Raw genomic sequence first — 144,179 nt, forward strand, 5'->3', positions numbered from 1 at the left:
ACTACTCCATTTCCTCCTCTACAAATGAATAGTTTAATTATTTGAATGGTTTGAACCATACCTTGAGAATTTGGGTCAACAATGTGCAAGACTTGGCGGTCATAAGAAAGCAGACCCTCGAGATTTAGGACCGGCATTGGGAAATACTTGGAAGTCATTGGACACTTAAAGGGAAGCATGTGTATTGTCCAATGAAGGATCCTCGTTGTTGTTCCACAATTTTCCATTTCGAGTAGAAACTGTGCTCAAGAGAGTAATGCCAGTTACCTATATACCAACCTAGCCATGTATGGATTGTTCAATAAAGGATCCTCACTCTTCGACATCTTCCACTAAGTAGAAACTATCCTCAAGAGAGTAAAGCTCCCAAACTGGCATTGCTGGCCTGAATGTCATACCTAACCAATGTGGATTGAAATGCATTCCTTTGTTTATACTGCAAAACCCTTGAATCTATACCAAAACCCACACCAAAATCCTCGTTATGTACAATCATACACTTACCACCAAGAGTGTTGTAATTCAGCAATTAAGGTATGCACACTATGATTAAAATATCAATGAATGATATTTTAATGTCCACGACACTAAAAATAGTCTATGGGACCACCAGCCTCTCTGTTTTTCGCCTTTTGTAATTCGATCATTTTCTTATTCAAATTGATGATGAGCTGGCCCAACTGTCTAACAGTACCTTCGCTGAAAAGACAATGCCAAAAGACCGATGATAACATATTGCCATAACTATCCCTCTGAAAGAAAATGGGAAGGAACAATAATCTAATTGCAATGTCCATTGCCTCGCACCACTTTTAAAAGCAGCATCCTGAACTTTAATAGAAGTGAAAAGAAAAAAGGTCAGACAAATTGCAACCACCAGCGACTCTAACTAAACATTGTAGAAAAGGATACACCGTTAACACACAAAACTTCCACAAAAAATTTGAAGCCTAGAATGAAATAAAAGAAAAGACAAATGAAACACATCAACAAATTGAATAATAAAGGCCACATATGATCCACATTTGAAGGCATCATTCTATTTTGAGTTGGCATCAATTAGGTCTTACAGAAATTCTTAAGATAACATCCCAATAAACTTAGCTGGGATTACATGCTGAATCACAAACAGCTTAACACAAATATCCGACTTACTCATTAACTAAATGCCATGGAGAAAATAAAACCATATCAGCATTAACCTCAGCTATGAACATGTAAAATAATTGTTTTGACGTAAGAAATCTCAATTTCTGCACAACCTTCCTGGTCATGTGTGTTAACTCATCTTTCACTGGACCCTAGAAAACCCCAAAAGAAGTTTCGTTCAGCCAAAATTCCAGCAAAATACAAAATAAATGCTTACTGGACTGCCAACACTTGTAATGCCTCAGGTGCCTGGTCAACAGCAGCATTTGCCTTCTGGATATTTCTTATAATATTTGCAATATTTTCCTGTGGGATCAAGTAGTTACAGTAAGGAATCAAAACAAAGCACACTACCCATGTTCAGAACAGTACGTAAGAGACTTCCAAAGAATAATGAATGCTCTTGATCAAAATGTTTATCTGAATAAATAAATATTAAAGACTCTTCTTCTATCCGAGCTATATTTCTTCCCATACTCTTTCACAAAGAAAAAACGTTATAAACTATGAATTAGACAAGATAGATGACATTGTCTGCTATGAAGACAATATCCTCAAAGTTCATTATCACCTTCCAAACAGACAGTCTTGAGTGTAGCTCTTTCCATTGAGGTGGTCCAAATACTCGTTCAGTAGACCGGCTGTGAATTATAAAAAACAAGAATCTGATAAATTAATGGAAGTGCCATGCAAAATCACAGCTGGACTATCTCACACCTGATAAATGCAACATAATTATGCAACAGACATACTTTACAACTGCTACTTGACGCATCTGATCCATCTTACAATCTACAAGTTTTGCACTGATTGCCCGAACTATCCAAAATTCCACATCATCATCTGTAACCTGTGCACATCAGAAAAATTGAAAACAGATGTGGTTGAAGCATAGTTAACAAGAGTTTACAGAGTATGGCACCATAATGCAATTATGAATTAAAAATTAATTGCACATTACCCGCAATGTATCCCTCACAGACACATAAGAAATTTCTCCAGATCCTTTTGAAGCAAGGTCAGCAAGAGACATTAACCGCATTTTCATTATGCAATCTTCATGGACTAGACCTACAATGAAAGAGTACAATGTGTGAGTTTTAAAGCAACCAGTAACTACATGGAACAATACAGTATCTATTAACTCCAAGGTAGAGTGAGAGATACCATAGCTTTTCAGTAATGCAGAATTTGCAGCTTGAAATTCCAAATAAGAATCTAGTCGCTGAGTGAGGAAAATCTGTAACAAGCGGTATACCAATGCATACTTTCCATCTTTCTCCAGTTGTGCCACAGCAGGCATATCCAGTAAGTCGCACTAAGAAGTGAGTAAAATTGATTTATTAGTTAAATATCTGCATAACTAGAACCTTGGGAGTCATGACACAAGCAAACGGTAATCAAAATTATTGAAAAGTTGAACCCAAAAATGAATAGATACAAAAAACAAGTGTAAGAAAATTTAAGAATAAGAGACCCAACCATATAAGCACGTCAATATTCAAGAAACACTGATCTGAAGCTGCAGATGTAACACTTGAGAACGGAAATGTATTCTAAGGAATAAAGAATGACAGAACTAGGACATACAGATACATTCATAGGTACCAGACTTGTTCTCACTGAAGCAGATGTCTAGAAATACTCCACAAAAGCAAAATAAAGCAAACAAAAAATGCCATTTTTAATGCTTGACAATGAGCCTTGAATAATGTGCTTCAAATGTTGATTGAAAAATGAAATCTTCCACTGAAATTCCAATACATTACACTGCAGACTCTCATCTTGTGCAAAAACACCTTTTTAATGCATGAAAAGTACTTTAGTACGAAGGTTGACCACCCAATACTAAGTCAATGCGAGTATGGTATGGAGCCACGAACTCAACCAAATGCCATATATAGCATACCTGTGTGTATGGTAACTACGTATATATGTCCTTCACAAAACTCAGCATTGACATTTTTCTGTTTACAAACCTTTTAGCTTTTTGTAGATAACTCCTAGATTATGATTCAGCCAAACTAATTAAAATATAGCTTTATATTTATCTTAAAGATATAACTCCTAAATTATGATTTGGCAAAACTATTTAAAATATAACTTTATATTTATCATAAAGATTAACTGACCATGTTCTATTACAATGACATGCAGGTACCAGTGGCACCATTCAAAACACAGTTTTTAGAGTATAAGAACCATAAATCTTACAAGCTATGCTCTCACCAAGTTTTGGAGATGGGGGGACAAGATTCAGTGATGGGGGAAAGGGGTTCCGTGATCACTGGAGTGACCACCCAAAACTTGGAACAGCAACAGAAGAATTATAAAAAGATCTAAAATGTTATATATATATATATATATAGAAGAATTATAAAAGACCTAAAATGTTATATATAGAGAGAGAGAGAGATCTAAAATGCAATGTTGCGAACATCGGCATTGGGATAAAATCGGCAAGGGTCCGGAAAACCAAAAAATTGTAAAAATCGGGAAAATATCGGTAAAAAATCGGCAAACATCGGCAAAATTAAGATACAATAAAAATATCTTTAAAAATCGCAAACATCGGCTAGGCCAAAAAATCGTGATTTTGAGATAAAATCGGGATGTTATAGAGATGTTTGCAACACTGCTAAAATGTTTATATATATATAATACTAAATAAATTGGGGCATATATGAAGGAGAAACAGCAGGCTTTAGATGGAGCCAACTCATATGACTGGCCAATGTAAAGGAAAATTTTAAAAATGCTAGAGAAAAGGAATATCCTGTACAAAATAGGTCAAACAAACTATGCTGGAAGCAAAAAGGCAAGGGTAAGAATTCAGTAAGAGAAGACCACAGGAAAGGTTTAATGGAGGAGCACAACCTCCCCAAAGATGCATCACACAACAGAATCTGGACACTTTCATGTTGGCAAGAGGTGGAAGCTTTTGTTTAGTTAGCAGCAGGAAAGAAAATTTGATCCCAAATAGCCTTGCAGAAAAGAGGGCAGCAATGGACTGTCGACATGCAGAGGGTGCCTAGAGCAAGCGGAAGGCTCCAATAACATCCTCCTGCACTGCAATCCAGTAAGAAGTGTTGATTTTCTTGGACAAATCTGATCTTCTAATCAGATAATTACTTTCCAATGATTTCTTAATCAAGTCATCTTATGTCACATATATCATTAAGCAATTATACATAAAAATTCTCAACAGTAATGCAATAATGACGGTAGGATCATAGAGAGACAGCCAAGCACGAAAGAGACAAAAAAAAATTCCCTGGGAAACCCAAACTCGAGAGAAAACCCAGCAATCTTTTCTAGGAGAAATTGTTTAATTCAGCAAAAGGTACAATCTGATATTCTTAAGTAAAATTTGGTCAACCCAGACCAAGATTACAGCTAATCAACTTTTGGTCAAACCTGGTCAAACAGGCAGAAACTCGGCCTTCTGCAACAGCTGGTCAACTTGGTAAAACTGCCCTCAAATAGCTCAGTCAACTATCCAGAAAATCAGTTAACTCTGCCCAGGAAAAATTCGGTCAACTGCTGGTTAACACAGACCGTATGCTGTTCAAAATGCGGATCTCCTCTCTCCTTCACATGTGTGGATCAAAACAGAAGAAATGATTGTGTTTAATGAATGAGAAGTGGAGTCACACTTGTATTTATATTAGATCAAGTGGGGTGACTTTTGACCAAAAGTCGCACCCCTTCACTTGTGGGGCCGACCTGACATTTTGGGGCCTACATGTGCTCCAAAATTTATAATTCAAATTTAATTTTCATTTTTCTTTGAAGGGCCGACTTGTAGTTTGGGAATACCAACCGCAACTACCCAAAAATCAACACTCCCTCTTAGTTAGGGAGGTATTCACCTTGACTTCTTAGATGTCTTCTTTGCTAAAATATTTCTCCATCCCAAGAAAAGATTGAATGAGCCTGCTATATTAATCAGTGTGGAAAAAGTCGCGATAAAATTCGTAAAGTCCAATTTTTTGAGCTAGCCAATTTTATCGGCCGATTTTTTGGCAACTTTGGAAAACAAAAAAAAAACAGTTATCAGAAAAGATGGAATAAAATCGGGAGTTTTTCCAAAAAATCGTGAGTGAGGTAGTTTCTTTAACGACTTTTTAATTTATTTTTTTTTAAAATAGGGATTTTTTCCAAAATACTATTATTTTTTTTTTTTAATTTTGCAGACTTTTTGCTGACTTTTTCAAAAACCTCTGGACTTTAACAACTTTTTCAGTTTCTAGACCCTTGCCAACTTAATCCCGACTTGGACATTTTCCATATTGATGTTAATGCATCCATCCACTTCATGTTCTATCCTAGAACCATGTGGAAAACATCTTGCATCGGCATCATGTAAAGGATTTCGTTACCCACTAGCCAAATAACTTTTGAGGATATGGTCAGGTACCCCCTAACGGAAGTAAACACAAGACTAGTCCTGGGTCACCAACTATCAAAGTCATCACTTGGACCTAGGTCAGTATCACTGATCAATGGTCAACTCATGGCCAATTTACCATTCCCTCATGTCGTCGCATGATACTTGAATGGTAAAACACTTGCCCAATGCTATGGGGCACTCAATCTACCCACTAGCTAAGTAACTCTTGGAAATATGGTCAAAACCTTCTAACCGAGGGTGCACTTTGGGCCTTGATGCTCTCTGGCCAATCTCCCTAGCCACATTACACGGCTCCTAGTCAATACCCTTGACCTAGAGAGAATATCTACTCTTGATGCTACAAGATCAACACTCCCTCTAACTAAGGGAAGCATTCTCAACCACTCCAAGCTTGTCCCTAAAGTAAACAAACTTCATCCCAGGACAGAGGATTTGTGAGAATGCCAGCAACCTGCTCGTCCATATAAATATATTGTAGCCTCATTGCTCCCTTCTAAACCATGTAGTGGTACTTGATCTCAATGTGCTTTGACCTGTCGTCACGGTCATCTCCAGAAGCTAATCAAACAATCCTATGAGTAGCTTTTGAAGCCACACTACTTCACAACTTGCCCAACTAGCTGCAATATACTCAACCTCTATAGTGTTGAGTGCGACTGTGCTTGTTAATTGAAGTTAGAGATGGAAGGGTTCTGCTAAATTTAGTAGTGCACCATATTTGGCAGAAGAACATGCATGTGAAGCTAAGGCGCAATCTTACTTTCTCTTAGTGTTGACTTGGGAAAAATCTCTAATTTTCCTATACTCAAAAATAGTAAATCGAACTAAGCATGCATGAAGATTTTATCTCAGTTTGACTCAATTCAATGAGGCAGTTTCACTGAAGTTCAAAAGGCCAATTCACTTGAGTTCTATATGTCAGTTAGACTTGAGTTCAGCGAGGTAGTTCGACTTGGGCTCAAGGAGCCAGTTCACTTGAGTTGAAGAGCAGGTCGTCCTATAAAGAGAAGAGCGCAGACTTGGTGAAACATATCATTATGCACTTGCGAGAATTTGTGTTTTGCGTTCAAGATAATCCAGATCAGTACGAGAGGTCAGGAAGAGTGCATCACTTAAGGAGGCCAAAGATACTTTGCGCAAGGAGGCAATTCAACCTGTACAGTTGGTACAAGTGCGCAAGAGAGAGGTCAAATTGGTCTAGGGTGTGCGGGATATTGTGTTGAGGAACAAAGAGTAAGAAGAGCATTTTTCCCAAGTGATTTGTAATTAATTACTAAAAATTTTATGAGAAGATCAATAAAAACACAAAATAGCAAGTTTTCCCCAGTTGGGGTTTCTTGGATATTTCTGGTGTTTTGTTAATTGTGTGCTTGTGTCTTCATAAATTTATTTTCCACTGCAATTTCATTAGAATACTCAATATATTTGATTAGTGAATTTCGCAGTTCAAGCTTTAGTTCTTGCATCTCATTTCAAATTAGTTGTTGGGTATTAGAAAACTAACATGTTATCAAAGCTATGAACTGATTGAAGACCAGAAAGCAGTATATTTTTTCCTCGGAAGCGAGTGACAATTATAGTGCAGGGTGTGCAGTTTCCACAAGAGCGCAATCTTTTCCCATGAAATCAAGTGCGCAGGTGTTTTCTCTAGCAAGCTTGCGCAAGGGTGTTTTCTGAGCAGTTCAAGTTAGAGCATGACATATTTGGGGCTGAGATTTGAGAACCGCATTGATGGGGCCTCGATTTATGTTCTTGGAAGGAGAGGATTGGTATAGTTTTGGAGGAGCAGGGACTTTGGGAATTTGTGGAGAGTCCACTAGCTGCTCCAGCAAATCCTCAACAACTAGCCTAGCATAACAAGAAGGACGCAAAAGCCAGAAGAATAATCCTTGAAGGATCAAGGATCACATCATACCTCACCTTTATGGAAAGAAGACAGCTTAGGACACGTAGACAGCTATCTTAGAGTTGTACCAGAGTACAAGTGAGGCCAGGAAGCTAGTACTCGAGATAAGCTCAAAAATATCAAGATTAGTTTGAATCCATGATTTCTTACTTGACCAAATTCACCCAAGTGACAGATAAGTTAGTCAAGGTTGGAAAGAGTGTTGGACAGAGACCTTGTCAGTTTTGCATTATTAGGCTTTCCCAAGTCATGGAAAAAATTCATTGATGCAGTGAGTGGTAGAGAAAATCTTCAAAATTGGGAGCGACTATGCAGTGATTGCATGCAAGTGGAGATCCGAAAGCAAGCAAAATCTGGGACTCATACAAAGACTAAGTAAGAAGAAAACTTTGCCCTAGCTAGCAAAGGGGGCAAAGCCAAGGGCAAGAAAAGGCTAGGAGGGGCAGAGTCTAGTTCAGGAGGCAAGAAGAAGAAAGATCTCAGTAAAGTGAAGTGCTTCTCTTGTCATCAATTTGGGCACTACCCCACCAAGTGTCCAAATAGGAAGGAGGAGTCCAAGAAGGATCATGCACCAACATCAGCAGAGGTGGAAGAGTTCACTTCTCAATTTGAGGAGTTCTCTCATAGCTTGCATGGCAAGCTCAGTGGCCAGCAGCATGTGGTATATTGATAGTGGAGCATGTTTATTTGTGTAGCTTGGGAGGTACTCCAAGCCCTAGGGTTCAGGGTTTGGAGGGCAAAGCACCACAAGGACAACTTGTGGGCTTGGAACCCAAGTGTGAGGTTTTGCAACCTCGTGATTTGGGCCAAAACCGTGATGGAGGTACGACATGTGATGGATAAGGATGATAGTGTTCGGCGATACAAGTCCAACGCATCGAGAATCGTCTGAATCCGAGTTGTCGTTAGAGAGAAATGAATTTTTGAAGTTGACAAGGTAATTATTGGTTACTAGGTCATGTAGGTTTGGTGTAAAATAACTCTAATAGATGTGTCTCTTCAAGATTCGTTGAAGCCCTTGTATGTGTCTAGATACAAGGTGTATTGGAGTCATTTTCATCATCCAAGTGTGGGCAATATACCTCTGAAATAGAAGGAGCCTTAGCCGCAGCAAGGGAGCCAAGAAGGGACAGCGTGGAGGAGCCAAGGACAGCGTAAGGGTTTTTGTTTGTTGTAGGTGACAACGTGGAGGTCTAAGGGTTGTCTAGGAGGCAGTAAAGGGTTGTTCCTCAACTTCCAAGTACGTGTTAAGGGTTGTTTGCTGGGCAGATAAGTCTGCATGTTTGGAGGAGAAAACAGTTGTTTTGAGGGCTGTTGGTGAAGGTTTGGAGGGAGGCCGAAGGCTACAGCAATTGTTGTGCTAGGCCGCAGGCCATAGCCAACAGTTGGGCCATCCTTTGGTGCTGCATTTGGGTGAAACAAAGCACAAAGAGTCAACGTAGGAGTGGAGGGTCTCTCCCTTGGAGGACCGCAGTCTTTAGAGGTCTATCTTGCTGAGTTGCGTGGAGGAGTAAGGTTGTAGGTGATTCCCTAACCAGTGGTGCAGCAGTGCAGCAATGCAGCGTGGTGAAACAATAGCGTTTTGTGAGGTGTATTGGGTCGAGGTGTGACCGGATTGGATCAGTTTGTTGAGCAGCCTATTAATGCCATGTGTATGACCTTCCAAGGTGGTGAATTGTCATACTAGGAGAAGATTCAGTAGTGATTGGATTTGGTGCCATAGCTCTGTTGGAGGGCAATGTGTTGGCTACCCAAAGTAGCCCTAGAGCAACAGCCAAGAAGGACGTTGTTGGTGCGTGATTGGGTGAAGGATTGCAGCCTTATGAGTAGCTCTTTGATGGACAAAAGAGGCTACTAGAAGGCAGATTGGAACTCAAGAATTGGCCAGCCTAGAGAGCAATTTGATCAGCCCATGTAAACTCTATAGATGGATATGCAGCAGTGTTAGGTGGCAGCCCTCCTGGAGTCTCGAAGTGTAGTGGCCTTGATGGACTAAGGCACTACTAGTGAGCAGTACGGGTGCAAAGGATCGGCAGGACAAGATACGACAGAGAAGAGATGCAGCCAAGTTTGTCATTGTATTTTGTATACCATAGACAGTTGTATTATTCAGATTTGGTTTAATATAACGAAGATTGATGATTGTACATTATTATACAATTTTGTTAAAAATTGTGTCTATTGTTCATATGTGATTTACTGCTTTATATTTCCGTTGTGCAAAGCAGTTTATGGTTGAGATTTTTGGTTTGGTAACGTCAGTGATTTTAAGACTCTAACCTAGACCGAAGGTCGTGGAAATTCAACAGAGCATCCTTTCATATAACTGAGAAAAACGATTACTTCAGCTAGTTAATAGAGAAGGATATGTGGTTTCATATAGAGATGGGAGATGATAGTAAGTACCTAGCGCAAGGTGTGGGTACTGTCAAGTTTGAGAGGGGGTCGAGAAAACCTCTCTACCTTAGAGATGTCATTTATGTCCCAAGGTTGAAGAAAAACCTTGTTTCAGTCTCAACCTTGGAGAGCAAAGGGTATGAGGTTATCTTCAGCAGAGGGAAGGCCATCATCAAGCATCTCAACTCCGGAGCAATTACGCAAATTGGAGTTAGGGTGAAGAACCTTTACAAGCTACAGATTGAGACAAAAGCAGCCTTGAGCAGCAAAGAGATCAATGCGCATAGATGTGACTTTGGGGAACTTCGGCATAGGCGTATGGGTCACTTACACCATGTCGCGCTAAAGATTTTGAGGCAGATTGCCATAGGGTTACCACAATACAGTGTAGATCATCATGACATGTCCAAGGGTTGCGCATTTGGCAAGTATGCCAAGACATCCTTTTCCAGCGAGATAGTAGGGCCAAGAGCCTCTTGGAACTAGTACATTCGGATGTATGAGTGTTGAAATGTGTAACTAGGTTCAGCCTTCATTATGTTTATTGTAATCATGATTTTATATAATGGATATTAAAGAGAAAAGAAATTTATTATTATCATTCTTGATGCATGGGTTTCATGCTCAAGATAAATTTATTTATAGGTCAAGCACCCATTGAGTGCTTCTAGGTTTGTCATAGAATTATGAAGTCAAAAGAGTCATTGGCATACATATAAGACACCTTTGGGCATGTTGTATCTTGTAAAGAAAAAATTTCATTAAGTCAAAAGTGTCATAAAGACCCTCCAAGACCTTGTCAAACAAGTCAGCCTACTAGAAGGATCAAGTCAACATCAAGGACAACCATTCGACCTCCTAAGAAGGCTATATATAAGGGAACCTCGACTTCAATTGGAAGAACAGTTCGATAAAGCAAGAAGCAGTTCAATCTCCTCAACAAAGTTGGCAAAGGACAAAAATCAAGGAAAATAAGAAGAAAAGAAAGATCGAAGTTTTTGGACCTCTTTCTCTCTCTTGTTAGGGTTTCTAAAGTAGTTGTTAGACCGAGATTGCAGAAGTTTCTGGGAAATCGAAGTTGCAAAAGAAACTGTTGGGGAAGTCAAAGTTGTAGAAGAAATTGTTGGGGAAGTTGAAGTTGTTAGAAAATCAACTATTTGAAGCAAGTCTCGCACACAGTTGTAGAAAGAAGTCCACGGGAAGGAGGCTAAGGCCTCATCAACGATACCTACCCTGGAATTCTAACGACCCAAATGCCTTCGTTCCTACAAGGAATTGCCCGTGTTGGCACTCTATAATTTTTGTGCCAATTCATGAGCGTATTGAGCTCATTTCGTGGCATTCCCAAATTTAAGGATTTCATAGCTCATACTATTTTATTAGTAGCAGGTTTTGGGTAAGGTTGCAATTGAACCAAAAGGCTTGTCATGACAATCAAGAGCATTGTCTTCGTGGTGAACAACTAGAGAATTACTTGAAAATAGAGGAGGCAAAGGTTGAAAACATATCTAAACTATTGTTGATTTTAGTACCAAAGTTATTGGAAATAGTGAAGGTGGTGAAAGACTTCCCCAAGTAGTATGTAACGAATAAAATATATATAAATAATGTAAACAATAATAATCATAAATAATGATTAGTTAAACTAGTAATTAGGCTGAAGAAGCATGTCTAAATGAGACATGACTCTTCATGAAGAGACACTTGCGTGGTATATAAGCAAGCCTCTCGTTCTCATTGTAAATCATTATCATTCTTATTCTTATTCATATATTTAATATAATATTTATATCCTCAATGGATAACTTCATATTCCAAGTCTTTTGGAGTAATTAATTTGTAGAAGGAACTTTGTTCGCTTCATTTGGTATCAGAGCAGTTCGGTCCTCTAGGTTGCTTAACCGGTGCACAGAGCTCGTTCTCCGATCCAGGTCCTTGGCTATCGAAATTCGTCAACCGTGTTGCCGTACAATTGAAGCATTTTGCTCAGAATTTGGGAGTTTCTCCTTTTCTCCGTTTTTCTAGGCCTTTGGCCATTAAAATTAAAATTAAAAGAAAATTTGCTAGTTGGAGGGTCTCCAATTCGCTAGTTGACCTTTGGCCATAAAAAAAAAATTAACCAAAAAAAATATAAGTAAATAAATTAAAAAAAGAAGAAGAAGAAAAAGAAAAAAAATAATAAAATAAAAGAACATAAAAAAATCAAATTATATTAAAAAAAAAGATTTAAAATCACCTGGTAGAAGCCCGTGGTTTTAGAAACAACCCATGGTAATTGCCCATGGTATTTTAAAAGTAAAAGAAAAACAAAAGGGATACAAAATCTCATACCAAGTGATATTTAAAACATTTTACATGGAGAAGCCCGTGGTTTTAGAAACAACCCATGGTAATTGCCCATGGTATTTTAAAAGTAAAAGAAAAAAAACAAAAGGGATACAAAACCTCTTTACGTGAAAGGTAAGTTTTACTTTTTACTTACAAAGTTTGGTGAACATCGTGACCTTGTCATATGAAAAGACATGACCTTTATATTTATTGAGTGTGGTGACATCATAAAAGTTTATATTAAGTGTGACTTTTATATTAAGTGTAGTGACATAATAAAAATTTAAAAACCATAGCGAAAAATTATTGTCGCAAATTAAGAAACTTAAGAAGGATAAGAAGTCATTAGAAAACAAGGTACAACAACTTATCGAGAAAGAAGCATCAAATGTAGGAATTCAAGTTGATGACAAAACAACAAATACCGATCGAGTGAATATGACAACTCAAGAAGACAAGTCAGTTAAAGAAACGACACACTTAGATGTTGCAGTTCAGACAATGGACATCCCAAGTGAATGTTCCATAACCAATTCAACAACATCTTCGCCAGAGAAACAAAGAACAAAAAAAAAAAATCTAAAAACTCCATATCGACATCCGAATCATGAGTAGACCAATCAACCATGCTACGTATTGGTACCATTCAGACCAGAAACAACAAATTGATGTTCCATATAATAGTGATGTAACCTCAATCCAGTCTTATGATGACAAGTCGTTACAAAATTCCAGTGATCAGAATACTATACAGAAGATTAATCTCGGATGTTCTGATCCCTTCTTAGTGCGACAATTCTGTTTGTCACTAAGAAGATCATATCAACTTGTATCGACGAGGATGACTATCCCAAGAGAGAAAGACATTCGAAGCCGAAAAAGAGATCAAGCCTTTTTCATCGACAAGCTTTGAGGACAAAGCTTTTTAAGAAAGAAGGCAATGTAATGAATAAAATATATATAAATAATGTAAAATAATGTAAACAATAATAATCATAAATAATGATTAGTTAAACTAGTAATTAGGCTGAAGAGGCATGTCTAAATGAGACATGACTCTTCATAAAGAGACACTTGCGTGGTATATAAGCAAGCCTCTCGTTCTCATTGTAATTCATCATTCTTATTCTTATTCATATATTTAATATAATATTTATATCCTCAATGGATAATTTCATATTCCAACTCTTTTGGAGTAATTAAATTGTAGAAGGAACTTTGTTCGCTTCATATTAGAAGGACTTACTTTCCTATACCTAACAAAGAAATTCCAATTCAGGAATTAATCCTCATAAAACATATCACAACTCCTGATATTGGGACAGTGCAAACACCAGGTGAATCTAAGCCTTACTTTGAGATTGTTGATGGTGAATCTGAGAAACTAGGGTATGCTTATGTTAATAAGGAGGAGGTGCATACATTCCAAAAAATTATAAGTTTCAATCGGTTGGAGTATGGAGCATGTGCTTATGGGACCAAATGGGCCAGCTAAAGCAAATGAACGTTGTGGAGTTGGGTCCAGATGTGAAACACTTATCGCTGACCTTCCTTGGGATACTGCAAAGTTCAAGGAGTTTTCATAAAGTATTTGTGTGCATTTGCTTGAGTGCATTCCTGCATTGAGAAAGCTTTAGCATAATGCATTATGATGTACTGAACATGCTGCACAAAATGATAAGGTAAGGATGGAGATGCATCCAATGCATTCTTTGGAGCTCCAATTTATTGGCATGTTGATTTGGAACAAGTTCCTCGGGGAGTGCCAACCATCATTATTGCCCATGAATTTTATGATGCTCTTCTAGTGCACCAATTCCAGAAAACTCCTCGTGGGTGGTATGAAAAGCTCATTGATATTGCAGAAGATTCCTTCGATGGACTTCGTTTTATGTTGTCTCAAGAACCAACAATTGCCAACAAGTTGTACTTAACTAAACACCTCAAGGGGCTTTCTCCATATGAAGTAGCTCACTGGAGCACAATGAAGTCTACTCAGGCTGTTGAATTGGCAAGGAATATCGCTAAGAGGATTTCATCAGATGGTGGTTGGAGGCAACACTCATGGAACATCCTTTGAATTTGCTCTTCATTCATATTTGTACATTCTTTTGCATGCATTGGCAGTTGCTCCAGCTTCCTAGGTGTTTGGGGTAGAACAAAAGATTTTGGGTGCTCATCTATTCTATGCTCAAGGTATTGCATGGGGTTTTCTAAACCTTCTTGAACCATGAGATGGATGTCACAACTGAAAACAGGGGATTTACTAGACATTTTCACCATTCTACCCAGTTAACTTCCGAGACAATTTCTGAGTAAACAGGGATGAGTTCTAAATATCTGAGAGAGGTTATGGTCAAGCACAGATTAAGGAACATTAACCTCTTTCAGTTTTCCTATAGTTGTCACAGATTGGGATAATCGAATGCATCTTTGAGCCCTAGTTTTCGGGATTCAGAATTTTCCTGTTTAACACATATTTTTCAAATGCAAATCCCGGGTAAATAGAGACGAATCTCAAAAAACTGAGAGAGGTTTTTGCTCAGAACAAGCTGATCTACAAAAACCTCCTCCAAATTTTACACAGCTGTCATGATTTAGGAGATACGAGCTCCTGAAGTGACCCCTAGTTTTCAGCAGTTTGGTCCATTTTTCATGGCAGACAGTTCCAAACTTCAATGTAACTGCTGCTATCTTTGGAAATTTGGTTAGATTCGACCTCCTGAGCCTGGGGGAGAATTCTTTCCTATATATTATTGTAATTTTAATGTGTAAAGGGTTGGATTTGGGTGAATTGTAGCACTGTTCTGAGCTCCTGGAGCTGCTGTAATCCTTTTCCTGAAATTCAATAAAATTGGGTTTTGCAAGCTTGGATTCAATCTGCAGAGATTCTTGTGATGTATTGGCTGGTGTTTGTCTTCTCTGTGTATGTATTTCTTTATTTTCCAGGTCTTTCATATCTATTTAGATGTTTAGATTGAGAAATGTGTCAGAATTCATTCTCACAATGCTCTGATTTCTGCCTTCTAACATCTGTCTGTAAAGTCTTCTGCATGGTTTCAAGGTATTCTACAGCTGAGACCTTGATGCCCCACTGAATGTTTCTCTTTCCATCCCACTACAATGAAAACCCTCTGATTTTGGCACAGTCCATATGTCTATCTTGCCTCTGTTGACGAATTCCAGAGTGGATTTCCCAGATTTGTTTTCTTTTCAGACCTCTTGACTCCATGCCCAATGGATCTCTTGGCTTGTGTTGCAAGGAACCAGATTCAATCATTTTACTTTTTAATCCCTAATCTAGCCCCTTGAGTCAAATAGAGGTCAGATCTAGTATTTGATCCAGAGAGAGCCCTCTCTTAGGTTGGAAGTAGCTAGTTACCAAACTAGAAGCTGTTTGAAATGGTTACCTCTGTCGTTCCTCTCCTCAGCCTGGAGGCAATTACAGAGAGTTAACAGCCTGCAAGAGATCTGCAAGGTCACCTGTTTTAACTGTTGTGCAAGCATCAAGCATCGCAAGTTAGATGAAGAAGGCATTCCTAACTTTCTATCAACCAAGCTTATGCTTGGAGGTAAATTTTAAATGTGCACTTCTAATCTAAAATGAAAATGCAAATGATGATGGAATTAGCTTGCTTCAATGAGATACAATTATGCTTCAATGCTTCAAAATGAACAATACAAGATTTCAAGAATGTCATTGGAAACTTTATGAAGCACTTAGAGATTAGCTCAATGAAACAATATTAGCAATGGTGTTAAAGTGGTTAGATGTGCTTATTAGAATTCCTCATACTTACAATGTAACAATTAGGAACATGAAAAGCTTCAATATATTATGAGAACAATAAGATGAGCTTGATGAGATGGGAATGATAGCAATATCCTCTTACCACTTATGTATACTTATTAGAAATTTTCCTTCACTTATTAGATTTGCAAATTTGACCCAAGGAACCATTACAATATAGCAAGAGCACAACTATAAGCAACAAGATGAGATTGCTAACAGCAACAAAGAATTCCAAATATGCAATGCAAGAATCACTTATGCAAATGATATGATTATACAAGCTCGGATGATCACAAAGATAGTGACCCAACTAGAGAAAAATATGCAAAAGGACAAGTCTATCCTCACAACAAAAGATAAATCAATGAAACCATCTATCCAATGCTTTAAGTACACAATGATTACTTAGGAAATGCACCAGACTTTAAGAGATATCACTGCCACTTCAAATCAGCCCACTGTCACAAGAGAATCAGTCCCAAAATCACAAGCAAGATATCAAACACAAATATGTTTAAGCCTCTTAAATTTGTGTGATATTTTTATGGTTCCTAGGCTTATTATGGTTAGTTTAGATGTGATTATGCCACTGTTATACTTGTCTTCAGATCTGCTTGTGCTATGACAGTCAACAAAAGGATGATGATATGAGCAAACAAACCCACCAATCCTTTGTGGTCTCACTTCAACAATTGTAATGTGAAGTTGAGTGACTCAAGAGCAATGTATAGGCTTCAAAGATGCAATGATACTTCTCCAAACACCTGCAATCACAAAGCTGGCCTCTGAAACGATGCAATCAGGCAGTGAAACCCTCACGGCTATGGCAAATAAGACCTCCTAGGCCTGTGGCTAGGCCTAGGAGGCTGATGTGTCAAGTGTAAGCCCTCCAAAATTGTGCTTCACACTCAAACAAGTGATGAAACCCTTCAAACACACCTGCAATCACAAGATGTTAGCCCTAGATAATGAGTTAAGCTTCCAAATGCAAGCAGACATGCTTAGAGAGCCTTTAGGGCTTAGCAGCTAAGTGGAAAAAGGTCTTTAGGTCTTGCAGCCAAGGCTAAAGACTAGATTGAGCCCACGAAACCCCCTCCAAGTGAATGCTAGGCCTGCAAAAAAAAATGATCAATCGAATAATTTCAAACCCTTATGGATCATAAGACAAATATTTAATGAGAAGCCACTTCAAACCCTTGCCAAATTTGTGATTAGGCCTGCAACACAAAAAGTTACTGCCAAAAAATCAAAGAAATGAAATTATTAAGTCTCCAAGGGATGCAGCTAGGGTTCCTAGGCCTCTTTAGGCCTGCATCTAGGGCTCTCTAGCCCTCTCAAGCCTGCAACTAGGCCTAATAACCTCAAAATCCCTACAACCACCTTCAACAAGCAATCATGTGAGATTTTAACCACAAAAATGTAATTTTATCCACAAATACTATCTTGCAAAACCCTTAAGTGATTAATCTTTGCCCAAATGTTGATTATGCAATGGAATTAGGCCTCTAAGGCTAATGGCCTCCACAAAAGAGTTGGAAGTTGAAGATTGGAGACCTAGGTAGTGAAGATTAAGGCCTCTAGAGGCCAGATCCACCCTTACAAACTTACAAAGTGAACGACTTCCTTCAACAAGTTGGACGGCTCCCTTGAAGTGTGATTTAGCCCTCAACCCCTAGCTGCTAGGCTAGGTGAGGGCTTACTCCTTCCATAAATTTGAATTAGCCCTTTGATCTTGTGATAATACACCTGCAAAGTCACAAAAGGCTAGCCATCCTCCACTATTAATAAATAAGATTCAAATTCGAAAATAAAAACCCCTTTAGTTATTTACACTAGAAAAATAAAACACAAGGGTTAGTGAAATAATTTACAAGATTATTCACAATATTCACAAATTTAAATTACAAGCTCTAATAAGCAGATTAGCTTTATTTGCACAATTGAATTAGAAGAAATTTGAGTGGAGAGATAATTCTTTAATTTTATGCCATGGTCAAGTTGCCGCACACAATCATTAGATAAGCCGAGGAGCCAAACAAGATGAAGTCACTTCAAAGTCTATGTACTTGGGGCTTCCAAGGGCGAATAATCTGATGATTTCTCTGCACACTTACAAGATAGATGGTTAACTCATAAGGGTTCGATTCACACAAGAAACCCAAGAGATCTAGAGATACCTGCTAGATCAACTAGACTTAGAGTGCTTGCTCTATCCCAGTAACTAATGCAAGATACCTATGCAAATAGTCAATCCAACCACTGGCTACTGAAATAACAATCTTCAAAATGAACTGATTAGAGCTTTAAAACATATTCAGCACATACCATAGATCACTGAATGAGAAATACCATGAATTGAACCCCAAAGACTTTTTATTATTGAAAAATAAAATACATCCAGCAATTTGACTCACAGCTTGCTTGAGATTTTTCGTTCAGTACATCATTTGATCATAAGATGGCTAATGAGGAGCCTTAGGCATCCTTATCTAGAAAAAAAATGAGAGTTCTAGACCCCTCCAAGTGGAAAAATGGCTAATTTGACTTGATCCTTGTCAAATAATTTTCGTCCCTTGATAACTACTGCACAGATCTTCAAAACCTTCGACCCCCTGAGAAAATCGAACTTCTAGGTACCTCTAGTCCCTTGGAGAATCTTCAGAAATAGAATCGTCATAACTTGTGCAAAACAATTAACTACTTGGCCCAAAAAATTCAATTTGCTGGGAAAATGATCTTCCTAGTCCAACGAATTTCTTGATTGGGACATTCCACCTTGGAAATGAGGCTTTGGATTTTTTACTTGAATTTTTTCCTTTTAAAAATAGCCTTAATAATTTATGGTGATTTTTCCACTTGGAGAGTAATTAATCTTTTCTCTCATTTTATTTTTTTACAATTTCTGGCTAATTTTATTTTTTATTTTTGCTAGAAAATTAAATAATAGACTCAAGAGGGGATTACAAATATTTCTCCACCCTCTAAGTGGATCTAAAAAAAAAATTGGTAATGGTGTTCTAATTATGAGGAACCATTCACCAAAAATATTCCTAGACACACTTTTTACATCAAGATTTTACAATCATCAACCCTTAGAAAGGGAATTTTACACATAGACACAGCCTTTTTGTTAAAATTGGCAACTAGAGCCAAATTCCACTTTGGACAGCTCATTTAATGGAGATGGTTATTGCATCGAATTCCTCTTTTCAAGAGGACCAAAATGGACCTAAAGATCATTAAATTTGGATAAGCAGAAATGTGTTTTTGAATGTATGTCCACACGTGCAAATTGTAAAGGTCGGCCACATCATCATGTAGGCTCATGAAGCCCAATGGAGTCACTTGAGCCTCAACGACTTGTATAAGTATGAGAAACCTCAAACCTCATTTGGCATCATCTCATCTCACACATTCTTCTCTCTCCTCATCTAATTGTTTCATACAACTTATTAGGTATCTCTTTTCCTCACACATGTGGCAGCAGAAGGACGAATTGTAGGACAAATTACAGGGCCGAAATTTTAGAGTTTGTTGCAAGTTTGACCAGCGTTGACCAGGTGTGTGTTGACCAAGTTTGACTGCGATTTTTGGGTCAAAATTTCAGTTTTGGAGTGCTAAGTCATTGTCATAGAAACTGAGGTATTCTGGGCACGATGACCAGAGCTGACTGCAGGGTTGACCGCAGACTTCAAGTGCATACTTTGATCAAGTTTGACTATTGTTTTCATCACAGTTTTGGGCTGACTTTGGCCACCTTAGAGGCTGAATTTGACTGGGTATGACCGAGTTGCATTGAGGATAGTTTGTTGTTGTTTTGTTCAACGTTGACTTTCTGGTTAGGGTTGTTGACCAATGTTATTTGCAAGCAGGAAACTTACAGATTTGACAGGGTTGCTTTGATCATCATTTAGCAAGTCAATTTTGATTTCATTGTACTCTCTCTCTCTATTGAACATTTCATATAATAATAAGAAGAATTGATCAAAGGTTTTCCCCTTGCATTTGTCAAATTTGGTGTCCTCTTGTCTGGGCTTATCTTCTGCGTTTTATTGTTCATATTCTATCTACAGCTATTGTCAATGTGATTTATGGTTAATGTGATTCTGCTTAAAAGTCATTGAAGTAATTGTGCTACGCATAGAACATACCATTGTCAACTAAAATTAACACTCTTAGACTCAACCAAATTTTGTGACACAAGACACATGATGTAGTATGATAAAAATACATAAAGTCAATAACACTAGGACTCACCCAAGACCTTATCAACGAGCCTCACTCTAGCTTTGGGGTAGGTGTGGGAGAAAAACTTTGCAAATTATTTGTGTCTAGAAACATAAATAATTAGGGATGTTAAAAAACTCCCTAGAGTGAAACCCTTTGACAAGAATCATAGGCTTACCTAGGTGTTGTTACATGGCTTCATAGTCATGACCCATACTAAAATCATTTTTACAATAAAATAGCAAAATTTGGGATTACAATGATGACAATGACACAAAAATTGTGTACTCCTTTATACTCTGCTTTTTGGCACTGTTGACATGTACATGCCCAACAGGGCCACAAGGTTCTAGTACTCCCCCTCCATTTGTCCACATGTTTGGGTCGGGCCTGGAAGATTACACCGGAGGTTGATGCAAATAAAAATTTGAAAAAAGCATATCATGGCCACATACAAAAGGAAATAATACCACAAAATGCAAAAAATAGTCAAGACAATAAAATTTAACACACAGGAAAAAGCCAAACATGAGATCTACCCCTTATCATTGTAGCCATCACTCTGGCACCTAGGGCCCCCTATGAGTGCCCCTTGCATCATTAAGGAACCCATGCATGTCCCAACCCCTGGTGGGCGATGAATTGCCCCACTTTAAGGGGGTAATCACTGTTATATCATACACAGCATGCTCTCATCCCCTGAAGCCCTGAGCAGTAACATAAAAAAAAAAAAAAAAAAAATCAATAAAGGACAAAAGGCAAATGAAGAAGGGTGGAAAAACAAAGGTCAGGGTAACTCATGTACCACAATTTCTCCCTCTTACATTCATACACCCAAAAATGTGGGCATCCCTCATCATTACCACCCTTGAGACCATGGCATTTGGCCTTGAGACCCTTGTGTCCCGAACCACCTCATCATTATCCACATGACACCTACCACTTGAAAGATGTACCTAGGGAGTCTTTCCCTCAATGGTTTGGAAACACGTAAAGGGTTGTTTATTAACCACCCCTACGTAGAGAGGTAACACCATTACATGCCCAAAGCCCCAAATTTGGAAGGGAAAACCCATTATGAAGTCTCATCTATGCCCTTGACTAACAAGCTTGATTCACTCTAATGAATTATTGTACATGAAGGTGAGGAGAAGCATTGGATCTTATGCATAATTGGCAGGTGGTTTCATCATGGGTTGGGCAGCTTAGTTGGGGCCCAAGCCCACCATAGGATCATATTGACACTTGTAGGAGATGCGTTAAGAGCCATAGACTTTGTCAAGTGATGTAGCATTGTCTCATCTTATGGGTGCCCTCAACACCTTCAGCAACTTGTTCATGCCCCACATTATATGCAAGATGATGCTCTTGGACCAATAGTGCCCCCAACTAGCTTAGCAGGATATAAAGAGTTAGGCAATTGATCCGAAACTAGAGAAGGTTCGTCTCATCCTTGAGACATGGGAGGGAAAGCACCATCTTCTGTGCCCTCATTTGGAGCAATCTACAAGCTTAATTTTCATCAGAAGATCCATGAAACCATTACTTGTGCCCCAAAGCCACTTTGGAGCACCACAAGATCATTTGTATAGAGACTAAGGGGCCAACCCCTTGTCCATCATTCATGGAGCCCTCTCCTTCATTATGGCACCTTGAGGACTCAACTCGACCTTCCAACAGCCCTTCTACACCACAATTTCATCATTTCGGCTCACTTATGGATGGCTTCTTCATCACTTTATGAGCTACTTGGTGGGCTTGTCACCAAGGATGTTATTTGCCCATTACATTATAATTGTAGGGGATATTAGGCTAATTAGAATTAGGAAAAGCATCATATAAATAGAGATGACCCTCACTGTGTGAGATCATCAACATCATCACTTGGATATCTTTGAAAAGAATTTCACACTTCTTCTTCTTGGAGGAATTAGATGTTCTTTAATGCATTTCGATATCTTCGGAAGCAAATTTCAATCTCTATTGGAGCTACTTCTTGCTGGTTGGATATATCTCGTCATTTTGTAAGTGTTATCTTGTTGACGTTTTGTTGAAATAATGTATAATGTGTGGCATTATTGCAACTAGCTAGATCTTTTGTGCCCTAATTTTATTGAATTTCAATGTAAAAGATAGTTTGATTGCAAATTGCACATGTTATTCATTAAATGGCAATAGACGAATGTTCCTAGCGGATGGAATTTTGGTATTCTTCCATGAAAAGCCATGGATATTGAGTAGGTAATTGTTGAAAAGTGGTTGCTAGGGCATGGCTATTTAGCCTCCTTGAAGATGAATTTAGAAAAGTTTGAATCATCATTGAATTCATAGCTAAGGGAAGTAGGCACTAGTCCAAGTAAAATTGATGGTCACCCTTCTTTTCCTTCTCTTTTCTCTCCTCCCACTTTTTCAACCTGTTTCCCTAGATGGCCTAGCTAGGGTGCCTTGCAAAATTCTTTAGAAGGGGTGTTTTTCAAATCCGTTTTGACAGGAATCTGCATTGATGTCTCCTCTAGGGAATCTCAAAGTTTGAAGGTGTTAGGATCCTATATTTCATAGGATGGGTTCTATATTTATACCTGGTGATTTTATGTTTTCAAATGTAAAGATGTATCATATTTCAAATTTATTTCCAAAGAAAACAAAAAACAAAAAAATGTAGGGGACGGTAAAAGAGGTAGAATAAAGAAAATGAAAGAAAACAAAAAACAAAGAAAAGACAAGACAAAAGAAAAAATATATGAAAAATGTCCCCCTAGGTGAGCAAGTCCAAATGCCACTAGAAAAAGAAGAAAATACATGAAGACCTTCATTTAGAAATGTTTGTATATAAGTGTGCAGCTTGTTTAAATGCCACTTAGAAATAAATTGTTCATTTAATCATATTGGCTAATCATGATTAAACTTGATCCAATAGGTTAGGTTAGGGAAATAAATCAACCATCTAGCTTAATCTTGGTTGAAATGGTTAGTTAGATTAGAGAAAAGTTAGCCAAACTGTCTAAACTTGGCTAAAGTTGGATTAAGTATTTCAATAAAATTTCATATTATTTTAAATAGGAAAAATAAAATAAGGGGCTTGCTAGACAAAATGTGCCCTTAGGGTTAATTAGATGTGTTTTAGATAATAATCCTGCTTATGATAATTAATTGTGTTATTTAAACACAATTAATAATTTGTAATAAAGCATTCGGCATTAAAGATTCGAGTTTATTATAAAGTCAAAAACGACAAAAATGATTTGTTTTTATGTGATATAGTGGGCGCATGATTCAACGGTCACAATCTACCCCGCCCAGATCAACGGCAGGGGATCATTTCCCCCCCCCAGTCCATCTTGTCGTTATTGGTGGGGGGAGGGTGGTCCAAAATGCAGTAATCAAATCCTCGAGACCCACGCTACGTGACGGCCGCTCATGGCTTCGCACCACCCCCCCCCCCCCCGCCTAAAACCACATACCACCACCACCCCCTCCAAAAACTGTGTTTCTCTCCTCCGCTCCTGCTAACGGTCCACCACATCAACTCTCGTATCCTACTCTCTGCTCTAGTGATTGCGCCACTTGTCTCTCCCTCATTCGCCTATCAACCTATCTGTTACACAATAAACTCGTTGCATTTTCCCGTTGCGATTAATCGTTTAATCATTTATTCCCTAATCCACTCATTTTGTAACAGATTTGCGCGCAACAGCCACTAATCCGTTCACTATAAATAAACCCTTGTAAACCTGCGCGGTCCTCCTTTGCACTGTTGGTTGTTTAATTTACAGGTATTGATCTCTGATATTGCATTTCGCGTCCACCACCAGCTCCTATCATTTCCTGCAATTCAGGGCTAAAATTACCCAACTAGGTAGCGTTCAGATCGAGTCTTTATCCTTTCCTTTGTCTTTCCACAATTTACAGACATGGCACCCAAGGGAAAGGGGAAATCTGCCAATCCCAAACCAAATGATGAAAACCCTATGTCCTCTGCCACCCTGGACCTCGACCATTTAACCCTAGCGGACCAGTATTACAAAATTGTTGATACTGAGTGTGAATTCGACTTGTTCGAATTGCACCACTGGTTGAAGCAAACTTATCTGGACCAGGGGGATGACATCAATCTCTGGGAATCCCTATTGCCCATGTTTATGTTTCCACAGGTCCACCATTTTCTTGATTTCATCATATGGTGTCAAGCTAAATATAATCCAGTTCAGAGAACCATCGTGGCATAGAATGGAGACATTCTGGTCACTATTTCGCCAAAAACCATAAATCAAATGTTATTAATTCCTGAAAATGATTCTCTCAGTCAGTTTTCTGCAGTTGCCCTAACGAATCTGTATCATAAACTCACTTTCTCTCAGAGAGCACAAATCTTTGAGATTTTCCTCCCAGAAGATGCTCAACTTCCCAAGAAAATCCCCCCCTGTTTGACTTCCATGTTCCCAGAAAAAACTAAATAGATTATCTCTTTAGAGTCTTGCCCTTTAGGGTACCAGTTAGGCCAATGGGTTGTTGAGCCTATTTTAAGCTTTCTTTCCATTTTTTCTAAGCAGCATAAGCCAGCATTCATGTTTAATTTCAATCATTTTTTGGCTTATAAAATGCATGAACAATCAATGAAGATCACTACCGAAGGCATGTTCAAGTATCCATCTATATTAGTTTACATGTTCCTTTCTCAGCAAGGTGACAAATTTCCAATAGCATTGCAAAAGAAAAATGATCAAGGAGTCAACTAGTCAGTAATAGAATGGACCTCATTGGTGAGAAGAAATTCAATAGAGTTCAGTTTTACAGATTTCATAAACAGGTTTATTCATACAGCTGCAGGACTTCTCAATAGTCAGATTGAGCCAAGGATCAGTTCAGAAATTTAGAGGAATTTGCACCTAAGTGAGCAGAACAAAATTGGAGACTGGTATCTATACCAGAACTATATAGAAACAAGAGTATATGGGTGTGAACTACCCCCATATAAGTTGTCCAAATATGTTCCAATGAGTATCTTTTCTCTGGAATATATTAGGCAAATGATTAACATGGATGAACTCCACTTTGTTTCAGGTAAAAGAAAATCACAATTTAAAATTAAGTCACAAGTGGGACCTTTTATATGTAATAGCAGAGCAACAGGGAATGAGGCAGATTCAGTCCTCAAACAAATGAATTTCCACCCAAGTTTTACCTGGTCATATGACCCCTTCAGTATAATTTCTAATTTAAGGGTGGAGCACAAAACCACACCTTATAATCATACCCCCAGACCAGAGATCGAGAAATTCATGAATCAAGACCAGTGGGAGGAAAACACACTACAAGAAGCAGAGGAGCAGACTCTGTCAACAGCCACCTCCCAAACTCCAGTGCCTCAAGAGAAGCAGAACAAAAGACAAAGGGAAGAAAGATCTTCACCAGTTACAGAAATCAGTGCCAAGGAATTCATTATTTATCAGAAAAGGCAGAAGACTGACCCCAAAACAGTCACCATTCAGCATGATGAAGGGCAGGAAACCATTGTCATGATTGGTTCACAGGTCTCAACAGGGTCAGAGGATCTTTTCTCTGCAACTCCATCCTCCTCGACCTCACAGGATCCTTCAGAATTAGTGCAGTCAACAGAATTGGGAGATAATCAAGATGAGCCAAACATCTTCAATAAATTTTTGAAAATCAAACAGAAGAATGAAACACTCAAGGCCAACACATATGCTCAGTTTTGGAAACAGACCTCTACTTCCCAGCATAGACTATTAACAGCATTTGACAGTGAGGAAGGAAGAATGCAGATGGCATTTTTACAAGCTCAAGTGCCATTCCCAAAGTCCCCTTCAGATTACAAGAAGACTATTTTTTCATTTGATGCAAAGCAGATACATCTTATAGATCAAATGCATATGCATAGGCAGTCTGGAGAAATTCTTTTCTCCACCATGACCAACACTGCTATGACAGCTTCAAAGTTAAGGACATCACTCAGCAATGTCCAATCATAGTTAAAGCTGGAGAAAATCTCCTCATTAGCAAAAGACAACAAAATCAAATCATTGGAGGACCTGGTGATCAAACTAGGTTATGATCCCAGTGATGTCAAAGCAGTGGAAGAAATTTTGAAGAAAAAGAATACAGATATAGCAACACTTAGAAAGTAGCTTAAATTACCATCTACAGAGGATCCACAAGAAAGAGAGATAAAAGAAAATGAGTAGGATAAAGAAGACATGCTCAAACTCATCATTGAGCAAAATGTACAGATTAAGGAGATGGAAGAGCAAATAGAAAAGTTACTGAAAGAAAAAGAAGATGTTGCACAATTAGCTATGACTACAGTCACAGCTATACCAATTTTTGTTGCAGGGACAGCCGAGGATTCTACATCAACATCAAGTGACCTGAACAAACTCATGCAGGACTTGTCTCTTCAGAGACAAGATAATGACAAGCTAAAGGGTAAATTGAAGAATCTGGAAGAATAAAAGTTGAAAATTGACAACTTCTATGTCGTTGAGTTGCAAAAACCTCACTAGCTTGCCCAGAAGATTGAAAGATTGGAAAATGAGTCACTGATGGCTCAGACTTTGGCACAGGCCAGGGAAAATGTTTGTTGGAAATTAGTCAAGCCATGATTGATATTTGGCCATACATTCAGATCATTTTTTAGCAAGAAGAGCTGATAGAAAGATCTAAGACAGCAATAGAATAGGTTAGAAATGCCATGGGACACAAACCAGGTGAGGCCACAGCCATGATTAAAGTGTTGAATTCAAAGACCAAATCATAATTCGAACAGATGCATATCGCAAAGACGATAGAGACTATCTTGGAGATCAAGAAAGTATTGCAGAAAAGAAACTTGATGACCCAATTGGAGACCAAAACTCAGACTCTAGAAAATGTTGTCCAGAGATTTCACACCAAGTTCAACTTATTGAACCAGAGAGGATTACCAAGATTAGTAACACCAAATGACAGATTGATCAACTTGGAGAATTACTGTCATAAACTCTATACTATTGCTACAAATAAATCCAAATTTGCAAGTATCAACGGACACATCACAGAGAAAAGCTTTCTTAGAAGCTATGGAGTTTGATTTAACTATCAAACATGAAATCAAACACATCTTCATCAACAAGCCAACCTTTGAGAAGTATACTGAAGTCGATGAAGTGTATAGAAAGGTACTCAATCTTTCTATCCCCAGTGATGAAAGATGGGATCAATTGTGTGACATCACTGAGTGAAAGATGTTCATCTCCAACAAACAAACAGCAAGGCAGCACATTTTGAGGCCAAGTCATCAATATTGTTCCTCGAAGTTAGTTCTAGCAGTTAGAAGATTCCTAAATTTTTGTACTACTTTTGTAATTAGTTGTTAGGTATTTTTAGGATTCCATATTGATCTTTTAAATCAAAATATTTACATCTTTTAAATCAAAATATTTTGTAAATATTTTTTATAAATACTTCAAAAATCTAAGTATTAATGTCGGGATTAGTTTTGAAGAAAGGACTTATGTTTTAAAGAAGCTCACAAAGCTATCATTGATCATATTTCAGTAATACAGCGCAAGCATTGTGTCAATTTCATTGGTGAAGTGCATCTTTCTTCGTTAAATTTTTTCATTGTTTTTCATATATGTTTTTGAAATCTAAATTATTCTAAGAGCATGAATAGAATTTGTTTAAAAGTACACTCTATATCTGAATTATGAATATTTTCTATGTTTTCTACTGAAAATTAAAAACATAATTCTTAATTGTTTTGCTTTTAATTGGATTGTTGAATCTTTTTCTTCTCCTCCACACCATAGATTTTAAAGCATTTAGTGAAATTGCCTACCATGCCCTGTAAGTTTACCCTGTAAATTATGTGTTTGATCAACCTAAACATGTGACTCCATTGCCCAATGGCCTAATTCCACTATCTCAACCCAACAATATAAAAAACCCAAACCTGAACATGATAACTAGCCTAATAGCATCAGTAAAACAAAGCTAAATCATATAGAGAGATCCCTCTCTGAAACTGGAAGGGTTGGATTCCCTGTTTCCAAAGTGGTTCTAAGGTTACCTCTGTGATTTACTCTGCAACCTCAAAAATTACGAAGTGATAGCAGAAGCATTTCCCGCAATTAGTTTGTGAAAAAATTTGTGCTCTAGTTGTGTCTTTGGAAACCTATCTTGAGCGACTTGGACAAGGTGGTCTTCTTGAGGGTCATTTACACATAGTACTCAAAGGAGTTGACCATTCTAGACCCTTCTCCCTATCCTATCTTGACCTAGTGTACACATTGGAGCAGCTCCTCACATGATTATTCATAAACCCTAAATCTTGCATTGGCTCTTTCTAGGTCTCTCTAGTGAGGTGAAAACCATTTTTAAGTGGCAAATCACCTTGCAAAGCTTATAGAGAGGGGTCCTATATCACATTGGAAGTATTGACCTTAGGCACACTTGTTGTATCTCTTAGGAGATAGTTCCTGGTAGTGGGGAGCCCGTGCTCGAGACATCTTCAGATTAATTAAAAAACAATTTGAAACCAATGGACGGAAGGGCGGGCCATGAGGGCTTGCAAGAAAAGCTTCTAGTTCTAAAACCCCAGCCTTCCAAAGCCATATGGCCAGAGAGGCTATGAGAGTTGTAGGGTGGAGGTGTAAGGCAGAAAATGGAAGAGACATAGTTTGAAATAGGCAATTAAGAATCTGTGCTTTAACTCTATAGAAAGAATAACGTAAGACTAAGGAAAAGTGAATGAGGTTCATGAATGTGGAGCGCAATTAAGTTTTCTTCAAGTGTTGTGCAATTGGAATTTCATTTTCATCGTTAAGTATTCTGGCTGAGAAACTTCTCTTAGAGCATCGATCTGCGAATGTAGAAATTCATGATCGGTGAAGACAAATACGAAAAAGGAGCTAGGCATTCCATATCAAAATAGCAAATTTCAACAGATTCTGGATCATCCCTTGCAAGATAGTAAACTTTCAAATCCTTTGGCATATTATTTCTCAAACTTTTACCCAATCTATGAGTTTGTTGTTCCTTTGGTTGCTCGTGATCTTCTTCATTCAAAACAATTAATCTAGTAACCTTTTTCTTTGTTTGACCTTGTTGACTGAGAGATAAAGCCTCCTTTCTTTTTCCAACAGTTAAACACCTGCAGTCTTTTTCTTCTCCAAACAAAGTAGAAAATCTGTGATGTTCTAATATCTGATTGCTAAGAAAAATCCCATGTTTTCTTTTCGTGATGAAGCACTTGTTCAGCTTTGTTGACAGTGCTGGACTCGCCAACATTCAGGGGATCACCCTGGTATGAAGTCCCAACTAGACCTCACACCGTTTGGTGTGGGAGTCCCATCCGGTATGATGGCCCAGTTGCCATTATCTTAAATGTTTGCCTCAGCTCTTGCTTGTCAGCACAGGAGAGTGGTCTGCTTGGTCTTCAAGTAGTGAGGTTCACATGCCTGGTGATTGATAGTGTTACTTAGGTCAAGGATCTTTCACCGAAGAGAGGAAGGGTGGGAGTGAGTCCCAAGTCGGATGGAAGGAAACCGAACTCTGTTAGGAACACACAACTCAACAGAACGTGCACAGCTTTCGGAGGAGGAATCCACACGAATGTGGCAGTCACAACACACAAGGGAAGATAGCATGTACAACACTCAGCGGGCAATCTGCATGAGTGCGATGGTCGTTATAGCAAGTTTACGTGAAAGGTTTTGTCCCATGTCCGAGAGGTGACCAACACGTTTAGGACAGCGTTAACAACATATACAACACATTTTCATTGATATATATGTATTAGAACAGTTGAATGAATCCAAGTGTTAAACACAGGTTAAAGCAACATGCATTACAAATGTTCAAGATGAATCTTACAAACAGTTACAACACATGTGAAAACGTGTTGGCCTGTTAGTAGGCTTCTGAATTAAGAGAAAGTTCCAAGACACATCGATACACCATACATCACTAACCACGTGGGCAGAGCATTGGAGCCACTACTTACTCCTTAAAGAAAAGATTACAAACTCTCAAGGCTATGTGGGAGGAGCCAAGGTGAAAAGTCCTTTCCATGTACAAATGAGGGGTATTTATAGCCAAGGGTGAAACTGACCCCTTGTGGTTGTTCAACTTCCCTCATGACCATTTGACTTCCATGACCTTTCGACTTTACATGACTCTTCATATGACAAGTGGGTCTCTTGGACTTCCACGTTACATTACATTGATTGACAGTATGGCCCACAATAGAGATGTGGACGACATGACTCATGACAAGACTCGACATGACAGTGTTGGTACATTCGTGTTGTTGTTGGTGTGCATGTCGAGCTATAGTAATGTTGGGTGATGGATGTCCTCATGGTGTGTCACAGCTTCACCTCCGCATGGCAAAGTGCGTGGAGTCTTCGATGGTCATTGGGTTCGCTTGATGTTGCATTCGCACGTTGCTCCTTGCTTGTATGTTGACATACTTGACAGGTTCGTCCGTTCGCAAAAAGTGCATATTCATCCGTCCGTTCGTGTACGAACGCATCCTCACATGTTCGTATGTCCGTCCGTCGGCGAACACATCTTTGCATGATCATCTATTCACGAGCACTTCTCTTTGCATGCATCGTTTGTTCGTCCGTTGGCGACCATGTCCTTCTGCATGTGTTCCCTTTGTTCATCCCATCTGTCGTCGCGCCATGTTTGTTTGTGTACATGTATTTGCAGTCGCTCATGACGAGACGACATCAAATCCATAAACCTCCTAGTCTACCACTGTTAAAATTGGCAACTAGGGCAAAACTTCATGTGGGTCATCTTATTCATGGCTGATAGTATTTTTATTAGATTCCTCTCGTCGAGAGGTGTAGGATTGATATAAAGATCATCCGATTCCGATAAGTATTTATGGAGATATCGACTGCCCTAGTTTGAAGCTGGACGCTGCCGAAACTGAAATTGCAACTGCAGAAGTAAAGTCTGATCTGCGTGGACTAGAAGATCTCCTCATCTGAACTGTGTTGTAGGTTCATCTGAACCTCCTCTAAAAGTCGCAACTTTTGGTGGTGGAATCAAGTCAATCCGACGGACGGTTTGCAAGATATGGACTGCCCTAGTTTGAAGGAAGCTGTTGAAACTGACGCTGCAACTGCAGAAGTAAAGTTTGACCTGCATCGACCAGAAGATCTCCTCATCTAAACTGCGTTGTAGGTTCATCTGAACCTCCTCTGGAAGCTGCAACTTTTGGTGGTGGAATCAAGCCGATCCGACGATCGGTTTGTGAGATATCGTCTACCCTAGTTTGATGATGAAGCCGCTAATGCTGATGCTGCTGATCTAGGGTTCGCTACTGCTGATATAAATCATATTTATTGTACTATTTCTCTATGCTGAATTATTGAAGATAAAAGAAGATTTGAAGGGTTTCCCCACACATTGTGGGGTTTGTCCCTGGCTAGCCGCCACATCTTGTGTCTCTTGTCTTGGCTTGTTTTCTATCGATCGTTTAATGTTCTATCTACACTTTACTTTATGTACATGTGATTGCTAATCTGCGGAATATAATAAGAAAAAGAAGTAAATTGTTATAAGCATATAATAAGAAAAAGAAGTAAATTGTTATAAGCATAGAACATACCATATCTTAACATGGTTTCAGAGCTGAGGTGAAGACAAAGCCCGACCAAGAGCAAGAACAATCACCGAAGAGAAGATTGGCAAGGGCTATCCTAAAAGAACGATGGGGTCCTCAACACTCTTTCCTGCCGACGACAAGCTCCATGAGAAAGCTGACTATCACGGATGGAAGATGTCTATCGATCTAACCCTTGAGGATCAAGGAGTGTTGGATCATGTGCGAGGCAATATTGTTGAGCCTTCATCAAATGCACCTCCTACTGCCAAGAACAAATGGAAGAACGGAGAAATTAAAGCGAAAAAGATCATCCGAGACTCTATCGACAAGCGCTTGGTGGCCTACATCTCTGAACTATACACCTCCAAAGAAATCTACGATAGACTGGTGAGTTTATTTAAAGTTAATGATGCAAATCAAGTTTTGTTTCTTAGAAATAAGCTGAGGGGAATCAAGAAGGGTAAGGATGAGAGTATGCAAGCATACTTCTTAAGAATCGCTGAGATCAAGAACGATCTCCTATCTATTGGGGAGACTATTACTGACAGAGAAATGGCACTCACAACTCTTGGAGGATTACCATCTGAATGGTACGTGTTCAGGACTACTCTTCTGAACAATAATGTAATTCTTGGTTTCGAGGAATTAATGGCTAGATGCATTCAAGAAGAAACAAGGGTAGAAGAGCAAGAAATGCCCTTGCCTAAAGGTCCTCCTGCTGCCTTTTCTTCTCATCCTAAGAAAAGAAATAATTCTGAGACTAAATCAAAAGGAAAGGTTGGACCTAAGGGTGGAAGAAAAGGACGATGTTACATTTTCAATAAAGCAAGTCACTATGCAAGGGAGTGCCCTGATAGAAAGGACTCACACTGGGACGATGATCAAAATCCCTCTGATGGCAATCAAAGGAATGACAAATTCAATAGAAAAGGTAAGAGGAGAGTTGGAAATCAACGAAGAGGACAAGCATTCAAGAAGGCTAGAAATTCCAGGATGTATTAAATGCACCTGACCTCCGAAAGAACCTGGTGTCCATCTTGGCAATGGAAGACAAAGGCTACAAGGTAACCTTCAACGATGGCAAGGTACATGTATCGAAAAATAATGTTAAAGATGCCTTTACTCTTGGGTTTCATGTTATCAGGTCGATGAAAGTCAGGTAGGTGTCATGTCTTATGACACATCTCTTCAGTCCGAACTTTGGCATTGGAGGTTTGCCCACCTTCATTACAAAGATCTACCTGATGTAAGACATATGGTAACAGGGATGCCCGAATTCCGAGTAGAAAAAGAAGGTGTATGTTCGGGATGTGCCGAAGGAAAGCTCAAAAGGGGACCATTCCCCTCAAGCCTAAGCAAGACCTCTGATATATTACAGTTGGTTCACTCAGGCATACCTGAGGTTGGCATTAAGAGGGAGACTACTACACCACATACTCCAGAGCAGAATGGTGTGGCACCGTACGATTGTGGAAGCTGTCTCTATGGGTAGATGTAACAATGCCTGATGTGGAAGCACTGATGGATCCTATTTATCCACCTGAGCCTTCCTCTTCCAGGAAGAGGCCTTCATGGCTTAGGGGGATACTTGATGATGTTGAAAGACATGCTACACCTCGAGGAACCTTTCGTGAAAATAAGAAACCTAATAGGTATCAAGGATACCTGACCATCATGAGCATGATCATACAAAATGAGCCTTCATCATTCTCAGATGCCGTCAAGCATCAAGTATGGAAGGATGCTATGACCGAAGAATATGAATCTATTATGAAGAATGATGTCTGGGAAGTAGTTCCCAGACCCCAGGACAAGACAGTTGTTACTTCCAAATGGCTTTAGAAGATAAAGCATGCAACAGATGGAAGTACGGAAAAGTATAAGGCTCGTTTTGTTGCTCGTGGTTTCTCCCAGAAGGAAGGTATAGACTATGATGAGATATTTGCACCTGTTGCCAGATATACGACCACCCACTTGATCATAGCCCTTGTGGCTTCACAAGGATGGAACCTACGTCAGATGGATGTCAAGACCTCGTTCTTGCACGATTCGATCAAAGGGTCTATGTGGAGCAACCCGAAGGATTTGAGATTTAGGATTGAAAATCTCATGTATGTAGGTTGAAGGCGGCTCTCTATGGGCTGAAGCAAGCACCCCGAGCATGGTATGAGAGGATTGATAGCTACTTGATGAAGCTGGGATTCACTAGCAGTGAAGCCGATCCTAACCTTTACCTTAAGGTTGAAGATGACAATCCTCTCATACTGGTGTTGTATGTGGATGACCTCTTTCTAACAGGTGTAGACCCTCTCATTCGCACCCTTTCATTCACAAATGTAAGAGGGAGTTGGCTTCTGAATTTGAAATGAACGACCTAGGACCGATGCACTATTTCCTAGGACTTGAAGTGTGGTAGATTCTGAAAATATTTGGTATGATGGACTGCAAGCCTATGATTACCTCAAGGATCTTAACTTTCAGAAGTTATATGGTAGTGATGTCGGACCAGATTTGGAAAATGCCTATGAGTTTCAAAAACTCATTTGCGTTGATGTTCTTGGTGAACCTCCGTCCGAACATATGTTTTGCAGTTAGCATTATGAGCTCATATTTGGTTGAGCCTCACTAGATTGGTGCTAAGAATCTTCTGAGATGTCTTCAGGACACAATCTCTCATGGATTGAGATACATTGCCGGAAATATGAAACTGCATGATTATTCGAACGCTGATTAGGCAAGTAGTGTGGAGGATCACTAGAGCACTTTTTAGTGATGTTTCTCTTTGGATTCTGCTTCGATATAATGGATGAGCAGGAAGCAGAAGTCGGTTGCCATAAGCACCACCGAGACCAGATACATATCTACGAGTATGATCTCGTATGAAGCTGCCTGGTTGGGGAAGCTCTTCAGTGAGCTGTTTGAACACATACCACTATGATTCTCTGTAACAACCAGAGGTGGGATTTGACTATTGAGGAATCTCGTATTCGTCGATTGCTCCAGCAGATAGACATCATCTGGGATATGGTAAGCCGATGAGCAAGTAGGCTCCATCGCATTAAGATGATGTACAGATCGATACACCTTGTCAAAGCCCGGATTAAAGATCTAATATGTGATTTTCCCAAACGACTAGGAGTCATCAAGAAACCCTTGTACAAGGGTCCTGCATGTTGCATACATTGAGCTCTGGGAACTCTGAGGGCTTGCGGTTCTTACTGGAGCAACATACGACCACAGGGTGACTCACCCTCCCCTGGTGGTGCGCACTAGAACAAGATGATTCGCTCTCTTGTGGGACAAGATGATTCACTCTCTTGTGGGACAAGATGATTCGCTCTCCTGTGTAGCAGGATGATTAGTTCTCCTGTGAGGCCTGGATTGATGTGTTCTCCATGGCAATTATAGCAGGATTGATGTGTTCTCCTGTGAGGCCTAGATTGATGTGTTCTCCATGGCGATTGTAGCAGGATTGATGTGTTCTCCTGTGAGGCCTGGATTGATGTGTTCTCCATGGCGGCCTGGATTGATGTGTTCTCCATGGCGATTGTAGCAAGATTGATGTGTTCTCCTGTGAGGACAGGATTGATTAGTTCTCCTATCGAGGCATCCTACCCATGCAGTTTGGGACTCATGGGAAGTACCTCTCATCTGATCAATGAGCAGGGAAATGAAGTTAGGGACCATAATAGTACCGATGGACGCATCGTTGCATATACCGTACTCCCTACGCTAGGATGACCTCCATTGATATGGGATCAATGATACTGGTCTGGGACCAGTGGTAGGAGTGGTACTTACTATGACGCTGACTTCGGGTCGGTTGAGACTAGTCTAGGACCAGTGGTACGCACTCTAAGACTGACTTTGAGTCAGCGGAGGATGATACTGGTCTGGGACCAGTGGAGTTGTACTCACTATGACACTGATTTCGGGTTGGTTGAGACTGGTCTGCGACCAGTGGTACATACTCTGAGACTGACTTTGAGTCAATATGATACATCCTCGATCATTTCTTCTTCTTCATAATTTGGACAAAAGCAAAGCAAAACAGAACAAAGCAGAGCAGCGCATAACAGAGCAGAGCCGTACAGATCAGTACAGGGCAGAACAAGACAAAGCAGAACAAGCAGAATAGAGCAAAGCAGGGCAAGGGTCAGGCTGTATAGGGCAGTGCATTTGATGGATGAATAGTAACGACCGATAGACAGATTATAGATGAAGTTCTCCCTAGTTGAGAGGGAGTGTTAAAATTGGCAACTAAGGCAAAACTTCATGTGGGTCATCTTATTCATGGCTGATAATATTTTTATTAGATTCCCCTCATCGGGAGGTGTAGGATTGATATAAAGATCATCCGATTCCGATAAGTATTTATGGAGATATCGACTGCCCTAGTTTGAAGCCGGAAGCTGCCGAAACTAAAACTGCAACTGCAGAAGTAAAGTTTGATCTGCGTGGACTAGAAGATCTCCTCATTTGAACTGCACTGTAGGTTCATCTGAACCTCCTATGAAAGCCGCAACTTTTGGTGGTGGAATCAAGTCAATCCGACGGACAGTTTGCAAGATATTGACTGCCCTAGTTTGAAGGACGCTGCTGAAACTGAAGCTGCAACTGCAAAAGTGAAGTTTGACCTGCGTGGACCAGAAGATCTCCTCATCTGAACTGCATTGTAGGTTCATGTGAACCTCCTCTGGAAGCTGCAACTTTTGGTGGTGGAATCAAGCCGATCTGATGGTCGGTTTGTGAGATATCGTCTGCCCTAGTTTGATGATGAAGCCGCAAACGCTGATGCTGCTGATCTAGTGTTTGCTACTGCTGATATATATCATATTTATTGTACTATTTCTCTCTGATGAATTATTGAAGATAAAAGAATATTTGATCATAGGGTTTCCCCACACATTGTGGGGTTTGTCCCTGGCTAGCCGCCACATTTTGTGTCTCTTGTCTTGGCTTGTTTTCTGTGGATCGTTTAATGTTCTATATGCACTTTACTTTATGTACATGTGATTGCTAATCTGTGGAATATAATAAGAAAAAGAAATAAACTGTTATAAGCATAGAACATACCATATCGTAACAACCATGATGCATGATCGTTTCAGATACAGGTGACTGGGAGAGAAGATAAGGTTGTGAGCTTCGAGCTGGGATGGAGGCTCCGAACACTGCTGGTGAAAACTACGCAGAAGTCACTGGGAGATGGAGACGGACAATCCGGATCGACAGTGACTATCCGCGGGGTCTGGCTCAGTTGGAGGACAAAACTACGCAATTTTTGGGAGGAGCAACCCGGGTTGCGGGAAGGCTTGGCAGACAAAATCTATGCAATTTTTGGAAGGAGCGGGCAGCGGGAGCCTGGCAGTCAGCTGTTGGAGCTTGGCAGCAAAAACTACGCAATTCCTGGAGGGAACTGGCAATCAGCTGTTGGCGGGAAAACTGTGTTGATGCTGGAAGGTTGGCTTACTGATCACCTCTGCACAGTTTCTGGGCTGAGCGGACTGTTGGGCAGCAGAGGGCTTGCTCATGAAATCTGTGCAGTTTTCCGAGTGAGCAGCCAGCCGGCTGACTGGTGGGCTGGCTAGAAAAACTGCGCAATTTTCTGAGGGAGACAGGGACGGACACTAGGTGTCTATCTGGCCTGTTTGCGCAGTTTTCTCAGTCAGCAGAGCAGGCAAGGTCTGCAACCTCTGTGCAATTTTTGAGGGGAGTCAGTCTCGGGGTGACTGTCGGGTCAAACTCTCTGGTTGGCCAACAAGAAGGTTGATTGATCAGCTTGCGGGTAGCGCAGCTTGAAATGACTTGCTTGATGCTTCTACGTTGTTCTGGGTGACAGTCGATCGAGTCGATGGCGAGGTAAAGGTCTGACTGTCAGAGGGTGATCTGGTCATCAAAACTTCAGCAAAATGACTAAGTGTGTGAGCGAGTGAAAAGGTGCATACGTGAACTTGCAAACACACACTTACATGACTTGACGACGAGACGACTCAAACCATCCAGACACACATGCTCAACATGACTGACCGACGGTGTGAGCGACAAGCGCGACGCTTGTGATTGATCGTTGGACGATCGTGACGATGCTTGCGCAACAATGTATATGACTATGTGTGTGAGCGCGACGGATGTTTACATAGCGAACACAACATGTACACACGAAGCAAAGACCTTGTCGATGACCAGAACATGGTCGCAAGCATAACATTGACATCAACATGCAAAAGTTGTCTGTCAAATGATCAAGCAAGGTGGGTGCGAAGACTCACACGAGCTCACGGGGTGAACCCGAGTGCGTGCAAACATCAAGTAAAACTCTCAAAGGAGGCTCTGAAATTGGATGCGGCCTAAAATTTTGGAGGGTGTTGCAGCTGCTACAACACTTGACAACACACTGGTAGAACTCCAGCTTCTTTGTTTTGGTTCATTGACAGCACAGGGCCTTGATCTTTCAGGGAGTATTGAATCATTGTGCGGGTTGCTTCGGCTTCCCCATTACCCCATGGACAGACATGGTTCACCCTTTGCCAACTCAGTCAAACACAACAAAAGTTCAGCTTGATCACAGTGTTTCAAAATTGGGAAGGGTAGTTTAGCTCGTGAGTTGAAGATTTTCAAAGTATAAGTTTTCATCTCTGATGTTGCTCCGTTGCCAGCAGCCTAGATAGTACCTTGGCAAAGTCACGCAGGAACACACGCATTGCTCCACTGCCAATGAGCTTGGTCAGTACCCAGTGGAGTTGCGTGCTTCACCTCTTTGCTCAGGAAGCCTTTCTCTTCTTTCACCTTTGTATTTTTAAGAGCACTATGCTTAGGCACTTATTTATTTTTGTGGTGGAAGAGGGATCCCGACTTATTGAGAGCAGAAAAGGTTGTTCCTTCAGAGAAGCATGTAAGACCTCTGACATAAGTTTGCTCGTTTAGATTTTCCCCTTATTCGTTTCTACTAGTTGGATGAGCTTGAACACACAGAGCAGAAGGCTGAGTACAGGCATGAGGCTTCCCAGTGTGGACACAGGTTCATGGTTGGACCAAAACTCCCCTTGCAGACGGCTCATATTTTCCGTCAAGACTTCATCGGTCGAAGGTTATAACCAAGCACAGAGAAGACGGACACAAGACTGGCCAAGTGTTGCAGTGTCACAAGTCTCTTCATATCTCAGCCACATACTCATTCAAAAGCCAAAGCTCAATAGATGGCAGCACTTATTTCTGGAAACAAAAAATAGCAAGGTATTAAGCAAACCAAACAAACGAAGACAAAAATAGCAAGCAAAGCGAACAAAACGAAAACAAAGATAGTAAGAAAGGCAAACATAATGAAAACAACAAGCAGCAAGCAAACTATGTACATGGCACGGGGCGCGGCCCAACCTATTGGAAGTAGTGCTTGAGATCTTGGTCGTTGACAGGAAGGTTGTCAATCCTCCCGTCAAGTGACTACAGATGGTATGTGTGTGGGCCAAGCTTCTCATGAATTGTGTATGGACCAATCCACAGGGTCTGGAACTTTGTATGCTTGCCTTTGTCTTCGTGGGACTTATCCCATTTCAGAACCAAATCACCAACATCGAAGTTAGCTTTCCCTGCAGACTTCTTATCGAACCATCTCTTGATACGGTTCTGGTGGAGTGTAAACTTTTCTTTTGCTTTCATCCTTTCTTCCTGAAGCTTGTGGAGTGTATCCATCCTACGTTGAACTAGCTAGCAAAGGCTTGCCTTCGGATTCTTGGGATAGCTGAAGTGCAAGCAAGTAGATATTGGGTGGAAGGATGGCTTCTTTACCATAGACCAGGAAGTACGGTGAGGTATTCAGAGAGGGTTTGGGTGTTACGCGGTCAGCCCATAATGCATTCGTCAGGGCGGTATGCCAATTGCGCTGCTAAAAGTAAACGGTCTTTTTTATTATGCGGATAAGGTTTTTGTTCGTGGATTCTGCGAGACCGTTTCCTTGCGGGTAGTAGTTAGATGAGTGTTTCAGCACAATACCATTTTGTAATGCAAAATCATAAAGTTTCAAAGACGAAAAGTACGTTGCATTATAAAAAATAAGTGATACCGGAACATCGAAGCATGAGATGATGTTCTGCTGGAGGAAGTTGATGACCTCCTGGTCGTTCACTTGTTTGAGCGGAACTACTTTTGTCCACCGCGTGAAATAATCAGTTGTTGTCAGAATGTAGCAGTGTTGTTTTGACGAATGTGGGAAAATCTCCCCAATGATGTCCAGGCCCCATTGTTGGAACGGTTCGGTCACTGCAACAGGGTGCAGTGGGGCTGCTGACCTTCATGCTCTATCGGCGCATCGTTGACAGACCGAGCACTTGCGGGCATAAGCGTGTGCATCCTTGAATAATGTGGGCTAGTAGAAACCGGCTCACATAACTTTGTGTGCAGTGGTATTTCCCGCAAAGTGACCCCCGACGGGTCCGTCATGCAGATCTTGTAACACCTTCTCTGATTCATGTGCCTCTAGGCACCTGAGCAAAACTCTGTTGTTGTGCTTCCTGTAAAGCACTCCATGCACCGACTGATATGTTAAAGCTTTGAGGCACAATGCCCTCTTCTATCTGATGGAAAAGTGAGAGGGTATGGTGTCGTGCTCAAGGTATTGGCGCACATCTACGTACCAAGAGGTTTTGTCTTCAGTGGGTGTTGCTTGCACTACATCATACATTTCAACTTCCTGCTCCCAGCCGGCGAGCTCTTCTTCACCCTCCGGCGCATGTACTACTTCAGCTGCAAGTCTGCAGAGCCCATGTCCTTTGACTATGTGAACTGGCTTGATTTCAAGATCATACTCTTGCAAGCCTGTCATCCAGTTCGCACATCATTCACCCAGTTCTTGTTGTACAAGCAGTGTGCATACTGCTGGGTGAGGGACATAGACTATGCAGTGGTTCTTCAGCAAGTAGGGCCTGAAGTGTTTCACCGCCTTGTAAACTGCATATGCTTGCTTGTCAACGACGGGGTAGTTAAGTTCTAGTCCCTGCATGCTTGTACTCATGAAGGAGATGGGACATTCATCATTCATCTCATCCTTCTGAGTGAGTATTGCAGCGAGCGAATTATCGGAGGCGAAGGTGTATAGCAGGAAATCCTTCTTGAAGTCTAGGTTGTAGAGTGCAGGCGCTTCTACAATAGCCTGCTTGATACGGGTGAATGCATACTTTTCCCTCTTACCCCAGCTGTAGACTGCATCTTTCTTGATCATGTCCTGCATGGGCTTGACTATATGCGCATAATCCAAGATGAACTTCCGAAAGAAGTTAATCTTGCCCAAGAAGGACTGCATGGCTTTCTTGTTGGTTGGGTGAGGGATCTGTGATAGTCCAGACCCGATCCAAATCAACCTTGATCCCGCTTTTGGCAACAATGTGTCCAAGAAGGTTCCCCTCAGACACTGCGAATACGCTCTTTTTGGGATTCAAGGAAATCCCATATTTCCGACATCGCTCAAAAAATTTCTTCAGATGGTGTATGTGGTCCTCACGTCTCCTTGAGAACACAGTCACATCATTGAGGTATACCACTACGCTCTATCCGATGAGTCCGCAAAAAGCGATGTCCATGGCGCGCTGAAAGGTTGCGCCTACATTCACAAGCCCAAACGGCATTTGTTTGTATGCAAACGTACCCCACTAGGTATAGATGGTAGTCTTAAGTCTGTGAGGTTCTACTACCAGAACCTGTTTGTATCCTAAAAAACCGTCGAGTAGGGAAAACATTTGTGCCCTGAATACTGTTTGCAGAATGTGGTCCATAAGCGGCACGGGGTAGTTTTCTTTGTCCGAGGCACGGTTCACATTCCGGCAATCAACACAAGTGGATTTCCCCAGGCTTCTTGCATACAGGAACAAGGTTTGAAACCCACACGAAATGATGAACTTTGTATATGATCCGTGCATCCAAGAGCTTAGTGAGCTCTTTCTGTATAAGGGGTTCAAGTGACAGATGTACTTTCCTCAGCTTCTGTTGGTATGGCTTGACCCCTTCTTTGATTGGAATGATGTGTTGGATTATCCGCGTGTCATAAGTTTTCAAATCATCGTACGTCCAAGCGAACACATCTCAGTACTACCTGAACAAGCAGACAAAGGCTTGTCGGTCTTGCTGTGTGCAACACGTACCGAGATTGACGAACTTCGGATCTTGTTCTGTTCCCAAGTTGATCAGCTCCTGCATCATGGTGGAACTATGGATTTTGTTGTTCCTCGACCCCTGAGAGCGTTCTTGCCAGTCATAAAGTTGTTCCAATGATGCCACCCCCTTAGGGATGTGGTGACCTTTCTTGATGCCAACTTCTACTTGCAGATATCGCCCGTGCTCGTCTTCATCTATCATTGCATCCTTAAAGGTGTCAGTGTTGGCCATGAAATGCAGTATTTGTTGATCATCATCAAATACGCACAAGTTAGTTATGTTATCCGGGATAGATGGTCTATACAAAATTTCAATTGTAAACCTATCCCTAATCGGTGACATCCTATAGGTTGTGTTTGCCAGAGCATTAGCAGCTGCACTACGCGTAGGTGGTACAGCAGTGATGTTAAATGCTTGGAAGTTAGAGATCAGTCGCCATACCTCTTACAAGTAACTTTTGAGATGCGATGACAAACAGTGAATGGTGTTACGTACCTGTCGTACCACTATCTCTGAATCACCTACCACTTTGAGCGCGACCACGTTGAGGCTGATGGCTTTCTGCAAGCCCAACACAAGTGCTTCATATTCAACAACGTTGTTTGTGCACTCGAACTCCAAGCGACTTGAAACCAAATGCTTCCTATTGTTTGGGTCGATCAAGACACGCCCGGCTCCTGAGTCGTCCTGTGTCTTTGATCCGTCATAGTACATGGTCCACAACTCGTCCGTACACGGACCGTTTGACGCACTTGTACTTCTGCTATTACTGTTGCTAATGCTTCTGCTATTGCTATTATCGGTACAATGTACTGTACATGCTTCATTACCATCAGTTGGGCAAGGAAGGAGACCCAACTGCGTGTCTGGTGGGGTTGGAGCTGGCCATGCAGGATAACACCCCAACGTTGTTTCCAGGAGGCAGTTGCCAAACATGAGTTCTGTGAAGGCCAACGGTTCATTCTCGCCATTGATGGGAGTGACATTGTGCCTCATATACCTCTCGGATAACACCCGGATTTGATTGTTTTTTCCCTTGTACGGAAGCCACATGTGCGACCAATCCGTAGCAAAATATCCATTCAACTTGCTAGACCAGTGTCTGCTGAGTAGTAAGCCATATCCTTCTGGTATGGCCACAACAACAATGTTGATGCATTGGTGGACTTGACCGTCATGAGATACTCGGATGATCACATCTCGAAGTTCACCAATCGCTGGTATAGATGTTCGATCAAGTTGGATGATTTGCGTGGATGTCTTTCTCCATTGTGCATTGATCCTTTTGGCAATGGAGAGCGGCATGATGTTGGTTGTTGCGCCAGAATCAACCAAGAAGTTGTGAACATTACAATTGTAAATTTCAAATGAGAGCAGGAACGGAGGGTAACCTGAGTTTGCTTCTTCCATCCGGAGTGTGTTTAGCATAGTTGAAAGTGATCGGGAGGTTTGCTTGCTCCCTTGCTGGTAGAAGTTGCGTTGTCCATTGCTGTCTGTCCCAATGCGTGCAGTAGGATGTCTCGCTGACTCTGGATCTTAGCTCTGGATCTTAGCTAACTCGAACAAACTGATGTTTGCGCGAGTTTTCTTCATGTCATCCACAATGTTGTAGTCCAGAGGTGGTAGACTCATCGAGGTGTCCGGGGTAAGACTGATGTTCGTGTTGTCCGGCGGAGTGTTCTGCAGTTTGTTGCTCATGGACGTACTCTTATCCGCCGTTGTCTTCCCTTGCTTTGTGTTTTCTGCTTTGGAGCGGCTGGTGGATCAGCCTTTCTCAACAGCAGTCTCATCTTTTCTTGTGCTTCCCCAAGTGTAAGGGGAGCCCCTTTACTCCTAAGATTGTAACGGTCATTTTGCTTCAGGGGTTGTTTCTCGGTGTTCGCCTTCAACACTGCTTGCGAGCACTGATACATGTTCACCACATGCCCAGAACTTGATGCTTCATCAGATGCAACATCTTCGTCATTATCCATACCTTCCAGTTGTTCCTAAATATGGTTTTCTGCATCAAATGTATGACTGCATACAAAGCTTGCGACTCGCTTCCAGTTTGAACAAGATTTCTCTAGGTGATATTCCTCATGGAATGAACAGAATTCAGAATTTGCGAACTAATCGAGGTGGAACACAGAGCTCTGTGCAGTGTTTGTAGGGTATCAGTTGCTCCTTGATGACATGCTTCCTTGTCTCTGTCTGGGCAGATGGCTACTTGCAGACATGTCCGTTTTCTGTTGTTTAAAGCTTGAACACTTCTATTGTCAAGTTCTTGACGAGGCGAGTGAGGGTTTCAAAATTATTGGTTTCCTTGTCCCCACCTTTGCTTGCCACCGCCTGGGACTTCCTGCTCGCATCTTTGGAGTCCTTTGCTAGTTCATCATCCTTGATGACTCCAATCGCGCGCAGGTCTTTCTCAACAGCAATAGCCTCTTCGCAGTTTTCTAATAGTGTTGGTTTCACAACTCGCTTGACGAACTGCGCAATGTTGGTCGGCAGTGCGGACGTGTAGTAATCAACAATGATGGAGTCATGAGGTTTGGTGTCCGCTGCAAACTTGTTCAATATGCGTGTAAACCTCTGATTGAAGTCTTTTACCTTTTCTTTCCCCTCCATCTTCAGGCTTCCCAATTCTTTGAGTAACATAGTTGGGGTCTTGTCATCAGCAAACTTTTCAAGAAACATGCATTTGAACAGACCCTAGTTCTGTATGGAGTTGGCTAGAAGGTTGTGATACCATGCAACTGTACGATCGTCCAAGGTACATGGAAACAATCTACATGCTATGTCGTCATACCGTACCTCAAGGGTCTGCAGTTGCAGGTAGAAGTTGTCCAAATGGTCTTCTGCCTTCACTGTGCTGTCAAGGTTGAACTTGATGTTCATTCTCTCCGCTCGCTTTGGCATCTTGTGCAAAGCACCCAGGAGAGCCAACGGTCCCTCAGTCATTCATTCCAGATTTTGGTCAGCCATATCTTCTTCTTCTTCGTCCTCCTCACCTTCTTCAAAGTCTGACGGTTCCGACTCTAACTCTGTTGGTTCATCTCTGCCTCCGCCTCCTATGTTGCCCTCCCCTTCGCCTCTTGTACCGGAGTCTGATCCCAAGATCACGAGGGTGTCTCGTCCCCCCTGTCGAAAGACCGGAGGTACCTCTACGTCTTCAATAGCTTATGCTAGACCTTCAAGTGTGGCAAGAACTCCTTCCACTGACGATACAACAACCCCTGTGGGAGTGGCCTTTGGCTTCCTTGATGCGTATGGAAGTTGTTGTATGCCTGGGATCAGTCCGACTGCTTTCGCGAACTGGCGAGTGACGGGACGGATGGAACGAAGGTGATGATATGGAATTTTGTGTTCAGTCCTAGGAGGTGAGAAGTAACCAATTGCAGAGTCACGCGTAGGTGAGAGGGAGTGCAAGTTACGACCTTGACCAGATGGTTGACGGGTGAGTGTGAGAGGACCTTCAGCCATAAACAACTGGCTGCCCTCCTTCTAGCGCCAGAAATGTTGACGGTATTGGACCCGCCAACATTTGGCGAATCACCCCAGTATGAATCCCAACTAGACCTCACACCATTTGGTGTGGGAGTCCCATCCGGTATGATGGCCCGATTGCCATTATCTTAAATGTTTGCCTCAGCTCTTGCTTATCAGCACAGGAGAGTGGTCTGCTTTGTCTTCAAGTAGTGAGGTTCGCGTGCCTGGTGATTGATAGTGTTACTTGTGTCAAGGTTCTTTCACTGGAGAGAGGAAGGGTGGGAGTGAGTCCCAAGTCGGATGGGAGGAAACCCAACTCTGTTAGGAACACACAACTCAACAGGACGTGCACAGCTTCCGGAGGAGGAATCCACACGGATGCGGTAGTCACAACACACAAGGGAAGATAAGCACGTACAACACTCAATGAGCAATCCGCGTGAGTGCGATGGTCGTTATAGCAAGTTTACGTGAAAGATTCTGTCTCATGTCCAGGAGGTGACCAACACGGGCAGGACAGCGTTAACAGCATATACAACACATTTTCATTGATATATATGTATTAGAATAGTTGAATGAATCCAAGTGTTAAACACAGGTTAAAGCAACATGCATTACAAATGTTCAAGATGAATCTTACAAACAGTTACAACACGTGTGAAAACGTGTTGGCATGTTAGCAGGCTTCTGAATTAAGCAAAAGTTCCAAGACACATCAATACACCATACATCACTAACCCTATGGGCGGGGCGTTGGAGCCACTACTTACTCCTCAAAGAAAAGATTACAGACTCTCAAGGCTATGTGGGAGGAGTCGAGGTGAAAATTCCTTTCCATGTACAAATGAGGGGGTATTTATAGCCAAGGGTGAAACTGACCCCTTGTGGTTGTTCGACTTCCCTCGTGACCGTTTGACTTCCATGACCTTTCGACTTTACATGACTCTTCATATGACGAGTGGGTCTCTTGGACTTCCACGTTACATTATATTGATTGACAGTATGGCCCACAATAGAGATGTGGACGACATGACTCATGACAAGACTCAACATGACAGTGTTGTTGTTGGTGTGCATGTCGAGCTACAGTGTTGTTGGGTGATGGATGTCCTCATGGTGTGTCACAGCTTCACCTCTGCATGGCAAAGTGCGTGGAGTCTTCAATGGTCGTTGGGTTCGCTTGATGTTGCATTCGCACGTTGCTCCTTGCTTGTATGTTGGCATGCTTGACAGGTTCGTTCGTTTGCAAAAAGTGCATTTTCGTTCGTCCGTCCGTGTGCAAACGCATCCTTGTATGTTCACCTGTCCATTCATCCGCGAACACATCTTTGCATGATCATCCGTTCGCGAGCACTTCTCTTTGCATGCATCGTTTGTTCGTCCATTGGCGAACATGTCCTTCTGCATGTGCTCCCTTTGTTCATCCCATCTGTCGTCGCACCATGTTTGTTTGTGTACCTGTATCTACAGTCACTCATGATGAGACGACATCAAATCCATAAACCTCCTAGTCTACCATGATGCATGATCATTTCAAATGCAGGTGACCGGGAGAGAAGACAAGGTTGCGAGCTTCGAGCTGGGATGGAGGCTCCAAGCACTGTTGGTGAAAACTGTACAGAAGTCACTGGGAGATGGAGACGGGCAATCCAGATCGACAATGACTATCCACGGGGTCTGGCTCAGCTGGAGGACAAAACTACACAATTTTTGGGAGGAGCAGTTCGGGCTGCAGGAAGGCTTGGCAAAGAAAATTTGCGCAATTTTTGGAAGGAGCGGGCAGCGGGAGCCTGGCAGTCAAAACTGCGCAATTCCTGGAGGGAAATGGCAGTGACTGGTGGAGCTTGGCAGCAAAAATTGCGCAAGTCCTGGAGGGAACTGGCAATCAACTGTTGGGAGCTGCTAGCGGGAAAAACTGCACTGATGCTAGAAGGTTGGCCTGCTAATCACCTTTGCGCAATTTCTAGGTTGAGCAAACTGCTGGGCAGCAAAGGGATTGCTCATGAAATCTGCGCAGTTTTCCAAGTGAGAAGACGGCTAGCTGACTGGTGGGCTGGCTGGAAAAACTGCACAATTTTCTGAGGGAGAAAGGGACAGACACCTAGGTGTCTGTCCGGCCTGTCTACACAATTTCCTCAGTCAGTGGAGCAGGCAAGGTTTGCAGCCTCTGCGCAATTTTTGAGGGGTGTCAGTGTCAAGGTCACTGTCGGGTCAAACTCTCCGGTTGGCCAGCAAGAAGGTTGATTGATCAGCTTGCAAGCAGCGCAACTTGAAATGACTTGCTTGATGCTTCTGCGCTATTCTAGGTGACAGTCGATCAAGTCGATGGCGGGGCAAAGGTCCAACTATCAGAGGGTGATATGGTTGTTGGAACTTCAGCAAAACGACTAAGTGTGTGAGCGAGTGAAAAGGTGCACACATGAACTTGCAAACACACACTTACATGACTTGACAACGGGACGACTCAAATCATCTTGACACACATGCTCAACATGACTGACCAACGGTGTGAGCGACAAGCGCGACGCATGTGATTGATCGTTGGACGACCGTGACGACGCTTGCGCAACAGTGTATATGACTCCGTGCGTGAGCACGATAGATGTTTACATAGCGAACACAACATGTACACACGAAGCAAAGACCTTGTCGATGACCAAAACATGGTCGCAAGCATAACATTGACATCAACATGCAAAAGTTGTTTGTCGAATGAACAAGCAAGGTGGGTGCGAAGACTCACACGAGCTCACGAGGTGAACCCCAGTGCGTGCAGGCATCAAGTAAAACTCTCAAAGGAGGTTCCGAAATTGAATGCGGGCCAAAATTTTGGAGGGTGTTGCCGCCACTACAATAGGCCTGTAAGAAGAATCATCATGCTGTGAAGAAAACTCATGATTTCTGGTTTTGTTACGAATAACCATAGAGTGGTTATCATTCCTTCTAAATTTATTGTGTCTTGCATGACTGAAACAACCAGGCTCATCTCCAGAAACATTCCATAGGAAACCTTGTGCCCAGGAGAAAAGACATGATTTCTAAAATGGTTTCCATTTACAAAGGAAGGCTGACCATTTCTTCCAGAAACATTGCACGTTGTATAACTGAAATGCCCTGACTTCCCATCATAAGAAGAGGCTAAACTGCCCTTGGTACATTTGTTAACTAACTTCAACTCTAGAGTTACGTAGAGCTACTAAACCACAACATAATGATGCAAAGTGTACAAACTTAGCTATCGGATGAACTGACAGAGATTTGTCCATACAATCAATCATCTCAGATCTTCGAGCAGTGGCAACTTTGTTAGTTTCAGCGGAGGCACCTTTTGCAAGCACTTTGAAAATCAACAAGATATTTGACCTGAATTCTCATATCTTTGTTCTGAAAATAGCTTTGTTCTAATATAATACTCAGGTTTTGGCTCCATTTCACAATCTTTCTCAATGTTTGAATCATTTTTTGTTTTCATATAATTCTCAGGTTGTGAGATGTTTTGACACACCTTATCATCAACTGATAATTCAACAACAACAAACACTTTTGGTAGCTCTGCAACAAAGGGCGATCGAATAACAATAAGCTTAATCCAATAATTGTAATCTGGTTGCTCAATTAGCTCAGAGACACAATGCCTTGCCTTGTCTTGCCCACTGACATTAAATAGCTCCCATAAAATTGTCCCCTTTTCCAAACATTTGAAATGAAACCATGAGGCATTTCATCATTCTAATCATTTTTATAAAAGCAAGAATGTCTTCCCTTTGTAGAGTTGTCAGCAAATGTTATCAGGTGCCATCAAATTTTGCAATTTTAATCCTGTGCTGGAATTTTTTTTGAAGATTTTTAATATTTTAGTTGTGCCAGATTGGGCTACAACAACACTTATCATCATTGAATATATCAAACCCTCGGTCTAGATCTTCCTCCTATGTCTTTCTTGGAGAGCCTTTGACTTCTTTTGAAGCGTTGGGCCCTAATTGAGCCTCTCCTTGAATGGGCCTTGGGAATCACTTCATACCTTATCATTTGTCCCTCATTACAAGTGATTTCCTCCATACTAAGACTCCTCCCTGTTGAGAAATCAATGTGCTTATGAGATTAGGGATGATTTCTCTTAACATGATAATTACTTGTGAATTTGTTGGCTTCTTTAGTATTATGTTTTTTCTTCTTTCATCAAGCAATTACCAAAATATAAAAACATGAAGATCACAGGAAACAAAAAACACAAGGATATAGGCTCTCCAAGCCACGGCCAAAACCCCACAAGGGGGAACCCAAAAAAAAAATCTTCTTATAAAATCAGATCAAAGTGAGATATCCAAGACCAAGACAAATACAACCACAATTGCCCCAAGTTAGCCCTGCATTTGCTATCATACTTTATTCTTAATATGATCAACTCAATCTATTACAAGCTTATCCTTCAGATGCCCTGTCCCATAGAAATACTTGTCCTTCCTATAGCTCACATTATAGTCCTCTTCTAGCATTCATATTACAGTCATCACAGTCCTTTAGTTTGTCAATCACCATAGAAATAGCCTTTGTAATTCGCATATATTTACAGATTTCTAGCCACAGGAGCTTGTATCCTTTCAACGTTGGGAACTCACATCTTTTTCCAGATTATATCCCACAGAAAAGTCCCATGTTCTGCTGTAGAGAAACTCGCATATTACTGCCTCAGTCGCTCGCATGTCTTGCCACAGAACATCAATGAATTGCTTTGCCAAAATGAAGGAGAACAGGTGTCAATGTATAGTTGTTCGTTTATCTGAAGGGTCAAGTCCCTTGGGAGGACTGACTTTTCCATCTGGATGGCTGACTTGGTCTTGTGGAGGACGAAAATTATTTTTCCCTTTTTCAAACAAGAAGGCCAAATGGGAGTTTGACTCTTCGACTCATAATAATTTTTTCTTTTGACTCAATAAATCCTAGAAGCATGAAGAACGTGCTTATCTAATGAAATAAAAAATTCTTTTTCTTCTTTTTACAATGATAATTATGAAGACTGGACCTAGTTACACTTTTCAACCCTCCCTCTTAACTAGGGAGGTATTCATAATTACACAATGGGATACAAGGATACTTGAATTGATATTCTAATAAGAAGAGTTCGGATTGATAAGCCATCATCAAACATCAACATTCTAACCAGTATTGTCAAAATGCAATATAATAATGCCTTGACTAACAAGCTCTAACTCTCCACTAGATTAGAGCACAATGTTGGGAGGCATACATTTGGAAACCATCACCATAGCCTCTCAAGGCACATACCCCATCCGGATGTTCACCAGGTATGTCCTTACAAGACTATTCTTATCTTGGATTCTCGATCCTCAAAGAATATCGGTCCACTTCGACTACTCTTATCTTAGAAACCCTGTCCTATCCTTAAAGAGTATCAGTCCATGGGATTACTACCTATCTTGGATTCCAAATCCTCAAGGAGTATCGGTCCCAGATGCTTATCCAATCCTCCATTCTCCCTACTAGTGCCTTCACTAGACTTATGGTTGTTAGTCCTAGCCTAGTGCATGACACATGGAGAATACAGTGTCCACCATCACTCCCTCTCAACCAGGGAGGAGATCCTTACTCCCTCTCAACCAGGGAGACATAACCACAAGCCTTAGCTTGTCTCATACTTCATCAATACATCGACTGCTTTTCATCCATGGAGATATAGTTGTAGCTACAAGGCTCCTTTTCCGCATTACATCATACCTGAGCTTTGACCTTCCTGGATGTCAAACATTTTATGGAGCCAAAATTCTTTAACACTCTATCTTCATGATAGGGTTGCTCAACTCCTAATAGCATCACATCATATCGAACTTCGACCTTCCTAGATCTTGACAATCATCGTATAACTTTGTTATCTAATGATTCATCTATCATCTTCAAGGAGCCAAACTTCCTCACCACTGCTAGCACATGCCTTCTATCCTTACATATCATAATTTTGTCCTCATGTACTTCCAAGCTATCATCAGTGTTGTGCACTCAAACCATGTGCAAGGAGCCAAACTTCCTCACTATCTATCATCTTCAAGGAGCCAAACTTCCTCACAACTACTAGCACATGCCTTCTCTCCTTACATATCAGAATTTTGTCCTCGTGTTCTTCCAAGCTATCATCAGTGTCGTGCACTCAAACCATGTGCACCTAAATCAAATTAAACCAAACAATTGTAGGTACACCATATTATCTCAATTGCTATCTTTCTAGTCTCTACACATACTTCTGCAATATGTCCTTCCAGGGAGCCAAATCATATCATAAACAAATTGTCAATATCAGAGTTACCAAATCACAATAACCTCTAGTCAAGGTGTGGGATTTGCATGTCAAATTTTGCTACATGCTCCCTCTCAAGTCAACATTCCTTTAGATGGTCTATCTTCATATTGCAACAGAGTTTTGCTTCATGTTTTTCTGCTTTTCAATCATCAACCAATGTGTTGTTGAAACGAACCAATTAACGACTAGAACAACAACATCAGAACTCTTCAACTTCTTTGCTTAAAGAAATTGTCCTAGATCAAACATCATCTCTTTTGGTCACAAGCTTCAATTAATATTGTATCTAACAAGGTTTTTACAGCGCCCTCTTGCCATCTAAGATAAGTGAACTTCTTGCCCTCTAACCGACTTCTTTGATGAAAGTTTCAAATTGCTCTCTTCTTCTTCATCTTCATGCTTTGCCACGTTCTTCCACTTCTTACATCTGCTATTCAAGCTTTAGATAAAACTTATCTTGACCTACAACCTCTGTTAGAAGACCATGAAATAACAAGAAGGACAAGGCACAAAGATAATAAACAAGGAGATATAAATTATTTATCTTTTGAGATGGATTAGCTCCCTCTTAATCTTGGACCTGTTCGCCAACCTTGTTCTCACATTAAACATCATGAGTTAGATCTATCTTAAACAATGAACATGATTACATAGGGTTTTGTTTCTAGGGTTTCTTTTAGTCCAAACTATGTAAGGGTTTACAAACCCTAAATGCCAAAAGTCTTTAAGACCTCACAAACTGCAAGTTCTACAAATCCTAGATTCTTAAGGTCTTCAAGGTCTGATATCAATTCCTATAAATATGCAAAGAGATCAGCGTCAAAACCCTAGAGACACTTTTTCATTTCTTGAACTCAAGACCTAACCTTTATAACGAAATACTTGTTGTACTCTCATAACAACAATCTTCTAATATAACTTTGTTCCTATCTTATATCTATGCAAACCCTTTCAATACTTTTCAAATTATTGAAGAATCTAGGGAAAATGGAGTTAATGAGATTCTTTTTGCCATGATATTTATCTGTGAGGTTCTTTTAACTTTTCTTATTAGTACAATCTTTCCTTATTATTAGAGTGTGTTTGCTTATTTCATCAAATAGTTACCAAAAACAAAGAGACAAGAACACACGATGTTGACTTTTCTGCCTGGGCCAAAACCTCTCCCTCTTAGAGAGGAAAACCCGCACAAAATTCTTCTTATAGGGATTCCAATTGACGAATACCAAGACCATGACCCTTGACCTGTGAGGCCACTCCAAGACCAAGACACCAATCCTCTTTTATGACATTGCTAAGATCATCATCATTGTTGCACCATCACCAAGGTCTTCATCAACGAGATCTTCATATTGAGATATGTACAAGAGAGCTGCATGTAGATCCACCGACATCATGACAATGTGAACATGATTGGTCCTTCACCGAGATCATAACCTTTGTGAATATATCTTTATCAAGAACGAGATTGTGGCTGCACCTTAATGTGTGTCGAGATAGTGTGTCACTATGAGGTCCTTCCATCATAATCATGTTGAGACTGTGAGTGGTATTGTAGGATTCATGAGATCATCCTTATCACTACGGTTATGACAGCACTGAGATCTGTAACGAGAATGAGATTGTGTTCTCTTGACACCTAGTCATTGTTATGCCGAGAATATCTCACTGTATTACCCATCCGAAATCATAGTGATACTTCTCCATCCAAGGTACTAAACTGTTGCCTTAATCCGAGATTCCTGCACCTCCTGTACCCATCCGAAGTTCAGAGAAGAATCTGAGTTTCTTGCTTTTCTATGGTGACCCTAACTACATATATATAGTAGTTATGTCTCTGTATTTGAGCCAACATGACAGTGTGAAGTGTTGTGTCCTTTTATTGAGCTGACATGACTTTCTTTAGTTTATTTAATTCAATTTGAGGCCGACATGACTGCTCTCTTCATCATTTTGCTTGTTTCCTTCTTCAAGAGGATTGTGCTTGTCTTGGAGGGTTGTTCTAGACCTTTATATAGACTTGTATACATTACATATAGGCTCAAGAAGAGCATGACATTGACTCTTTGACATCCTAAGGCTCTCAATGGGAGCCATCTATAAAATAAACCTCTTGTTCATGAAACCCATGCAGAAAGGAATAATAATAAATTCATTTTCTTGTTTGACAAAAATCATAATTACAATGTCATGAAGACCGAACCTAGTTACACTTTCTTCAACACTCCCTCTTAACTAGGGAGGTATTCATGATGGTACTTGGTCATTCTCAATCTGAAGAATTTCTCACAAGAAGAACTGGATTGGTAACCCATCTGTATAGCATCATAGTAACCAACATTGTTTCCACAGCAAGGCCTTGGATGAAAACTCTATCTCTCATCAGATCAGAGCACAATGTTGGCGAGACCAATGACAATGGACACCTTCATCATTGTCTCTCAAGGTACATACCCACGCGAGTGTTCAGTGAGTATGACCTTCTAGGACTATTCTTATCTTGGGTTCCCAGCCCTCAAAGAATATCGGTCCTCTTGCCTACTCTTATCTTGGATGCCCTACACATCCTCAAAGAGCATCGAATGCCAGATGATTACCCAATCCTCCATTCTTTCTTCCCAAATGAAGACAAGAATGTTGTGTCTATCGCTCCCTCTCAACTTGGGAAGATATGCCCATTCATGTAAAGGAATGTACCAAAGTTCCCTCTGACCAGGAACTTGTCCAAGCTCCCTCTCAATTAGGGACTTGTCAGAGCTCCCTCTTAACTAAGGACTCTCCTTTTCATCAGCAGTTTCTTCTTCTTTCCTTGATGTCATGAAATTCAATTGAGCTTCTTCCTTGTAGGGCATTAGTCATCCATCACTTTCCTTCTTGGTTCATCATGTCATTCCTTTCTTCATGGAAAGTGGCCTTCTCGATACATAACCGGAACCTTCGCCATAAGGCTACTTCTTCCTCATCATGTTTCTTTCAGGAATTTCCATCCACCACATGAATGCTAGTTGTACTTGTATTTACAACTCTTGTTCCAGTAGCCATGCATGAACTCATCCAGATATTATTCAAGAAATTAAAAAATAACAATAAATCAAATATGAGTTCACAGAGAGCAAGAACATCAAATCAACAACACCGGGCGGGATTTCTTGTTATTTTTTAATTTCTTGAATAATATCATGTTTCTTTCAAGAATTTCCATCCACCACATGAATGCTAGTTGTACTTGTATTTACAACTCTTGTTCCAGTAGCCATGCATGAACTCATCCAGATATTATTCAAGAAATTAAAACATAACAATAAATCAAATAGTACCTTACGAGATGGCTCTTCATCATGACATATTCCTGTAGGTATCAGCATCCTGCATACATGTTGACACATCTCCCAAAGATATCCATTGTCAAGAGTCTTCATCTTTTTCAAACTTCCATCAGAGTCTTCATATCTTTCCGGGAGATTTCCTAGTCAAATCTTCTTGGTCTTTTGGATGTTATTTGCCTTCATCATGGTTGCATATCTCACAATCTCTTCCTTCCTCACACATTCCATTCCTAGGATTTTCTTAATTGTAGTCAACCACCTCATACTTCATATGAGGTCATATTATGTTGATTTCATCTAGTGTGATCTATGCCTTCCTACATCCTTTCAGAGGAGGAGATCCTTTTTCTCTTGATCATGCTTCTCAAGATAGAAGTAGTGATCTATGTTACCTGCAACCATACAACATGACTTTATAATATTTAATACAAGCATACATACCTCATTTTACCTTTAGGTCATCTAGGCTTCTTCGAGCAGCTTCCTTGATTGAAAAGATCTTAAATCCCTTGATCTGCTTCATTTTTCATGTCATCATACCATCATCTCATGAATTCCATAAGTTGGATTTCCTAATGAAACACTTGCTTCCTCTCTAGATTAGTGAACCCTCCGTTGAGGATTCCATCAGAGAATCTTGAGGATCTTGCATATCCCCATCTAGCAGATGTTTCCTTTTTGACTTGATGTATGATGAGCCTTGTCCTGGATGACTTCTTCCTTTCCTTTAATGTCCAATGAGGTTCCCAAGAGCTATATCCTTCATGTTTGATTGTCATGGATTTTGTCCTTCATGATTCCCATGGTGATGTCACGAGCTCTTGTTTCTAATGCTTCCATGATGCCACGATACATCTTATTATCATGGTCATATCTGTAACAAAAGATTTAGGAGCTTATGATAGGATCCTTTTGTGAGGGATATCATCTCAATCATAGTAGAGATTTGTTACTCCCTCTTTCCTTTGTCCTTTTCTTCAACTTCCTCCATCCTTCCGGTGATATGAGTTTTCTTTCCATAATCTTTCCATAGCATTGAATCTTAGCTATACTATTTGAGGATCAAACTTCCCTTTCCTTTCTGCACATGTTTGAGTCCTTTAACCTTCAATACTTTTGCCATCAACTTTTCTCTATCTAGCATAGAGACCACAAATTGTTGAATGGGGTAACCTTTTTGTTCATGGACATTTGTTACTTTGCCTATCAGTTAGAACAGTGATGATTATCTTCATCTCCCAATTGAGATCTTATGAAGATATTCCTTCATTTTTTGATACCTTCAATCGGGTCTAAGACTCAAGTGATATGACCTTCTTCACTGTATTTCAGAGAGTATATCTTCTAGCATTTCATATCTCTCTTTTATGTCACCTCTCCTGCTACATAGGGATGAGAGGACCTAGGACTGATTTCATATGACTTCTCTTCCGGGGACTATATCTATCCTCCTTTCTTATGCAAGGAATCTTGATGACCCAACTAATTTATAGATCTCCTTGCAAACACGAAGTCATTTAACCAAACTTGATTATAGAATGAAAAGATACTTGACATGTGAAGATGAAATCTTCACCTTAATTGCTTTGATGATGGTTGAAGAAGATATATTAGAGCTTCTTCTTGGATGATCTTCTTTCAAATGAGAGAGCCTTTCAATAGAAAAGGTTGCTCCTTTTGATGAGGATGATTTGTTGCTTCCTCAGATGATCTTCTTCTAGGGCAAGGAGATGATCTTTTGAAGATGTCCATGCCTTATTGCCTTCAATATGCTTTGCCTTCTTTTGTAGTGTAGATCAGGACTGCTTCTAGGGTTTCAACCTTTTTCAAGATGATGTGATCTTCGATTTTGAGGTCCTTTGAGCTTCATTGCTTTGTAGACATCTTGATGAGAGTCTTGGTGGCCTTTTGATGATGACTATGGAGTCAAAAGTTCTTGTTGTTGTAGACTGTATCCTTGATTATGTAGACAAAAACCCTTGCTGTTGTAGACTAATCCTTCAATCTTGACAAAGCCCTTCAACTTGCTTTGATGCCCTTCTTGAAAACTGATCCTTGTATGTCTCTTTTTGTTGCCCTTCCTTTGACTTCAACACCTTAGCTCTGATACCATGTTGAAGAATCTAGGACAAATAGAGTTATGAGATTCTTCTTGCCATGATAACTATTTGTGAGGTTCTTTTAACTTTTCTTATTAGTACAATATGTCCTTATTATTAGAGTGTGTCTGCTTAGTTCATCAAATAGTTACCAAAAACAAAGAGACAAGAACACACGATGTTGGCTTTCTGCCAGGGCTAAAACCTCTCCCTCTTAGAGAGGAAAACCCGCACAAAATTCTTCTTATAGAGATTCCAATTGACGAATACCAAGACCATGACCCTTGACCTATGAGGCCACTCCAAGACCAAGACACCAATCCTCTTTTTTGACATTGTTGAGATCATCATCATTGTTGCACCATCATCGAGTTCTTCATCAACGAGATCTTCATATTGACATATGTATAGGAGAGTTGCATGTAGATCCATCGATATCATGACAGTCTCATCATGATTGTTCCTTCACCGAGATCATAACCTTTGTGACTATATCTTCATCAAGAACGAGATTGTAACTACACCTTAATGTATGACGAGATAGTGTGTCACTATGAGGTCCTTCCATCATAATCATGTCGAGACTAGTCCAAATAGTTCAGTACACGCATTATGACTGCCCAAGTTTCGGAATGAAATAAACAGCATTCAACATTTTCATGTAATATTTCTCTAATAACAAATTCTACTTCATTGAGTCAGTATCGCAAAACTCGAGATCCACAAAAGCAGCGGGGATCATCAAGTTGGGAAATTGGCAATATTGGGAAAGCATTGGCAATCATAAACTTGGGCATGGAAAACTCAGAAAAATTCCACACCCAAAAAAACCAGTAAAATCGAGAGAAATTGGAGGTTTTTACAACACACTATATTCTAATTGAAATTGGAAGGAATAAAATGTTGTTGGTAAGTAGTTTGTGAGAATCTATGCATGTTGCAGATGTGCAACTAGAAAGATGTGAAAAAAAATGCAAATGAAAACTTTCTGATTCTGACCCTGATTGACCAATGTTCTTTACAAGAAACTATCTACATGAAGTATGAATGTCTAAATCAAAAGAAAAGAAATAGAAAAATAAGTACTTCAAGATTATAATGACCCTAGTTGATTATATTCCTTGCAATGGAATCACAAATTTCAAAACAATTTAGATCCTAGCAATGCTTCTTTTCAGAGAATATTTTACAATTTCTTGATTCATTTAGGCAATCTACCAGAAAACGTTGGCTACATTGTAATTCATCATAATCGCTCGCTAAATTATTGTTGGAGAAGTTAAATGTTAATGATGTCAAAGTCTATCCAAATGAAGAAGAAAATTACCTAGGCTTAAAGAGGACTTTAAGCCCTTTCCAACAAGTACATGCATGCATCCCAACTCCTCCTCGTTGAAGACAAATTGATTTTTTAAGCCAAAAAAAAAAACACTTATTTCAACCTTTGTCAAGTCAGCGTACTCAGGAACATGTCGGCCCCTCCCCCGATAGACGTGTCGGTTTAGTTTTATGAGGTTGAACTAGCATATATACAAGTCATTCCTCCTCCATTCAACCACCATCTTAGTCAAGCAAGCATGAGGAGTATTCAGACATGTGGAAAAAGAAGAAGGTTCATAGCTCATGAAACTTGAGGCTAATTGAAGAAGCAGTTATTGGGGTTTGCCTTTTCTGTCTTTTGGGTTATGGTTATTAGCTAAGTCACATGACACGAGGACACAAGACACGGAGGACACATAAATATGAGTATTTGACATGAGACACAGCGACCCTGGAAACAAAACACGAGGGACACGTTTTATCTCTCTCTCTCTCTCTCTCTCTCTCTCTCTCTATATATATATATATATAGTTCCTAATCCATATTAAGTTACTGAAATATAGTATTAGTTTATTAATTTACTACATCAATGATGTTCATTGCTCACAGTTCAATGTTCATTCTTGAATCTTCATGTTATTAACTTATTAAACAGACTGAGAACCAAATCAAGGATCTCAACAGGGACATTCTGTGTATTGCACATATGACATCAGATGCTAATATTTTCTTTCTCGGTAGTTCTAGCTCTCTTGTTGACTAGTATATGAATCTGACTTACTCAAGTTGCACATCTTCGAAAATATGGGCAATTGCAAGACATACTCAACTAGGTAGAGCCCTATATATTTAAGTCAACTCTCTGTAGCCATTGAAATTTGCAATTAAAACAATACAATGGTTATATATGCATGCTTTCTTCATTGGTCAAACTTGGTGATATGCAGGGAATCGAAAAATGTTTTGAAGAGTGGGAAATCGATGGCCTAAGTTATGGTATCAGAGTGCCCAATGTACTAATTGATGCCTATATCACAAAAGGAATGACTGAAAAAGCAGGTCATAGAGTCATTCTTGAACATATTTTAGAAAAAGGAGGAAAACCAAATTTCAAAATATGGGAAATGCTTGTGGAAACGGTGGATATTTAGAGAACAAGCAAATGAATCGAGCTATAGTGACCTTGAAGAAAGCTATTTCAAAAGTTAAAAATCGCGAATGGCAGAGTACACCTGAAAAGGCTCTTGAATACATTGATACAAATTATATAGGTGTGGGAGAAAATGTTGACCTAGCCCCCACACACTCAAAAACAAGAAAGTTAAGCCCCAAACCACGAGCTCCAAACCATGAACGCTATTATCCAAGACCCAAGTTGATGTGAAGTTGACAGTTGGGAATCGATGAAGGAACTTCCAACACAACACAACGACTCCAACAAGCAAATAATGACCAAGTTCCAACACAAAAATGACTCCAGCGAGCTTCAACAGTGAAAAATGACCGGAAAAACCAAAAAACGCACCATGCAGGGGCTTTATGAGTGACTTTTTGTGGGACACGTGTCCTAAGGGGCAAAAACTTTAGGGAACATTTTCACCACTTCGAAAACGCGTGTTGCAATTGGAGGACACGATAAAAACCGTTCTGGACAAGTTTTAGGTCGTATTTCATGTCCAACATGTGAAATACAAGACACGTGACCTTGAGGGACGTGTCATGTGACTTAGCTTATTAGCAACTATTGATTAGTCTTTGGAGCAGAAAAAGACCACTTTTGAAGAACAAACTTGGCCTAAATTCCAACCTGTGTTTTGGCCTGAGGTAATTTTGGCCACTTGAAGTCTGCAATTTTCGGACCCCACTATGACAGTATGCGATTCAACCTGTTGTATTTCGGCCACCTGAAGTTTGCAATTTTTTGACCCCACTGTGACAGTACTGTGGTTCAGCCTGTGGTATTTCGGCCACCTGAAGTCTGCAATCTTTCAGTGTTCCACGGGGACTCGCCCCCCTAGGGGTCTAGTTTCCTCACTCCCCCGCACTCCGGGGACTTGGGGACGAGTAGGGGACGTTTCCCCACGCTCCCAAAATGGAGGAAACTCAGGGGGACATGCCAGGGAAACGTTTCCCTTCCCTGAGGGGGCGTTTCCGAAAAGGGGGACGTGGGGGGCGTGGGGGGACGAGAGGGGACGAGGGGGGGCGAGAGGGGACGTGGGGGGACGAGGGGGGACGTGGCACACCTTTAATGCATTAAAAACCATTTTAATTAACTAAACGCTGAACTTAATCTTTAATTAAGAGTTAATTAATGTTTAGGGTTTTGGAAAATCATTGTTTCATGTTATAAAACTGGCACCCTGAACCATGAACAACACACTCATAGCCTTTGCAAGTTCGCTGAGCACTCCACTCACAGCGTTGGATTTCATTGTTCGGATTCATCATTCCAGAACTCCTCCCTCCCTCTGGTCGAGCGTCCTACAAGCAGCAGCTGACAGCTCCCATCGAGCATCGTGCGAGCAGCACCTCCCTTCAAGCATCGTGCGAGCAGCCTGCGTGCGAGGAGCGGACTGCTACAGCTTAACAGGTTAGTAACAGTTCATTTCATGAGCTTTTGCCACTGCCGCCTGCGTAACTGCGTAAGAATGCTTTTGGACAATCATCACAGCGTCTGTCTCAGAGCGGTGTCAACCAAACTTGAGTCATGATTGTGCTGAAGAGTGTGAGTTGAATGCAGCTTCTCAATGTGTATATATTGTAATGAGTCATGACCCTTTGCAATTCCACGATGGAATCCATGAAACAAAAAAATAATTTAATATATTCCCTCGCTCTAGAACTTCGCTGCAGTAACTTAAAGTTTTATGTCAAGAACTAGTTTGGTAATTAACAAGCCTCTCAGGTTGAGTCGAAGTGCCAAAAATGACTTATTTAAATATTTTTTACACTAGGTCAGCAAGATCTGAAATAGGATTGTTAAGCTATATCAGTCCAATGGGTTAGATCTATGGAAAGACAGGCAGTTTAAGTCCACGTCCCCAAAAATGGCTTCTTTTGCCACCAAGTTAGCAAGATCTCAAATTAAATTGCATAGTATATTTAATAAACAGTGCCTATATCATTATTGATTTTATTAGGAATTGTATACAAAAGGTAAATTACCTAAAAAAAGTCAGTGAATTAATACAATTTGTTGAAAGTGCAAGCTAGGAAAACCAAGACCTTGAATCGGTTCAATATGGGCTCTCCCCGTTCATGGTGATAGTAGGTTTAGGAAAAAAGCCTACTGTCACATGTTCTAAGAAGTGGATCTGACTATTTTGTTTCCAGGAACCAATTAACCACAAGTATGGGTGAAAAATCCAACTTGTAAAAACTTAAAAGACTGCCTCCTTGACTACCATGCGTTGTGTTGATGAGACCTAACTGAAATATAATATTGTTGATATAGTAAGACCTGATTAAAATACAGAATGTTAATATTCCACCAGCCACCTAACTACTTTCCTATATGATTTCTCAAAATTCTGCCCTGACATCTAATTTTGATCCCATGAGAACTTAAAGGGTTCAAAATATACATTCGCTCAAAGAAAGAAACCAACAGGATCTGTAAAATGGAAACTAACTAAGCAATCTAACAACATGAAAAGAAGAAAGTAACTTCCACTTACGTGTCTATCATTTTTTGCATGAGATTGCCGAAGGAAAAATCTATGGCACAAGGTTATGGCTGTCGCAATGGTTACCTGGGAACTGAATAAACAATAGACAGTCAGCCTATTACTATATTAGGTCTATGGTGACTGGTCTTTACCTGTGGAAAAAGCATCAAGGTTCCGTTTAGTCCAAGTTCCAAAAATGATTTCTTTTAAACTTCTTCTCTAGGTTAGCAGTATCTAAAACAGAATTGTGAAGGTATATCAGACCTATGGGCTAGTCCTATGGAAGCATTGCCAAATAGGCTATTCATATATTAATAATATCAGTTGAAAATCAGTTAAACTTTAAACTTTAATCATAATGTATGATCATTGATGTATGATTATAAATTAGAATTTTAAATTTATTATTTTATATGATATTATAAATTTGGATAATGTCAAATGATATTCATATCAATGATCATGCTTTGCATCTTTTCAAATCAAACCAAATTGTCATAGTGGACTCAATTAATAAATTGTATTTTATATTTATAAATTTTTAAGACCCTGACGCTCCCCCACGTTTCCTAAAAAATGGTAGGGAGCTTTTGCATAGGCTGCTCCCGCGCCCCCTCGCCCCCTCGTCCCAGAACCTTGGTGGAACATTGCAATTTTTGGACCCCTCTGTGACAGTACTGTGGTTCGCCCTGTGATATTTTGGCCCCTCTATGGCCTGGAATTTTGATCCTGAGGCAAGAAGATTCGGCCTTCTGTCACAGTTTTGGTCTAGAGGTGAAGAGGTATTTCGTACCTAAGTTTTGACCTTGTTTATGAGCAGACCTTGGATCAATTTATGAGTAGGCCTTGGATCAATTTATCTGCAAACTTTGATCAGTCTATGAGTTGGCTTTGGATTAGTTTTCTTCGAGCAGGCATGGAGAAGATCTTGAAGACCTCTTTTGAAATGTATTTGGAACTAGTTTTGGAAATCCCTTTTAAAAGACATCTTGAAGAAGTTTATTTTTAATTTTATATGGAAAGGTTGAAGCCGAGGAGGATTGAAGTCCTCATTTTGACCAAGTTGGTGTTTGGATTTGTTGTGAGGATTGGAGTCTTCATTCAAGGTTGAAGCCTCGAAGAAGTTTGAGATTTTGTACATGTTGGAGCCTGAATTTTTGTAAAAATGATTGGAGTCCTCACGGTCTTCATTGATAAAATTATTTTCTTGTTCTACTTTTTGTGTTCTGGTTTAACTTGTGATAAAATCTTAACTGGCATAATACAGCAATTGAAAGAAATATTAATTCGCCCCCCTCTCAGTGTTTCCAACAATTATGACCACCCAAGTTTAAAATGTAATGCACAACATTTTTTTTTCAGAGAGAAATCCTCATATGGCCGAAGCCTACAGATATTTACAATCGATATGGCCGAAGCCAGCAGAGATTTACGGCCGAAGCCAGCAGGATATGGCCGAAGCCAGCAGAATACGGCATAGCCGTTACAAATCGCCGAAGCAAGGGGCAGAGAGAGCCGCCGCAGGATTCGAACACGGCTGGGGGTGCGAAAGCCAACCGCCCCAGCCGTCTTGTCATGCACGTCGCGTGCCGCAGGATTTCCATGTGATGCTTCTCCAATAACAAACTGTAGTTCATTCTAATTGAAATTGTAAGGAACAAAATTTTGCCACTAAGCAATTTGCAAGAAACTATCTGCAGATGGCACACATGTGCAATTTGAAAGATGGGAATAAAGTATAAACAGCAAAAGAAAATCCCAAGATGAAGACACTAGATGTTCTTTACAAGCAACTATCTGCATGGGGTATGCATATGCAAAGGAAAAGAAAAGAAATGGGAAAATATATACTTCAAGATTCTAAGTACCCTAATTGACTTATATTTCTGGCAACGGAATCATTCATTTCAGTGTTAAAATATGGCAACTCAGGGATGAATTTCTCCTAGAAAAAATCATATCTTTCAGTTCTATTTGAACCACCTCTAATAAAATTCAATTTCTGACAATTCTAATATGACTTTCCAAAAATAGTAAGTCACATCTCAATTTGGAAGTGACTTTCCAAAAATAGGAAGTCGTGTCTAAATGGTCAAGGATGATCACGACATATGGAATCCACTTTAAAAGCAAATCAAACATTATTATACAATACAAGAATTAATATTTTTATCCATACTAGTATTATTTTTATTATGATACTATTATTTATAAAATAATGTAAAGTCATTCACCTTTAATAAAAACAAATTCTCTCATTGAACAAGTAAATTAAATTGAGAATCTCTTACTTGGCAAATCGAACCTCTCTCTTGGAATAAAATAGTAACTTCACACTTATGAGAATGTAACTCTTCCTCACTAATTCAATGTATGGCAAAAGTGTAACTCCTCATTAAATGCACTTGTAACTCTTTCATTCAATTCAAATTGCAACTCTCACTAAATATTCTCTCATGTCTAAGTGTAACTCTCTCTCTCCCTAATTCGAATTGTAACTCGTAAAAACAAATGTACATCTCTGTTTATTCTTGGAATGAGTTACATGTCTCGTCAAGTAACTCCTCCCTCATGGAATTCGATTCTCCTATTAATGGCTCAAGACATGAATTCATTTTGTAACTCCTCTCCTTTCTCATCTATTTAAGCAAGAGCAAGTGAGAGTTGAGAGTAACATGTTCATTGTAAAGGAGAGCTAGTGTTGAATGTGTGCAAGATAAGTTGAGAGCAAGTGAAGAGTAAGAGCAAGGGAAGAGTTGGAACAAGTGTAAAGCACAAGGTCTGATCAAGAGAAGGAGATCTTCAAGCCAAGAGCAAGAACACTTCAGCTGCAAGTTGATCAGACATTGGTAACTTTATTCATTCTCATTCTCTCTCTCTCTCTATGTATTCTGCTGAACAATTGAAGAAATCTAATAGAAGAATAATCATTTGGATTTTCCCTTGTGGGTTTTGCCCTGGTCATTGGACCTAACTTTCAGTGTCTTATATTTGTGTTTGACTATCTTCATATGATCCTTAAATTTAAGTTCTATCTACAATTGTTGATCTGACAAGTTTTGAAGAAGAAATATGCATTCTAAGTAATTGTAACAACATAGAACATTCAGTTTTCTACAAAGCACATTCAATTTTTTGCAAAGTACATTAAGCTTTCTACAAAGTACATTCAATTTTTTGCATAGAACTTTCAAGTTTTTGCAAAGAATTTTTAAATTTCTGCATAGAACTTTCAGTTTTTTAACATTCAAAACAATTTAGATCTCAGATATGCTCTGCCCCAACATGCAAACTAAGGTGGATGATATGCAAACCTGGAACATATCTGGTGCTTTGACAAATTCTATTATGGCCCTCACAGCTTCTTCTTTTGCTTCACTGATCGTATAAGCATCCTCCCCATCAAAGGTTGCTAAGTACTTCAGAAGAAAAGAGTAAGAATCCTTTGCTGAACTGCATAATGCATTGTGTAAATTGTTAACCTAAACAAAATTGCAGTAAACAAACCACAAACTTTCTAGAACCGTCTTTAGAATATATCCAATAATTTAAAATACCCTTTATTGTCTTTCAAGATGTTGGAAATAGCCAGAAAAAGTTCTCGCTGATTATTTTTACGGATGTTCCATTCTTTCAGGAATGCATCCATCTTTTTGAAAGAAGGAATGATAAGATCTGCAACTTTCCCATTAGCTGCCAACTTAAGAGCTCTCTCGTAAACCAAGAATTTGCTATATGGATTCTCAAGCATGTTGTACAGATTGAAGAGTCTGAAATGTCAACAGAAAACAAAGAAATTTTCAAATTCATGGGAGCCTGAATCAGTAATTAGTACCACAAAAAAAATGAAATTCAAAATATTTACATTCTCAAGCGCAAAGCAGGTTTATCACTAGGTTGTTGAGTAACTTTTGTGACTATCTGATCTGCCATGGCCAGAGCTTCATCTGGACTTCCCGCTTTTGTCACAAGGTTACAGATGACTGTGAAAATACACTCGAGATCTGCATGATGTAAGGAACATATAGCGTAATTATTTGAACATCACATCTCTCATTATTTTAGCTATTTGAACTCCACTAACTACTAGCTTAAAAACATATTTTAATTTGTATAATATAATTCCAACAAGTACCCATGCTTCTTCTCTGTGATCGTTAGTCAGAGCTTACAATACCAGCTGGTCATTATTAACAAATATACAACATACATCTCCCTAGAAGGAAGATTGAGAGGAAATGAGTTCTCAAATGCATATGGCATATGTGGGAAAATTGCACATATTCTTACAGCAATTTCAAAACTAGAGTTGGAAATAACTACCAGTATGTATGATACAATTTTCTAAAATATGAAATAAGCTCAATAGATTAGAACACAACATAATACAAGACACAGTCACCATATAAGTCCTTTTTCAAAAAGGTCATGTCTTGCGAATTGTTAATCTCAGTGAGTCAGTTTCATAGTGCACTTTTATTGCAAATAATTCATTGTGAGCTCAGGACCTGTGGAAGGCCATGAAACAAGTCTTTCAAGACACCAGGATTACAAACATATTTAAGCAACAATTAAAATGCATGGCATTCAAACAGCAAGATAAACAGAAAGCAGCCTGGAAACAAAAAACTTAAAAGATGTTTGACTATAGATATTGGCCAAAAAGGAATAGAACCAAATCAAACCATTGTAGATGAAAAAGCCATAAGGTGCCTTACTCACCTGGAAAGGACTGTACGTATGGTCATAAAAGACAGGGAATAGAAGAAATGCAGATTTCTCCAAGGGATATAGCTCAGGCAGAAATGGTGAAGTGGAGTGAAGAGAGATATATAATTTCCCATAAAAAAGGACAATAGCAGACTCCTACAACACTGATACAGACACCTGCAACCATGAAATACCAAAAACTAGTTCGGAGAAAATGAAGAAAAGAGCAGTGACCTTTTCTTCTATGAAAAATGCCTCTAGATAGGGAGATTTATAGATGGTATGCTTAATAAATGGGGAACTGGGAGCTGAAAGGTTGGGTCAATGTGCCAATAGGAAAAAGGTTAATTTATGTTATTGGGAAAGATGCAAATCAAGGGACTTCTTCTAAACGGGACCTGACTGCTAGCTGGTGCTACCCTTTGTGGATGACTTACTTCATAGAATATGCCACATACCACCACTACCCTTTGTGGATTGAGTACCCCCGCATGCAATACATTGCAGAGCCTGTATTGAAAAGGTAACAAAACCATTTGGGCACCCATTTGTGAGGCAAAAAAAGGGAAATGCTCCATGAGACCAAATGCACATTATGTGTGGCAGTGGACCTAATAAGGCAATTCCAACAGAAATCCAATCTCACCTGCCTGGACACATTCATGTGCAAAAGGTATTTTACCCAAACCTGTTGAATGCATGTTTTGCCCATTTCTCTCCTAAACACTTCACTAAAGTTACCAGAATTCATGTACGGATCCAACAGAATTTTGAAAAGCTAGAATCCAGATGCTGCAGGGAAAGGCAAGTACAAACAATATAAATGTTTTTAATAATTTGTCAAAAATAAAAAATAAATTAAATTTTAAACATCTAAATTCTATACAAGAATTAGAAATATATAATTTTTAAATATTAACTTATATATGTGTGTGCATCCATGGGGTGTAGAACAGTTGGTAAATAGGTGTACTGTTAATGCATTCATTACATGATGGTCACCAATTCGAACCCCATGAGTAGTCTCAGCATGTAACTTTATTGAAATTCCAATAATATATATAAAAAAAATTGTAAGCTTGGCAGGACTACATCTTTATCATGTCCAATATATCACCCTGATCAGGGTGGGGAATTGAACTGGTGACATGACATCAAGGAGTGCCTTAAAAGAGCACCCAATCACCGTCTATCCAAGACCCCATCGATAAAATTACAATAATATATATATATATAATAATCATTATATAGTATTTAGAAATAATAATTAGTATAATGTAGAAAATCTATGCAATTCTGCAACTGCTAATATGAACAATCTGATAACTAGTTTCTTTTCATATAGACACATAATTTCTTTACTTATTTTGCAGCGGAATAGGAACAGAAATAAACACAGTCACACAATAATCAAGACACATAAATTTCTATGGAACCCAACTGAGAAAACCCTCTGCTTGTTTGAGAACTTTATGTTGAAAAGTAACTAGGTTCGGTCTTCATAATGACATGTGTAATTATGTTTTTATGGAATTAATGAAAAGAAGAAAAATAAAAATATTAATGTAATACTTGTCTCATGAGTAAGGAATTTTAGGAATTTTATTTTTAGTATGACACCCATTGTGAGTCCATAGGATTGGTCATAAATTCAATTTGAGTCTATGTCATATATGAAGGACCCTTCTTGGGCATATTACACTTATGTATGAGTCAATAGAAATGTCAAGTAGCACAAGGCATCCCTCTTCAAGTCGGCTTCAAATGGAATTAATCATCTCTCCAACTGACATGTCGGCTCAGCTTGATGTCATGTCGGCTTATATACATGGGCAAACAACTATAAATAGCCCAGTTCAGATCCCATTTCAGAGAGAAATTGCAGAACAGTAATTCGGTCAAGTCTGAAGTAAAACAGTGCGAAGGGAGCTTAATTATCAGCGAGGGGAGAAGGAAGAAAAGCGAAGCTCTTAGCTTCATTTTCTTGGATCTGTTTTAGGGTAATTCTGCTGTCACATATGCGTAGAAGGAGGTCATCTGTTGCAGTAAGGTCGAGAGGAATTACAGTCCTCTTAGATAGCTGAATTGGAAGAAGAACAAGTCTAAGAGGAAGCCGAGGCAAGCTAGAAAGAGTCCCTATGCAAAGAAGGCCTAATTCTAGGAGGCCGAAACTAATGAAGGACTAGGAAGCCGAAGTTGAAGGGTAGCCGAAAAGAAGGAAGGAGCAGAAGCTTGACTAGTGTTGACTTGGGCTCGGAAGAGAAGCAGTGAAAGAGGACTTGTGTCTTGGTCTTGGAGAGGCAAATAGGTCAAGGGTCTTGGTCTTGGTATTCGTCAATTGGAATCTCTATAAGAAGAAGAATTTGTTCGGGTTTTCCTCTCAAGAGTGAGAGGTTTTGGCCCTGGCTGATAGCCTATATTTCGTGTCCCTTGTCTCTTTGTGATTTATGCATTTGTTGTTGTTTGATGAAGAAGAACACTAATAACCTAAGTAAAAGAAGATCCTAATCTAAATAAGTAAAAAGCACTCACAAGCAGTTACTAATAGAAGAGAAAACACTTAATTTCTCTGCCCTAGATTTCTCAACACTTTATCGATAAAAAAAAAGAGCAACAAATCTCTTACAATACAACTTGTTTCAATATAAATCAATTTGGCTTTCTCTGCTTGAACTAAGCTGAAACACTCCTTGCAAGACCCCTGATCTGCTTCCCTTATTCTTTGCGCACATTCCACCTCAATCTATGTGCATAGGCTCCTCCTATTAACTAGGAATTACCTCCAAATTCCTCGCGCAATTCCCAAGGGAAAATAGCCTCTACCAATCTGTGCACAAGCTTCGCTTGCACACTTGTCCTCTCACAAGCTCACACACACACAAACTTGTGCTCTCTACTGCCTTGTTTGACCAACTCGTGCTCACAAAACAATGAATACAATTGTGTCTTTTGATCTCCTTATAAGCAATTCGAATCAGCTAATTCTGGCAAATTCTATTTTTGGAACTCAAACTAGTGATTGATGAGTTAACTAACTCATGCAACTCATCTTGCCTCAATTTAGAACTTGAGACTCACTCGTTTGTCTTTTTCCAAAAATAACTCGCACTAGAAGACAACAAATTGAGCCTTCAACTCCTACATATTAGTCAAACTACTTCATGAACTGTCCTAACTTATAGGAATTTGACCTAAATTTTAGGAAGTCGTTCTAACTTTTAGGAACTCTTGCATGCTAAGGAAAATTGCTTCATGGTCTCTTTAACAAAGCAAAATTCAAAGAAGGACCACTGAGTTTCTTCTCAAGAGCTTCATTTTCTCGTTCTAATTTGTACTTCGTAGCTTTACAATTCTTGACTAGTACAAATAGTTTCTATCTATGATCTTTTAAATGAGAAAGTTCTTCGCTTTTATTGGATATTTCTTCAATCTCTTTCCACTTCTTTGATATTGATTTTTAATTCTCTTGAAGAATCAGTTTAGAAATATCTTTAAAGTCTTCTAATGAAGGTATTATCAATTCTGACTTCATTATTATGTCCCAGAATGTAATCATCTTCTTCTTATAGGGAAATTGTTAGAGAAATCCATAGAGACGGCAGTTAAACGATTTCTCTTATTATGACATTATCTTGTGATGTTTTTCATTATTATTATTAGTTCTTTTGAATTATCTTTTCTTATCATCAAGACTAATGCCAAGCAACAAATAAAAGAGAACACAAGATGTAGGCACACTACCAGGGAAAAACCCCTCTAGGGGAAAACCCAATCAAAATTCTTCCTTCAATAGATTCAAGATGAGACGACCAAGACCCTTACAACTTAGACTCAAGACTACCTCCATCAAGTCATCCTCCTTTCACTGTGTTTGCATACCATGATCCATGTCACTGTGTTAACTCTGATTTCTTGTCACTTTGTTGCACCGAGATTTCAACACTGTCATTACATAGAGACCTCACTGTGGTAACACCGAACTGAACTAGCACCGAATTGTGGGAACATATGAGTCATCATGAGAGAAAGCGATTTTCTCTGGAATGCAAGTGGCTCAATGGCCAGTGCATAGAGAAGGAAGAAGTGTGAGTGGGTTAGAGCGAATCCAAGAGGGTTGAGTTGGAGGAGATTGCAGGGCCAAGTTGGCAAAAGGAGATCGAGTTTGTTTGGAGGAGACCAAGTTGTTGGAGTGTTAGGATTTTTCCACTGTGCATTAGTTGCAGGACACAAATCGAATCGTTGGAGGGTGTAGATATAATTGCTAAAGGTCGATTTCTTCAGAGCGATTTCATTTGGAGGCAGATTTCCTTGATGTCGATTGACCAGGGCCGAATTCATTCTGAGGGAGCAGAGTTGTAAGTTCCGGATTGTATTTTTCCTTGTATCTCTGTGGGTCAAAAAACCCAGATTTTCCAAATAATGAAATGATGGAGAATTGTTTGTGAATTAATTAATTTTTGCGATGTGATTAATCTCTCTAGTTTATTTCCACTACATATTTTTAATTCTAGAAGTTTAAGATACCAGGGATTTTATTTTTCAATGATTCAATTATTATTTGGGTAAATAAATAATAAATTGGGGATATATTAAATTGTCGTGAGAAAATAAATTTGGCTAGTATTAGAAATTTAAGACTACTTGCCTTGGACAGTGTGGGACGTTGCCTTGGGGAGTGCAAGGCAGGATAATTTGGCTTATGTGTGCAACATTCCCTTAAAAGATGGCTTGAATTGACTTGGAAGAAAATTAGGAGGCCTTACGAGACCCAACAATCTCCTTAAGATGCTCAATGTTCCTTAATTTTTTTGACTTTTGACGTCCAAATCAGCGTTTCACGAAGCGAGGACGTGGAAGCGTCATTTCCCAAAAATCTAGGAAGTAAAGTGTCTCAGAAGCATTTACTATATATATATATATATATACTTATTTTTCATTTATATTAAAAAAAAACATTCCCAATACCAAATTAGTTGTTGAAGACATGAAAACATGCATATTTTTACATAAATCAAGATAGATATGGCATCCATGATTCCATTGTACATCAATGATTAATTATTTGAGCATCAACCATCTAGATTCTAGCAATTACAAACATACATCAAATTTTTAAGCATATTATAAAACATAAAACATTTAGAAGATAAAATCATCAAACATTCAAGTAACTTATCTAGCAAGTGAGCAACTGTCAACATTAATCATGCTCAAAATTCAAATAATAATGTTTACAAAATAGGCCACTTGGCCACCACCAAGACTCAAGTACACATTGAACTAGGAAGAGTAAGACAAAAAAGTTCAAATTCACAAAAAGCCTACAAGTCTAATCTATGACAAAAGTGGTAAATTGTGAATATAACTACTAATATCTCCTCCTTGCACCACGAATAGTACGCGGCATTGGGCCTCCACGTGGTGGCAATGAAGAAGATGGTGGTTGTGGAAGTTGTGGCAATGAAACTGATGAAGATGAAGACCGTGTTGTTGGTGCTGAAGAATGGAACCTGAGAACTAAGGGACCAAATGGGGGTGGCATCTCAACTCGATCATCATCATCCTGGGTAAGAGCATCCTCTGATTGCTCTAATCGCAACACTCCATCATCCAAATTGGGCTCCTATGGATTTTTGTCCCAAACCTTAAGGTACTTATTAGTCTTTGCATCATCACAGTAATGGGACAACAATAGCAAGTTGTAGTGCACATAAACCAAGCTCTCTGTCCGGTCTAAATTTAACCTGTTCCTTTCAACATTGTGGATGAAAGAATAAGACCTCCAACACTTCTCTGCAGAAGAAGTGTTTACTACCTGTGATAGCACCCACAATGCCAAAGTTTGTAGAAGTGGAGTTGCAACTCCATGCATGTTCCACCACTCAAGAGAAGAAAAAGTCACTTGATCTCTACTTGCATGCATACTCCCAAATGGACCAATGCTAAGTGTATAGTTGTTTAATTGTTTCCGTACCATGGCAGCCTCCTCCTCATCGGGGGCTAATTTATCCAATGCTCTCATATAACTAGGTAGAACCTCTGGATCTAGTTGTGGTTTTCTGTTGCTCCCCCCCCCCCAAGGTGTTGGTGTTGAAAGTCATGATGGATGATAGTAGTATTTAGGTGTCAGAAATATGTTAAGGCATGCAATGGAACATTTAGCATATGCCATCGTTTTTCCACCTCTGCACGAATATAATTGTACAAGGTGATATCTCTAGGCTCAACAATGTCTTTAATCTGCCCCAACATGCTATCCATTTGCTCATACACCTCCCCAATTATTGGCCGATCTGAATCTGCAAACATGATCATGCAATAAATCGGTTTAGTGAATTGCAAAGCATATTTAATTTGTGACCAAAAGAACATGTCAAGAATAGTGTCCTTGGCTACATTAGCACCATCTCTATCAATGTAAATTTTTGTTGAAGGAAATGTAACTAGGCTAGGTCTTCATAAATGTAATTTTGATATTTGTACTTATTCAAGAAAAGAGAATTTATTTTTGTATTATTTGTCAATGAGTTTCTTGCTCATTGAAAATAGGTCAAGCACATTTTTAAGTGCTTCTAGAGAGTCAAAGTCAAATGTAATTATGATAAGACCCTTTGAGGGCATGTTACATCATGTAAGTCAACATACAAGGTCATGGGAACACCTACAAGCATGGTCAAATTCTCTCCTAGCATCAACGAAGTCTCCAAGCAACAAAATAATGATTAAAAGTGAATTAAAGAACAATTTGTCAAGTCGGCCTAAATGACAGTCATGTCGGCTTGAATAGGAGGGACATACCTCTATTTATAGAGGTTGTACACTCCTCATTTGGACACACACTACACTCTGAAATCCCCAAGCAAGAGGAGATAAGAAGGACAACAAAAAGCCAAGGTAAATGGTCTGTTAGGGTTCAAACAGTCACACGTGCGAAGGAATGAAGGTTTGACTGCGGCCATAGCAGCAGAAAAGAACAACGCAAGTATCATCACTGTTTGGGTTGGAATTTAAGGTCTATAATGCCTCCCTCTAGAGCGAAGGAGATACCCTCACAAATGAAGGAAGCCGAGGAAGAAGAGGATTGTTTCTAGGGCTAGAAACAATCACACGTGTGAGGTGCAGCAAGGATATGACAGCAAGCTAAACAGTCTTTTGTTTGGGTAAGAGATCAAGCCTCCAAAGGCTCACAAGCCTAGTGAAGGAGCCCATCTCTCTAAGGTGAAAAAGACTCTATTGGAAGACGAAGTGTTGGAAGACAGTGTCGGAAGATGTGCCGGAAGTGACAGTGCAGAAAGAGGAAGGATTTGACTTATGCTTGGAGGATATCCTAGTCAAAGGTCTAGGGTTTGGCAGTTGTTCAAATAAGAAGCTTCAATAAGAGAAATCTTACAAAGGGTTTTCCTCTCAAGAGTGGAGAGGGTTTATCCCTAGCAGAGAGCCAAATTTTGTGTTTTTGTTATTTTGTTTTGATAGTGGTTTGATGAAGGACACACATATGCACTAACAAGAAGAAGAAGAATAAGCTAACAAGAAAAGTAAAAAGACTTCACAAATTGTTATCAAGTCTCAGAGAATCATCACAATACTACTTGCCCTAGATTCTCTAACATGGTATCGAAGCTAAGGTGACACATCAAGGATAGGGAAACTCAAGAACACTCATCAAGGGAAAGCATCTACAAAGTTGAAGCATCAAGCCAAGAAGTCTCAATCACTTCAAGGACAAGAAGGGTCTACAATCCATCATTCATCAAGAAGGTCTACAAAGCTAGAAGAAGAGCCTTACATAAAGGCACCTACAAAGAAAAGCAGATTGGAGCAGGACCTACATCAAGCTACAAGTCATCAAGCAAATCTCATCATTAAGCAAGTCCACTTGAAGAAGGCAACTTGAAGAGCATCAAGATCCAGGGAAGACAAACCACCAAGCCTTCAAGGAGGAAGCAATTCCATTACATCTCAAAATCTATCACGTAAGTACATGTTCCCTCCTGAATATATATCAATGTCTTTTTGCAAGGAAAGCAATAAATTGGTAGGGACCAATAACTTTCTTGCATGGAAGAAGAGCACTGATCTACTTCTCAAGGAGAATGAACTCCTAGAACTTGTCAAAGGGAATATCACTATCCCTGCTAAGGAGTAGACTCAAGCCTTAGCCAAGTACAATAAGGATGAGACAAGAGCTCAAAGGATTCTGATAGAATCAATCAAAGACTCTCTCATTCCCTATGTCTCCAAGTTTGAGACATCGAAAGAAATTTATGATAAGCTAGTAGAGCTATTCTCAGTATCCACCACCGAAGAAGTAATATCTTTGAGGAATGAATTATACAAGATGAAGATAACAAAGGAAGGAATAGCTCCCTACTTCATGAAAATCTTTGAAATGAGAGATCAACTTCAAGAGCTTGGGGAAGTCATGTCTGACAGAGAAATGACAATTGTTGTACTCAATGCTCTACCTGAGGAGTGGGGAAACTTCACATCTAGCATTTATGCCAAGAAGGAAGCAACCACTCTCAGTGAAATGTGGTCTCTATGCAGGACAAAGGAAACCAAACTTAAGGCAAAAGAAGATGTGGGATCAAAGGAGCAAGCATTTGCTACCATGGCCAAAAGAAAGGGTAAATTTGGCAAGTTTGGTCCACGAAGAACAAACAACAAAGACATGTCCAAGATCCAATGTTTTGGATGCCAAGAATATGGACACTACAAAAGGGATTGTCCTAAGCTTAAAAAGGAAAACAACAAATGGAAGAGGGAAGAAGCTCACATAACTCAAGAGATGAAAGAAGAAGGAAAGAAGCAAAAGAAGGAAGATCCTTTGGATCTCTACTATGACTAGGTCAAACTCTTTACTTCTAGACTTCTTTCAATGTTTTGAGTAGAATAGGAGCATGTAGGAATAAATTAAATTGCATGAATCACCCTCTAGAATCTAGCAGCATGATGTACATAGAGTTCTAGACACTCATGTAGATGTAGCATTTATGATAAGAACAAAAATGCATAAGTAGAAATATCTTCTAGAATATAGGAGCATGGAAGATATAGCTCAAGGTATTCATATAGAAGAAGCATACCTAGTATGATGAATGAAAAATTGATCACGATAAGAATCTTAGAAGAGCTACATCATCAAAAGAAAGGAAACATTTGCAAGGCAAGGATCTTTAAGATCCTTTAATGGAATCTTCAAAAGAAGGTTCATGGACCAAAGCAGATGTCTCATTGGGAATTCCATTCATAGGTTTCAAGAAAAGAATGATATGCAGGCAAGCTTAAGATGAAGCAAGAAGGACCACACCAAAGGATGATCAAAGGAGAATCAAGATGAGGTATGTATGCATCAAAGCTTAAAGTCATGTTATCACTTGTATATTATTAAAGTCATGGGTATAGTTCTATAACATGATCAAGCATGAAAGAATCTCTTTCACCAAGAACATGCTCGAAGGTATGTACCATAATGCGATGAAGGTCAACCAAAAAATATGCTCACATAAGGAGCATAAGATTGCTGACTAAGAAGCAAGAAGAAATGCTGACAAGTCCAGAAAGCAGGCAATGAAGGAATGCTCTCACAAGAAGCATCAAATGGTTGACCTATCTATCTAAGAAGAAACAAATGAAGAAAGAGATCAAGCATGTGAAGAACACCGTGATCACCAAGAATCACTATCTGACAAAATGCCTTGAAGATATCTCTCAAAAGAAGGCAGGACAACTTTGATAAAGGAAAAAGGACCCTTGACACCTATGAAGGCCTTGGAGACACAAAAAGTGCAGATAACTAAGTCTACTCTACAGAGATGTCATGATGAAGAAGCCATCCAACAAAAGAAGAAGCAATATCAGGATGAAGTCATGATGGGCTACTAGGTCAAAACATGTAACCTAGCAAGTACATCGAAGCATCCATGAGAAAAGTATTCAGAAGCATGGACAAGATGACAAAGGAGTAGCCAAGATGACAAGAAAAATTGATAGTCACATTCCACGAAGCAATGACATGACATACCGAGAAGGAAAGTGATCAATGGATGGTTCCCTACCTAGAAGAAGTTCGAACAAAGACTTCCTGACATCAAGAAAGAAAGGAGATCAAGCAGCTGGAGGACCCACGAAGAAGAATTTGTTGACGAAGGAAAGAGTCTCCAGTTAAGAGGGAGCTCTGGCAGGTCCCTGATCAAGAGGGAGTTTTTTATCACCCCTGATTACAAAGGAGTGACAATTGTGTTTTTTCATTTCATGGGTCATGCACTAGACCAGGACTAACAACCGTAATTCTAGATGAAGGCCATGAATGGACATGTAGACACAAGATAGACACAACATTCTTGTCTTCACTTGGGAAAAAAGAATGGGAGGATTAGGTAATCATCTGGCATCCAATACTCTTTGAGGATGTGTGGGGCATCCAAGACAAGAGTAGGCAAGAGGACCGATATTCTTTGAGGGTTGGGAACCCAAGATAAGAATAGTCCTAAAAGGTCATACTCAGAGAACACCTAGGTGGGTATGTACCCTGAGAGACAATGATAAAGGTGTCTATAAATCATTGGTCTCGCCAGCATTGTAGCTCATGGTCTCGTAAAGAGATGGAGTTGTTAGTCAAGGCCTTACACTCTGACAATGTTGATGAATATGATGCCATAACAGATGGATAGCAAATCCGATTTCTCTTATGTGAATTCTTCGAGATTGAAAATTGCCAAACACCTTGTAATGTTGTATGAATACCTCCCTAGTTAAGAGGGAGTGTTGAAGGAAATGTAACTAGGCTAGGTCTTCATAAATGTAATTTTGATATTTGTACTTATTCTAGAAAAGAGAATTTATTTTTCTATTATTTGTCAATGAGTTTCTTACTCATTGAAAATAGGTCAAGCACATTTTGAAGTGCTTCTAGAGAGTCAAAGTCAAAATTTAATTATGATAAGATCCTTTAAGGGCATGTTACATCATGTAAGTCAACATACAAGGTCTGGGAACACCTACAAGCATGGTCAAATCCTCTCCTAGCATCAACGAAGTCTCCAAGTAGCAAAACAATGATTAAAAGTGAATTAAAAAACAATCTGTCAAGTCGGCCTAAATGAAAGTCATGTCGGCTTGAATAGGAGGGATAGACCTCTATTTATAGAGGTTGTCCACTCCTCATTTGGACACACACTACACTCTGAAATCCGCACGCAAGAGGAGATAAGAAGGACGACGAAAAGCCAAGGTAAAGGGTTTGTTAGGGCAGCAGAGCAAGGAGGAAGGACAGAGAAGGTCAAGGGGACTGTCTATAGGGTTCAAACAGTCACACGTGTGGAGGAATGAAGGTTTGACTGCGGCCATAGCAGCAAAGAAGAACAGCTCAAGTATCATCACTGTTTGGGTTGGAATTTAAGGTCTACAAGGCCTCCCTCTAGAGCGAAGGAGATACCCTCACAAACAAAGGAAACCAAGGAAGAAGAGGACTGTTTCTAGGGCTAGAGACATTCACACATGCGAAGTGCAGCAGGGATATGACAACAAGCTAAACAGTCTTTTGTCTGGGTAAGAGATCAAGCCTCCAAAGGATCACAAGCCTAGTGAAGGAGCCCATCTCTCTAAGGTGAAAAAGACTCTATTGGAAGAGGAAGTGCTGGAAGACAAAGTGTCGAAAGTGCCTGAAGAAGTGTCGGAAGATGTGCCAGAAATGACAATGCAGAAAGAGGAAGGATTTGACTTATGCTTGGAAGATATCCTAGTCAAAGGTCTAGTGTTTGGTAGTTGTTAAAATAAGAAGCTTCCATAAGAGGAATCTTACAAAGGGTTTTCCTCTCAAGAGTGGAGAGGGTTTGTCCTTGGTAGAGAGCAAAATTTTGTGTTCTTGTTATTTTGTTTTGATAGCAGTTTGATGAAGCACACACATATGCACTAATAAGAAGAAGAAGAAGAATAAGCTAACAAGAAAAGTAAAAAGACTTCACAAATTGTTATCAAGTCTCGGAGAATCATCACAACACTACTTTGCCCTAGATTCTCTAATAATTTCCTCCCATGATTCAGAGGTCACCATATTAGTTAAAACTTGTCTCACCTTCACTAGCTGCCTAAAGGTGAGGTTATAACTTGCAAATCTTGTTTTTGCAACTTTAAGCAACTGCAACTTGGAGTAAGTGCCATAAAAGTAGTCTACTTGTGTATGCCCTATAATAAATTTAATGAGTTGCTTCCCTCTATTATAAAGCTCATTAATTCATCCACATTCTTTATGCTTCACAATATCATGCGTCAAAAGGTTCAATGTGTGCACCAAGCACCCAAACCAAAAGATGTGTGGATGAGTATGCTCAATAACTTTTCCTGATGCCTTACAATTTGTTGCATTATCAGTGATCACTTGAACCACATTATTAGGACAAACATCTTTGATTGATTGCAATAGGAGATCTGCAATGTTTTGGGAAGTTGACCTGATGGAGGTGGAGTCATGACATGTAATAAATACTACACCACTAGCAAAAACACCAAGAACATTTATCAAATGTTGGTTTCTAATATTTGTCCACCCATCTAATACAATGGATACCCCACAATCCACCCACTCATTTGTAAAATGTGTCAAAGCTCTTTGAACATTTGCTTTTTCTCTTTCTAATAACATTGTTCTAGCTTTCTCATAGTTGGGGCTCTTGTATCCTTTTGGGGCTTCATTGATGGCCTTAACCATATAATGCCAATAGGAGAGCGAAGCACACTAAATGGTACACCGCAAGCACAAAGAATCGGACTATCTTTCCATCCACATCATCCCTCCAAGCAACATTCAAGAAATCCCCTATTGTTCTACCTCCAAAGGTTGCAGAAGTACCATGAGGAGATGAGCTACCAAATCTAGAGGTTGCACTTGATTCAGACTGAGTTTTTTGTTTCTTGCTTTTTTGTTGTGCGGCCTCCTTTATTTGGATGTATTTTCTTCTTTGTTCAGTTGAAACGTTTGGGCAAATTTGTATTCTTCACGACACCCTTATCCTCATCACTGTCCAACACCCCATAAAGATGCCTCCTCACACGGGTATATTAACCACCATATGGTTTTCCTCCATGACAACCATGAGGGCACAAAAACTTGTAACTTCCACCACCTTTTCCCACTTCAAGTTTGGTCACATAGTTCCACAAGGGTATTAATGCAGCTTTTCCCTCTAGTGTTTCAATGTTCTCTTCAGGTTCATCCCCTTCCTCTTCAAACCCTTCCTCCTCATCATACATTGGGTCACTCATATGGGGACCACTATCCTCTTGTTCTTCTTCCCTTCTATTCCTACCCTTCCTTGCCATCATGAAAACCAAAAGTGGAATAATACATAGAAGCCAAAAGAACACCATCTTGGAATATGAATATAGGTGGTGGACAACCTGCAATTAAATGAGCAAGAAGAAAGAATGGGAAAGAGTAAGAGAGGGAGGAGAAAAATACAAAAAACAATGACAAAAAAATGAGGGAGTTTGGGGTTTGCACTTACCTCTTTAGCTCTTGTAGATGGAAGCCCTTCTTTACTCCTCCAAGCTCCTCCTCCTTCACTGCTCCTAGCTCCTCCTTCTTCACTCCTCCAAGCTCTCCTCAAGTCTCTCTTCTCCAAGCTCTCTTCTCCTCTGTTTCTCCTCTCTTCTCCAAGCTCTCTTCCCCTCTCTTCTTCATGTTGAAAAGTGTAACTAGATTTAGTCTTCATAATGACATGTAATTGAGATTTTATGTAAAAGATGTAAAGAAGAAAAATAAAATTATTGTTATGCTTGCATCATGGGTTTCATGAGCAAGAGATTTTATTTTTAGTTAAGGCTCCCATTGTGAGCTCTTAGGGATTTTTGTCATCTAGTCATAAAAGTCTAAAGAGTCATTGTCATGTATTGAAGGCATGTTACACATTGTAAAAGGTCAAATTTGTTTTGTAAGTCACCCTCCAAGATCTTGTCACTAGCCCTTACTCAAGTCGGCCTACAACAAAAGGATGATTCAAGAAAGATGAAGTCGGCCTACCCTTGTGATCATGTCAGCGTAATTGTCATGAACCAACCACTATATATAGCAGTGCTCGGCCTCATTTGGAGGACATCAATTCAGTGAAGCAAGTCTGAGATTCTCAAGTGCGCAAATCATCCTAGAAGGAGCCTCAAAGTCAGCAAAGGAAGGAAGGATAGCGAAGGATAGAGTCATTGTTGTGGAATGTTTTTGGGCTAGTTTACCCTCACACGTGCGAAGGTTGCAGACCCAAAGTTGTTAAAAGGAGATTGAAAGATTGCAGTCACGTTAAGGTGATCTTGTTTGGGTGAAGTCTTCGCTAAAGGAGGCCGAGTAAGAGAGAGAAGAGTCTCCCTCAAGGAGGAGACTATTCATGAAGCAAAATTGATCTAGGGTTTCTGTTGTATAGAAAAGAGTTGCAAACCTACAAGAATAGGCCGAGATTCTAACGGAGGCCGAGAAGAGCGAGAAGAAGGGCAACGTTGATTTAATGCTTTCTTTGATCTTGGTCCAATGCTTGCTTGTTTTAATGATATTAGACTTGACTTCCTAGCTTGTTTTAATGATATTAGACTTGACTTCTTAGCTTGTGTCTTGGTCCATTGGAGTCACCTTCACTTGATTTAACCTTTACCTTGCTCAAAGTAAGTGCCACGTTGCCTCTTTTGCCCCCAATGGCTGCCCCAAGTGAAGTCAGCCACTCTTTAATGAATAAATAATGCTTGAAATTGTGTTTTGAGAAGGGCATCTTGAGTTCTTTGACTTGGAGATGATTTGGCATGCCTTAGAGAAGGCAATGGACCTCCTCCTTGCCTTGGACAGTGTGTGACGTTGCCCAGGGGAGCGCAAATGCATCAGTAATTGTGAGACTGCCATGAAGAATGATAGCCAGAGCCAAAGAGGTGTTCATATATAAGAGAAGTGATCCATGTGGGGAACAAAAGATAGGTGCACTAGAGGGGCTCCCTTCAGACTATTGTTGTTAGACAACAATCGATTTAGGGCTTCGGCTTGTATAAGGCATGTCCAACTTGTTCATATTACTGTGGAATGTTAGGATATTTGATGACCGAAAAGTTGCAGGGGCCTTAAGCGGGCCAGGAAGCTGCACAAGCGGAATTGATACTTTTTTGGAAGCTGAAAATTCTTCCAGCTCAAGGTCCATCAAATCAGGTGGTAAGGTGTTGCAAGGATCAAGGAGCCTAGTGAAAGGGCCACAAGGAAGCATATCCAGTCAAAACAAAATCTTCCCTTCATTGCCATCACCATAGCAAAACGCATCCATGTTCCCAGCGGCATTATTATTGTTGTTTTTGTTGTTGTTGTTGTCAATGTTGTTGTTATTATTATTATTATTATTACAGCTACTGCAACTGCAGAACAGAGAATTGGACATAATCCAATAGTTTTGTTCAGTGATTTTCAGTTTTGTTCAGTGATTTTCCTGCTGTGTTGCGAACTCATTAGAATTTCACATAATTTCTCACCCAGGAGACATCGTCCCTGTGGGTGAATTCATCCAGCAATATTTAATCTCTGCCAAGCTGGTGCTACTGCTCTACACGCCATACACATTGGAATCTGGCATTCAAAGGTGATCCCAGAGGATGGTGTTATTCATAACACTAATGCCATGGCCTGACAAACCCATTCTAGATTCCAAAAGCTTGGCCCATTGATCCAATAGCAACCTCAATTTGCATTCCTCTATTTAAGCTACTAGAGTCATTCCACCATTCTGCATATTTTCAATCCTTGAAAAACCAAAACCGCTAACTCCTTAATCAAGCTCCGATGTCTGAATCGAATGTCGAAGTAAACAACAGCTAGATTGAAATGACTTCCAAGAGATGGAAAATTCCAGGGTGCATGGAGCATATGTCAGAACTGGCACTCTGACATCTTAGCAGCTTCAAAGTCGCCTTCCATATCCAGCTTACAGCACAAAACCAACTATACCCGCAACCCTGAACAGCCATACTTTTGAAGCAAAGAAACTTTTGCAAACAATCCTCTGATAACACTGTCGGTCAGGTTGATTAACTCTGCACATTAAAAAATCATTTATTGATGTGAACATACATAAATACATTGGAGAAACAACCTTTGGTTTCATCTTCCGAAAGGTCCAAATGACTCTTCGTATTCCTCTGAAATTAATATTTTCAAGAATATTTACAAAATACAAGAATCCCGAGGATTAGATATCTAACATCAACAAACAACACGAACTACTGCAGCAACACATTCATGAACCCAATGGCAGTGGCAGTGGCATCTAGAGCATGCAAGATGCTTCAGCAAAATCTCACAGGCAGTGTGATAATCCAACACCCTTGTCAATATCCAACTATGGCTCTGCAAGGCTCTAAAATTTTAATTTTGTTTTTTTGTAGTTAGTTTAATATTAAGAATTCCAATAATGTAGAGGGTAGTAGGCTCTCTCTTAAAAATAAATGCGCAAGTCAACGTGGAAAATTCTATGAATGTTTTTGTACATAAACAGAGCGTTGTAATTCAGTTTCTAGAATATAACTGTTTACAAGTTTTTTTGTTTTAAAAAATTAAAATAGAAGAAACTGGTCCTGGTTTATGATAAATTTGCATTGAGTAGCCATGACATATAGATATAACGATATTGTCTTAACTACTTGCACCTTTCCAACGTACATATTATGTGACAACACTTCCCCTTTGAGCAACGGTAAAGAAGGCATATGTGAAGATGCAGGAGAAGTTAATGCCACCTCCTTTGCATATTGCAGTGTGCTCTTTGTCAAACCAATCATCATAGGAACTAAAGAAATTTCTCTATGCCACCATTGAAATAACATAGCCACGTCTCATATCACAGACCAAGATAATGAAATTACAATATTTTTGGACAAATTATAGAAAAAACAACACAACTTAATTCAGCAATCATATGGCAATCAATGACCTGAACAAGAACAATTTAGTAATGTACCATTCAAAATACACAATGATAAGATTCCAAACTTCATTGGGATCTTAACAGTGAGGTTCACTCTCTATATAACAACACAGCTTAGCTCTATATAGTATATAACAACAGAGCTTCTCCATGATCTGAATAACTGAAACTAATCCTAACAAGTATTAATTGAGCCTGGGAAGCCTATCAAACCCTCATCTAAGGACATTGCCTAAACAAATGAAAATAAAATCAATCATGCTTTTAATCAAAATATTTGCAACATGTATATATATATATACATATATATATAGATATATCTTATGTTGGAGATAAAACAAAAGAACTAGTCCATACATTTTTAATAACCTAACCAGGCTAGAAAAATAAAAGAACAAGTTGGAATCCTTGATAAAGCACCCATAGTGAAAGATATAATTTCTTACCTATAAGCCATACGCTTAATATATGACAATTTATTAAAAATAGCATTTTTTTACGGTTTGTTAAAAATCAGACGTTTGGATTGATGTGCATAATGTCCGTTTAACAAAGGTGAGAACCATTTGGATTGAAATCTTAGTTTCACAAACCTTTCTCTGCTGAGTTTGCAAAAATAAGGTCAGCTGAAGTGAGTAAAAGAGATACCAACTCCGACCATCTTCTTTCCAGCATATAGGATTGGGCTTCCTCAATGCAATGTATCACTTCAGGCTCTGCAACCTGCTCAAACAGATTGAAAAGTACAAGAGGAATTCCAGTGAGCTCAATGTCCTCTGATAATAGAAGTTGATATATCATTGCCGGCTGTATATAAGAATATGTCTCCAATGAACATAAAACAACGATCGGTTGTTGGCAATCAGCATGCAATTGACTAGAGAAAAGATTAATTAAGAAATATATTGGTACAAATTTAAACAAAGGATACAAATCTTCAACAAATATAGCCACATGAACTGCTAGAAAATAAACTACAACTGCAAAGACATATCATGAATATCATTTTCAAAAGAGTGTCAACACTTACAGTATCTAACATCAGAAACCCAGCACAGCAGTATCAACATTCAAATTAAATTGATGGCATTTTTTACAGGAACTTGACATAAATAAATTAGTTTTAAATACAGACAGCAAGAATTGCTACTTACTTCAGGCCCTGCATTGGCCCATGCCATTTCTGCAGTGAACCGAGCCACAGCAAGAGTAGCATCCTCGTCTGTAGTCTCAACAAGTGCTGCCATCCTACACAGTCAACCAAAATATGGTAAATCCACATCAACATCAGATACACCCACACAAATTACTGCACTAATATTCCACAGTTAACATTAGATGATTAAGTAACATCTGCTGAGCAAAAAAGAACTACCAACGCTCCTTTCTTAACATCTAGTAAGACCAAAACAGTGAGTTAATGAGATCTGTGAACAAGATAGCACCAACAGCCACGATGTAAAAGGGCCATACAGATGGTGGTCATACGACTGCCATTGAAGCTATTTTTGTTGCAGGTGGGATTGAAGCCAATGCAAGCCAACATAGTCTGAAAGATCAACCCCAACCCCCCCCCCCCCAACCCGCCCCCCCCCCCCAAGATCACCCTAGGCAGATGGAATCAAACATGAAAGAGATTGATATACTTAATCCTCTCAATGAGAAGCAAGTATATTCTAGACACAGCAAATCCTGGGACCACAGTCCTATCCAGGATTTTATCCCACTTGTTAACTTGGAGTCAAACCAATCTCTAGTTCAATCTCTGAATGGAAGATTGGCATTTCATGGTTGTCTTTTCTTGATGGAGATGGTGCAACACGAAGAGCCCGTGGACACTGTCTTGCTATACAATCAGATCATATTTTTTTGGTTCCAACATGGCTGCGGAAGTCATCTCGATGGCAATGGTGAAACCTCAGAGTGTGGAATATTCCATGGATTGTGGTCCTTCTAAAGCACTGTGGATGGAACCGCTCATTATCTCTAGATTATCTGCCTCAACCGAGATGCCTCCCTTAATCAAAGGTGTTGAGCAGCCTATGTTCAACAACCCTGTCTTGAGCCGAGGCCGCAAAGGTACATGCAAATCATGTTTCATAACCTAGTCCTTCTAATGCCTTTACCACAACACACTCTATTCCTAACCTCGGTGTCAATCAGCAGATTCAGCGAGCATGAAAAAGAGGAATTTCTTCACGAACTGCGAGAAGGAATATGAACAAGGTTGCCAGAATCTTGAGCATAGGGTGTTATCCTGTTTCTTCTACAAAGAATGTCAAATGAAGATGCCTTCAAATGGGTTGTCTTAAATGGGGAGACCAAAGGGATCTTACACTTTTACTATACTCTAGGGTCCAAGTATCTTTGTCTGCTTTTTTAATTCATATGTTGCTACTCAAAATGTCCTCTAATAAGGCATATCGAATATTGATGGTTCATTAGCCTACGTGCAGTGCTAGAGATCCAATTTCAATTCCAACGACACTTCCCACTAGTTGTGGCTTGAGTTTTTCGAACTTCATGCATACCTTTGACCTTTTGTCGACATGTTTGCACAACAGTTTGGTAAAGCCTTGATCCCAAATGCCTATTGTGTCTCTTTCAAATCTAACCCTAGGGTATCTCTCCAGGTGGACCTCGAGCATATGCTTCCACCATTCCTCTCAGTTTTTACCACCAATGGGATTTGACAGCAAAATGTTTGCCACTTGTATCTTCCCAAAGCTTACTTTGCTTGTCAAGCTCAAGACCATCATTTATGACTGTCCTCATTGCAAACCTAGGTCTAGTAGCCCAAGGAGTCTTCAACGCCCAAGAACCTGATTACCCCCTCCATCCATTCTTGGCAGAGATCGTCAGCAAGAGGTACCCCTGCTCAAAGATCCTTAGTGCTCATCCATCATAAAAGGTAGTGTTGAAGAAAGTGTAACTAGGTTCGATCTTCATAATGACATGATCTTTGTAAATGATGAAATAAAAGAAATAAAATTATTTTTGTATGCCTTGCTGCATGGGTTTCATGAGCAAGAGGTTTATTTGTTAGTGGCTCCCATTGAGAGCCTTAGGATTTATTAATAAGTCAAAGAGTCAATGTCATGTATGAAGAAGCTCTTCTTGAGCCTATGTTCAATGTATACAAGTCTATAGAAATGTCTAACAGCCCTCCAAAGACAAGCACAATCCCTCTTGAAGAAGTCGGCCTCCAAACAATGTAAAAAGCAGTCATGTCGGCTCAAATAAGGAGACACAACAGTTCCCTCTCTCATGTCGCTTATTATGGAGACTAACTACTATAAATAGGCGTGTAAGATCCGCATTACAGGACAAGTAGGAACTCGGATCCTCTGAAATCTTGGACAAGTACAGTAGTTCAGAAATTTCAGATGAGTACAATAGTTCAATGTTTCGGATGGAGAAGGATCTCTGTGTTTTTCGAATGGTATCACAGAGGTGATGTCTTGGCCTCCTCACAGTCTTAATGAGCACTGTCTCGGCATACTAAGACGCAGTCACAGTCTCGGCATATGTATGATGAAGATCTCTCAGTAATACACTCTAGGCACAGTCACAGTCTCGGATGATGAGGATATCAGTGATCCCACAGTGACACACTCTGTCCCAGCATACATGTCTCAGCATACATTCTAAATACAGTTATAATCTCAGCATAGAAGTAATCATATAGACATAGTCATGATCTTGATGGAAGGTCATCTAGATGCAGCACTCCTATATGTACATATCTCAGTATAAGATCTCATTGTTATGATCAAAGATCTCTATGAAGGTGCAGCAGTGTTGCAACAGTGATGATCTCAGTGATGGCCTTGATATTGCAGCAGTAATGAAGATCTCGGTGGTGCAGTAGTGATGGCCTCAGTGTTGCAGCAACGATGATGATCTCAGTAGTGACAAAGAAGAGGATTGGTGTCTTGGTCTTGGAGTGGCCTAATAGGTCAAGGGTCATGGTCTTGGTATGCGTCAATTGGAATATCTATAAGAAGAATTTTGTGCGGGTTTTCCTCTCAAAGAGTGAGAGGTTTTGGCCCTGGTAGAGAGCCAATATCTTGTGTTCGTGTCTTTTGTTTTGGTAACTATTTGATGAACTAAGAAGACACTCTAATAATAACACGAAGATTATGATGATAAGAAAAAGTTAAAATACCTGACAAATAGTTATCATGGCGAGAAGAATCTCATTAACTTAATTTGCCCTAGATTCTTCAACATGGTATCGGAGCTAAGGTGCTGAAGTCAAAGGAAGGGCAGCAAAGAGACATTCAAGGATCAAGTTTCGGGAAGGGCATCAAAGCAAGTTGAAGGATATCAAGATCTACATTGAAGGATCAAACCCTAGATCAAAGAAGCAGTGTACAAAAGCAAGAGATTTTGTCTCTGTAGTCATCATCAAAAGGCCACCAAGACCCTCATCAAGTTGTCTACAAAGCAAGGTAGCTTGAAGGACCTCAAAAACGAAGATCACATCATCTTGGAGAAAGTTGAAACCCTAGAAGCAGTTCTGACCTACACTACAAAAGAAGGCAAAGCATATTGAAGGCAAGAAGGCATTGTCATCTTCAAGGTTATAAAAGCAAGCAAGGATCATCTCCTTGCCCTAGAAGAAGATCATCCGAAGAAGCAGCAAATCATCCTCATCAAAGGGAGCAACCTTTTTCTATTGAAGAAAGGCTTTTCATCTAAAAGAAGATCATCCAAGAGGAAGCTCTAATACATCTTCTTCAACCATCATCAAAGTGATCAAGTAGAAGAGTTCATCTTCACTTGTCAAGTAAGTATCTTTCATTTTATAATCAAGTTTGGTTAAATGACTTCATGTTTGCAAGGAGATCTATAAATTGGTTGGGTCATCGAAATTCCTTGCATAAGAAAGGAGGATAGATATAGTCCCCAGAAGAGAAGTCATTGATATCTATGGAAAAGTCTCTGAAGATCAAGCATTGTTTGAATGCATGGAAAAGGATCAAGGGACTCATAGGATTCTTATGAAATCAGTCAAAGGTCCTCTCATCCCTATGTAATAGGAGAGGAGACATAAAAGAGATATATGAAATGCTAGAAGATATACTCTCTGAATAATGCAGAAAAGAAGGTCATATCACTTAGACATGATCTACACAAAATTGAAGGCATCAAAGAATGAAGGGATATCTTCATAAGATCTCAATTGGGAGATCTGGGAGAGATGATAAGAAGATAATCATCATTGTTCTGAAATGCACTAACTGATAAAGCAAGGTAACAAATGACAAGGAAGTTACCTCATTCGACAACTTGTGGTCTCTATGCTAGATAGAAAAAGACAAGTTGAGGGCAAAATTATTGAAGGTTAAAGGACTAAAAGATTTGTAGAAAGGAAAGGGAAGTTTGGTCCTCAAACAAGACAGATTAGTGCTATGGAAAGATTATGAAAAGAAAGCTCATATCGTCGAAAAGATGAAGGAAGATGAAGGTAAAGGCCAAGGAAAGAGGGAGTAACAGATCTCTAATATGATTGAGATAGTATCCCTCACAAAAGGGTCCTATCATAAGCTCCTAAATCTTTTGTTATAGATATGACCATGATAATAAGATGCATCGTGGCATCATGGAAGCATTAGAAACAAGAGCTTGTGACATCAACAAGGGAATCATGAAGGACAAAATCCATGACAATCAAACATGAAGGATATAACTCTTGGGAACCTCATTGGACATTAAAGGAAAGGAATAAGTCATCCAGGACAAGGCTCATCATACATCAAGTCAAAAAGGAAACATTTGCCAAATGGGGATATGCAAGATCCTCAAGATTCTCTGATGGAATCCTCAACGGAGGGTTCACTAATCTAGAGAGGAAGCAAGTGTTTCATCAGAAACTCCAACTTGTAAAATTCATGAATGATGTTATGGTGTCATAAGAGAAGAAGCAGATCAAGGGGTTGAAGACACTTCAATCAAGGAAGCTGTTGAAAGAAGCCTAGATGACCTAAAGGTAAAATGAGGTATGTATGCTTGTATTTAATATTATAAAGTCATGTCATATGGTTGCAGGGAACATGGATCACTTCTTCTATCTTGAGAAACATGATTAAGAGAAAAAGGATCTCCTCCTCTGAAAGGATGCAAGAAGGCATAAGTCACACTAGATGAAACCAACATAATATGTCCTCATATAAAGTATGAGGTGGTTGACTACAATTAAGAAATTCTGATTAAAAGCTCCTGGGAATGGAATATGTGAGGAAGGAAGAGATTGTGAGATATGCAACCATGATGAAGGCAATCAACATCCAAACGACCAAGAAGATTTGACAAGGAAATCTCCTGAAAAGATATAAAGACTCTGATGGAAGTTTGAAAAAGATGGAGACCCTTGACAATGGCTATCTTTGGGAGATGTGTCAACATGTATGTAGGATGTTGATACCTACAGGAAGATGTCATGACAAAGAGCCATCTCGTAAGGTACTATTTGACTCAATGTTATGTTTTGATTTCTTGAAGAATATTTGGATGAGTTCATGCAGGGTTACTGGAACAAGAGTTGTAAGTACAAGTACAATTAGCATTCATGTGGTGGATGGAAATTCCTGAAAGAAACATGATGAGGAAGACGTAGCCATATGATGAAGGTTCCAGATATGTATCAAGAAGGCCACTTTCCATGAAGAAAGGAATGACATGACGAACCAAGAAGGAAAGTGATGGATGGCTTATGCCCTACAAGGAAGAAGCTCGACTGAATTTCATGACATCAAGGAAAGAAATTGATCAAGCAGCCGAAGGACCCACAAAGAAGAAGTTGATGAAAAGGAGTGTCCTTGGTTAAGAGGGAGCTCTGAGAGTCCCTAATTAGGAGGAAGCTTGGGCAAGTTCCTGGTCAAAAGGAGCTTGGGTACATTCCTTTACAGGAATGGGCATATCTTCCCTAGTTGAGAGGGAGAGATAGACACAACATTCTTGTCTTCACTTGGGAAGAAAGAATGGAGGATTGGGTAATCATCTGGCATCCAATGCTCTTTGAGGATGTGTAGGGCATCCAAGATAAGAGTAGGCAAGAGGACCGATATTCTTTGAGGGTTGGGAACCCAAGATAAGAATAGTCCTAGAAGGTCATACTCAGTGAACACCCAAGTGGGTATGTACCTTGAGAGACAATGATGAAGGTGTCTATAGTCATTGGTCTCACCAACATTGTGCTCTAATTTGATGAGAGATAGAGTTGTCAGTCAAGGCCTTGCTGTGGAAACAATGTTGGTTACTATGATGCTATATAGATGGGTTACCAATCCGATTCTTCTTATGAGAAATTCTTCAGATTGAGAATGACCAAGTACCATTATGAATACCTCCCTAGTTAAGAGGGAGTGTTGAAGAAAGTGTAACTAGGTTCGATCTTCATAATGACATGATCTTTGTAAATGATGAAATAAAATAAATAAATTATTTTTGTATACCTTGCTGCATGGGTTTCATGAGCAAGAGGTTTATTTGTTAGTGGCTCCCATTGAGAGCCTTAGGATTTATTAATAAGTCAAAGAGTCAATGTCATGTATGAAGAAGCTCTTCTTGAGCCTATGTTCAATGTATACAAGTATATAGAAATGTTTAACAGCCCTCCAAAGACAAGCACAATCCCTCTTGAAGAAGTCGGCCTCCAAACAATGTAAAGAGCAGTCATGTCGGCTCAAATAAGGAGACACAACAGTTCCCTCTCTCATGTCGCTTATTATGGACACTAACTACTATAAATAGGCGTGTAAGATCCGCATTACAGGACAAGTAGGAATTCAGATCCTCTGAAATCTCGGACAACTACTGTAGTTAAGAAATTTTAGATGAGTAATGTAGTTCAGTGTTTCGAATGGAGAAGGATCTCTGTGTTTTTCGGATGGTATCACAGAGGTGATGTCTCGGCCTCCTCACAGTCTTAATGAGCACTGTCTCGGCATACTAAGACGCAGTCCAGCATATGTATGATGAAGATCTCTCAGTAATACACTCTCGGCATACTCTCTAGGCACAGTCACAGTCTCGGATGATGAGGATACCAGTGATCCCACAGTGACACACTCTATCTCAGCATAGAAGTAATCATATAGACATAGTCATGATCTTCATGGAAGGTCATCTAGATGCAACACTCCTATATGTACATATCTCAGTATAAGATCTCATTGTTATGATCAAAGATCTCTATGAAGGTGCAGCAGTGTTGCAACAGTGATAGCCTTGATATTGCAGCAATAATGAAGATCTCGGTGGTGCAGTAGCGTTGGCCTCAGTGTTGTAGCAACGATGATGATCTCAACAGTGACAAAGAAGAGGATTGGTGTCTTGGTCTTGGAGTGGCCTAATAGGTCAAGGGTCATGGTCTTGGTATTCGTCAATTGGAATCTCTATAAGAAGAATTTTGTGCGGATTTTCCTCTCAAAGTGTGAGACGTTTCGACCTTGGCAGAAAGCCAACATCTTGTGTTCGTGTCTCTTTTGTTTTGGTAACTATTTGATGAACTAAGAAGACACACTCTAATAATAACAAGAAGATTGTGATAATAAGAAAAAGTTAAAATACCTCACAAATAGTTATCATGTAGAGAAGAATCTCGTTAACTTAATTTGCCTAGATTCTTCAACTGGTAGTCAATCAGAACCTTCGTCCCATTCCTCTATAGCAACAAAACCCCAACCTTTTGTGCATGAGACTATGGACACTGAAGGACGATGAACAGTGCAAACAAGTAAGAGGAGAGAGCCTAGGTATCCCTCTTGGGATGAGAAGCAACTTAGGGATCATAAGACAAAGTCACGATCAAAAACCTATAAGGATGTGACTATGACCACAATTGAGAAATGTCCACTGCAATTGGGTGACTTTATGTCTAATAGCAAATGCAGTAGATTGAGCATGCGTTGACTATCCCTAAATGGAGTTGTCTCTTGTGTCTTAGAATGTCAAAGGGATGACTATCCCTAGTGGAAAGATATTTGTTCGAGATATATTGTGGAAAGCCATACCTGATGTGGTTTTACTTCAAGAAGAAAAGTCTATTGGTTTTGAGTTGCGATGTCAAATGGGTTTCTCTTGGAGAGGCCCCTATTGGAAATGGTCGGGGGGCCTATCTCTTTCTTCTTTCCTACAAAGATTCATAGTTGGCCCCAATAATGACATGTCATATAGATGTTTGTGCATTACTATCCTTATTTAAATCGGCTAATTGGCTTTTTCTCTGTTTATGCCCCTACTACTAGTTGGTTTTTGCTTTGTCCATGCCCTTAATGCTAGTTTGTTAGGTGTTCCCTTTGAGATTAGATGGCTTCTTCTCTTCTAGTTGTGAATGGATTATAGATTGGGATTCTAATACGATTTGGTGGTCCAAGTGTGGGGATGGCAGTTCTAGCAGTGTCATTTCTAGCTTAGAAAAACAGCCCTAGTATCGATGCAAGACTATTGTTAAAGTGTTTGACCCCAATTAGAGGCAAAAAGGATTTAGACTATGGTGGATGGTTCACATGGCATAACTTTTGACAAAGCAAAAACAATGTTCAGGGGCAGTTGTATTGTTTTTATGGGCCCCACATGGAGTGGCTTTCTCCTACAAGCTCCACCCTATTGATGTGTTGATGGATATGATTGGCTCTAATCACTTGCCTACTCAAATAGCAAACTCATTGGGGCATTAGGATGAGTCTGCTCCTCGTTCCTCTTCAAGCTAAATGCCTCCCATCTTAAATCTCTAAATTTAGAGCATTATTTCATCAGATCTGGAATCTTTCCCCTTTGCCTCAAGGGGGCATAGGGTGGGTAATTTGTTGGGATACAACCCTCTAGCATACAAGTAAACTCATCCAAGATTGGGACCATTTGATTGTGGGAAAGAGGATATGGGAGTTGAAGCAAGCTTGAATGCAACTATAAGAGGTTTATACATTCTTGGAGGAGGAGGATTTCCACAATACCACACTTCATGAGGAAAAAGCAAAGTGGGAGACTGTAGTCCAAAGAGAGGAGCAATATATTGCTAAGGAACTGTTAGGGGAGAGAGGAGCAATATAATGCTAGGGAAGCCAAGGTTCGAGATCATCTCTAGTGGATCAAAGAAGGGGATCTTTGCTCCAGATTTTAGTTTATTTTTTTAAGCATAAAGTCTCTTGTAACCAAATTCAAGGATGTCGTCGCAAGAATGGGTTTTTGGAGGGGGGCATCCCCTAACCTCATTTGCATTTTATTAACCATGGTGGCACATCATTAATTTCATAGTCAACACATGCCATGTTACTCTTGTCGTGATGCAATATCAAGCAAGGGAATGAGATGTGATGGGACATGTTCACCAACCCCGCACTTGATAGAGCTAATTTTCATCTGGGATTTTGCATCATTTGCCACATCTTACTAGGACTCAAGTGGGGTAATGGCACATTGCATGGTTGGTCTAATCAACATTGTCTAATGGTGGACTTCTCCATAACTGCATGCCTCTCCGGTAAGGTCCTCTCTCTATCTCTAGCATATATTTTGAAGTTTCCATATAGTACAAAAGGTTATAATGATCTTGTGGTGCTTTGCCATTACCATATCATGGAATTCTGTTGTTAATATGGTGTCTGGAACCTGGAGTTCTGATGTTATATGGTGTCTAGTGTTCTGCAGTTCTAGGTGTTTGTGAGCTTGGGTTGGTTGTGTTCATGTTTAGGTGCTATCTCATCCACCTTACTCTGCCCCTCCTGGCTCATGTCTTTATGGTAGTGACAAACCTAAAAGGAGGATATAGGTTACATTTTGGGATCCATACTTTTACTTTCTTCTGATTGGGTACCACTCCTTGAATATGTATTACGAAGAGACACATGAATTTTGTAGAGTGCTACTCAAACATGAGGAATCTATTAGTAGCAATAGAAGCTCAATTTTTCAATAACCACTAAAGTCTATGAAAATGAACACCAGTACATCTCTCATTTGGTCATGAATACCCTAGTCCAACAAAAGCAACAAATCCAAGTGTTGGAAGAAGAATGCCCTGTGCTGAGAAATACGATCTACAATCTAGAGAAAGTTCACACTCAACTGCCTCTAATTATAGCAGTCAATTAATTCAATTAAGGAAAAACTCAAGTAAGAAAAGACTCTGCATCAAATGATGGAGGACATGGATCTGGGTAATCAGGATTCCAATCCTTCCAATTTTGGACAAGATGAAGTTATCAGCACACATGTTTCCCATTAGTTTCTATGTTTTGTAAATCAATACTTATATTAGTTGCCATTTTTAGAGTATATACTAGCAAGAATTTTCCAAAAGCTGCAGCTAAGGACAATCTAGAAATTTTATTTTTAGCATACTCTATCTGCTTGTTTTACTGGACTTATTAGAATAGCTTCTTTAAGTACTTTTTGTTGTTCAGCTTTGCTATAACCCTTCATAATATAATTTTACCAGTTTTTGTTAAAAAGAAAAAGAAAAAAAGATATCCAGCTATACATGGATAAGAGGAAGATTCTCATTTGTTTCCACCGCCAAATCGCACTAGTACCAAGTGTAATGACCAGATGCAAGGAAATAAACTCGACTGGATACCAAAAGCCAGCTTTTACATATTTTAACGCACTTGTATTTGTGCCAAAACAGAAAATTCACCTTTTCCAAGTTACCGCATACTATCAATTTGTCTTTTACATTAAGACGCGACTCTACATAATGATATGATATGATATATTTTAATGACGTCCACGAGACCCAGCAATCTAAGGGACCTAAACTCCACACCAAACAAGATATCACAATCTCAAGTTCCCCTCTAAAGCAGCTCTATTGTCGTGAATCTTGATCAAAAAAATCGTCGTTTGTGAAGCCTTGCTTCCTCAAACAGTTTGCTTAAACTGTTCATTTTTAGACCACTTTCAAACTTATTACGAATGTCCTCATAAGCCGAACATTCCATGATGAAATGCCACTCGGTTTTAACCGCTCTTGTCCTACAAAAGATACAAATTCTTTCTTCCCACTCTTCCTTGGGGGTTATCCATCTACCTGTTTCGCACCTAAGATGGTGAGATTCAGTCCTCAATTGCACTACTAAAATCTTAGCCTTTCCCTTGATTGCAGCACTCAAATAAGTCTTTTCATCATGCGATTGTGATGGGTTGAAATTTTTGACATATAGCACTTTTTTTCTGCCAACCTATTTTTCCCACATGGTAGACATGAATTTTTCAAGCACCCAATTTTTTATCTCCTCTTTAGAATTAGGACAATCTTGCCAATTAATTCCCCATTTTCTCATCCACTTGTCATTTTGCTTCCTCCAAGTTTTCTTCCTACGCTTTAGCTCCTCTGCAACAATCATCTTGGGCCAACGATGTGCATCCATGTTTTCCACCTTTTTTAAATAACTTAACAAACGAATGATTGTTGAAGCCTCCATCGAGAACATTCCCGCCTCAGTTAATAGAATCTCATATGGGACCGTTGACTTGACTTTGAGGTTACTAATGATTAAGTGCTTTTGATTCTTTCCAGTGGTCTACACTTGTGATTTGACATGTTGCTCCCCCAAACTTCACACACATCCATAGAGGACAACCGAGGTAACCAACACTCCAAAAAGAGTTTCTTGGTTTTCCAGTCCCATAATTTTGCTTTCCTGCATCTGTTTTGGAGAAGGTAAGAAGCTCTCCAACCCCCTTGGATCCTGTTAGTTATGCATGTCTCCCAACTGAACCTATTGTGAAAAACAATTCCTAGGTACTTGTACTCTTCCACTATCTCCAAGGGTTTTTCTTCAAATATAAAGCTGACCTGCTGCTTTTTTCGTTTCAAAGAGAAGATCATGACTTTGGTTTTTCTAGTGTTTACTTGCATCCCAACCTCCTGACAAAAGAGCTCTAAGGCCTTCAAATGCTCTCTCGGACAATGAGCAGATTTTGCAATTAGGATATGATCGTCAGCATACAAAAGTAGTTTCACCACATAACCCACTAGTTGAATACCCTCTCCACTATTGGTGTTTAGCCATTCTTCTAGCTTATTAATATATAAGCCAAATAGAGTGGGGGAAGGGGGCACCCCTACTTGACCCCAATGTCACTACCAAAGCATTCCGAGAAGCCCTCTTTACTTCTGATTTTAGCACTGACTTTCTCACACAATTTATGGACAACAGCTCTATATTCATTTGGGATTCCAAGCTCTTCCATTCTTCTCTAGAGCTTATCCCTAGGAACAGTGTCAAAAGATTTTTTGAAATCAATAAAGAAACAAAAGGCTTCCCCACCCTGAATGTCGCATACTTTTTTAATGAAGTGCCTAAGAGTGATGCAACGATCAGTTGTAGAGTGTTGTGACCTAAAACCAGCCTGTCATTTTGCTTTTTTCCCCTCTTTTTCTGCCCAACTGCTGTTTATACGCTCCATCATGCTCCCAAACAATTTTCCAAGAAGAGGATTGACCATAATAGTGTGATAATTAGACGGATTATTGATGTCTCCACTTTTGTAAAGAGGGATAGCAACACTTGTTGTCCATTCAACTGGAAAATTGTCTCGCGTGATGTTGTTGAAGATCCTTTTGATGATTGGGGCCAAGATCTCAACACCCCATTTTAAAAATTCTGCCTGTAACCCATCAATGTCTTGGGCTTTACCACTTGCTAGATTTTTTATACCACGCTTGACATCCTCCTCTGAAAATAACACGGTTGTAGAGCTGATTATGGGGGGACTACTTTTCTCATGTTTTCTCTCATAGAGGAGCTTTGCATATTCCAACCAATGAGTATCTGAGATATCATTAACTATTTGTTTTCTCTTTTGTTGCAGTTCCCGCCAGAATCCTTTGGGGTTGTCCTTTCCTAAAGAGATTAATTCATTTCTCCTTGAAATCACATAAATTTCTTTTTTTGTTTTTATCAGATTTTTATACTCTTTCCTGCTTTAACTGTCTGCCTTCTTCTCCTTGAGGGATCTTTTAGCAGCCTTGCACTCTTCATCATAAAACCCAGCATAAAAGGGATGTTTTTCCTTGTAGATTCAAAAGTAAGCATGCATTTTGCAATATCTCGAATGCTTTGGATCACTTGTTTGACTTTCACAACGTTGGTTGTAATGGAAAGTCTATGCAATGGGATGGTTCTCATTTAAAAAGGCTCAAGCTATATCAATCCACCAATGTTTCCATGATCTTGTTTTCGAATATGAAAATGGTGTCCTTCTCCTCAATCATAATCCTCTATTCAGATGTCTTTCTTAGTTATCCTTTTACTTTTGACGGTGCCATTTTGAATTTGTTGTTATTATATACCTACTGTTTAGAAAACTATGTATCCCATAGTCCTGAAGCTCATCTTATTTTCTGTCATAAGGTTGCTTTCTGAAAAGAATACTTGATATAGATTATGCATCCTTCTGGCCCATTTTCCTTAAACAATAAGATGCTCTAAATCATCGACTGTGATACAACAAAGGCAACTCGCATGTTTGAATTTTCCCAACTCAGAGCATGCCCTACCTTCATATAAAGGGGAAACATACAATCTATTCCATATAAGAATTCCCATTTCCCCTAGCATGACCAAATAGCCCTAAAAACAACCATGGTGATCTAAAACATTATTATTTGGCCAATGATCAATTTCTATTATTTCCCTGAATTCTCATTTGGCACGTTGTTTGTTGTCTTGGTAACTACTACAAATGTTCAGCTTCACATGCTCATGACATGAGTTGATTTTACTGCAAAACCCAAAGTTTCAGAGTTTCAGCACTCGGCAAGGGTGAGCATGTACTGCTTTTACTGGAACGGCTAAAGTTGCATAGGCATGGATATGAGCATCGGTGAGGATTCATCACTGCTATTCTTATTTTCAGTATATGCACCGAGAAGAAAAATGAGGATTTGATGAAAACATGAAAATTTTGAGATTTGAAAAAAACCACTGACGAAGTAAAAACATCAAACGACCATAAATAGGGAGAATTATTTAAAAAGGATAGATGGAGCTTTACTCAGAGTACCTTATAGTGTGGTTGAATGATGTAAATGGAGTTGAAAACTTCTTATATTTATATATATTCAGGCCCTTCCTCCAGAAACTCTAGCCCCTGAAAACAATCCAAACCAAAGCTGAGCGAAAAGGAAACCCCAAACCCTACCAAAGTAACACTATTGCAAACCCACAAATCTGAGCTTTGGGTTTCACTTATCCAAAAAAAACAAAAAAATGTACTTGCCTGTTTGCGCTCCTCTATTTCGACAGCTGCTCAAACAAAGGGCATAAATGCCACAGTGCCTAGATATTAATTTCGTAGAAAGTTTTAGAGAGGCGAGTTTTTTGTGTTTTTTTCTTTCAGTTTTGTCGGATTCCATGACATGAACTTAGCGGAGATGATACCGCTGTTGTGTTTAAATTGTCTTTTAAATGTAGAAAAGGACCAGATGTTTTAAAAACATTGCATTTTTAATATATTTTATATTGAAAATATTAAAAAAAAAAAAAAAAATGTAAATAGTATGGAAGAGATGGTGTAATGTTATATATTATTTTTTTATTATTTTGACGCACTTAAATTATATAAAAATAAAATTAAAATTGGACACTCTCTAACCCACTATGGAAGAGATGTTGTAATGTCTTAAACGTCTTAACTAATTACATAAAAATAAAATTAAAATTTGACGCTATCTTGCCTAGTATGGAAGAGATGTTGCAATATCCTCTTAAAAATTTTGACTGGGTCGAATTACATAAAAATAAAAACAAAAATTTAATAATTATATTTATAATTGTCGCTGGGGGCAGCGCAATTGGTGATCGAAATAATGTGAAATCTATGAAAACTGAGAGATCCAAGGTTCAAATTGTTGAATAATGTAACTAGTTTTAGTCTTCATAATTGTTGTACTCATTTCAATATGTATCCTATGTAACAAACAAGATAATTAGATAAGATAATTATACTTATGTCCAACTAATGACTACAAAGTAGGTCAAAGGGACTATTGAGTACACTGATGTATATACAAAGCAGGAGAACCAAACAATCTCCTATAAAAGATACAATGCATGAAGTAAATCAACATATGGCCCTAGCGAAGAAGATCCAAGAGCTAATAGGTCTGAGGATCAAACCCATCTCTCCTAACATCTGAGGCTGAATGAATAACACTGAAGAAACTCATCAAAGTCTATTGGCCCGATGAAGAGACGATGGCAAGTGCAGATTGTCCACTAAATTGTTTCATGGAGGGGTTCACACGCTACTGAATGCTGGAGGACCTAGTCTGTCTCCCAGGAACGGATCTGAGATGGAATTGCTGCTGAGATCTCGTGTGGCAGGGTGAGGTCCCATGGATCCCCACTGATATGGAGTCAAGATACGTACTGGTATCAATCGATCTCTTGGTGCCCTTGTCTGAAGGTAGTACCCTGAAAAATGTTGTGATCCTCTGTGTGGGGTCTGGTCTGATGGGAGGTTGAAGAATATGTGCTCGGAACCTAAGAGCCTCCTGCATATATAGGGTCAAACATCTCTAATCAAGATACCTAAAAAAGTCGGCGAGGGTCCGAGAATCTTTGAACAAGCAATGAAACCTTCCTCTCATCTCGTGGTAGACAGGGCATCCAAGAATGAAGTGCACCTCGGTCTCCACTTCCTGTAAATGACATACCTGGCAGAGTTTGTCTAGTTTATCCACTCGGTGGTTCGTCTCTACTCGAAGTCTATGAGAACCTACTCTAAACTGGCCTAGAGGAATGTGAAGAGCATGCATCCAGTGGTGAAACATATATTGGGGTCGAACAATGAGCCTGTCTCTCAGCTCCAAGAAGTGCTCAGCGTAGAAGACCATCTCTGGGCGCAGCCCTCTTGGAGGATTGACCGAGGTGACCTGACAAAATGCCTGTAGATGTCCTCCCTGATGATCTTGTTTAGCTCTTGTCTAGTAGGTAAAAGGTGACTAAGAGCATCTAAGGAATATCGGAAAGGAGGGAGACAATCCAACTAAATTCCCACTGACTCTAAGAGATTTGAAACTCCTGTAAACTAACATTTGGCTCAGCCTGAGGGAGTAGGACAGGCAATAGTCTCAAAAGAGTAATATGCCAAGTAAGGCTATCGATCCCTACTCTTTATCGAGTTTGCCAAGCCCTGGACACGATGCAAGAATGAAACCAATTTGAAGACCGTCTCAAGCCGAAAGGGCTGAGCTCCAAACTCTACAAGGATGATGTGATGTGGCACTGTCAGTTTGCACCTAATGATGGAGTGGAGAAGAAGAAAAGAAAAAGTTATTATTTTAAAAGCATGGGTTTCATGCTCATTATTGATGATCTTCTAGGTAAAAGCAAGATATTCATGCTTCTAGGGTTTGTTAGGTCTTGGGATTTATTGTCACGAGCCAAAGGAGTCAACATCATGTTTATAAGACCCTTCCGGGCAAAACATAATTGGAAAAAGAATTATTTTTTAGTCAAGAAAGTCCTGGAAACTCCAAAAGTACAAGTCAGCCCTAACAGCTACAAGTCGGCCTTAAGGAGGGAACTCGGCCCCTTGGGAAAGCTATATAAAAGAGCAGTTTGACCTCATTTAGCATCCACTTACCCAGAAGTTCAATCTCTCAAGGGAGAATTTGATCTCTAGTTGGAAGCAAGAAGAAGGAAAAGTGAAGGTCTAGAAGGCAAGAAAAATCCAAGGAGGAAGCGAAATTTCTATTTTTGGGCTCTATTTCTCTCACACGTGTGAAATCTAGGGTTTTTGCAACGTCCTAGTGAGGCTGAAATTGAGTTGCAATAGGACGAAATGCAATAACTTATTGCTGGAAGGAAGAAAACTTTGTCTTGACCTCGTTGACTTTGGAAGGAGTTGTCTTGCTTAAGAAATGTCTCAAAAAGAAGTTGAATTAGGGTTTCTACAGCAGCATCGGGACCAAAATTACAGGGTTGAAGTTGCAAGTTGAGTCGCAATATTGAAGTTGGCAAGTCGAAGTTGCAATTTTGAAGTTGGTTGGTGCTATATAAAGAAAGGACTTGTTGGAAGGGCTGACTTGGTACTTGGAGGAGGACTTGGTCTATGATTTGGGTCTTTGTATCTCATTTGTAGCATTTTTATAAGAAGAGAAGAGTTTTACGGATTTTCCCCTTTTAAGGGTTTTGCCCTACTGAGAACCTACTTTATGTTTCCTTTGTTGTTGTTGTTTTGTTCTTAATATTTGTTTGATGAAAACATCTATCTAAAGAACATAGAGAAGATTAACAAAGTTCACAAGCAAATATTAAAGGTTAAGGAAAAACTGAATTAAAAGTTGCCACTTTGAATTTTTCCAACACGGTATCAAAGTTAAGGTGAACAAGAAGGCAATTGAAAGAAGTATCTTGTGGACACAAGGAAGGGTTTGCTTGTCAAGGGGAATCATTTGATCTAGAAGGAGTGTGTCTACATTGAGGAAGACCAAGCCTACATCAAGCTCTCATCAAAGGAAGGCTTGAGAGGAAGATTATGAGAAGGTTGTTGATCTCTATTGTAAAGAGATCTATTTGGAAGGTATATTTGAAGAAAGCATCAAGGGATCTTAGTATCATTCATCGCTCTTGGAAGTTGTTGTTGGATTAATCCTAGGAACATATTTCAAGGACATTAAAGGACATTATTAAAGTTTCTTCCAAGGTCTTGAGGGCATCAAGAAAGGTTGAAGATATCACCAAGGAAGAAGATAATTTTGGTTATCAAGTAAGTATCATATTATTACTCCATGTTTGAATCTGCGGGTCATATGGGTTCTCTCTGCGAGGAGAGCAATAAGCTCATTGGAGTATCAAATTTCCTAGCATGGAAGAAAAGGATTGAACGGGCGCTTACTGAACATGAGGTAATGGAATATGTCACTGGTGAAATTATTGAACCTAACAAAGACAAGACTCAAGATCTAACAAAGTACAAGAAAGGGGAAGTAAGAGCAAAAAGGATCATAGTTGGATCCATTAAGGATCTTCATGTTCCATTTGTTGCAAATTTGAAAACTTCTAAGGCTATGTATGACAAGCTAGTGAACTTGTACTCTACGAGTACATCAGGACAAAAGAGGTCTTTGTGGACTAAGTTATATAAAATGAATAAGTCAAAGGATGAGGATATGGCATCCTTTCTCATGAAGATATTTCAATTAAGAGACCACTTGCAAGGGTTGGGAGAGACAAATTCTAATTCGGAAATAACCATATGTGTATTAAATGCATTGCCACCAGAGTGGAGAAACTTTGCAACAAGCATCTACTCTAAGAAGGATTCAACCCCTTTTTATGAGTTGTGGGCTCAATGAATTTTGGAAGAATCGAGGATTAAGGTAAAGGATGATATTACTGTAATTTTTTTAAGCACTTGATGAGGATCATACTGTCTATTAGGTATGGTAGGAAAACCAAGTTCCTGAATAGCCTTGATTTCAAGTTGTGCATCCTTATAATTATCTAAAGAAAATATACCAAATTGGGCTAGAAAAGAAGGCCACATATTTTTTCTTGGATTCCTTCAAGACTATAGAAATACCATTACCCGTAGTCTGATAGGGTATCTCCCTAGTCAGAATCTTATCGGGAATGAACAATGGTAAAACATGAGGATTCGCTATACTTCCATATACCTTGATATAGGTAGGTGAATGATTCTTCTCCAAACCAATTCCCTAATCGAAGACGATCAAATTCAAATTCTAGAGACATCTAAGGGGCCTTTTTATAAAAGATAACTTGATAAGTTGGTAATGTTACCCCATGAAAATTTTTATAGAAATGTTGTTGATATTTGGAGTCCCAGAGAATATCATGATTAATATGAATGGCAGTTGGATCTTGTAGAGTCCACTTCCATCCCATAGATGAAAAGTCCATAGAAAAATGTAAAGCCTCCATGATATAAGAACTCATATAGAAAAGGGGCATTATATTCTTAGAAACTTTGCGTTTACTCCTAAGGGCTAAATATGGGCAACTAAGTTGTCTAAAAGTATAGTGACCCAATCAAATATAAACCCTTCTAAGGCTCCATTAATTAGGGGTACCCATTGATCAGGAAATTTCTGTACATTAGGGAATGCATGAAGTCTACACATCATAACATCTATTTGAGAATAAGGACCAACAAGAGAGTCAACATACTTATCCCTCTCTTCTATTTTGTGTTTGTTTGAGTCCTTTCTCCACCCTTTAATTGGATCTGAAGCATGCCCATGCTCTTTAAGAAATGCCTCAATGTATTCCTTGTCATATTTGCATTGTGGCTCGGGAAGATGATAGATTCTCCACAAATATTCACCGGAAAAAGACCCGATGACCGTGTGCTTGTTTGTAATAATTCGCCTATCAGCAATACTTATATTATCCATGACCCATCGAACCATATCGATATAGGGAAGAAGTTTCGGTCTGGCTACAATTATGTCCAGAAAATAATTCGCCATATCATTGAAGGTTGTATTTGAAATTGGGGTGGAATTATCAACGACCATTGTTCTTTGAGTAACCTTGGGTCCTTCATCTTCAAAGAATTTGTACATTGCTTCCCATGAAGAATTCCCCGAATATTTAGTATAAAATGTATTAAAAAACAATCCTACCATAACAATCTTTTCTTCAATACTTTCAATTGAAGGGGTAGTGGATTGTTGTTGTGCTGCAATTTTCATATTGCCCTTTCCTGCCTTCGACATCTCTTTGTTATTATGGGAATCATAGCTTGCCTGTATAGAAAACACAGAGATCAACGAAACACTTCTCTTCAGCGAGGACTTAGTGCAAACAATGTAATTTTACAATACTAATATTTTCATTTAAACCAAATCTTCACAATAACGAGGTGAATTGAATGAAAGCATTAAAAATAAATAAAAAAAATAAATCCCCATTATCAAACATTAAGTGTGCAAGGGATAAATCACGTGGGCTTACCATGTCAGTGTTGGGTTGTGTTATATTCTTTCCACGACTAGCCTACGTAGTTAACCAGGGGGTTACAGGGGGGGAGCTCCCCATTCATTGCGCTGATTGCGCGGCGGGGGGGTCACAGGGGGTTTGAGGGGAGCGGGTAGCCCCCGGGGAATTTTTTTTGGACCCTATATTAGGTTGGGTGGACCTACCTATGGTTTTGTGCATGGTTTTCACACATGGTTTTGGATGTGATGTTTTTCGGTCCATGGTATTAGATGCTTCGCATGTATAAATATGTATTGTAACATTGAAAGGAACATAATGAAAAATCAAGATGGTAGTCCCGGTTTTGGGATCTAAGGGAAAATCTCTACGTATATGTGTTTTATGTGTTATGCTCTCGCATTGTTTATTTTCTATGTTTTAGAATTCATATGAAGGTAATTTTTGTATGGGGTTAAAACCTACGTTTGGTATCAGAGCTATTTTGGCTTCAAGGGGACGCCTTTGTTGCTGAGGGGTTTCGCTCGAGCCTGTGGTAGACCCTGTTCAGTGGGAGATCTGCGGGATCGATTCTGGTGGTGAAGAAGATGGCGAGCAGTGGAAAGATAGAGATCGAGAAATTTAATGGCCATAGTTCTGAGTTATGGAAACTCAAGATGGAGGATCTGTTGGTGGATAAAGATCATTGGATCGTGGTAGATCCAGTACTAAACCAACGGGAGTGTCCGATGAAGAATGGAAGAAGTTGGATCAAAAGGTAAAGAGCACAATACGATTGTGTGTCTTAGATTCAGTATTGCTAAATGTATCAGGGGAAGGTATGACAAAGACTTTGTGGGACAAGTTAGGGACTTTGTACCAATCTAAGTCTTTAGTGAATAAACTATTCCTATGGAAAAAAAAACTGTATAGCCCGAGGATGAAAGATGGAGACTCAGTGACAACATCTGAATGCATTTAATATTGTGGTAAGTCAGTTATTGTATGTTGATATTAAAATTTCAGATGAAGATAAGTGCATCAGTTTGTGTATTCTCTACTAGATTTGTGGGATAGTCTGGTTATTACAATAGGTAGCAATGCAACTGCCTTGCAATTTGATGAAATACTCTCATCCTTGTTGATGGAGGAGATGAGACAGAAAAGTATGGAGATCCAGAATGGTGATGCCTTGTCTGTACGAGGACGGTCCCAGAATAGAAACAAAAATAAGTCATCGAGTGGGAGCTCTAAATCTAGAGGGAGATCTAAATCTCCAGGAAAACTTGTAAAGGTGGTTTGCTAGAAATGCGGAAAGGAAGGGCACTACAAAAGGGATTGTAAATCTAAAGCTCTTGACAAAGGAAGGGGATCTGATGATGCTCCTTCTACAGAGGCGAAAACTACCTCAGATGAAGGTGGGGATGTGTACTTGGCTTCTTCAAGTACACATGTAGATCATGAGGCATGGTTGATTGACTCAGGTGCATCCTTTCACTTCACTCCCCATAGAGAGTGGTTCTGCGAGTATGAGAAATATGATGGTGGTGATGTCTTCTTGGGGGATGACAGGAAGACTATAATTGTTGGTCACGGAAAAGTAAAGTTGAAGTTGCAAGGTGGAAGGGTTAGAACACTTCTGGGTGTTCTGCGTATTCCTGCATTGGCAAGAAATCTGATTTCCGTAAGAAAGCTGGATGATGCAGGTGTAAAAACAGTGTCCGAGAAGGAACTTGCAAAATGGTTCGGGAGCACTGGTATTGATGCGGGGAGTTGGGATTGGAACTCTGTACAAGATGCAAAGTAGCACTGTTGTTGATGGGTGCAATAGTTTTGTGGTTCTTGAAAGTGGAGCAGAAAATCTAGTGGTCTCTGGAGAGAAGGGCCTTCAAATACTTCATGGTAAAGGTATGGTAGAAGGTATGAGTAATAGCTCTATGGATTTTGATGTTTGTGCAAATTGTGTGTATGGGAAGCAAAATCGGTGAGTTTCCCCTCTGGTAGTAAGAGGGCGAAACAGATATATTGTGCACAGTGATGTGTTTGGACCTGTGAGGGTTCCATCACTGGGTAAGTCTATGTACTATGTATCATTTATAGATGACTTCTCAAGGAATACATGGATATATTTCCTTAAGAAGAAATCTGAAGTCTTTGACAGGTTTAAAGAATTTAAAGCTCCGGTGGAAAATCAGACAGAGAAGAAGATAAAGGTGCTGAGGTCAGATAACGGTGGAGAGTTTTGCAGCAAGGAATTTGAAGAATTATGTAAGCAGTGTGGTATAGCACGACAGAAGACCACTCCATACACACCTGAGCAAAATGGAGTTGCAGAAAGACTGAACAAGATGTTGATGGAAAGGGCAAGAAGGATGCTCAATGGTGCTGAGTTAGGACAGGAATTTTGTGCAGAGGCAGTGAAGATAGCATGTTACCTGGTCAACAGATCACCTTCATCAACATTGGAGGATAAGACTCCACAAGAGGTATGGACTTGTAAGAAACCCTCTCTTTCATATCTGAGGGTATTTGGATGTGATGCATATGTACATGTTCCAAAGGAGAAAAGAACAAAGTTGGATAGTAAATCTGAAAGGTGCATCTTTATTGGCTATAAGGATGGTTTAAATGGTTATAAGCTTTGGAACCCAGTAACAAGGAAGGTTGTGTACAACCGAGATGTGGTGTTCAGAGAGGTGAAAGATGTTATTAAACATGAAGTCTAACCAAAGGAACCTGAGAAGATAGAGTTTGAGCTTAAGGAGGAAGAATCAGACTCTACAGCAGAAGAGGAATCAGAAGATGAAGAGCCACAAACTTCGGATGTGAGAAGATCAGTTCGAGAAAGAAAGAAGCTAGAAAGGTATAATCCATCTGCTTTCTATTCAATTTTTTTTTTATCTATTACTAATGATGATCCCAAAACTATGAAGGAAGCAGTAGATTCTGTTGAAAATGGCAACAAGAAATAATAAAAAAAGAAGTGCTAAAAATAGCAGTTTGAGTACCAGTGTTGGATTGGGCAACATGGAATGAAAAATGGAAGTGCTAAAAATAACATTCTATTTTTAGCAGTTCATGGTGGATTCCTATTTTAGTCAGTCTCTGGACTAAAAATAGGAATTTGATATTAACAACAGTTTGTAAATTAATTAATTAATTCATCTTGAGTTAATTAGTTGAGGAAAAACAAACTTGAAGTCTATGCGAGGACATGCAACAGTTTCTCTATTAATTGAGGAATTTATCCATCAGTTAAAGAGATAGGGATGAGTTGTAATTAGTTGGCTCAATTAACTGAGTCAAGTCCAGTTAGATTAATTTAACATCTTGTTAAATTAATGAGAGTTCAGTTAGTTAATGCTTGTATGCGTGTAACTACTGTATTTCAGATAACTGAGTATTCACTCATGGATAACTCATGCATGTCAGTTCAGACAGAGACTCAATTGAGATTAGAGAAGGGATAGTGTACTATCAGTTGGATGAATATTTTTCCTATAAAGGAAGCTCATCCATGATGAGGATTTATCTCCTTCAGGACTACGTAGTTCGATCAGAGGTTCATGAGTGTGTGAAGAGGCCAATTCACACAAGTGGCTGCACTGGACTCCAATCAAAATTGTGCAAAGAAATAGGAGGCTTGGAGGGCAGACCAGAGGTTAGATAGAGGCCTTTGATTGTCTATGAGCAGCAGAGGTATTGCAGAGAGAGCAGGATAGCTTTTGAGATGATTTTTTTTGTAATATTGGCTATATTTCCACTTGTATGATAATACAGAGATGGGGCTTTAGGCTGGTGCTTTCCCCTAGATATTTCTTCTGTGTTATGTGATTGATTCATTCTTATCAGTTATATGTGTTCAAATTGATGTTGCTCATGTTCGATTAAGCTTCCGCTAAATTGGTTGTAGAAGTAGATCAAGTATTTTGCTTTAGTCTGTTGCATTATCAGGTGATCTACAGGTGGGAATTTCTACAGATTCAGAGGATGGCAAACTCTGGAAAGAGGCCATGGTTGATGAAATGACATCTTTGCAAAAAAATGAGGCTTGGGATCTGATGGAGTTGTTGGCTGGAAGGAAACCCATTGGCAGCAAATGGGTGTTCAAGAAGAAGACAAATGCAGAAGGAAAGGTGGAGAAATACAAAGCTTGGTTGGTAGCAAAAGGTTATTCCGAGGTGTTGGGAATTGATTTTGGTGATATTTTTTCTCATGTTGCCAACGTAGCTTCTATTAGATTACTTTTATCAGTTGTTGCTGCTTTTGATTTTGGGTAGAATAGATGGATGTGAAGACAACAACCATAATGAAGATTTTCATTATGTTCATTTCAATGTTACAATACATATTTATACATGCTGAAGCATCCAATACCATGGACCGAAAACCATCACGTCCAAAACCATGGACCGAGAACAACAACCATAATGAAGACAGGAAAAGGGCCAAATACATCAACCATATGAAGAAGCAATCTGTCCCATATGCTATATTTAGCTTTGTGGATGTTATTATAATTTTCTTTCTTTCCAATGCGTTACAATGTACACGGCATTGAATTAGTTGGATATTTGCCATAGAATATTATTTTTATTTTAAAAATTATAAAATATTTTCTAGTGCACAATAATTTACAATATACCAAAGCATCACTTCTATTTAATGCATCAAATTAGGTTAAAACATTTAACTACAAAATATAGTTTATTGCTTCATTTTTTTTAATTCAAAGTTTTGTTTTATTGATTTATTGTCATGACACACATTAAAATTTTATATAAATAATGCATTGACATGTGATTTTAAAAACAACAATGCACATAGAACATAATGCATTAATGCGTGTGGATTTTTGGTGCATCAAAATTGTTGAAATGGTAACTAGGTTTGGTCTTCATAATGTATATTTTATCATTATGATTTTGTAAAGAGTCAATTTACATAATGCATTAATGTGTGTGGATTTTTGGTGCATCAAAATTGTTGAAATGGTAACTAGGTTTGGTCTTCATAATGTATATTTTGTCATTATGATTTTGTAAAGAGTCAATTTTTTTTTTTAGTCAAAAGATAATTATTTTATCATGCTCCATTTGGTCATTTAAAAGAAAAGGAAAAATTAAATTTTTATGTGTCTTTTGGTCAAATCCCAACTGCCAAGTCGACCCTCTAGATGACAAATCACCTTAGCCTTTAGAGGCACTTTTTCAGATATGAAAACCACTATATATTAACATCATTACTTCACCATTTTGCACTCATTCATAACTCTTATTGGAGAAGAAATTCTGAGATATTTGTGGAACTACATCTCTATGGTATCTGAGCTATCTATAGCACTACATCTATGTGATATTCGATCTATCTATTGCACTTCATCTGTGGCGAATTTAAGATCTATCTAAATCATTCTTTTGTGAAATGTGAGTTCCTGAGGCTACATCCTCTTGTAGTTTTGCGATTTTTTTAGGCTCTCTATCTCTGTGATGTGGTATTTAAGGACATGCATGTATGATCAAACTTGTTGACTATCTCGAGGACAAAGTATGGCAGAGTTGGGACTATTGGTGGACGATTGACTTTGCACTTGGGTAATTGGTCCACTGGTCCTTTGTGCATTGTTATCTCTACTTTTCTTAAATTTCTAAAGTATAATTGCTTGATGAAGATTAAATAAAAGCTAAAAGAATAATAACATTTTCACAGGTAATTATCAAGATCAGAGATTCTAGCTTGCAATCGAATTTCAAGATGGTATCAAATCTAGATTGAAGGGAGTTAAAGAGAAATTCAATCTAAGGAAGTACAAGTCTGATGTGCATCAGAACAAGAGGAGATGAGTTAGGAATTTAAGGAGGACAATTTTCATGTTTTGTCTAGGTTGAGTTTGAAGAGTTGTTGACTAAATTCTTAAGGAGAAGTTCTACGCTACTTTACTGTGGGGAATAATGTGATTAGGCTGAGGTAATCCCAAGCCTAGTAGATAGGGTCGAGACCCTTATGAAGACTAGAAGTGCAGGATGAGTCTAGGCCGAGAATTCTTGAAGGGGAGCGAATTGTTTACAAAGACAAAGAAAGGGTGTAACCAAAACAAATGAAGTTTGTAATATGTCATAGTTAACAATGAGATGGCCGAGTTGTAGTAGACTATGAAAAGTGTCTAGAATGAAATTTGTGACACACCACAAGTGTAATACCTCTAAAGAGACATTGAGTTATGAGATGGGTGTAGAAATTATGTTGTAGATTCGAAATTGCTCATGAAATTTACTAAAACACACGACTCACATCTACTATACTGCTATATGGAATTCAATTCACAATCGAGATCACAAACAATAAACATGCAAGAAGAAAGATCACACATGCACATAGATATATCTAGGTGAAAGAAATTGCTCAAACCCCCTTCCTATCTATATTGCATTAATCAAAGAATAGAGATGTAATACATATGCTTGCTCAAGCCTGAGCACACCCTGACTGAATGACCCTAGCCAACACTTATCCAATTTTCAAGCCCTCCAAGCTCCTATTTCCCTAAAATGTTCCTTGAGGATTAGGCCTCTATTAATTAGGAAATTCCCTCAATTGAATTGCACAAGTCCTTTAGGCTCATCCTTTGACTGCATGCACCACCTGTTCACATTGGAATAGTTTATAACTAATAGTACACTACCTTGTAATCTCCATCTCAACCAGGTGACTTGCTGATTCTTTGCATGCATAAATTATTTTGGGATGATTAATTAGTTAACTGGTTGATCATTGAATGTGGTTGAAGTCACACTTCCACAACTTGACCTTCCACTAGTTTCTCCAATAGTTAGAACTAGTTTAACTGACCATAACTCAATTTAACTGAAATAGATTGCTATAAATTAGCAATCAATCATATTGAACTAAACTCAAGCTTTCCCAACTTGAATTAACTGAGTTAACTAAGTGACAAGTGCCATGTCAGCTCAGTTAACTACCTCCAAGATTTATGTTGATGTGGAAATTCAATTTTTCTCTAGTTTTACCAAGGCATGGTCAAACTGAGATTTTTTTTGTTGCATTTTCAACACTTTCTCTTAGCAAGAAAGTGATTATTTGTCACCCTAATCTTTCCTCCATGAAACTCGAATTTTCCTCTTGACAAAGCCTTTGTCAAAATGTATGCATCTCGTTCCTATGTTGGAATGTATTCTAGCAACATAATCCATTTGCACACAATCCTGTAGATGGTGATACCAGATACCTATATGATTTTATCGATCATGAAATACATGATTTTCAGAGAACTTGATGTAACTATGATCATCATAGTATATCACATTTAGATCCATCATCTGACCAAGCAGTCCCACAAGAATCTTTCTCATCTAGATCGCCTCACATGTTGCTTGAATAGCAACCATATATTCTTCTTCTGCTGAGCTGAGTGCCACAGATCTTTGCTTTCTGCTATAACAGGAAACAATTGTGGACCCAACACTGAAAATTAATCTTGATGTTCTCTTATGGTTTGACGGACTCCTCGACCAATATGCATTTGTGAATCCATGTAGCTTCATTCCCTTGGTTCGTCTGTATCATATTCTAAACCAGGTAGTGCCTCTGAGGTGCCATAGAACATGCTTAACCACCTTTAAAAATAATTTAGCTGGCCTAACCATAGCTTGACTCAGCTGGTTGACTACATATCACATATCTGGTCATGTCTTCACAAGATACATTAGTGAACCCACAAGCTGCCAATAAATGGTAGCCTCCACTTCCACACTGAAGTGGCATCCTCTTTCCTCCAATTGGTTGCAAGAGGAGTCTCCATGGGTTTGCTATTTTCCATGTGAACCTTCTTCAATATATCATTTGCATACTTTCCTTGAGAGACAAACAATTCCCCATCTTCTTTCCATACTTCCAAACTAAGGAAGTAGTGCATGAGTCGCATGTCTTTCATTTCAAATTCTCTTGCAAGATCTGATAAACTTCTCATCACCGGTTAAAATAAAATCATCAACATATAAGACAATAATCAATAATTTTTTTGGGTTGTGTTATATTCTTTCGATGACTAACTCCCTTAGTTAATTGGGGGGGTGGAGCCCCCCCTTTGTTGTGTTTATTGCGCAACGGGGGGTCACAAGGGGTTTGAGGAGGGCGGGTAGCCCCCCTGTATAGGGTCCAGGGCAGCGCCCTGGGGAATTTTTTTTTGGACCCTATATTAGGTGGGGCGAACCTAGCTATGGTTTTGTGCATGGTTTTAGGCGCGATGGTTTTTGGTCCATGGTATTGGATGCTTCACCATGTATATACATGTATTGTAACATTGAAAGGAACATAATGAAAAATCAAGCTGGTAGTCCCAGTTTTGGGATCCAGGGGAAAATCTCTGCGTATATGTGTTATGCTCTCGCTATTGTTTATTTTCTCTATTTTAGAATTCGTATGAAGGTAATTTCTGTACGAGGTTAAAACCTACATTTAGTATCAGAGTTATTTTGGCTTCAAGGGGACGCCTTTGTTGCTGAGGGGTTTCACTCGGGCCTGTGGTAGACCTTGTTTAGTGGGAGATCTGCGGGATCGATTCTGGTGGTGAAAGAAGATGGCGAGCAGTGGAAAGATAGAGATCGAGAAATTTAATGGTCAGAGTTTTGAGTTATGGAAACTCAAGATGGAGGATCTGTTGGTAGATAAAGATCAGTGGATCATTGTAGATCCGAGTACTAAACCAACGGGAGTGTCTGATGAAGAATGGAAGAATTTGGATCGGAAGGCAAAGAGCACAATATGATTGTGTGTCTCAGATTCAGTATTGTTGAATGTATCAGGGGAAGCTACGACTAAGGCTTTGTGGGTCAAGTTAGGGACTTTGTACCAATCTAAGTCTCTGGTGAATAAACTGTTCCTACGAAAAAAGCTGTACAACCTGAGGAAGAAAGATAGAGACTCGGCGATAGAGCATCTAAACGCATTTAACACTGTGATAAGTCAATTATTATCTATTGATATTAAAATTTCAGATGAAGATAAGTGCATTAGTTTGTTGTGTTCTCTACCAGATTCGTGGGATAGTCTGGTTATTGCAATAGGTAGCAATGCAACTGCCTTGCAGTTTGATGAAATAGTCTCATTCTTGTTGATGGAGGAGATGAGACGGAAAAATATGGAGATCCAGAATGGTGATGCCTTGTCTATACGAGGACGATCCCATAACAGAAACAAAAATAAGTCATCGAGTGAGAGATCTAAATCTCTAGGAAAACCTGTAAAGGTGGTGTGCAGGAAATGCGGAAAGGAAGGGCACTACAAAAGGGACTGTAAAGCTAAAGCTCTTGACAAAGGAAAAGGATTTGATGATGCTCCTTCTACAGAGGCGAAAACCACCTCAAATGAAGGTGGGGATGTGTACTTGGCTTCTTCAAGTACACATGTAGATCATGAGGCATGGTTGATTGACTCAGGTGCATCCTTTCACTTCACTCCCCATAGAGAGTGGTTCTGCGAGTATGAGAAATATGATGGTGGTGATTTCTTCTTATGGGATGATAGGAAGGCTATAATCGTTGGTCGCGGAAAATTAAACTTGTAGTTGCAAGGTGGAAGGGTTAGAACACTTCCGGTTGTTCTGAATATTCTTGCATTGGCGAGAAATTTGATTTCTGTAAGCAAGTTGGATGATGCAAGTGTAAAAACAGTGTTCGAGAAAGATACCTACAAGATGGTTCGGGGAGCACTAGTATTGATGCGGGGAGTTCGGATTGGAACTCTGTACAAACTGCAAGGTAGCATTGTTATTGATGGGTGCAACAGTTATGTGGTTCTTGAAAGTGGAGCAGAAAATCTAGTGGTCTCTAGAGAAAAGATCATGCTATGGCATCAAAGGCTTGGACATATTGGAGAGAAGGACCTTCTAATACTTCATGGTAAAGATATGGTAGAAGGTATGACTAATAGCTCTCTGGGTTTTGATTTCTGTGAAAATTGTGTATATTGGAAACATAATCGGGTGAGTTTCCCTTCTGGTGGTAAGAGGTCAAAACATATATTAGAGCTTGTTCACAGTGATGTGTTTGGACCTGTGAAGGTTCCAGTAATGGGTAAGTCTGTGTACTATGTATCATTTATAGATGACTTCTCAAGGAATACATGGATATATTTCCTCAAGAAGAAATATGAAGTCTTTGACAGGTTTAAAGAATTTAAGGCTCTGGTGGAAAACCAAATAGAGAAGAAGATAAAGGTGCTGAGGACAGATAACGGTGGAGAGTTTTGCAGCAAGGAATTTGAAGAATTCTGTAAGAAGTGTGGTATAGCACGACATAAGACTACTCCATACGCACCTGAGCAAAATGGAGTTGCAGAAAGAATTAACAAGACGTTGATGGAAAGGGCAAGAAGCATGCTCAGTGGTGCCGAGTTAGGACAATAATTTTGGGCAGAGGCGGTGGAGACAACATGTTACCTGGTCAACAGATCACCTTCATCTACGTTGGAGGATAAGACTCCACAAGAGGTATGGACTAGGAAGAAACCCTCTATTTCACATCTGAGGGTATTTGGATGTGATGCATATGTACATGTTCCAAAGGAGAAAAGAACAAATTTGGATAGTAAATCTAAAAAAGCGCATATTTATTGGGTATAAGGATGGTTTAAAGGGTTATAAGCTTTGGAACCCAGTAACAAGGAAGGTTGTGTACAGCCGAGATGTGGTGTTCAGAGAGGTGAAAAATGTTATTAAACATGAAGTCCCATCAAAGGAACTTGAGAAGATAGAGTTTGAGCTAAAAGAGGAAGAATCAGACTCTACAATAGAAGAGGAATCAGAAGATGAAGAGCCACAAACTCCAGTTGTGAGAAGACCAGTTTGAGAAAGAAAGCAGCTAGAAAGGTATAGTCTATCTACTTTCTGTTCAAATTTTGCTTTATCTATTACTGATGATGATCCCAGAACTGTGAAGGAAGCAGTAGATTCAGAAGATGGACAACTTTGGAAAGAGGCCATGGTCGATGAAATGGCATCTTTGCACAAAAATGAGGCTTGGGATCTGGAGGAGTTGCTGGCTGGAAGGAAACCCATTGGTAGCAAATGGGTGTTCAAGAAGAAGACAAATGCAAGAGGAAAGGTGGAGATATACAAAGCTCGGTTGGTAGCAAAAGGTTATTCCCAGGTGTCGGGAATTGATTTTGGTGATATTTTTTCTCCTGTTGCCAAGGTAGCTTCTATTAGATTACTTTTATCTGTTGTTGCTGCTTTTGATTTTGAGGTAGAACAGATGGATGTGAAGATAACATTTCTCCACAGGGATCTGGAAGAGGAGATCTACATGAAGCAACCTGAAGGCTTTATGGTGAAGCGTAAGAAAGAACTGGTATGCAAGTTAAAGAAGTCTATGTATGGGCTAAAATAGTCACCAAGGATGTGGTATCAAAAATTTGATACATTTATACGGGGACTTAGCTTCACCAAAAGCAAAGCAGATCATTGTGTGTATTTTAAATTAATTGGTGACCATTTTATTTATCTGGTCTTGTATGTGGATGACATGTTGCTGGTTGGAAATGACAAAGAAATTATCCAGGATTTGAAGACCCAATTGTCCTCCAAATTCGACATGAAAGATCTTGGTGTTGCATACTATATTTTGGGCATGGAAATTAAAAGAGATCGGGAAAAGAGGAAGCTCTGGTTAAACCAGAGGAAGTATGTCGAGACAATATTGCAAAGGTTTAATATGCAGGATAGTAAACCGGTGAAGGTTCCTATTTCTGTAGGTGTAAAGTTATCTGCTGAACAGTGTCCCAAGACATAAGAAGAGGAAGAGGACATGTCCCGTGTTCCATATGCAAGTGTAGTCGGTAGCCCGATGTATGTGATGGTCTGTACTAGACCAGACATTGCACATGGAGTGGGTGTATTGAGCAGGTTTATGTCAAAACCATGGAAGGAGCATTGGACGTCAGTGAAGCATTTTTCAGGTATTTGCGTGGCACTAGTGATTATGATTTGTGCTACCAAGGAAGACCAGGATTGGACAGAGTTTTGGATATTCGTGGCTTTTTTGATGCAGAATGGGCTGGAGATCTGGATCAAAGAAGATCTACGAGTGGGTATGTGTTCAACCTATTTGGAGGTGCAGTCAGTTGGATGAGTAAGAAAGAATTTGTAGTGGCATTATCAACTATAGAGGTAGAATACATGGCAACCACTCATGAAAGCAAGGAAGCAGTTTGGTTGCAGAGATTGTGTTCAAGTATGGGGCTAGTATAGGGAGCTATAAGGATAGAGTGTGACAGCCAAAGTGCAATTTTCTTGGCAAAGAACCCTGCTTACCATTCAAAGACAAAGCACATTGATGTTCAGTATCACTTTGTGATGGATATGATAGAAGAAAAAAAGGTGTTGCTGGTAAAGGTGGACACTTTGAAGAATACTGCAGATGCATTGACAAAATCTGTAAGCTCAGAGAAGTTCTCTTGGTGTAGAGAAACAATAGGCATTGCAGGGTTGGATAAATGACTAAGCTTTCCTGTGGAAAGAAAACAACAAGTGGGAGAATGTTGGTTTGTGTTATATTCTTTCCACGACTAGCTCCCCTAGTTAATTAGGGGTTAGAGGGGGGGTGGAGCCCACCCTTTGTTGTGTCGATTGCACAGCGGGGGGGTCACAGGGGGTTTGAGGGGAGCGGCTAGCCCCCCTTTACGGGGTCCAGGGTAGCGCCCCGGGGAATTTTTTTTGGACACTATATTAGGTGGGCCGAACGTACCTATGGTTTTGTGCATGGTTTTCGCACATGGTTTTGGGCGTGATGGTTTTTGGTCCGTGGTATTGGATGCTTCGGAGGGATGCAAGTTTTGCTCCTTTTCTTTTGCGAAGACCGTAGCCGCATATATATAGTGGTCAACCTATGCATTTGAGCCGACATGATAGTGGGAACCGTTGTGTCCTTTTATTGAGCTGACATGATTGTATGTTAATTCATTTGCAGGCTGACATGAATGTTCTTGTTAATTCATTTTGCTTGCTATCTTCTTCAAGGGGATGGCGCTTGTCTTGGAGGGCTTTTATCTAGACACTAGGTTGACTCATTTACATTACATAAAAGCTCAAGAAGAGAATGAAATTGACTCTTTCACTAGACCTAAGAAATGAGCAAGAAACTCATTCTTATAATTCACAAAAAATAATATTTATTTTTCTTGACAAGTACAAAGATAAAAATTACATTTGTAAATTCCGAACCTAGTTACACTTTCTTCAACACTCCCTCTTAACTACGGAGGTATTTACAATGGTACTTGGTTATTCTCAATCCGAATAATTTCTCATCATAAAAATCAGAATGGTAATCCCATCTATATAGCATCACATCAACTAACATTGTCATAGTGCAAGACCTTGAATAACTCCATCTCCCCACGACACCATGAGCTACAATGCTGGCGAAACCAATGATTTATAGAAACCTTCATCATTGTCTCTCAAGGTACATACCCACCCAGGTAGTCACTGAGTATGACCTTCTAGGATTATTCTTATCTTGGTTTCCCAACCCTCAAAGAATATCGATCCTCTTGCCTACTCTGATCTTGGATTCCCTACACATCCTCAAAGAGTATTGGATGCCAGATGATTACCCAATCCTCCAATTCTTTCTTCCCAAGTGAAGACAAGAATGGTGTGTCTATCATGTGTCTATAATTCCATTCATGGCCTTCATCTAGACTTACGGTTGTTAGTCTTGGTCTAGTGCATGACACATGACATGGAAAAATACAATTGTCACTCCTTTGTAATCAGGGGTGATCTAATTCAAACTCCCTATTGATCAGGGACCTGTCAGAGCTCCCTCTTAGCTAGGGACCTGTCAGAGCTCCCTCTTAGCTAGGGACTTTTTTATACATCAACAACTTCTTCTTCGTGGGTTCTTCAGTTGCTTGATCTTCTTCTCTCCTTGATGTCATGAAATTTAGTTGAGCTTCTTCCTTGTAGGGCAACAACCATCGATCACTTTCCTTCTTATTCCATCAAGTCATTCCTTTCTTCATGGAAAGTGGCCTTCTTGGAATACATCTGGAACTTTCTTCATATGCCTACTTCTTTTCTCTCCATGCTTCTTTCAGGAGTTTCCATCGTTGTACTTGTACTTACAAATCATGTTCTAGTAGCCTTACGTGAACTCATCCAGATGTTGTTCAAGAAATCAAAACATCATATTAAATTAAATCATACCTTACGAGATGGCTCTCCATCATGACATCTTCTTGTATGTATCATCATCCTGCACACTTATTGACATATCTCCCAAAGATATCCATTGTCAAGGGTCTTTATCTATTTCAGACTTTCTTCAGAGTCTTTATATCTTTCTAGGAGATTTCCTAGTCAAATCTTCTTGGTATTTTGGATATTGATTGCCTTCATCATGGTTTCATATCTCATGATCTCTTCCTCCCTCACACATTCCATTTCCCGGAGCTTTTAATCAGAGTTTCTTAGTCAACTACCTCATACTTCGTATGAGGACATATTATGTTGATTTCATCTAGTGTGACTTATGCCTTCTTGCATCCTTTCGGAGGAGGAGATCATTTTTCTCTTGATCATGCTTCTTAAGATAGAAGCAATGATCCATGTTACCTACAACCATATGACATGACATTATCATATTATACACAATCATACATATCTTATTTTACCTTCAGGTCATCGATTTTTCTTCCAGAAGCTTCCTTGATTGAAGAGATCTTCAATCCCTTGATCTGCTTCATGTCATCACATCATTATCTCATGGATTCCATACATTCGAATTCTTGTTGAAACACTTGCTTCCTCTCTAGATTAGTGAACCCTTCGATGAAGATTCCATCAAATAATTTTGAGGATCTTGTATATCCCCAATTGGTAGATGTTTCCTTTTTGACTTGATGTATGATGAGCCTTGTCCCCGATGACTCCTTGCTTTTCTTCAATGTCTACTGAGGTTCCCAAGAACTGTATTCTTCATGTTTGTCTGCCATGGGTTTTGTCTTTCGTGATCCCATGGTGATGTCACAAGATCTTGTTTCTAATGCTTCCATGATGCCATGATGCATCTTATTATCTTGGTCATATCTTTAACAAAAGATTTAGGAGCTTATGATGGGATCCTTTTATGAGGGATGCTGTCTTACTCATAGGAGAGATTTGATACTCCCTCTTTCCTTGGCCCTTTTCTTTATCTTCCTCCATATTTCAATGATATGAGCTTCCAAAATCTTTCTATAGCATTGAATATTAACTATACGTTTTTTTGTCTTTGCTTGTGGACCAACCTTGCCTTTCCTTTCCGCACAAGGTTGAATTCTTTTATCCTTTAATATTATAAATTGCAAGTTGTCTTTCTCTATCTAGCACAGAGACCAAAAATTTCCGGGTGAGGTAACCTTCTTTGTTCATTGATATTTGTTACCTTTCTAATCAATGATGACTACCTTCTTATCATATATCTTCATGAAGTTATTCCTTCATTCTTTGATACCTTTACTATTGTGTAGGTCTAAGTGACCTTCTTTACTTTAATTTCTGAGAGTATATATAACACTTCATATATCTCTCTTTATGTCTCCTCTTCTGCTATTTAGGTATGAGAGGACTTTTGATTGATATCATATGAATCCTATGAATCTCTTGATGGATTCAAACAATGCTTGACCTTCATAGACCTTTTCATAGATATCAATGATTTCTCTTTTCTATGAGGATGATGACAAATCTCCTTATTCTATGCAAGGACTTTTGATTATCTAACCGCTTTATAAATCTCCTTGCAATCATGAAATCATTTAACCATATTTGATTATAAAATTGAAAGATACTTACTTGGTGTGTGAAGAGGAGATCTTCACCTTGATGCTTCCTTTGCTTGAGCTGCCCATTATTAGTATCCTTTCATCACGACTTCCTTGGAGGCATTCTAGCACCATGGCATCAGTGGTCTTGATATCACCGAGACTACTTCACGACCTCCCCAATTCATTTTTAAGGTAATTTTGTAAGAGGTATCCTTGGATTACTTCTGCAATATATATATGTGTGTGTGTGTGTGTGTGTGTGTGTGTGTGTGTGTATACACCTGAGACTATATTTTATGGCATGGAGAAAGTTCAGTGATCAAGAAGTGAGGATCGTTGATATACTTCATCAAACTGAGCATGAGTTGAGTGCATGGCTGTAATTACTGAAGTTGATACTTCATGGTTGTTTTAGAACTGCTTGTAGTATACTTGCTCCTTTAATCCTTTCAACCTACTTTGATGTCCTTGAAGATAGATCCTTGTATGTCTCTTTTGCTGCCCTTCATTTGACTTCAACACCTTAGCTCTGATACCATGTTGAAGAATCTAGGGCAAGTGGGATTAATGTGATTCTTCTAGACTTGATAACAATTTGTGAAGTGATTTTGCAATTTATCTTAGCTTGATATTCTTCTTATTATTAGTGTGTGTGTTTGCTTCATCAAACTTCTACGAAAACAAAGAGGCAAGAACACAAGATGTTTGGCTTTCTACCAGGGCCAAAACCTCTCCCTCTTGGAGAGGAAAACCCGCACAAAATTATTCTTATAGAGATTCTAATTGATGACTACCAAGACCATGACCCTTGACCTATCAATCCACTCCAAGACCAAGACACCAATCCTCTTCTTACTACTGAGATCATCATCATTATTACTGCTTTACCAAGATCATTATTGCTTCACCTTGACTTCTCATTGAGATCACCATTGTGCCTTTATTGAGATCATCTCTGCACCTTCATCATGATCACCATCATAAAAATGATGTCCATATGTATGTATTCATGAGAGATGCACCAAGAACTTTTACATGATCAAGACTTTGTAACTATGTCTTCAACATATCCATGACAAACACTGAGATCATGACTGCATCCAGATTATATGTCAAGTTAATGCATGTCACTACGGGATTATAACAAAACATGTCATTGCGAGATTGAGAGTGCTACTGTAGGATCATCGAAGTCCTCTTCATCAAAATTAAGCTGAGATGTAACAGTACCAAGATAGTATTCTGAGAGTGTAAATATGTTGAGACAGTGACTACAACTAGGGTTCCGAGATAGTGGTACTTATCTAAAAAATACACAAGCTGCATTATGGACAAACTTTGACATTACCTTCCTGTGGCATACAAAACCCTTCCTATGACTTCCAATCGAAACTTCAGAGGGATGTGAGTTATGCTCCTTTTCTTTTGCGAAGACCCTAGCCACATATATATAGTGGTCAGCCTATGCATTTGAGTCGACATGATAGTGTGAACCATTGTTTCCTTTTATTGAGCCGACATGATTGTACTTGTTAATTCATTTGTAGGCCAACATGACTGTACTTGTTAATTCATTTTTCTTGCTGCCTTCTTCATGGGGATGGTGCTCATCTTGGATGGCTTTGATCTAGACACTAGGTTGACTCATTTACATTACATATAAGCTCAAGATGAGCATGACATTGACTCTTTGACTAGACCTATGAAATGAGTAAGAAACTCATTCTTATCATTCACAAAAAATAATATTTCTTTTTCTTGACAAGTACAAAGATCAAAATTACATTTGTAAATTCTGAACCTAGTTACACTTTCTTCAACATGGACCATTTCCCAAACAATGTTCTTTATAATGGAATCATATTCCTCCACCATTGCATCAACCTATACAGGTTTTTCTACTACTTCTTTGAAAGAGGATGGCTCAGTGTCTACAAGATAGACATTAGATCCATGTAGCTAGTGTACCGATCAGGTGACCTCCTCTGCCTGTGCTTGTGAAGTGGGTGCTCCCACATTCTCTCTTGCATTATGCATTAATCTCTCAACTTGCCTGGTTCTTTTCCTTCCTTCTCTGGATAGTTCTACTTGAGTGGTTGTCTTCACCCCCTGCTCCTCAATTTATGCCTGCTCCATAACTTCCTGAGGTTCTTCCTTTGGAGCTAGATGCTCTCAATCTGGTTGCAACTGAAGCTCCCTCTCAAGGGAACATTTCATTGCCTTCTTCTCATCAAACCTTACATCCCTTCACACAACTGTCATTATGAGGGAAGGAAAGTACACAAAGTAGTTGTGACGAGTTTTTGTGTGACCCACAAATACCCCCAACTCTGTTGTCAACTTTAGCTTCTTCCATGATTCTTTGGAGACATAACAGTGAATAGAGACTCCAAAAATCCTAAAGTGTGACACATCCGATTTCCTCCTCGAGAAAGCTTCCTCTAGTGTACTCATGCCAAGAATCTGATGAGGATTCCTATTTTACAGATAGACTGTTGTGTTACATGCTTGAGCCCACAAATGCAGAGGTAGGCCTTAGTCATGCAACATCACTCTTGCTACTCCCATAATGCTACAATTCTTCCTCGCAACCACCCCATTATGTTGAGGGTTGTGGGATGCTGTAAACTCTCATCAATTGCCTTCTTTTGCACAAAGTTTTTTAAATTCATTTGACATGTACTCACCTCCATTATCACTCCTGAGCGCCTTCACCTTCTTGCCAGTTTCTTTCTCAACCAGTTCCTTGAATTCAATGAACTTGGAGAATGTCTCATCTTTCTTCCACATGAAGAAGATTCAACACTTCCATGAGAAATCATCTACAAAGATAACATAATATTTGTGCTGGTAAGTGGAGGCTATTGAGAAAGGTCCATGAACATCAAAGTGGATCCTTTTAACGACTACATGTGCTTTGCTATCCCGATCATGGAGTGTGGCTTTTGTGTACTTCCCCAAGGTACACCATTTGCATGTATCTTTTTGCTTAAGTTCTCCTTTGGGGAGGCCTGTGGTTATCTTTTGCATAATCTTAAAGGCACCATGATGCAAATGGCCAAGTCTTCTATGCCAAAGTTCATCGACATCACGATTTTGCACTTTCTTCGCCTTCATGCTTAATGCAACACAATCTTCCACATCTAGCTTGTATAGGTTCTTCACACGAACCCCAATCGCTTCACTTGTCCCATGGCTATGTGTCTTAGGAATGCTTTGCCTTTGCTAAAGCTCACATCGTAACCACAGTCTTCCAAAACTGCAACGGAGATGAGATTTTTCTTTAGGCTTGGAACAAATATGACATCCTTGAGTCTGAGAGGGGAACTAGACTCCCTTTGAAAGGTAACTATACCAATCCTAGTCACGATGTACCTTCCATCATCTCCCATGTCAATGTGCATCTAGATTTCTTTCTCCTCTAGGTCATTGAAAAATTCTCTATTCCCCATCATGTGGAACGATGCACCACTAACCAAGTAACACATGCTACCCATCACTGTGCTCGCCATGCATGTGATAAGAGTGAAGTCAAGCTCGAAATGTGAAGCCAAATCTTCACCTGTCGCTCCTTCTGAGGCCTTCTTGCTTGCCTTCTTGTGTGGACACTTCGTGACGTAGTGCTCAAATTCATGATAATGGAAGCACTTAATTTTGGACAAGTCTTTCTTCTTTCCCCCTTGACTAGATTCTGGTTTGGATTGGGATCTATTCCCTTTTCCCTTATTTTCCTTTCCATCCAATGCACAATTTTCTTCATTCTCACCCTTAGATGAAGTCCCATCTTTGGTATTGGCCTTATTTACTCCTATACCAAATTAGACCATAAGCGTTCCCAATTTGGTAGTTTTTCACTCCCATTCATTGAATCTTTCTAGTTATGCCAATGCTTGGGAAGGCCTAGAAGGCCTAGGCTTACCAAATCATCATTTGATACTATGATACTCAAATACTGCCGAATAGAGTCATTCTTATACATCTTGATATTTTGAAGTTTATCCTTGAGTGCTAGTTTCCTGTGGTCGTTGTTGCTCTGGAACAGATCTATCAATGATTGCCACATTGCATAAGGAGTTTCTTCCCCATGGATATTGGACACAATGTGGTCTTGTACACTCTCCAATATTATTCTCCTCGCCTTGGCTACACACTTCTTCCATTCTTCTAGATTTTGGGCATCAACTGATCTTGGTTTCAGGATGTCATTATCAAAAAATTCCCTCAATCCATTGTCTTCTAGCACTGCCTCCATGCGATCCTTCCAAGAAAAAAAAAATCAAGCTTCCCTTAAGGGAATAATCGAGTCTTAGTCCATAGAAAGTCATCATTCTAGCTCTGAATAATTGATCCTACAAATTCGATCCTCTTGATAAACAAGTTCGAAATTTATGCTCTACTATGAATCTTACTCTGATGCCATGTAGAAATTATGTTGTAGATTTGGAACTGCTCATGAAATTTACTAAAATACAAGACTCAAATGAAGTGAAGTTACATCTTATAAGAGGCTGTGTCCTCTCTCTTGAGGAGAAATACATAATCAATATTTTAGCTACTACCCACATAAGTATTCAAATCCTTTCCTTGCATATGAAGACTAATTTTTTGTGATCAAAGTTAGATAATTAGCGAACGAAACATTAATAAGATCCATCTCAAGTATAAAAGGCATGAAAATAGAATTTATAGGGTTTGAAACTAACACATAAATATACTTGTAGAACTTGAAAATATGAAAGATGGTATGTCTTGAAGACTTTGGATATTGAAGCAACTAGGGTTGTAAACCGTAACAAAAGTTTGAACCAAGAAAATGTAGGAACAAAACCCTAAGATTGATCTTTTCTGCTAAAAGAAGAAGCCCTGACTCTTGGGAATGACAAAAATGACATCATGCTGATGCGAGGACAAGGATGGTGAAAATTACAAAAGGTCCAAAATTAAGAGGGAGCTGCCTTTTCTCAAAAGACAAGTATTCTATAACTTTCCTCATTGATTAAGGTTATTGCTATTAATTTTTAGTAAGTTTCTTGTCTATGAATCCTTTGCTTGGTTGTAATAATTATTTCATATCCTCTTAGAGAGGATTGCAGGAAAATAACTAGGGTTTCCTTTGTATTGGAAACAAATGGAAGAACTACAAGAATGAAGCAAAGCATGAGGACATTTCTAATGTGTACTAAAATAAGAACCAAGTTCAGAGGGATCAAACAATTTGGAGCATTTGTGCCTAAGAGTAGTTAAGTATGAAACAAATGGAAGCATAGAAGCAAGAAAGTTACCCCAATAAAAGGAAAAGGTTCATGATAAGGAACTTGCCTCAGTTGGAAGAGTTACCTTAGATTTTTGAAGGACATGAAAAAGGAGTCTCATGATTAAAGAAGATCTTGTACTTTGAGATTGATTGATTAAAGTAAGAATGATCTCAATAATTTGTTTTTGATGAAAGGGAGGCTAATAAATGGTATTTCCTTTAGAGGGAGCTAGAAGAAAAATTTGACAAGAAGGATCTTGGATGATACACTACTACTTGGGACTTAGAAGCATGTGATCAAGATCCTCTTGAAGTTTGGATGGTGGATTGTAAACCCTTGGCAAACCAATTTGAAGAAATTGAGGAATTCTGATTAAAATCTTGTTGATCTATCATTTTATTGACAATTGATTAGTTCTCTAATGTATTTGATTCAATTACTAGACTAGCAGAGTTGATGATGAGAAAAATTACTACCGGTGGTTGTTTTTTTTCTTGGGATCTGCTATGGTTTCTTAGAAGAACAAGAAACAAGATTTTGTTGCACTAGGAACTGCTAAGGCAAAATATATGGCAACTTGTGTAGTTAGCTATGAAGCGGTTTGGCTCTATAAAATGTTTGATGAATCGTTTGATGGTGTGCCAGATTTGACTGTGATACTTTGTAATAAGTTGTATGCATATTGATAGAAAACCCAATTTTTCATGGAAGGTCGAAGCACATTATGATGAAGTACCACTATTCGAGATATGGTGCTGATGGGTGGTTAGAAGCTACAATATATCTCCACAAATAAACATGTAGCTGATGAAATGAAAGCATGGGACAAGCTTGGACTTGTGGATATCTCCTCCTATATTGAGAGGGAGTGAGGATGGTGTTGGCTTAGGAGGTCCTGACCCAGTTTAAGAGTTAGTTGTGCCAATCAACAAAACCCTACACTATTGGCCCTTTCAGCAACAACCCGCATAGCACAGGCTGCAATCTCACCCGAAGCAGTATGGGGGGATGCAAGAACCACGTTTCTACATCCAGAGACTAGTGTGATGTCTTTCAACTCTTCAGATCTGCCTTCGCGCAGATCATTACACTCTTAGGGCTCGTCACTGCAACTTTGTTAAACAACCTTCAGACCTTCGTGAAGGTCTACGATTAGTCCTTGCGGACCTTTAATAGTCAATTTGTCTACTTACACGCATCAGAGAGAAGTCCTAAATTAGGGTTCGCACAGATTAACTTAAGTTATTTATAAACATCAAAGAATTCATCAGGGTCTTCACAAAAGTACTTAAACATGCATTGTGTCATCAAGAGAATCACGTAACATTCAATCAATATTGCATAAAACACCTCATTCATCAACAACATATAACATTAACAAAAATACATAAATACACAAGAATTATTCGGAACTGTCTTTATTGATTTTCAATTCAAGGTTACAGACTCAAAATTGCCCTGCGCACACAGCTGCAGGGGTCCATGCACTCAGCTACAGACTCTACCTAGGCCTCTGTGCACTCAGCTACAAAGCCTTTCTTCTACCTTACCCACTTCCCTTCGCTATCAATTCCCATCAATCTACTTCAATCTGCCTTAGACTCTCTAAGACACACCTATTTATAGCCTTTTTCATACAATTCCATGGTTCGCGGACAATGGGTGAATCTCAAAACTGACTCAAACTTTACATAAAACAAGGGGATAAACCCCTTTGACTCCTATTCATCTACGCGCTCCGAATCCACAAATTGCAGATACTTTACATTATTTACACAAACTGTACCAAAACTTGGGTTATCTTAACCCCAAAACTGACCCAAGGGACTCCATCCCAACAGGCCCCCAACACAAAGATCCTGATTTGCCCTTGAGTCACTATGCTATCGTGACGATCTTACTGCGGAGATCCCCCAGCTCCACCTTGATCATTGCAACTTCGGCAATGCTCTGTGTTGCTACCTGCTTGACTTCCTCAACCAATTTTTCCATGGCTGGTCCTTCTACAGCCAACCTCATCGTTTGTTGTTTCTGCTGCGGTCCTTTAAGCTTATCCTGAATGGTATTCATGACTTGATAAGCCTCCTCCAACCAAGGCTACAACCTGGCCTTTAAAAATGCCTCCTTCTTCTGTGCTTCTTCTACCTATGCTAAGAGTTGCTTTCCCTTTAGTAATTTGGTGAGGCACTGCGCTGGCACTAGGGAGCGCGCAGTTTCCCTGACTTCATCATATTTTCACTGCAACTCCCTTACCTCTGTGTTCAGTGTCTACAAGTTCGAATCCTCCTGTAGATTGGTCATGAGCTCCATAGCTTGTTCAAACAATGTCGCATAGTCAGTGACTGTGGCATCTAAGGTAGCCATGCCTTCCTTTATCGTGGCTCCTCACTGCTCCTGGACCTCAGGCGGAGTCGTGGGTTGCAACTTCAACTACAACTCCACAATCTTTATGTTGAACTCAAAGGTTACCCGTCCAACTTCTGCTTTAGCCTCACGCACACCAATGGCTAGTTTTCTGATTTTGGCTTCTAGGTGTGCATTCTCCGAGATGTGAAGCTTAGGCACTATCTTGCATGCCTCTACTACTACTAACTCCAGACTTGAACTACGCATCTGAAGTGCCTCCTTTCCCTTCAAATCTTGCATCTTTTTCAACAAACATTTTCTCATTATTGACTTTGTACTCGCTTATGAGGTTGAAGGCGCGCTGCTCCCTGGTTCTCAATTCATCTGCCACGCATGTATGCAGCACGTGGAGGGTCTCATTGGAGAGCGCCGCTATATTCAGTCCAATGTTCTTGATTGTACTTAGGATAATGTGATCGTCAATAGACTTTGCGCAAATGGACCCATCTGGTAATGGTATAGTTCTGAGGTTTAGGGTCCTTACTAGCTCTGCTCCATGTCTTATCCCAATTACCAGGCTTGCTTGCTCTGCGCTCGCTTGTCCGGTCCCCACCTGTATTCTTCTTTCTTGGATCTGCAGCTCGCGCAGATCCTTTTGGACACTCCCTAGCGTCTGCATGTATTGCTGCTCAAACTGTTGCAACACTTCTGTCGTGGTATCCCTGATTTTATGGCCAATCTCATCAAGATTGCCTTCTGTTAACACCATGGAATCAACTTGTGACTTATCCGATTTCTTCTTTTCCTGCATTCCACCCTATTGCTCCTTGCTGTGTCGTTTCAAAATAAATGGGGTGCTCTGCCCCTTATCTCCTTCACCACCTTGTCCTAAAAGTTCTTCTTCCTCTGTCTCCGGCGAAGGTGACTTGTCACCTTTTTGTGACTCGCATTGTTCTTGTTCTGCCTGCTCCTTGGCAGTGCATTCTTGCTCCACCTGAGCCTTTTCTGCGGCTTCCTTCTTTTTTTGTGTTGCTAGGGTACGCACAGCCTGCTTAGCTACCTCCTTTCTTTTCTGCGCAACAAAACTTTCCACACTTGTGCTTGGTCCAACAGCTAAGTCTGATGGGGCGTGCCATTCTGTAGGCCATTTCGAGACAACCTCTTGGATGTTCGTTTCTGACACTAAATAGGGAAACATGTGCCATTTCTGCTCTGGATCCTTTTGCGCCTGGATATATACTCTGTGGAAGTCAGCCTTGAATGCCGCATAGGCTGACAGCTGCGTGAACAAGGTTGGGGACAACCTCGTATGCTGATTGATGGCCATGCAGAGAGACATTTCCATAAGAACTTAAAATATCTTTGTCTCTGTAATTCGCGCAACATCGTTTGTAAACCATAAGGAAGCGAATTGCATTGCCTCCGACAATCCTTCTTAGAGCAGAGGAAATTGGCTATCCTTCGGTAATTCCCATGCAATGAGCACAATTGAGAGAAATAACCAAGCACAGTGAAACGACTTGGTCTCGTCCTGGGATTCGTGGTAGTTCGCTAGGAACTCCTGACAGAGTTATCGTGCCCAATTAAACTGTATGCATTTCGTGCACTGTGCAACCAGGGAAACTACTGGCGCCAAAACTTCATCCACGCGACATTTTCACATCACCTTCCCTGCTAAAATCTGGGCAGCCAATTGAACTACCGGGTCTATTATAGAAATAATTGAATACCCTCACGACTTATTAATGAGGTCGTAATACCTTTTCATCCTTTCTGCGAGGTCTTTTTCACTAGTCTTTTCACCAAACTCCTTAGCCGGGTTCGTGCCTTTATAAGGCAAGTGCATGATTATGTGAATGAGCATGTCTATAATGGGGATAGGTCCTCCCAACCATAAACAACCATCGTGCACCAATGTGAGAAGCTGGCGCACACATACCATGTTGATGAGGGTACCGTGGTAATGTGGCACCCATAGCAAATTGAGCAACCCTGAGTGCTCAACACCGCGGACCCATTCCTCTGTTTCCAATGTTGTAACACCTGATTCTACATAATAGACCCTCCTCATATATTTTTCCATCGCTAAGTGTGGGAACTTAGCATGGTCTGTGAGGTCCCAATCCTCCATTTTCAACAATGGGACACTTGCGAGTTGTGAGCCTTCAAAGGGGACCTGCTTAGGTAGCAGGGGTGTGGATATTGTGAATTTCTCAGCGTATGGATCCTTTGTGACCTTTATTTTTCCCTTTCGCGGAGGGATATACGCAGGCAACCTTGTTATGGGTTCCGCTCCTTCAACTTCAATATCTTCTGTTCCCTGGGCTTCTTCTGTCTCCAGGTCCACTACTTTCCTCGACTACTTATCTTTCTTCTGCTTCTGTGTTTCGGTATGCTTCCTTGGGGAAGTGCGGAACGACACTGACTTCTTCTACTTGTCCTTCATGGATTGCTTTGATTTGGCTGGCTGGGTTTCTCGGGTAGGGGTAGGCTTCATCCTGGGTGACCTTGACACCATAGGCACAGTAGTCGGGGCTTCCATACCTACAATTTATGGGGTAGCGGTCTTAGAGGAAACATTGCCAGTACTAACGGTTTCAATAGGAGTTGGTGCAAACATTTTGTTAAGGATAAACTTCTAGTTTATTGTAGGCAACTCAACAAACGCGGGGCTCGTAACGAAATCCTCCCAAAACGCTCGGCTCATAGGCAACAGACAACAAAATTCACTAACAATTCTGAGAGCGCAAAGTGTTCTCTGTTGGACTGGCACGTGTAATTTATAGGGGGTTTTGAATTCAAATCCGACCGTTCCCCCCAAATTCTGACAATAAATGTTGTTTTGATGGAAGATCTTCAAAGATTTTGGCCTTAATTGCCACCAACCCGCTCCACTTAACCATCTTCTGGCCGTCAAGTCATGAACAATAACTCCAACGGTCACTTTCCTATTGTGTTGCGTGGTACCTTCCTCCATGGCGCAACTTCCTAAGCGCAGCTTCCTGGGTTGCCTCTTCGTCATTCACCACACACCCTACTCACTGCGTTGTCCTCCAAACTGAGCAGTGTAGTTTATTGTCTCGTGCTCCCTTGCAACTGCCTAGAGCACTAAGACTATCCTGCTGCCATATAGTCATTGTACTAGATCCCCTATATACAATTTTAACCTGCTCCCGTTCACTCTTCCCAGGAAGGGTTCCCCATTCAGCTTTGCGAGATGAACTGTGTCTCCATCTATAATTTATTAGTTAATATATGGCCCTAACCAATGCATCTAGAATTTACCCAGAAATTTAGTAAACTTACTATCATATAACAGGACAAGATTGTTTACCTTGAATGTGTGAAGCTTGATATGGAAATCATGCCACGTTTTTTCATGTTCCTTCTGTACTTGTTGATGAAATCCTGGCAAAAATTGGTCTTCTTTGAGCTCCATCAGCTACGCGATCTATTCCTCTAAGGGCTTGCAATCTGCCATATTCGTTAGGTTTGCTATGTGCATACTAGGCATGATATGCTCCATCGTCAATACAACTTTGACCCCATATACTAATATGAACGTTGTTTTCCCTGTCAGCTTCTTGCAAGTAGTCCTATAAGCCCATAGTACTGCAGGTACATGCACATCCCAGTCATTTCACTGCACGTTGTAGATCTTTGTCAACACGTTCTCTAGAATATTATTAAAGGCTTCAACAGTTCCATTTTCCTGCGTGTGATATGACGTACTCTTCTAATGGTAGACCTGGAATTCTTCAATCAACGTGCCGATCGTTTCGTTCAGAAAGTGCGTATCTTTCTCACTCATCAACGCTTTAGGGCAGCCAAATATGGTTAAGACATAGTCAAACAAAAAATTTGCTGTTGTAGCCCCTGTACAATCCTTAATCGATTGTGCTTCCACCCATCTGGTGAGATATTCCGTCATGGTGATAATATAGCGCGCACCTGTTTTCTTTCCAGGGGGCTGAATTGGCCCAACAAAATCAATCGCCCATTTCTCAAATTAGAAGCAAAGATACTTGAGGATGTAATGGAAATTCATTCCTTCGCGATGGTCTACCAATTCTTTAACATGCATTACATGACTTACAATACGCCTTGGAATCCTTATGTAAGGTATGCCACCATAGACTCACACGCAAAATCTTTTGCACAGTTGCCTTACCTACATAATGACCTCCCATGGCTCCCCCATGAGCTTCAGCGAGAATGCTATCCCGCTCAAAGTCTGACACATATCTTCGCAATATTTCATCTGCACCCATATTATACAAATGTCACGCAATAACTGAAAAATATTCCACGCGCACTACTAATTCCTTCTTTTTCTAACTTGTATATCCTTTTGGTTCCATCCCCGTAGTCAAGAAGTGAATAATGTCTGCAAAACGATCATCTGCCACGCGCACCACAAAGCGCTGCACATATGGAAACCCTTGCTCCAGATTATTGGGCTCCTCTCCCGTTTCGATCCACGACATATGGTCAGGTCCTGCATTTAACCTTCCTGGCTTCACAATGACTTCAAAGTCATACTCCTGGAATAATAGAAACCATCTACAGATCTCCCCCCCAACACAAGCTTATTGACCAAGTATTTCAAGGCATAATGATTTGTATACATCTTGAAATTTCCTCCTAACAGATAATGCCTGAATTTTTGTAGCGCGTACACCATGGCCAATCCTTCGCGCTCAGTTGTTGAATAATTCTTCTTGGCCTTTGATAACTTCCTACTCGCGAAGGATATAAGATGGTCCATTTCTCCTTCGCTGGCCTGTGTTAGCACTGCACCCAACACAATGCAAGAGGCATCCACATGTACGTGAAACTCCTTTTTCCAATAAGGGAATACCAAAATCAGCATAATGACCATCTTTTCTTTCAATTAATCTAGGCTGCACTGACATTCTTCATCGCAACAAAATGTTGTGTCCTTCTTCAACAGTTTCTCCATGGGCGCAGTAATTTGAGCATAAGCTTTGATGAATTTTATATAATATCCCTATGTCCCAGCGTCGCGTGCAGCTACTTAACATTCCTCGGGGCCTCCAAATTCGCAATTACCGCGATCTTTGTAGGGCCCACCATCAATCCTTGCTTGCACACCACATGACCCAGCAAGATCCCAAAGGGAACACAAAATATGCATTTCTTCAAGTTCATCTCAATCTGGTATTTGCAACACATATCCAACATCAGGCACAGACTTGATACATGGCACTTTACTAATCCAAACACCATCCAGTTATCAAAGTATACTTCCAGGAACTTATGAATGAACTCCTTGAACGCTGCTATGACTACGCGGGAAAATATCACATGTGCATTTTTAAGCCCAAACGACATCACAGTGTATTGAAAACAACCCCACTCCGTTGCGAAGGTCGTTTTGCTCCTATCCTCTGGCGCAATCTTGATCTGATGATACCTAGAAAATCCATCTGTAAAGGAATAGGCTTCCTGCCCTCCAACATTGTCTAACACTTCATCTGTAAACGACGTCGAAAATGGGTCGTGAACACACACATCATTAAGCTTCCGCAGATCTACGCAAATCCTTATTTCACCTTTTTGTTTCTTCTCCTGAACCACCATCGGGCTCACCTAATCAGATTCTTCGACTGGTTCTATGATGCCCACCTCCAACATCTTATTTAGCTCTTGATGAACCTTTTCCTTGTATTTAGGATTAAGACGATACAACCTCTGTTTAATAGGCTTCGCGTCCAACTTCAGAGTGATCTTCATAATGCCCAAATCGCCAACTATGCCCTTCAAATTTGAAAACTTAGTAGGGAAGAGATCCTGGTATTCGCGGAGTAACTCAACAAATTTATCCACGGTAGCGTTGGGACTCGTCCCAATAGTGTCCAGTCTTCACGAACTTCGGTTCTGCTTCAGTGCCAATGTTTGCTTGCTTTGTCTTCAATGGCATGGAGATGTCCAAGTTTTATATTTGTGGCCTTCGACTTCACGATGCTCTTCTGCCTCTAGAATATTAATGTTTCTCATATCTCCATCTTCCTCTTCAGTGGCCACATCATAGCATTCTAGCACATGGCGCAGTTGGGTGCTATAATATGGTTGGGTCCATTCCATAGGTCCCATCAACATTCTGAAGATGACTGCCTTAATCTCCTGTAGAGCTTCATCGATGCTTGCGAAGCTATCTTCAAAGATGAAAGTCAATAAGAATCCTTCCCTCAATATATCCCATTCCGGCATGCCATGGCAGAGCTCCGTTTCTAGATACCAGTTCATGGGAATTGTATCCAAAGTATGGCAAAATATGTGTGCCCATTTTGGCTGCGGCTCTGTTCCCCATGCTTTAGTCTGTTTCCTTAGGTGGTCACGCGGGTCATCCCTTCTGTTATATTTCTCAGTCAATCTAGTGTTAGGATGGCCAAACCGTAGCCTCATCATTCTTCGGTAATGTCGTCATCTAGCAAAACTATCCTTATGTGTACCCCACCGTTGTGCACGCGTAGCGCGTAGTGCCAACTCTAATGCTTGGAAGCAGTGACCCTCAGGGACTTCACACTCAAATTCATCCAAAAAAAATTCAACGTCAGTGAAAACATCATAATAGGGTAATTTCCTTACACCCGACGAAACACAATGCAATGACTTCATTATCATATTGCACCAAAATGTAGACACTTCATGCAAGCGATTCTGCCAATGTTCTAACTCCTTGTCGGAATTAGAGGTGTAGGAACACTCACGATCCCATATAATCCTCCCATATGCTGTCGGATTGATCCAGTCTTGATCTCGCACTGTTATTTTGCAGATTTGATCCAGTTCATCATGACTTCCTTCATAATCGCGGACTGGTTCAGTATATCATGCCCCTTCTGCAAGGTCCAACGGTACTATGACCTAGATCGATTTTTTTTCAAATGACATTGTCCTCTTCTTCAAATTGATGTGCTAACTTAGTGGGTCCTGACCTTGGTTCAGAGTTAGTTGCACCAAACAAAACCCTACACTACTAGCCCTTTCGACATCAACACGCGTAGCGCGGACTGAAGTCTCACCCAAAGCAGTATGGGGGGATGCTGGAACCAAGATCCTGCATCCAGAGATCAATGTGATTTCCTTTTATGTCTTAGATCTGCCCTTACACAGATCTCTAAGCCCTTAGGGCTCGTCGCTGTAGTTTCCTTCAAATGGCCTCTAAACCTCCGCGATGGTCTACGATTGGCTTCTGCGGATCTTTAATAGATAGGTTATCTAATTATGTGCATCATAGGTTAGCCTCAAATCAGAATCCACACAGATTGGCTTATGCACTTAATAAACTTAACAGAAAGTATTATAACCTTCGTGTAAATACTTAACATGCATCGTGTTCAATTAATAAAACTTATCGAGTAGATTTGTGCATCAATACATCATTATTTCATAAGGACATTATCTCATCACAACATATATCGAAAACATAAACAACAGAAAGAAACAGATAAAACATATGAATTTCTCCAACAGTCTTCTTTATTGATCTTCACCATAAGTTTACAGACTCAAAACTTCCTTGCGCACTCAGCTGCAGGGGTCCGCGCACTCAGCTACAGACTCTACTCTAGGCCTTTGCGCACTCAGCTGGAGGGGTCTGCACACTCAACTGCAGACTCTACTCTAGGCCTCTGCGCACTCAGCTGCAGAGCCTTTTCCCCCTCTACTTCTCTTCGCTAACTCTCAAGGACTCCATTCTTTGTACCCATAGACAAAGCATAGGTCTCCCTTAGACTCCCGAAGACAAACCTATTTATACAATCCCATGGTTTGCAGACCAAGGGCAGATCTCAAAAATGACTCAATCTTTACATAAATGAGGGTAAAAATCTTTTTTTTACTCCTATCTACCTATGTGCTCCACATCCACAATTCGCAGAGAATTTAACTCTTTTTGTCAAAAATTACATCAAAACTTGTGTTTTTAACCCAAAACTGACCCAGGGGACCCCATCCCAATAGGCCCCCAACACAAAGGTCGTGACTCGCCCTCGAGTCACTCAGTTGGCACAGTGATCTTACTGTGAAGATCCCCCCAACTCCACCCGCACAACTGCTACCTCAACAGTGCTCTGCGTAGCTGCCTGCTTCACTTGTTCGACGAGTTGTTCCATTGTTGGTCCTTCATTAACCAGTTGGATCTTCTGCTATGTGAGTTGCAAGTTCATCAACTTCTCCTGAATGTTGGTTGAGACTTGGTAGGCTTCTTCTAACCAAGGACCCAACCTTTCCTTAAGCACTACCTCTTTTTTTTGAGCTGCTTCCACCTGTGCGAGGAGCTGCTTCCCCTCCTGCAACTTGGCGAGGCGCTGCGCTGTAGCAATGGAGTGCGTCGTCGCCCTAACCTCGTCATACTGCTTTTGGAGCTCACGGATCTCTGTACTCAATATCTGCAGGTTGGGGTCTTCCTGCAGGGTCGTCACCAACTCCATTTCCTATTCAAACAAAGCTGTGCAGTCAACGACTGCGACATCGACAATAGCCATCCCTTCCTTGATGGCGGCTCCGCACTATTCCATAACTTCGGGCGTAGTCAAAGGCTATGACTTGAGATGCAACTCCGTGATTTTCATATTGAGTTCAAATTGAACTCTTTCCACCTCTACCTTTGCATCACAGAGAACCATGGCCAGTTTTTGGATCTTGGCCTTTGGTTGTGCGTCCTCAGGTATGTGTAATTCCGACACCGTTCGACATGCCTATGCAACCGTGGCCACCAAATGAGAGCTCTGTCCCTGGATGGTATCCCTTTCCTTCAGAGCCTGTGTCTTCTCAGCGAACATTTGTTCAGTGTTCACCCGGTACTCTCTTATCAGACTAAGAGTGCGCTGCTCCCGAGCTCTCAGTTCCACTGTCACTCCTGCCTGTAGCGCATGAAGAAATTCATTGGGCAGTGCTGCAACATTGAGGGCGATGTTATTCAGGGTACTTAGGATGATGTTGTCATCGGTCGATTTTGTGCTCAGGGATCCTTTTGGCAGAGCAATGGTTTGAAGGTACATTGTCGTTACCAGTTCTGTAGCTTGACTTGTCCCCGGCTCCAAGCTCATCTGTGCGACATTCACTTGTCCTGCCCATTTGTATTCTGCTAGTTTGGATATGCAGCTCGTGCAGATCCTTCTGGACATTTCCAAATGGACGCATGTACTATTGCTCAAATTGTTGCAACAGTTCGGTTGTTGTGTCATGCACCTTGTCATAGATCTCTGTGAGATTACCTTCTGTCAGGGTGATGGGATCCTGCTGCGCTTTAGCCGACTTCATCTTTTTTTGCGCAACCGCTCTGTCACGGAGTTCCTCAAACTGGGCAGTATAGTTTATAGTCCTGTGCTCCTTTGCAGCTTCCTGGAGCACTAAGACTAACCTGCCATCATATATTCATTGAGCCAGATCTCCAGTATATGGCTTCAATCGACTTCCATTCACCTTTCCTGGAAAAGGTTCTCCATTCAGCTTCATGAGCTGAACTGCACCTCCATCTGTGATCTCTTTGATGACATATGGCCCCAACTAGTGCATCTGAAACTTTCCTGGGAACTTAGCAAACTTAATATCACATAATAAAACCAAGTCATTTACCTTAAACATGTGCAACTTAATGTTTCGATCGCACCATGCTTTTTCACGCTCCTTCTGTATTTGCTGATGGAATCCAGCTAAGAATTTGTCTTCGTCGAGCTCCATTAGCTACGCAAACCACTCTTCCAAGGCTCCGTGATCTGCCATCCCTGTGAAAGCTGCTATGCGTAGACTAGGCACGATATATTCCATAGGCATCACAACTTCTACGCCATAGACCAATCAAAAAGGTGTCTGACATGTTAGCTTTTTCCAAGTAGTCTTGTAAGCCCGCAGTACTGTTGGTACACGCGCATCCAAATCATTCCACTGCAGGTTGCAAATATTTGTCAGCACATTCTCTAAGACCTTATTAAAGGCCTCAACCATCCCATTAGCCCGCGGATGATATGTTGAAAATGCAACAAGATGATGGAGCTTAGTGAAAAGAAGTCGCCTTCACTAAGTGGGCCTGCAGGCTATTTTTGGCGCAAAGTCTATTTTTAGACATATGGATCATGGTCTGTGAGTTGCAGGATGCTATTTATGGATAATTGGTCATGTTGGTGAAAATAGATGGACTTCTATTTTTAGACATATGGGCGGAGTCTATTTTAGACTGCCAGTCTAAAAATAGAACAGTGGAATATTATTAGCTCTTAATAATATTTGCACTTGTTGTGGCCAGCAACAACACCCCTTCTTATTTAGTGTTATTCCTAATACTAAATAAGTGGGGACCCTGACCAAAACAATTGGGAAATCAAAGTAGTGTTTAAATTTCCTTTTCTAATAAACTTACCATCATAAGCTTAGGAAGCCCCCCTTAAAAAATCCAAATATCTAAGTTTTATGATAAGGTAAGACACAATATTTCCTTAGGAATATCGCATCGCTAGCAGATAATGGAATACACCTTACATGCCGAACTCCAACATTTGCGAGATCGCGATACGCGATAATATCGCATCGCATACAACACAATTTACATTGAAAAACTTTAATTTGCCGATATGCGATGATGCCAATCGCAAAATCGCATTTCGTAGAAAACAAGTTAATAAAGATTGTCATATGTAACATTTCTTTTATTTGTGATATTGCGATATAAGGATACAACAATATTGCGATATTACGATACAGTGATACTGCGATAATGCGATGTCACGAGTGATCAATTTTGCAATTTTATGATTTTGCGATGTTGCGATCTGCGATATTGTGAAGCAAATCACAAAATCGCTCCATCGTAGATCTTTCAGTCACGCTATTCAAGAAAAGTATTTTCCATAAGCTGACACCTGGCTATGCGCTTTAATGCTAATAAATAAGGTAGTTGTCAGTTATTAATGGAATATGGGTTCGTGCTTATCGAAAAAATCATCTCACGTAAGGTGGTATACTTGAAGTGTCGGCGACATTTAAAACTTTCCTATCACCCTTCTTTGTCATTCATTTTCGCTTCACTTGTGAATTGCAAGAACAGAGAACAGAAGCCAATACAAAGCAATACGCAGGTTAAAATGGGAAAGAAAAGCAAAGACCCGAGCTCAGAAGAAAATGAAATGGCGCCCTTGTATACAGACACGGCATGTAACAGAGACGCGGGAATTGCTACATGGGAAGGCATGTATAATCCGCTCGAAGAGGAGAATCCCAGAGTAATGGAAGTAGTTGCTACCGTGGGCTCAAATGGTTCTTCTGAAGCATCCCTCATAGAGCTAGCTTGCTCATTCTTACACCGAATAGCAGCAAGGCCTAAAATTATCACATACACGGACATGGTGAAGTGGATACTGGACAACGCAGAAATCAGAAACAGACAGTTTAAAACTCAAGGTCAGGGACTTATCGGCTCATTCGCTACAGAGGATTTAAAGCTCATGTATCATTTACCGGAGCCACAGGCAACTTATAACAAGCAATTTATGGAGAAATTTGCAAAAGAAAATCAGGACCTTGCAGAAACCACCAAAGATTAGTATAGGAGGGACGAACCGCTGAAGAAAGATAAACACGGTATGTACAGTACTGGTTCTCTCACCTCCCCATATTGCTTTGTTGCTGCCATGCTCTGTAGATTGTTTGGAATGCCAGATATCAACAAATTTTCATCTGAATGGCTACCGTTATTGGATGCCGCCACGAATGCCACTATTGTAGATTGGGCCAAAATCTGTCTGATAACCTAGTCACGACCATTGTAAGTTACCGGTCCAAAAGAACTGCAGCTCAGAGAATTTATCCTCCTTTTTACCTATCGGCATATGTAATGGATGAGATATGTTATGTGTCTAAATTTCCTGTTATGGGTTGGAAGTGGACAACTCAAGACCCCTTACCCATCCATGTATATCATAAAGAATTATGGGACTCTAAGTTCACTCCATACTTTTACCAGATTTGTCATGGAATTATGCTGCCCTTGTACAGAATGTTGTATGATAAAGACGCTCCGAGATGTTCTCCTGAAGCAGAGGTAGATATCCTCCTGTTGAAGCCCCGAAAATCGGGTCGACAACAAGGGGGATACTCGCCCGGTCCGGAACTTGGTTGGCAGCTCCTTATCCGTTTGGTATAGTGGGTCCGACTGGGGATAATGGGACCAGTTTCCCAATCTATGTGTGTGTGTGTGTGTGTAGAATTTGACGTTGCTGATCTAACAGTTCCTATCTAAGATATTCTAATTCAAACTTTAATCCAATTCTATGTTATTGTAATCTAATAAACAGCACATCTAAATCTATACTAACCCGGGGTGTAATTCTTCTATTATGTGATCTAAAGAGATTTCAAATAACAACTGGTAATAAACATTATTCAGCGATTATAAGAAAGGAAATCAATCAAGATGAACCACTTCGCATAAAAAGTTAGACGAAATAGTTGTGAGCAACATATTGCATAATGAGCTATTCATACATTAGGCATAAATAAATAGCTATCACCATACAAAAGTGCCAAATGATAACTCAAGCATTCATGCAATAATACATAAACAACTAAAAACTGTATATCACTTTAACATATAAGCAGAAATGGTCAAGAGATAAAAGTACCATTTATGACTAGTCCTACTCATAAGCTTCAAACAACAATGATTTATCTCTCCTTGCTCTAACATCCATTAAGAGTATAGAAGTGCAACATCAGTAGCAGATATCAAATGCAAACATCAACAAATCTTGATCCATTCATTCACCAAAACCTCCTCTGAGGGTGCAAAAGTGCACGTTCTGAGGACAAGTTTTTGATAAATTTCTACACCCTTCTCTAAATGCATGAGAAGGGTTTAAATACTACTAACTAAATAACTTAATTACATAGATTCAGGATACGGTTTAAATGACCGCCCTTTTTCTAAGCAAAACTATTTCTAAAAAAATTAAATCTAATATCTAACTATTTCTGCATTTGCTCCTTAATGTTGCGAGCATTTAATATTTGCCTGGGTAGAGTCGGCTGACTGTCTTCCACTTTTGGTTGAGTTAAGCAAACATAAATGGTAAGAGCTGGCACCATCTTTTCAACAAAATCGATGATATACTTGAGAGTCATCCTCTGGCTATGTGGATTTACTGTGTATGCCCAGTAATAATCCAAGTTCCACTTCGTTAATCCTCGAATTGCTTCTGTCTCTTCTTTCAGCTTTATGTTTCCAGTTTGTTCTTTACCATTGCTTTCTTGCATTTTCCGGGTTTACAAGTGACTGAGCAGTTAGAGGCTTTGCTTTTTGAGCAATCTTCTCGGCACTAATCGCGCATCGGAAACTGCCTCTGTTCTTTGATCCGGCCTCTCTGATGCGTTTTTCACCTTTAGCGCCTTTTCCTTCACTGGGTATAAGCTTCAAAATTTGTAAACATACTACTTTCGTGAGTTTCTGACCTTGAGCGTTAAACCGCCTGTTGATATCAACATTGTTCAACTACTCATTCAACCATGGCTGTGAATAAAAGATTTGTAATGGATAGCTCAGCAGCGCTCTGTGAATCTGCGGCTCTGTTGCATGCGATATCCGTTTATGAAGGCATCTCTTCTCTGTCTCTGAGCATTGGAGTTTTACCCTTTTCCTTCATGGCTTCCTGCACATTGTTTTTGTGTTACTTCTGTTTTTCGTTCCTGCAGTTCACACATGAGGAGAGAGTAATGATAATAAAAATCGACAAGAAATCTTTAAGCTCTATGGATGTACAAAAACATGCCACCTGACGTGAACTGACTCTTCGAAAAACACAAAACCGTCTTTTATTAACAACTGGCGTATCATTCATTAAGTATCATTAAAGCGCGTATCCAGTTCTTGGTTTATGGAAAGCTTTTCTTGAATGTTGAGCCGGGAAAATCTGTGATGGAATGTTTCTGCGATTCGCATTGTAGCATTGTGTATCGCATTACCGCAAATTTCATTAAGATGCGCTATCACAGGGTTGCTCGATCGTGCTATCGCAAAACTGCGGATCACAGTATCGCGCTATTGCAAAATCTCAGATCGTTACAATCGTTAAATGGTTATGTGTTTTTCATGCGACATTGCGATATGCGATATCGCATAACGGATATCGGCGATTTTTTAAAGTTTTCCAATGTGACCATTTCTTAATGCATGCGATGCAATGGAATTCGCATCGCACTTTCGCAGTTTATCATTTTTACTCATAAGAAAATGTCCTATCATTCTTTGCGCGATGCGATGTTTTCTTAAGGAGTAAAATACATGAGCCTTAATTGAATTTTTTGAATTTTTTACTAAGGGTCCCCACTTATCTAGTGTTATTGCTAATACTAAATAAGGAGGGGGGTTGTTGGTGGCCACAACAATTGGCGATTCACTTGGAAGAACCAGTTATCTCTGCTTTTCTATTGAATTTTTTCAAACTTCCAAAACAGAAAAATTTTCAGAAAATTAAACTTTGTTATGGAAAGATAGAGTACATTACGCTCTAAACCGTCAATGATATTTTGTTTCAACCATTTTCTACTTTGACTATTTGCTTCCTCAGGCTAGTCCTTGTATTTACATCAGCCATTACTTGGTCTTGTAAAGATAAAACAAAGTCTCCTCTGTAAACCAGTTTTAAATATGCTCATTTGTCGTAGGTAGAGTCTTTGCTGCCAGCAAGCGTTTATAGCCTCGACAGGGTTACCTGTTACCCAGCAATGATCTTGTATCCTACTTAAGGTGGCCTACAATTTTCAAAGAAGAATCCATATCCACACTTATTGCTTTGATTTTCTTTTTATTCTTAAAGAACAATGTCTTGGTTTGGTAGCCAAATTATGACACAGTCATTCACTTGATTTATAACTTTGCTGAACAAGCTGGCTCGTGATGAGACCCCTTGTCTTTTGATTGCAACAATCTTGAGTCATTGCCCTGTTGTGGTGTACAGTATTGGCAAAGTCAGCAAGTTATAATATCTGTGATAATGATAAGCCGACTCGTGATGAGACTTCTTATTCTTCAAGATAAAGTGTATCCTTGGGTTATTCCTCTGAAAGTTGTGATTTCCTTAGCAGGGAGGAAGTCATTGTTTCCTTAAGATAGCTCTGGATGACAATAATAGAGTTTTTGGAAACAACTATTCTACAGAGAATCTTTATTTTGTTATTGATACCTTTCATTGTACTGAGATAAAACAATTTCTTCACTAAAGGTTGCTTTCATCAAATTTTATGAAGTTGAAACTAGTATCATATCTAAGCTAAAGTTTTTAACTGTATCTGTCAATAATAAAGATCAGTCTTCCAAAAGATTTGCTATTTATACAAGCGAAAAGTTCAAAATCTGAAAGAGAATTGGTGTCTTTTTCGTAAATGCCTAATGTAACCACTCACAACTGGTTTTATTATGAAAAAAAAACAACTATTCTACAAAAATAGAAGAATAATCTTCTATGGAAAATATTTCTTGAGAATTTGTCCATTAACAGGCAAAGGATCCCTCTTACCTGCTAAATCCTGTAACACAAACGTTGATGGACCTACGACTTCTATAATTTGAAAAGGACCAAGCCACATCCTTTGAAATTTTGTATGTTTGCCCTTTTCTTCATGAGCCTTGTCCCACTTTAAAACTAAATCTCCCATCTGAAAATCTTTTTTGGTCATTATGTTTGAATCAAAAGAGGATTTTACTAGCGCTCGATGATGAGCATGCGTTTTCCTAGCTTGTTCTCGTTGTTCTTCTAATTTAATTATTTCCATTTGTCTTAGCTGTAAGGAGGAAGTGGGTACTTCATCAATGTATTGTACTAAAGACAAAGAGGGAATTGCTAAGTGAGTCGGAAGAACCACTTCTTTCCCATAAACTAAATTAAAGGGAGAAGTGCCGATAGAAGCTTTTTGCGTTATCCGATCTGCCCATAAAGCATATATCAAAGCCTTGTGTCAATTTTTATGATTTTGATCAATTGTTCTTTTAATAATCCTGATTA

At 39.7% G+C, this 144,179-nt stretch overlaps 1 protein-coding gene and 1 pseudogene across 2 annotated transcripts; both read right to left on the bottom strand.

Annotated features, from left to right (window-relative positions):
• Positions 1 to 967: 967 nt before the first annotated feature.
• On the bottom strand, positions 968 to 99,199 carry LOC149155625 (uncharacterized). Of its 2 annotated transcripts, XM_089445834.1 has the most exons (12): positions 99,063 to 99,199; positions 98,847 to 98,933; positions 84,983 to 85,076; positions 84,422 to 84,551; positions 66,047 to 66,185; positions 65,739 to 65,951; positions 65,496 to 65,634; positions 2,317 to 2,467; positions 2,111 to 2,220; positions 1,902 to 1,999; positions 1,721 to 1,790; positions 968 to 1,455 (listed from the first exon to the last, which is right to left on the bottom strand). In XM_089445834.1, the coding sequence occupies exons 3-12, from the start codon at positions 85,073 to 85,075 to the stop codon at positions 1,363 to 1,365; spliced, it is 1,236 nt and encodes a 411-aa protein (XP_089301960.1). In that variant the 5' UTR covers position 85,076; positions 98,847 to 98,933; positions 99,063 to 99,199; the 3' UTR covers positions 968 to 1,362. The 2 variants fall into 2 exon arrangements, with proteins under 2 accessions (XP_089301960.1, XP_089301961.1); XM_089445835.1 differs by lacking the exon at positions 99,063 to 99,199 and having other exon boundaries at positions 98,847 to 99,015.
• On the bottom strand, positions 81,678 to 82,322 carry LOC149155626 (uncharacterized; annotated as a pseudogene).
• Positions 99,200 to 144,179: the final 44,980 nt, after the last annotated feature.

Source organism: Pinus tabuliformis, chromosome 9 (genome assembly GCF_031772625.1).
Source record: "Pinus tabuliformis cultivar Carrire ecotype Pingquan chromosome 9, CPIR1, whole genome shotgun sequence".
Lineage (NCBI taxonomy): Eukaryota > Viridiplantae > Streptophyta > Pinopsida > Pinales > Pinaceae > Pinus > Pinus tabuliformis.

Bases quoted from the DNA above. Each gene is read 5' to 3' on its own strand.
- LOC149155625 (XM_089445834.1), bottom strand. From the start codon at position 85,075: ATGGCAGCACTTGTTGAGACTACAGACGAGGATGCTACTCTTGCTGTG. The intron at 2,468-65,495 runs GTTTGCATATCA...CTCACTTCTTAG, and splicing joins AAGCACCAGATATGTTCCAG to TGCGACTTACTGGATATGCC. The intron at 1,456-1,720 runs GTGATAATGAAC...TTGATCCCACAG, and splicing joins CAAGACTGTCTGTTTGGAAG to GAAAATATTGCAAATATTAT.